This window comes from Nycticebus coucang, chromosome 19 (genome assembly GCF_027406575.1).
Source record: "Nycticebus coucang isolate mNycCou1 chromosome 19, mNycCou1.pri, whole genome shotgun sequence".
Taxonomy (NCBI): domain Eukaryota; kingdom Metazoa; phylum Chordata; class Mammalia; order Primates; family Lorisidae; genus Nycticebus; species Nycticebus coucang.
This window is the reverse complement of record NC_069798.1, coordinates 57,532,167-57,676,345: the sequence shown is the minus strand read 5'-3', so window position 1 is coordinate 57,676,345 and position 144,179 is coordinate 57,532,167. Positions and strand designations below refer to the sequence as shown.

Below are 144,179 nucleotides of genomic sequence, written 5' to 3'. Positions count from 1 at the left end.
AATACCCCTGTAAGATGCACCACAGGTATGATCCCACCGATCCCTCTCCCTCTACCCACCACCCCCCTCCCTCCCCTCCCTTTCCCACTTCGCCCTATTGTTCGGTTGTAACTGGGTTATAGCTTTCATGTGAGAGCCCCAAATTAGTTTCATAGTAGTGCTGAGTACATTGGGTACTTTTTCTTCCATTCTTGAGATACTTTACTAAGAAGAATATGTTCCAGCTCCATCCATGTAAACAGGAAAGGGCTAAAGTCTCCATCTTTCTTTAAGGCTGCATAATATTCCATGGTGTACATATCCCACAATTTATTAATCCATTCATGGATCGATGGGCACTTGGGCTTTTTCCATGACTTAGCAATTATGAATTGGGCTGCAATAAACATTCAAAGATAAATAATATCTTTGTTATGTTGTGATTTTTGATCTTCTGGGTATATGCCTAGCAGAGGAATTACAGGATTGAATGGCAGATCTATTTTTAGATCTCTGAGTGTTCTCCATATATCTTTCCAAAAGGAATGTATTAATTTGCATTCCCACCAGCAGTGCAGAAGTGTTCCCTTTTCTCCACATCCACGCCAACATCTCTGGTCTTGGGATTTTGTAATATGGGCTAGTCTCACTGGAGTTAGATGATATCTCAAAGTAGTTTTGATTTGCATTTCTCTGATGATTAAAGATGATGAGCATTTTTTCATATGTCTGAAGGCTGTGCGCCTGTCTTCTTCAGAAAAGTTTCTCTTCAAATCCCTTGCCCAGCCTGCGATGGGATCCCTTGTTTTTTTCTTGCTGATGCGTTTGAGTTCTCTGTGGATTCTGGTTATTAAACCTTTGGCAGAGATATACCCTGCAAATATCTTCTCCCATTCTGAGGGCTGTTTGTTTGCTTTACTTACTGTGTTCTTGGCTGTGCAGAAGCTTTTTAGTTTGATCAAGTCCCAGTAGTGTATTTTTGAAGCTGCTTCAATTGCCCGGGGGTTTCTCCTCATAAAATACTCGCCCAGACCAATTTCTTCAAGGGTTTTCCCTGCACTCTCCTCTAGTATTTTTATAGTTTCATGTCTTAAGTTTAAATCTTTAATCCAATGAGAGTCTATCTTAGTTAATGGTGAAAGGTTGGGTCCAATTTCAGTCTTCTGCAGGTTGCCAGCCAGTTCACCCAGCACCATTTGTTAAATAGGGAATCTTTTCCCCACTGAATGTTTTTAATTGGCTTGTCAAAGATCAAATAGTGGTAAGTAGCTGGATTCATCTCTTGGTTCTCTATTCTGTTCCAGATATCTACTTCTCTGTTTTTGTGCCAGTACCATGCTGTTTTGATCACTATCGATTTGTAGTAAAGTCTGAGGTCGGGTAGTGTGATTCCTCCTGTTTTGTTTTTATTTCTGAGTAATGTCTTGGCTATTCGAGGTTTTTTTCTGATTCCATATAAAACGAAGTAATGTTTTTTCAAGATCTTTAAAATATGACAGTGGAGCTTTAATAAGGAGTGCGTTTAAATTATATATTGCTTTGGGTAGTATGGACATTTTGATAATGTTGATTCTTCCCAGCCATGAGCATGGTATGTTTTTCCATTTGTTAACATTTTCAGCTATTTCTTTTCTTAGAGTTTCATAGTTCTCTTTATAGAGATCTTTCACATCTTTTGTTAGGTAAGTTCCCAAATATTTCATCTTCTTTGGCACTACTGTGAATGGGATAGAGTCCTTCACTGCTTTTTCAACTTGACTGTTGTTGGTGTATATAAAGGCTACCGATTTATGGATGTTGATTTTGTAACCTGAGACACTGCTGTATTCCTTGATCACTTCTAGGAGTTTTGTAGTAGAGTCCCTAGTGTTTTCCAGATACACAATCATATCATCTGCGAAGAGCAAAAGTTTGATCTCTTCTGACCCTATATGGATACCCTTGATCGCCTTTTCTTCCCTAATTGCGGTGGCTAAAACTTCCATTACAATGTTGAAAAGCAATGGAGACAATGGGCAGCCTTGTCTGGTTCCTGATCTGAGTGGAAATGATTCCAATTTAACTCCATTCAATATGATATTGGCTGTGGGTTTGCTGTAGATGGCCTCTATCAGTTTAAGAAAAGTCCCTTCTAGACCAATTTTCTTGAGTGTTCTGATCATGAAAGGATGCTGGATATTATCAAAAGCTTTTTCTGCATCAGTTGAGAGAATCATATGGTCTTTGTTTTTTAATTTGTTTATGTGCTGAATTACATTTATAGATTTACGTATATTGAACCAGCCTTGAGACCCTGGGATAAAACCGACTTGGTCATGATGTATAATTTGTTTGATGTGTTGTTGGATTCTGTTTGTTAGGATCTTGTTGAATATTTTTGCATCTATATTCATTAGTGATATTGGTCTATAATTTTCTTTTCTTGTTGGGTCTTTTCCTGGTTTGGGGATCAGGGTGATGTTTGCTTCATAGAACGTGTTGGGTAGTCTTCCTTCTTTTTCTACCTTTTGGAACAGGTTGAGTAATATAGGTACTAATTCCTCTTTAAAGGTTTGGTAGAATTCTGACATAAAACCATCTGGTCCCGGGCTTTTCTTTTTAGGGAGGTTTTGTATAGTTGATGCTATTTCTGAACTTGATATGGGTCTGTTCAACATTTCCACTTGATTCTGGCTAAGTCTTGGAAGGTGGTGTGCTTTTAAGTATCGGTCAATTTCCTTCAGATTTTCATATTTCTGAGAATAAAGTTTCTTGTAATATTCATTAAGGATTTTTTGGATTTCTGACGAGTCTGTTGTTATTTCGTCTTTGTTGTTTCTGATTGATGATATTAGAGATTTTACTCTTTTTTTTTCTGATTAGGTTGGCCAGAGGTTTATCTATTTTGTTGACTTTTTCAAAAAACCAGCTTTTTGATTTATTGATCTGTTGTATTATTCTTTTGTTTTCAATTTCATTTAGTTCTGCTCTAATTTTGGTTATTTCTTTTCTTCTACTGGGTTTGGGGTTGGAATGTTCTTCCTTTTCCAGTTGCTTGAGATGTCCCATTAAGTTGTTAACTTCCTCTCTTTCCGTTCTCTTGAGGAAGGCTTGCAGTGCTATGAATTTCCCTCTTAGAACTGCCTTTGTGGTGTCCCAGAGGTTCTGATAGTTTGTGTCTTCATTGTTGTTTTGTTCCAAAAAATTGGCGATTTCTTTCTTAATCTCATCTCTGACCCAGCTATCATTCAGCATAAGGTTATTTAACTTCCATGTTTTTGTATGAGTATGCAGATTCCTGTTGTTACTCAATTCAAGTTTTATTCCATGATGGTCCGAGAAGATGCAAGGAATAATTTCTATTCCTTTAAATTTACTGAGGTTAGACTTGTGACCTAAAATGTGGTCAATTTTGGAGTAAGTTCCATGGGCTGAGGAGAAGTATGTGTATTCAGTTTTGTTGGGATTAAATGTTCTGTAGATGTCTGCTAAATCTAAATATTGGATGGTTAGGTTTATTTTTTTATTTATTTTTGTGTGTGTGTTTTTTTTTTTTTTTTTTTTGGCCAGGGCTGGGTTTGAACCCGCCACCTCTGGCATATGGGACTGGCGCCCTACTCCTTGAGCCACAGGCGCCGCCTGGATGGTTAGGTTTAAATCTAAGATTTCTTTGCTCAGCTTCTTGCTGGAGGATCGATCCAACACTGCCAAAGGAGTGTTGAAATCTCTGATGATTATGGAGCTGGAGAAAATCAAGTTACTCATGTGTGTTAGAGTTTCTCTTATAAATTGAGGTGCAATCTGATTGGGTGCATAGATATTAATAATTGAGATCTCATCATATTGAGTATTACCCTTAACAAATATGAAGTGACCATTCTTGTCCTTCCTTACTTTTGATGGTTTAAAGCCTACTGTATCTGCAAATAAAATTGCAACACCTGCTTTTTTCTGATTACCATTTTCCTGAAATATGGATGACCATCCTTTCACCCTGAGTCTGTATTTGTCTTTTAAGTTAAGATGTGACTCTTGTATGCAACAAATATCTGGCTTGAGTTTTTGTATCCAATCAGCTAACCTATGTCTCTTTAGAGGACAGTTTAAGGCATTACATTAATGGAGAGTATTGATAAGTCTGGTGGAATTATGGGTATCGAGTTTTTCAAAGGTCCAGTGGACATTTTTAATCCTTTCGCCAGTGTGGAAGTTGGAGTTTGATCCGAAGTTTCTGAGTGAGTTTACTTTTGTGGTATAGGATTGGGTTGGTCATTGTGGAGGATAGGTCTGAGAATATCCTGAAGAGCTGGTTTACTTATGGCAAATTTTTTCAACATATGAATGTCATTGAAGTATTTAATTTCTCCATCATAGATGAAACTCAGTTTAGCTGGATACAAGATCCTGGGTTGAAAGTTTTTTTGCTTTAGGAGATTAAAAGTTGATGACCAGCCTCTTCTGGCTTGAGAAGTTTCAGCAGAGAGATCTGCAGTTATTCTAATATTCTTTCCTTTGTACGTAATAGTTTTCTTTCACTGGGCTGCTTTGAGAATCTTCTCTTTCATGTTAACTTTTGTGAAGCTAATTATGATATGCCTGGGGGATGCCTTATTGGGGTTGAATCGTGCTGGGGTTCTGAAGCTGTCTGCTATCTGAATTTCAGATTCTCTAGGCATGTCTGGAAAATTTTCTTTCATAATTTCATGCAGAAGGGCCTCTGTGCCCTTCGAGGCCACTTCATCATTCTCCGAAATCCCAAATATTTGTATATTGCTTTTTTTTGAATTATCTGAGAGTTCTCTGAGTGAGTGATCCGTTTTTGCTCTCCATTTCTCTTCCTCTTTGAGATATTGGGAGCGTTTGAAGACTTTATCTTCAATGTCAGAAATCCTTTCTTCTGCTTGCTCCATTCTGTTGCTGAGGGATTCTACTGTATTTTTCATATCTTTGAGGGATGTAAATTCTTGCTTCATTGTGTCTAAGTCTTTGGTGGTTTTGTCTTTAAATTCGTTAAATTCTTGAGACAGCTTTTGAATTTCTCCTCAAATTCCTAATTCCATTTTATTAATCTTGTCCGCAATCCAAATTCTGAATTCAATTTCTGACATCTCAGCCAGTTGTTTATGAATGGGATCTTCAATCACATCTGCCGTATCTTTTCTTGGGGGGGTTGATCTATTCTGGTTATTCATGTTACCAGAGTTTTTCCGCTGATTCCGCCCCATGGTTATTTTACTCCCTTTGATTTTTCCCCTGGGGCTTTATCGAGGGCCTGTACAGTGTTGTGGCCTGAGAAACTGGGGCCCTGTCTTGTGTGGTGGGGCTAAGTGGTTCTGTCTTGTTTTCAGCTGGTTTCTGTTCGATCCTATTGTAACATTTACTCTGGCTTGAAGTCTCAGCTGTGTGGAAAAACCAGCAATTAAGTCACCCCGCCCGCCCACCTCTGGCACCAGTTGGAAAAGGAAAATCAAACCTTCCTACAACCGCATACCCAGGGCACCTCCTGAAAAGTCCTCAGTCTATTAGTTCAGTTCAAAAGGTCCAAATCGATTGTCTCAATTGGCACCTGTCTTGGGTGGGAGAGTTCAAGAGGTCTCTGGGAACTGGATCACAGGGGTCTGGTGACTCCTCTGATATGGCTTACTCCAGTGCTGCATGGAGTCAGGAGGAGCCACCTAGCAAATAGATGTCTCCTTCCCCACTTTGCCCCTCCGTCGGACCCAGTCACTGGTATCTCTGCAGATGGCTAACCCAGTTGCCTGTAGTGAACAGATACTCCAGGGGTTTGCACCTGCCTGAATTGCAAGGAAGTCTGCCAGGTCCCTGCAGTCTGCCGCTATCTAGCAGGAGGAGATGGGGCCTGATATTTTTGAGTGCTTGATGCAGGTGGTGGGAGGGAGGTGTTCACTCAGGCTTAGCCCCGTCCCTGATTGATGTTGTTAACAGAACAGAACAGACAACTTTGTGGGGTTCTGTCTGTTTCTGCTAAAATCGCCTACAGAAGATGGGCTGTTCTGAGTTCAAACGTCTTTGCTGCTGGAGGTTTGTGTCCGATTACCTCTCTGTGTCGGCCCTGCCCTGGAAGCTTCCCAGGTTTGTGAGCAGTGTCAGGCAAATCCTTTGGTCACTGGTGGCCTCTTCTGGTTGCCCAGGGAGACAGGGGGTGTGGCTTCAGAATATCCAGAAGTGAGCCCTTTTGCTGTTAAAGAAAAAATGGTTGTTGATTTGCCTCCAGGAACTGCCACTCTGGTGTGGGCACCCAGCCGACCCTTTTCTCCTCTGTCTCGCGCCCCAGAGTCAGCACTGAGCGGCCGCAGTTTATGCTCTGTCCACACCCCTCGAGAGATCTCCCAAGAATCCGGACTCCTGGGGGGCAGGCCCCCAGACCCCCGAGTGAGAGTGAGGGGAAGCTAGAGTTTCATTCAGTTTTATGCCTGGCCATATTGTTGCCCGGGGAGGGCTGCTGCACCACACCGCAGGGAAGTGCCACCAAGGCGTGACTCTCCGTCAGCCGAGTGCCCTCTCCTCACTCGCGTGTCTCAGAGTCAGCGCTGACCATTGTGGCTCAGGCACTGTGCACTCCCCTCGAGAAATCACCCAAGGATCCAAACTCCTGTGGGACAGGCCCCCAGACCCTGAGTGAGAGTGGGGGGGAGTGATGAGAGCTCAGCGGGGAAGCTAGAGCTTCATTCAGTTTTATGCCTGCCTGTATTGATGCACGGGGAGGGCTGCTGCACCTCACCACAGGAAAGTGCTGCTGAGGTGTGACTCCCCCTCAGCCCAGTGCCCTCTCCACACTCGCGTGCCTCAGAGTCAGCGCTGACCAGTTGCAGCTTGGGGACTGTCCACTCCCCTTGAGAAATCACCCAAGAATCCGAACTCCTGGGGGACAGGCCTCCAGACCTCAGTGAGCAGGAGGGGAGTGTTTGGGGATTCAGGGTTGTCAGCAAAGGATTTTTAAAGTTTTATACAGTTTTATGCCTAGCAGGAGAACGCCATGGCACCCTAGTAGGGGAGGTAGGTCCAGTTTTTAGAAGGTCTCTCCTGTGGAGTGTAGTGGGAGGGCCTTTAATTTCTGCCCGTTTGTTTAATTGTGGGGCTCTTGAGCTGGTCTCATGGGGGAGGGGGACTCCCGTCCGCTTGGTGGTGGATTTTGTACCTTTTGTTTGCATCCTTGTGATCATAGCTTGCCTCAGTGGTGTTGATATGCGTTCTTCAACCTTCTCTCTTGGTGTGGCTCAAATCCACCAGGATACTTACTAAATTCCTGTCCCTTAACTCTCCTTCTGGACGGGAGCCTCTGTTGAAAGCTGGCTTCAGTCCGCCATCTTGTCTCTCCCCTCTGGAAATAAGTCTTTATTTGGGAAATAAATGCTTCATGCTGGAGCATTTTTAATTTGTTTTATCTTTAAAATTTATTTATTTTAAATTTTGGTGGGTTTTTTATTTTTTGTTTTCTTTTTTTGGCTATAGCGTTTTTGAAGTTTCTAAACTTGATTTAGGGAGTGTGGCCTGGACTGAGGCTGGAGTTGCCTCTAATAGAATTATTTGTCCAATGCCTCTATTTTGGTGCATGTTCCAAGACACTGTGGCCATCCCTGCCACCAGACTGTGAGGTACTGAAGGGTGTGACATGTGCCTGGATTGGATGAATGAACTAATCCACCATGTTTCTGCTGTGGCGGGGCTCTCCTCACAGTGCCCTGTTCCCCTCCACCATCCTAGATACCTAGGCCTGGACTTAAATGCATCTCACTCGTTCTAACAGATTATTAAATGGCAAGAGTCCTGGCTGAGGAGGAGATATTCTTTGCTGATGACTAACCACAAACCCAGTCTCCACAGAGGATCTGAGAGGCAGAGGTCAGGAAGCGTCCATTCTCTTTGTGCTCCATTAAGCTTCAACCGGGGTCCAAGAAAATTAGCTCTTTACAATTTAGATGCTTGCTTATACTGGGTGGGATGGCTCTTCTTTCTCTATGAAATCTTATTGCCAGCTTAGAATATTTCTGAAACATGTCTCTCGTCACTTTATAGGATGTTTGTGCCAACATTTCAACGGTGTAACGTTTACGACATATTACTGAAATTACTTTTATCTTCCACATTGTTTCTGTGACAAATGGTTTACAAGATTATAAATCTCATGAAACAGTAATGCCAAGACAACAGCAATCTTATGCAAAATTCATAAGTATTGTCTGGAGGAAGATAGGAGAGATGAGAACTTAAAGAAATGCTATTATAACTAGTATCATTACTTCGGGTGGTTATTATTAAATCATCATCTTGATACTTTTGATATTTACCCAAACAATTAATTGCTGGGAGTTAACTGGTTATTATGCCTTTATTGCGTGCTTCCTGAGAACCAAGCTCTACATGAGAGGATAGAATAATAGGCAAAACAAATCCTGCCCTTGGTGAGTTTCCAGTCTAGTTAGCAAGAGTGCTTGTGAACAAAAGTGATAAATATGTGGAAAAGGAATTGATACTCAATGATTGAGGCTAATGATAATTTTGTGCTTAAGGGATAGGGATCAAATTCCTAAAGGAATAAGGTATGTATTAAGTGAATTATTTAGAATCAATCAAATTTAAAAAAGATTTTGCAGAGATTTGTTCATGCTTTAATTGTGAAGTGGGAATGTGACAGGTGATTAGGGTTTTAAGAACATGACATAGCTGTCATCGTAAGATGTCCAGTGAGGAATGAAAATGGTCAGCTGGAGGATTAAAACCATTTAAGATCACAGTTTCTGTCTTCCTGGCTAAGGGGTGGGAGAAGGGGGCCCAAAACAGCAATATGCTGCCTGAACCTGTATTTCTTTCTGAAACTCCAATTGGAGGCACATATTTCCCCCCAGGCCCAGGATTTAATGCACTAGAACTAGGAAGCAGTTTAAAGACTATAACGAGGAAATTGAATCTGAGCACTCCCTAACCCTTTCAGGACGTTGATAACTTTCCAAGTTTACTCTGTAGAAGGTGAAATTGTTGTAGGAGAAAGCACTGCTCACTCTGCCCTGTGGCTGCTGAGGTGTTTACAGCCAATGTGTTCAGGTGGAAATTTGATGCTGGAGTGAAGAGAAATAGTGGCAAACAGCATGAGGTGGGCCTGGCACCAGAGTGCTGCAAGAAGAATTAGAAGAAAGAAAAAAAAAAGTTTTCTTGAGGTGTTTGCAGTTCCATTCAGGAAAATACTTGGTTTCCCCAAGTCGTTGCACATATTGCGAGATGCTAGAAGATTCTGTGCGGTCCTCACTGGGGGGAGGAGATTGGAGAGACCAGACTACTGATATTTCATAGAGTCTTTCTATTTGAGGATGAGCTCCAAAGTCACAGATGACAGGACAAAGAAATGGTTTATAAATCATCCCAAGACTCTCAGTGTCTGGGCTACTAAATTTCCTTCATCGAGGCTAAGATTAATTCAATTCTCAGGACCACCTTAATCCCTTTCCCAGAGCTCTCTCTTTGAATAGCCTCAATGCTGACAAATCTTCATCCTTTGAAGGGTTATTCTGAGGATTAGAGAGGATAATATTTCTAAAGCACTTCATGTAATTCCTAGTCCTAAACAAGTGGATGGTCATAGTGGGTTTTATTTTTTATTTTGGCAATTATTAATATTAGGTTTGAATGTCTGCAGGCAGTGAAAGTAATTTAGAGGGAAGCCTGTGGAACAAGGAAGGGAACCAAGCCAAGAAAGACATGGCATTAGGAGCCCATGATGCAGCAAAAGGGGTGGATTGTTTCCCATGGCTCATAAACTGGAGATGAAGGGTCGTATGTCAGTAAAACTACGGTGAAAGAAAAAGGCTTGAGAATATTCCACAAGTATCTCTCCAAGCTCAAGGTTACAGGCTCTATTTGTGTGTGTGTGTGTGTATATATATATATATATATATATATATATCCTTGTGTACTTTATGTAGGGTGCCACTAGGTGTTTAAGGGGACTCCAACAAAGTCAGGGAAGTCTCTGCTGCTGGGGCTGCTGTGGCAAAAGGTACAAGGGTCTCCCTGCTCCCTGGAGAGTGCCTTCTGGGAATACAGAGGAAGGTCATCCTCTCTTGTGGATGAGCCTAGAGGAATACCCTACAGAGGAAGCTTCTCTTTCATTTTGGGGGGACAAGGGTGTTGGGTGGCCCCACATATCTGTATTTGAATTTTGGCTCCACCATGTACAATCACCCTGGAAAATAATTATTTAGTCATTCTGAGTTCACTTACTTTTTCTGAAAAACTGGGCCAATACCACATTCTTCAAGGAAGATTTCCTTTTGTTTATACTTTTTATTATGAAAAAATTTAAACATTTCAAATTAATCAGAGCAGTATACACAATGATTCCCCCAGGTATTCATAACCCTACATCAACACCTAGTACCTTAAGCTAATCTTATTTTTTTCTCTAACCCATCCCCCAATCCTGGAGCATCACAGGCTTCATGTCATTTATTTCATAAACTTCTCTGTATGAATCTCTAAAAGGTAAGCCCTCTTTTAAAAACTATAACCACAGGAATGGTGCCTGTGGCTCAAAGGAGTAGGGCGCCGGCCCCATATACGGGAGGTGGTGGGTTCAAAGCTGGCCCTGCCAAAAACTGTAAAACAAACACCCCCCGCCAGCCGAACTATAACCACAGGCCATTATCACACCTAAAAAAAGATAAAAAAATTTTCCATAATGTCAAATATCAACTACCAAGTTAGTATTCAGATTTCCTCAATGGTCTTGTAATATTTTTAACAGCTGGTTTAAATCAGGTGCAATTGGTTGATATGTTTCTTATGGTTGTGTTAACCATAGGTTCTCTCTTCTCATTATCTTCTTGCTATTTCTTCTTTTTTATTGTGGTAAATCCCCGTTTGTCTTATAGAGTTCGTCATAGTCAAGCTCCTTTAAAATGTAAGTTTTATTATTATTCAGGTATAGTTAGGCCAACAGATGAGAAGACTAAAAACATAGTTTGTTGCTCCCAGTCCCCAAGATGGAGTAACAAGTTACTCCCAGTCCCCAAGATGGCACAGGGGGGCCCTGCAAGGAAGAGCAAATCAGGAAGCAGAGAGAGCATGAAGACGTGGGCAAGAGCTTTTGTTGCGGGAAAGTCAAGGCAGGGTAAGCAACTTTTAGGATTGGCTAGTTTGGATAATTTCTAATGGTCTGGCACCTGGCCGAGATATAATTAGAGTGGGAGAATATTGGCCTGGAGTGTGAAAGCCCCATGGAGGATATAGGCCTGAGGTAGGTATGGCTCCGATTGTTGGTTTGGGTATGAAATGCTTGCGTGAAGGTATGCTGTTTACTGTCTGGAGGAACTGAGTAGCCCTGGGATAGGTAATCTCCCATGGTCAGTAAGGCCCCAGGTGTCCACATAGCGGGAGAAACAAATACAAGCTTATACATAAGACATTGTTGATTGCGTCCCCATGATGTCATTTTGTATCTTTCTCTGTCTCTGATATTTGCTATGAATTGGTAATAAAATCTGGAATCTAGTTTATAGTCATGTTGTGACTTCCATGACAAACCACATAATATCCAATTACCTTTTTTGTTGTGTTAGCAGACATGGATGAGCAATGGCGAGATTCATTATTTAATTGGGGATTGCAAAAGAGTGATATTCTAATTCTACCTTTCTTTCTTGATTGGCCTAATCATTTTTTTCTATAAAGAGAAATGTCTTCTCATCTACCATTTGGTATCCCAGAGAGATAGTCTGTACATGAAGGGTAACTTAAATTCTTGATTCTTTCCTTTTATCTGTTTTAAAAAATAATGTGTTGGTGTTAGCATTCTCTGAAAGCGGCCAGAGAATTTGTTTGATATGTTTATACGAGTTTTATCTGTTTTGAGCCATTGTAGTTCTTATTCTTGTTGATGCTGAAATTGTCCTGAATTTTTTTGGCTGCTAGGAGCTTCTTCAAGTTGGCTCATTTTGACGTAACGTCAGTGGTCTTTGATAGTTGCCTGTCTTCTGGGATGAGATTCAAAGCATATATAATACATTTGCCCCCACACATAGAATCAGTCGTATTGCTAAGAATCCTTGTTTCTTCCCTCCTCCCCCAGGTTTTTTGGAGATGAGTCTCACTGTGTAGCCCAGGCTAGAGAGCCGTAGTGTTAGACATTTGTACATCTTCTTTTGAGAAATATATGTTCAGATCTTTTGCCCACTTTCTAATAGGCTGGGACATTTTAAATACTAAATAAAGTACAAATCCATAGTTCTTTACCCACAATTCCTAAATACTTAAAGCTTTGAAAATCCAGAATTTCATTATAAGCATGTAGTAAACTCATCTAGGAGAAAAAAAAAACCCAGATCTGAACACACATGAAGTCGTTTATTGTCTCTGTTTTCTGCACTTCTGTGCACAGTGATACATTCTTGGTGTTGGGATATTTAATATATTTGATTGTGGGTCCAGCCTCATATCTTGATGTAGGTGTTAAACAATATATGGCTTGTGTACTACATTAGAATTCACCTAGAAGTTGTGAATTCTGCAACATATTTGGCTCCAAGGATTTCAGATGATGCATTCTGAACCTATAATACATAAATAATTTATCAATAACTTAGAGTCACCTTCTTTTCCCAACCCTTGTTTTCAGGTTTGAAAAAAAAGGATTGTGATTATAATACTCAGCCTCCTATTTTAGTATAAAAATTTAGTATTATGGTCTCACAATACAATTTAAATGAGAACCAGAAACCCCTGGGTTTTCCTTACAGAACTAATATTGTGCAGGGTCTAAGACTTCCTCCTAAGTAATGTGGCATCAGGGGTACAGATGTCTGGTTACTAGCTTAGAAGACCTATTAATTAGCATTTCAAAACCTTTAAGATAATTATGAAGCAGATGCATTAAAAAAATGGCTAGAATATTTTTACAGCATTCCTAGGCTTTGTTGACCCCTTTTGTATTATATCTGCATAGAATTTCCAGGTGGAAAGAATATCAGATGTTGCTGGTAAGCATCTTCCAGAAAAATCTTAACTGACGGAAAAACCTTTCCTAACTCTCTGCCTATTGCTTTTGTGAGGAACCATTGTGTTTATGGTGCTTACAGCTAGCAGGTATGAACTATAATTATAATATAAAGCCTTACTTTATTGCCAGGTAGTTTTTTCAGAATCATTACATCATAGGTTGTATTCAAGAGGAAACTTAGGCCAAAGGTTCTCACAAGTGAGAAAACTGAGTTCTTTTCTGGTGATAGATCATATCACATTCCAACATTTGCTGCCCTTTCTTGTGGGTGGATTATGTATCCCACTGACAGAGGCATTGGAGTCCTAATGTGACTGGAAATGACATGTGCTACTTCTGGGAAAATTGAAGTGTGTGTGTGTGTGTGTGTGTGTGTTATTTTCCATCTTATCTCTTTCCTCTGCCATAGGACTGGCCAGGTCTGACATAGAAACTTCTCCATCATGGCCAAGTATGGTGGCTCACACTGAGGTAGGTGGATCTATTGAGGCTGAAGTGGGAGGCTGAGGAAGGAGGATCTCTTGAGACCAGGAGTTCAAGGCTGTGATGAGCTATGATTATACCATTGTACTCCAGCCTGGACAACAGGGTGAGACTCTAACGAAACAAACAGACAAGTAAAAAACCCAAATAACTTTTCCATCAGCCTGGGTTTGGGTCTGAGTGTGAGGATGATACAGCACCAAGCCATGGCCACCCTGTGATGTGGAACGAGGGTTTGGGGTTGTTTGTTAACCTTAGATGTCACAAGGAGCCCCGGTATCCAGAGAAACCCCGAGCTTCTTACTAGGAGCTGGCAGTTGTCCTTTTGATTTCCTATAGCTCTCTTTCCCTGCTGATTCTATTTTTGAAATATCTTGAGATAATTAATATCATGAAGTTCTTTGGGATCCTATGAATATGGCAAATATTAAGTACTTAATAGCGAGTATTAAGTATTATAAATATTCTTACCATCAGACAGGGAGTGGCAACAAGATGACTGAGATGTAATCTAGGATGTGGAAGAAAGATGAGTAGACAAGAGGCATAACGTGATGGATGAATTTGTTTGCTGTTTTAATTTTCCTCCCTCTGAACCTACAGGGAGGGCTTTTGAAAGGAAGATGCTTTCATCAATCTTTCTCATTTCTTTCCCAGTATAAGGAGATGGGAAGACATGTTTCATGAGAAAAAGGCCACTCCCAGGATGGAATTTTAAAAGATTTTATTTGAGTATGGCCTCTTTTTGGTCTTTTATGCACATTCATATACTGAGTTTGGGAGCTCAAGAACGTGCTCGCTCTTTCTCCTTCTCTTTGTCTCTTCTTTCCTTCCTCTTCTTTTTCTTTCCTTCTGTTAAAAGGAAGCCCTTACAGCCAAGCTATCATGCTAGTTCTGATTCCATGTCAAGGGTTGTATTATAAAGGCCTTTGCAGGTCAAGAGAGACAAATCTTAGCTAGACTACTGAATTCTACGTCTTCACGGACTAAACAACTGTCAGGCTCCATCATGTTTATTCTAATATTTGTACATCTTTGAGGGAATCAGTTGAGAGTAGGAGATATGATAAAAAGAAAGCTAGAAGAACTCTGCCCCTTCTAGCAATTTTGTTTAGTGCCTCTGTTACTGTGTACCAAAGAGATCTCCAGTCCATGTGTCACATGACAGGAAGGACTTGCTTCTCCTCCATATTGAAAATAGAAATTGCCTCAGGAAAATAAATAAATAAATAATCATATACATGCACCAAGATTTCATAAACATTTATTGAGTGCCTACTGTATATCAGACTTTCTAATACTCATACTCAAAATAAGCAGTTTGCAGTAACATCAGGCTTGGCACAAGATTCTGAATTATCTTGGACTCAACTCCTGTTTACAAAACAATGGGAGGGGTGGGAATAAACTCCTGAAAAGTGTCAATTTTGCTTGCCTTATTAAAAAAGCCCTCAATTAAAAGTGTGAATTGGGAAGGCTAGAAAGACTCATTGGTAAGCGTCCAAGTAGAAGAAGGTCAAATGGGCACTAAGGGGTGGTCATTTGGATGTTTGGAAGCCTTCAGATGATTTATCAACTTTTGGGTGGCTGAGTAGCCTGGATCAGAGGGGCACACCCACCAGCTGAGATGCTCAGGGACTCACTGGTTCACTCTGAGAATTTTTATTACAGGTAGTCCCCGGATTATAAACATCTGACTTATGTACAACGCTCATTTAATGAATGGAGACTATTACATAAGTCCCCGAGTTACAAATATCCAACTGATATATGACTTGCACTATTGCAGGAAATAGGTAAATGTACCTGTTCTAACTTACATACAAATTCAACTTAAGAACAAACCTAACAGAACCTATCACATTTGTAACCTGGGAACTGCATTTCTTTTGAAGGATGATTATAATGCAGTAACTATGATGGGCCATGCTTTAATTTACATGGATGCTCCAAATAATGCAAGAAAAGAAACTTAAGAACATGGAGCACATCTATTTACACCCACCAACAGCATTTTATTTCATTCCCTAGTTCTGGCATAACTGTAGGAAAAAATATCCTCGATTCCCTCCTGGTGTCAGTATGAATTCAATTCTTCAGTCACCTATAATTTGAGGACAACAAAGTATCATTTCCCTTCCATCAACTTTTTCACAGCTCATAGATGTTTGACCAGGTATGAGAGAAATAAGTTCCGGCAAGTAATAACATGCAGCTGCAGCCAATTCTGTTGACTGGGGATAAAAGAAAACAACACGAGTTCAGTCCATCAGAAGCAGAAGGCTCTTGGCTGTTGACAGTAAAGCAGGTTCAAGGAGCAAAGGCCAGTCCTCCACCCAGCCCTAATTTACTGTTTTATGACTTCCCCACAGCAGTCTGGAAGGCAAAAGCAAACCTCTCTTACGTCAGAAATACTTCTCTGCTGAAACACTGATTGGCCAGAGTTGATGGGGTTGGCTGGGGGTGTTCTTGACTGTTTTGCTTACAAAGTACCAAAGGCAGAAAGGCAATTCCACAGATGAGAGCCAAAGCAGGTAGGTTTCACTTATTGGTATTGTAAGTTCATTTGGGATGGAGGCTGGGAAAAGAAAATTCAAAAAGATAATTAATGCAAACACATCCAAGTAAAGCCTTTCCCTGACACCCATCACGCCCATCTCCCATTCCAAGTCAGAGATTTATTCTGTAGCTCACAGGGCAAGGTGGCATAGCTCTGGTGATGGGATTTAAGTCTTGGTAGTGCAACTCTGAGCAGCTCAGAAGATGTTTAAATCACTGCAAACTGGGGTGACAGGAGATAGGTAAAAATATGTACAATCCAAGAAATGGGAATGGAACATTATTGATAAACAATTTAGAATTTCTCTAAGAAAAAGAGGAAAACAGAGGTTTAGAGATAAAGAATTACAAGAAAGAATTCTTCTGCTTTTAGGTATTAAGCTGGCAATTTTTGATGATCTCATAAGACCAATTGGCCCTGCAGACATTCTCAATGTATTATTTGTTTTACCATGAGAAAACTTAACACAAAATGTAGCACCTTAAAAAAAAAGTCCCAAACATCTGTTGTCTCACACAGTTTCAGTTCCTGAGGGCCAGAAATCCAAATGTGGCTTAGCTAGTGGTCCTAGCTTAAGGTCTCTCAGGAGGTTGCCATCAAGATATGTTAGGCAGGGAATCCTTAGGGGCAGAGTGAGATGGTTTTGGCACACTGGAGCCTTGGGATGTTGCCCTGGGTAGAGTGCCGTGATGTCACAGCTCATAGCAACCTCAAACTCCTGGGCTTGGCGCCGCCCAGACCTCCATAAGAGCTGTGCAGTGACCCCGACTGGTGACCCACACCCACTGGGCCTCCACATTCCCTGACCAGGAACTGCGGGAGCCACAAAACCCTGCGTCCTCCCTCCTGTGTCCTCCTAGCTTCCACACTAGCCTGTTCATGTGGACAGGGACTCTGGTAGCTGCGTGCCCTTTGGAGCCCTCCCCGCCTCTGCGCAGAGCTCTTCTCCTGGCCATAGACTGCTGGAGCCTTGGGCTCTCTGTGCCAAAGTCACTGGGTGCCTGGCACTCCCAGAACCGTGCGCACCACCCCCAGCCCTATTGCTGGATTCGGGTGTGTCACAAATCGGAGCTGCTTCCACAACCAGAACTCCCTAGCTAGAGCAGCCCCAGAGGAACTACACAGGGTCACTCCCTACAAAGATCCAGCAACAATAGAGTGATCCCGCTGGGGTCTAATCTTGGAGAGACACCTCCCCAACTCTGAGGACAGCCAGAGGCAACAGTGAAAAACAATCATGAGGCTAAATCAACAGAAAAACTCTGGCAATGAATAATCAGAGTAGATAATTCTCCCAAGGATCAATGGGGCAGAAACAGCACAAGACCCCATGCACAAACAAATAGCTGAGATGTCAGAAATTGAATTCAGGATGTGAATAGCAAATAAGATCAAATTAGAATTCCAAAAGTTATCTCAAGAATTCAATGAATTCAAAGACCAAATGACCAAAGATTTCGACACATTGAGACAAGAAGTTGCATCCCTCAAAGATCTGAGAAACACAGTAGAATCCCTCAGTAACAGAATGGAGCAAGCAGAAGAAAGGACTTCTGACATTGAATACAAAGCTTTCGAATGCTCCCAAACCCTCAAAGAAGAAGAGAAATGGAGAGCAAAAACAGACCAGTCTCTCAGAGAGCTCTCGGATAATTTGAAGAAAACCAATATTCGTCTTATAGGGATCCCCGAAAGTGACGAAGTGGCTTCACAAGGCACAGAGTCTCTTCTCCATGAGATTATGAAGGAGAACTTTCCAGACATGCCAAGAGATTCCAAAATTCAGATAGCAGACAGTTTCAGAACTCCAGCACGACTCAACCCAAATAAGACATCCCCCAGACACATCATAATCAATTTCACTAAAGTTAATATGAAGGAGAAAATTCTGAAAGCTGCCAGATGAAAGAAAACCATTACCTACAAGGGGAAGAATATCAGAATAACTGCAGATCTCTCTGCTGAAACCTTTCAAGCTAAAAGAGAATGGTCATCGACTTTTAATCTCCTAAAACAAAATAACTTTCAACCCAGGATCCTGTACCCAGCTAAACTGAGCTTCATTTATGATGGAGAAATTAAATACTTCAACGACATTCACATGTTGAAGAAATTAGCCACAACTAAACCAGCTCTCCAGGACATTCTTAGACCTATCCTCCATAAAGACCAGTGTAATTATCCACCACAAAAGTAAACCCACCCCAAAAATTTTGGATCAAATTCCAACTTCCACAGTCATAAAAGGATTAAAAATGTCCACGGGTCTCTCGAAAGGCTTATCAATACTCTCAATTAATGTGAATGGTTTAAATTGTCCTCTAAAGAGGCATAGGTTGGTGGATTGGATACAAAAACTCAAGCCAGATATCTCCTGCATCCAAGAATCGCATCTGATGTTAAAAGACTGATATAGACTCAAGATGAAGGGATGGTCATCTATATTCCAGGCAAATGGAAAGCAGAAGAAAGCAGGCGTTGCAATCCTGTTTGCAGGCGCAATAGGCTTTAAACCAACCAAAATAATTAAGGATAAGGATGGACACTTCATATTTGTTAAAGGTAATACTCAATATGATGAGATCTCAATTATTAATATTTATGCACCCAACCACAACGCACCTCAATTTATAAGAGAAACTCTAACAGACATGAGCAACTTGATTTCCTCCACTTCCATAGTAGTTGGAGATTTTAACACCCCTTTACCAGTCCTGGATAGATCCTCCAAAAAGAAGCTAAGCAAAGAAATTTTAGATTTAAACTCAACCATTCAACATCTGGACTTAACAGACATTTCAGAACATTTCATCCCCCAAAAACTGAATACACATTCTTCTCATCAGCCCATGGAACATACTCCAAAATTGACCACATCCTAGGCCACAAATCTAACCTCAGAAAATTTATAAAAATAGAAATTATTCCTTGCATCTTCTCAGACCATCATGGAATAAAAGTTGAACTCAATAACAACAGGAACCTGCATACCCATACAAAAACATGGAAGCTAAACAACCTTATGCTGAAGGATACATGGGTTATAGACGAGATTAAGAAGGAAATCACTATATTTTTGGAACAAAACAACAATCAAGACATGAACTACCAGAACCTCTGGGATACTGCAAAGGCAATCCTAAGAGGGAAATTTATAGCACTGCAAGCCTTCCTCAAGAAAATGGAAAGAGAGGAAGACAATAACTTAATGGAACATCTCAAGCAACTGGAGAAAGAAGAAACTTCAACCCCAAACACAGCAGAAGAAAAGAAATAACCCAAATCAGAGCAGAATTAAATGAAATTGAAAACAAAAGAATTATACAACAGATCAATAAATTCAAAAGCTGTTTTTTTTAAAAGATCAATAAAATAGATAAACCTTTGGCCAACCTAACCAGGAAAAAAAGAGTAAAATCTCTAATTTCATCAATCAGAAATGGTAATGATGAAATAACAACAGACCCCTCAGAAATTCAAAAATCCTTAACGAATACTACACGAAACTCTAATCTCACAAATATGAAAATCTGAAAGAAATCAACCAATACCTGGAAGCACGCCACCTACCAAGACTTAGCCAGAACGAAGTGGAAATGTTGAACAGGCCTATATCAAGTTCTGAAATAGCATCAACTATACAAAATCTCCCTAAAAAGAAAAGCCCAGGACCAGATGGCTTTACGTCAGAATTCTACCAAACATTTAAAGAAGAACTAGTACCTATACTACTAAACCTCTTCCAAAATATAGAAAAATAAGGAATATTACCTAGCACATTCTATGAAGCAAACATCACCTTGATACCCAAACCAGGGAAAGACCCAACAAGAAAAAAAAATTATAGACCAATATCACTAATGAATATACATGCTAAAACACTCAATAAGATCCTAATAAACAGAATCCAACAACACATCAAAAAAATTATACACCATGACCAAGTCAGATTTATCCCAGGGTCTCAAGGCTGGTTCACTATACGTAAATCTATAAATGTAATCCAACACATAAACAAACTTAAAAATAAAGACCATATGATTCTCTCAATTGATGCAGAAAAAGCTTTTGATAATATCCAGCATCCCTTCATGATCAGAGCACTTAAGAAAATTGGTATAGAACGGACATTTCTTAAACTAATAGAGGCCATCTACAGCAAACCCACAGCCAATATCGTATTGAATGGAGTTAAATTGAAATCATTTCCACTTAGATCAGGAACGAGGCAAGGTTGCCCATTGTCTCCATTGCTCTTTAACATTGTAATGGAAGTTTTAGCCATTGCAATTAGGGAAGAAAAGGCGATCAAGGGTATCCACATAGGGTCATAGAGTGATCAAACTTTCACTCTTCGCAGATGATATGATCGTATATCTGGAAAACACTAGGGATTCTACTACAAAACTTTTAGATGTGATCAAGGAATATAGCAAAGTCTCAGGCTACAAAATCAACACCCATAAATCTGTAGCCTTTATATATACCAACAATAACCAAGCTGAACAAACAGTCAAGGACTCCATTCCTTTCACAGTAGTGCCAAAGAAGATGAAATATTTGGGAGTATACCTAACAAAGGACGTGAAAGATCTCTACAAAGAGAACTATGAAACTCTAAGAAAAGAAATAGCCGAAGATGTTAACAGATGGAAAAACATACCATGCTCATGGCCGGGAAGAATTGACATTGTTAAAATGTCCATACTGCCCAAAGCAATATATAATTTTAATGCAATTCCTATTAAAGCTCCATTGTCATACTTTAAAGATCTTGAAAAAATAATACTTCGTTTTATATGGAATCAGAAAAAACCTTGAATAGCCAAAACATTACTCAGCAATAAAAACAAAGCAAGAGGAATCACGCTACCAGACCTGAGACTGTACTATAAATCCATAGTGATCAAAACAGCATGGTACTGGCACAAAAGCAGAGAAGTAGATGTCGGGAACAGAATAGAGAACCAAGAGATGGATCCAGCTACTTACTGTTATTTGATCTTTGACAAGCCAATTAAAAACATTCAGTGGGGAAAAGATTCCCTATTTAACAAATGGTGCTGGGTAAAGTGGCTGGCAACCTGTAGAAGACTGAAAGTGGACCCACACCTTTCACCATTAACTAAGATAGACTCTCACTGGATAAAAGATTTAAACTTAAGACATGAAACTACAAAATACTTGAAGAAAGTGCAGGGAAAACTCTTGAAGGAATCGGCCTGGGTGAATATTTTATGAGGAGGACTCCCCAGGCAATTGAAGCAGTATCAAAAATACACTACTGGGACCTGATCAAACTAAAAAGCTTTTGCACAGCCAAGAACATAGTGTGCAAGGCAAGCAGACAGCCCTCAGAATGGGAGAAAATATTTGCAGGTCATACCTCCAATAAAGGTCTAATAACCATAATCCACAGAGAACTCAAATTTATTAGCAAGAAAAGAACACGTGACCCCATTTCAGGGTGGGCAAGGGACTTAAAGAGAAACTTCTCTAAAGAAGACCGACGCAAAATCTACAAACACATGAAAAAAGCTCATCATCCTTAATCATCAGAGAAATGCAAATCAAAACTACTCTGAGATATCACCTAACCCCAGTAAGAGTAGCCCACATAACAAAATCCCTAAAACCAGAAATGTTGGCGTGGATGTGGAGGAAAGTGAACACTTCTATACTGCTGGTGGGAATGCCCACTAATATGTTCCTTCTGGAAGGATGTTTGGAGAATACTTAGAGACCTAAAAATAGACCTGCCATTTGATCCTATAATTCCTTTACTAGGTTTATACCCAGAAGACCAAAAGTCACAATATAACAAAAACATCTGTACCAGAATGTTTATTGCAGCCCAATTCATAATTGCTAAGTCATGGAAGAAGCCCAAGTGCCCATTGACCCACAAATGGACTAGCAAATAGTGGTACATGTATACCATGGAATACTATGCAGCCTTAAAGAAAGATGGAGACTTTACCTCTTTCATGTTTACATGGATGGAGCTGGAACATATTCTTCTTAGCAAAGTATCTCAGGAGTGGAAGAAAAAGTATCCAATGTACTCAGCCCTACTATGAAGTTAAATTATAGCTTTCACATGAAGCCTATAACCCAACTAAAGCACAAGACTATGGGGAAAGGGCCAAGGAAGGGGAAGGGAGGGGGGAGGTTTTGGTGGAGGGAGGGTAATGGGTGGGGCCACATCTATGGTGCATCTTAGAATGGGTACAGGCGATTGCACTAATGTACACAGGTATGATTTAACAATAAAAAAAAGAATATATTAAAAAAATGCAGAATACAAATGTCTACATACAATAACTAAGAAAATGCCATGAAGGCTACGTTGAACAGTTTGATGAGAATATTTCAGATTGTATATGAAACCAGCACATTGTACCCCTTGATTGCACAAATGTACACAGCTGTAATTTAACAATAAAAAAAAAATTAAAAAAAAAAAGATGTGTCAGACAGGGCTGCAGTCATCTGAAGGTTTGACTGGGACAGGAGGACCTGTTTTCTTTTCTTTTCTTTTTTTTTTTTTTGAGACAGTCTCATTATGTCACCCTCAGTAGAGTGCTGTGGCATCACAGTTCACAGCAACCTCAAACTCTTGGGCTTTTCACAGCAATCTCAAACTCTTAGGCTTAAGTGATTCTCTTGCCTCAGTCTCCCAAGTAGCAGGGATTATGGGTACCTGTCACAATGCCTGGCTATTTTTTTGTTGTAGTTGTCATTGTTGTTTGGCAGGCTTGGGCCGGGTTCTAACCCGCCAGCCTTGGTGTATGTGGTCAGCGTTGTAGCTGCTGAGCTACCAGCACCAAACCTGGAGGACCGATTTTCAAAGTGACTTTCTGACATCACTCTTGGCAGGAGGTCTCCGTGTTTTGCCATGCAGACTTCTCCATGGAGCTTTCTGGATGTCTCACAACATGACAGTCATTTTCCTGAAAGAGAGCTCTCTGAGAGGGCAGGCAAAAAGGAAGCCACTGCGCCTTTTATTATGTACCTTCAGAATCTGACAGGGTCACCTCTATCTGAGTCCAACCTATACTCAAAGGCAGAGGAATTAGGCTCCACCTTTGAAAGGCAGTAGGAACAAAGAATTTGTGGACATATTTAAAAACTGCTACAGTACTGAATCACAGGAACAATGTATCACTCTGTGAAAAGGTGACTATTTTGATTGTTTAACATGAACATGTTGAACATGGTCATTTAACCGTATGCTGCTATCCCTTTGCTTATATGACAGTACTAAAGAACCTCCTTTTCAGGTATAAGTGACTAGAAAGCAGTGAATGTGTCTGGCGTTTCTAAAAACAAACTGGCTTTTTTTTTTTTTCAAACCTGGGCATGGTTAAGCCAGTCAAGATCCCCTGTCGCTGAGCTGCATCAGAACCACACCACACCCTCTCCATTTGTTTAAATTCTCTTGGCAGCTCTCAAGGCTGAACCTGAGCCTGTTTTCTTCTACCCTCCATCAATGAGGTTGCCTATTCTGTGTTGTTCATGTACTTTCTGGGACTAGGAATTTGAGGACTGGGAAGGCATGGCCACCCAGTTTAGCGCTAAGCAAAACCAACCAAGCAAAGGCAAGGCCATCTGAAGGGCCTTGTGCAGAGCCCTGGAAGACCCCAGGGCAGTTTGACATAGAGAATGTGCTGCCCATGTCCCTCCGGGCCTAGCAACTTGCGGTGTGGGCTGGCTGACTTCCAGCTGTCAGCCCCTGCATCTCTTTGAGGCTTTCGCTAGAATCTGGAGCCTGACCTGCCAGAGCATTCCTCAGCTAATCACTGACGGGCACTGGTGTGTGCATCCCCTGGCAGAGGGGTATGTTCTCCCCCAGCCACTGAGGGCCCCCGGTGGTGGGATGGCCTTCCAGTTGCCCACAGCGGAACTGGGTTGGCCAGGCGCACTTTGTTGGCTGCCTTCTCTTGTCTCTAAATTTCCTACTCCCTTATTGGGTTTCCTAGAGCCACAACTCAAAGAAATTACCTGCATTTCAACAAATCCTTGAGCTAGGGTCTGCTTTCCAGGGAACCCATATTAAGACAGTAGATGACATGATCTCTGCCTTCAAATATTTGGATGCCTGTCTTGTGGAAGAGTGATTAGATTTCTCATTCAAAGGGGAGACTTAGGACCCACCAGATAATGGTTATTAGGAGGTGGGTTTTGGGTTAGCATGAGGAAGAATCCTATGATAAGTCACGATGCCTACAGATGGAACGGGCTTCCTTGGGGAGTAATAAGCTGTGTCATGGGGGGTGTTTGTACAGAGGCAGGTTAACACCACCAGGGATGTGTGACAGATACGAGGTGTAAACCAATGACTTCTAAGATCAAAAGTGGGTTTACTGTGGAGCTGGAATTTTCAGGTCCTCCTCTTGCATTGGATCCCTGCAAGGCCAAAGCATATGCTTATATGTTCCAACATTTCTGTAAATTTGCACATCTTTGAGCCACAATTGATTAAGACCACTGTCTATTTCCACTCCAGCTGAGTTTTATTCCATGAATCTTTGGAAACTAAATTTATCAGAATTCTGGGGTTTGTAGTTAACACACACTTTGGAAACTAAATTCATCAGGATTCTGGGGTTTGTAGTTAACACACATGTAGTAGTGCTGGAAATATATACCACTCGTCGTGAAGTTGCATGTTTTTATGCGTACCAGCGTATCAGATTGGATTTTAGCATACCTGACACGTTTGTCCTGACAAGGCACAGTGGTTCCAGATGAAACAGCATGCAAAATTACCAACATAATACAATAGCCTGAAAAAACAAGTGACAGCATCGAAAAGAAGTTCCAGTGACAAAACTCATACACAAAGAGTAATTTGATGACATAATTATAACATTATAAAAGTATTCTTATTAACTTTTGTGTGTTCTTCAATTTTAAATTAATTTTTAATATTTTTTCATAATTATGAACCAACCGCAATTTTAAACATGACCGGAAGAGAGTATCTCAGTGGAAACCAAAAATGTAACCTGAAAGAAAATGATTGTACCTGTTCTCAGTTCTAAAAATTTGATGAGTTTTCTCTCCCTATATTTTTTCCCCTAATTTTGCATTCATAATGTGCCTTCTCTGTTTCTTTTACTTAAAGGGATTCACTTATCATCGGCACCCACCTCTATCTGAGATACATTTGATACTGAGATTCTAAGCCATGAATCCTCCTGCTGCTAAGTTCAGTGTGGTGACCACACTCTTCATGTGTCTGATTAGGAATATGCTGTAGAGGGAAATAATGAGACGTGTGACCCTCTAGTTCAAAAGTATAAGAGAATATTCCCAGTCATGCTTTTATTACAATCAAAATGCAAAGCCAAGGCTGAAGGAACCTCTGCCCTCTCTCTCTCTTTTCTGTTTTCGTTTCTTTGTGTCCCTGGGGGTGGGGGTAGGGGATCATTTTGGATGCCCACCCACATTTTCTACAAAGAATTTTATAAACTTAAGGGACTCTGTGTTGTTAATAATAATTACATTAAAATGATAGAACTATTCTTTTGACAGCTTTCTAATGTGTGTGTGTGTATTTACCATAAACTCTTATGAAGGAGAGAAAATAAGCAAAGATTATTTCATGCAAATCCCTGGAACAGCTATATATATCAGCTGTGTCATGGGGGGGGTGTTTATACAGAGGCAGGTTAACACTGGAACAAAGATTATTTCATGCAAATCCCTGGAACAGCTATATATAATAAGCTGTGTCATGGGGGGTGTTTGTACATATATATAGCTGTCCCAGGGATTTAAGACAGATGATTATAATATAAATATGTACGATAATGATAACCTAATATTAAATAGCTTAAGGAAAGAACTGAACAATAAGACAAAATCAAAATTGATCAGTTACAAAATGGATTAAACATTGCCTTCTTGTAAAGGGATGAGGTTATGTTGGTCTAGACTTGATGAGGAGTCAGCATACTATGGCCTATAGGTCAAATCTGCTCCTGTCTTGTTTTGTAAATAAAATTTTATTGAAACACAGCCTTGCTCTTTTTTTTTTAGTGAGGCAGAGTCTTACTCTGTTGATGAGGTGAGGGTGCCATGGCCTCAGCCTAGCTCACAGCAACTGCAAACTCTTAGGTTCAATCAATCCTCCTGCTACATTCTCCCTAGTAGATGGGACTACAGGTGCCCACCACAATGCCTGGCTAGTTTTTCTATTTTTAGTAGAGACGAGGTCTCGCCATTTCTCAAGCTGGTCTGCAACTCCTGGCCTTAAGTCATCCCCCCACATCAGCCTCCCAAGAGTGCTGGGATTACAGATGTGAGCCTGGTGCCCACTTACATATTATCTACGGTTGCTTTTACACTACTGGTGCTGAATTGGTACAGCAGAGACTATGAGCTGTAAAGCCCAAAATATTTGCTGCCTGGGCAGGTCAGGTCTCTGTGGAAGTTTATAACAATGATATGTAAAGGGAGAAAGTTCTTTTCTTCTAAAAAATTCACGGAGATCTTAATTCCATTCAGAACTCAATGAGACTACTATTGCTCTGGTTAGAGGAATTAAAAAAAATTTTTGTTGAATAGGGAGTCTTTCCCCCAAGGTATGTTCTTGTTTGGTTTATCGAAGATTAGGTGGTTGTAAGATGTTAGTTTCATTTCTTGGTTTTCAATTCGATTCCAAGTGTCTATGTCTCTGTTTTGGTGCCAGTACCATGCTGTCTTGACCACTATGGCTTTGTAGTACAGACTAAAATCTGGTATGCTGATGCCCCCAGCTTTATTTTTATTACTAAGAACTGCCTTGAACTGGATGTCTACATGTAAAAGACTGAAACTGGACCCACACCTTTCCCCACTCAGAAAAATTGATTCAAGATGGATAAAGGACTTAAATTTAAGGCATGAAACAATAAAAATCCTCAAAGAAAGCATAGGAAAAACACTGGAAGATATTGGCCTGGGGAAAGACTTCATGAAGAAGACTGCCATGGCAATTGCAACAACAAAAATAAACAAATGGGACTTCATTAAACTGAAAAGCTTCTGTACAGCCAAGGAGACAACCAAAGCAAAGAGACAATCTACACAATAAGAAAGGATATTTGCATATTTTCAATCAGACAAAAGCTTGATAACTAGGATCTATACAGAACTCAAATTAATCCACATGAAAAAAGCCAACAATCCCATATATCAATGGGCAAGAGACATGAATAGAACCTTCTCTAAAGATGACAGACGAATGGCTAACAAACACATGAAAAAATGTTCATCATCTCTATATATTAGAGAAATGCAAATCAAAACCACCTTGAGATACCATCTAACCCCAGTGAGAATGGCCCACATCACAAAATCTCAAAATTGCGATGCTGGCGTGGATGTGGAGAGAAGGGAACACTTTTACACTGCTGGTGGGACTGCAAACTAGTACAACCTTTCTGGAAGGAAGTATGGAGAAACGTCAAAGTGCTCAAGCTAGACCTCCCATTTTATCCTGCAATCCCATTACTGGGCATCTACTCAGAAGGAAAAAAATCCTTTTGTCATAAGGACTCTTGTACTAGACTGTTTATTGCAGCTCAATTTACAATCGCCAAAATGTGGAAACAGCCTAAATGCCCACCAACCCAGGAATGGATTAACAAGCTGTGGTGTATGTACACCGTGGAATACTATTCAGCTATTAAAAAAAATGGAGACTTTACATCCTTCGTATTAACCTGGATGGAAGTGGAAGACATTATTCTTAGTAAAGCATCACAAGAATGGAGAAGCATGAATCCTATGTACTCAATTTTGATATGAGGACAATTAATGACAATTAAGGTTATGGGGGGGAAGCAGAAAGAGGGACGGAGGGAGGGGGGTGGGGCCTTGGTGTGTGTCACACCTTCTGGGGGCAAGACATGATTGCAAGAGGGACTTTACCTAACAATTGCAATCAGTGTAACCTGGCTTATTGTACCCTCAATGAATCCCCAACAATAAAAAAAAAAAAAAAATTTTGTTAGTAAAAGTTGTGAAGCTTCTCTAAGTTCAGTCCTGACCATAGCAGGAGAGGAGAAAGGACCTAGGGTTGAAAATAAGGCTTTAATGTTAACTGAAAGCATCTTTACTGAAACTTCAGTTAAGACAGAAAAAGCTTACTCTCCTCAGCCGGGGCTGGGCTTGTGAAATGCAGAACTAGTTCACCCGTGAGGGCTTCCTTCCTCCCGGGCCACCCTTGGCATGCTGCTCTTCCCCAAGCCTAGGTCCTGCCTGTGGGCCTTTTTGGTGAAAACCTGAAATCAGCTCTCCCATCTACCCACCAAACATCAGCAACCAACTCTCATCCCTAGGACCCCCGTGCATGTGTGCACATCTGTAATACACACACACACATGCGCACACATGTACACACCCAGGCACACATGTGCACACACATCTCGTGTGCACACACGCACACACATGCATGTGCACACAGACACACATGCACACACAGACACACACATACACACACCGAGGCACGCAGGTGCACACACAGAGACACACATGCCCACACACAAACGCATACTCGCATACGCGTGCACACACGTACACACAGACACACACCTAGACACACATGCGCACACACACAGACACACACACGCCCTGTGCTCTGGCTGCCTTAACCTCAGGGCTCTCTGCCTCGTCCAGGAACTTCCATGTCTCCCACATCTTTGCTTTTGCTGTTTTCATGTCTTTTGTGTCCATTGAAACTCTGCTCATTTGCCCCCAAAATCTGGTTGTGGAGAACATGAAACCATTCATTTTCCCTTCCTTGGAGCATGTTTGGGAAGTGTGCTTTTCTGTTTGAGACTCCTGTTTCTGCACTAACTTTCTCCAGGCCTTTGGGTGAGTGAGAAGAAATTCAAAGGGTTCGATTAGTGGCTGCTGGCATGTGGGCCTTCTGAACTACATTTTTGAGACTTAGAAAAATCCTAAATCCCAAATTACAGGGCTGGAATCTGCAATGACGGGGAAGTTTTCTGACTCTTTTTCAGCAAAGAAGTAAAAGTCTTTTTAACTTATACAACCACAACTTCACTGGGAGCTGTGGGCAAAGTTACTGTTTTCTTCTTTGGCCAGTGAAGCCCCCTAGGGAGCGGCTGGTATAGGAAGGCACGTAGGATGTGTTTATGGTAAGAGGGAATGAATGAACTTGAAAGGATGTCTGTGGAGGAAGGTGAACTATCATATTCAGACTGTGCTGTGGTTTGAGCGCTTGTCCCCTTGAAACTCATGCTGAAACTTAATCCCCAATTTGGCAGTATTGAGAAGTGGAGCCTTAAAGAGGTGATTGGGTAATGAGGGCAGCGACTGGGTTAATCCATCTGTGGATTAATGGATTAATGGGTTAATGGATTAATGGGTTAGCATGAGACTGGTAGATTTCTAAAAAGAGGAAGACAGACCCGAGCTGACATGCTCAGCACCCTTGCCATGTGCTCGGTGCCACCCTGGGACTCTGCCGAGTTTCCACCAGCAAAGAAGGTTCTCACCAGATAAGCCCCCTCACCTTTTCTCCATAACTATAAGAAGTAAATTTAGCTCCTTTGTAAAACTGCCAAGTTTCAGGTATGCTGTTATAAGCCATAGAAAACAGACTAATACAGATTGCTACCTGACATTTTAGTGGCATATTAAATGACTGTGACATGTCTGACAATTTCTCTTAGTCACCTTGCAGTCATTGACAAGCCTGCCAAGTTGCACAAGTCAGGTATGCTCAGTGTACAAGCCAATGGCACGTGTGGCCAGCTAGGAGGATGAGTTCTGAGGTCTACGTTCCCAGATTTGATTTCCAGCTTTGGCATATACTAGTTGCTTAGCTCTACAAAAGTTCCCTGTGGTTCTTCTAACCTTTATTTCTTTATCCTTGAAATGGGAGAATTATACATCATTGTGTTGTTATGAGGATACATGAGGTAAGGCAGGGCGTCTAAGAAAATAGTAAATGCTTAATAAGCATGCTTTTTGTGCATGTGCCTGTGATCAGCTGTCTATGTACCCTGGAGACTATGTCCCTGGAAACTGTCTTTGCATAGAACGGGTTTTGATGCTGCTGTGTGTGAATGTCACTGTATCAGTCTCCTACCACACACTGGGTGGCTTCAACAACAGAAATGGTTCTCCTGAAGTTCCGGAGGCCATCAGAGTCAAGGTGCTGGCAGGGCCTCCGTCTGAGGCTAGAGGGGAAGAGGCTTCCTTGTCTGTCCCAGCTTCTGGGGGTTGTCCACCATAGTCGGCTTGTGCACGTATCTGCGTCTCTCTACTCTGCCTGGGTCATGTGTGGTATTCTGTTCTTTGTGTCTAAATTTCCCTCCTTTAATAAAACATTAGTCACTGGATTAGGGCCCACCTATGTAGCATGATCTACCTCCTTTAACTTGATTTAGTTTCTTAGTTTCCAAACAAGGTCAAAGTCAGAGGTACCAAAGATTAGAACTTTGACCTATTTGGGGAAGAGGGAACACAATTTAGCCCACAGCAGTGACCATGGACGTAGTTTGGGTGGCGGCAGGGAGAAGTTTCTCTCCAGGAGCCTGACCTATGACCTTAGACAAGTCTTCCCACTGCCTTGGCCCTAGGTTGCTTCATCTGTACCATCTTTAAAATGAGGTTAGATAACATGCTTGCTCATATTCCTCAGCTTTAACATGTGATGGCTTCATGAAGTATCTCAAGTTCCATATTTGCTGATCCTGAATTCATGAGGTTTCTCTGTAATTGGAAGCTGCGATGGGCCAGGGTGGGTTTCCTTGCTGGGCTCACCTGCTCTGTGTCCTGGGAACAGCTCCCTGACAACAGATTTCAAAGGATGGGGGACTTTTCACACCAACATTTGTTCTTTCTTTCATTCCTGAACCACTGACATTAAAATTTATTTCTATTTTTACAAAACCTGCCTCCATTTGAGTAGATTGCTATAGAGCTCAGCTTCCTTTCAGTTGCGATTACCGGCAATTTTTGAATGCTGTTAGGAGATGGGATAAAACACAGCCCTTTCATTTTTCATAGGAAAGCCCACACAGGGGACTTAGAATATGTTTGCATTTTTTTTGAAGTCTTTGGAAACCCAGAACTTGCAGTGGGACCACTGATGTCCGTGTGGTTCACTGGCTAAAAATGGACCTAGAGAATCATATCTCAAGTGAACCTTAAATAAAGAAAAATAATTTTAGTCTAACAAATCCTCCATAAAGAAAAATATTTGTTTCATACTCATGAAGCAATTGAACAGATTTTATAGCCTAGAGGGAGCCTTAGGGTCTCCCTAGAGCTTTGTTGTTAAATAACTTTTAGATCTCAAGGCCATTGGAGTCTTAGACATTATAGTTTCTGTTACAAATAATGTCATTACCTAGGAAATAACCCTGAGAATTGTGTTCTTTGTAAGGATTATATAGAGTACACCACAAAAAGGTAGATTTTTCCATGTATAGGCATTACACAACATAAACCAAATCGATTATGTAAATTTTGAAAAATAACCCAATCAAAAGACTTTGTTATATAAATATTTCTAATAACTCTAAGCTATAATACACATATTAAGAACTATATTTGCCTTTCTATTAAGTTTTTCAAATACAGCTTAATATAATTATAATAATAATCAGACTAGAAATGCCAAATTTTAATTAAACTTTAGGCTGGGTGCCTGTAGCTCAGCAGCTAGGGCTTAATGAAACCTCCATTAAAACCTCTAAACTGTGGAGTTTTAGGAGCTCCCAAGTTGGTGAACATGTCCCTATGCAGAGGGGATGGTGCCTCCCAACTCCCTGGGGACAGAGGCTACCATGGGCGACCCTTTCAGGCCTCACCTCATGGACCTCTTCATCTGCTGTTCATTCATGCTTTTATACTAAACTGTTATTGGTAAGTAAGTATAGCATACTCCTAAGTTCTAGGAGTTGTTCTAGCAAATAATCAAAAGAGGGGGGCATGTGGGAACCCTGCAAATCTATAGCAACCTTAGACAGACATGCCAGTAGCCTGGGCATCCCATTTGCAACTGGCATTTGAGGTGAGGGCAGGTTTCAGGAATCAAACCTCTAAACTTGTGGAGTCTGACACTAACCCTGAGTAGTTAGTGTCAGATTTTGAATGGGATTGTTAGCCATCTACTAGGTATTGGAAAATCAGAGAATCTGCGAGCCTATGGTGTTCACTTCTGGTAAGTTCTGCACCCGCCGCATCACATGTAGGCTGGTGCCAGGGAGGGGTGTGTGTGTTTCTTCCCAGGGTCTCCACATTGTGTGTGCAGTGGCTTGCCGGGGGCCGTCTTTCTCCTCTCGATTGCTGCTACCAGATGGGCATTTCAGGGTGAGAAACTGATGGCCTAGATGAGCAACTATAGGGCCAAGTAGGGTGATTACCACTGCAAAGCCCATCCTTGCACTGCACAAGGGAAGCTGTGAGTCACCTCCCATGGCCATAGGTCCCACACTTAATAGAACAGATCTTAAGATACATACAAAGCACTCCTCCATCCAGACTGGAAATACTTTCCCTCTCCCTTAGGGTTTTCTCATTCACCGTGAATCATTTCTGAAAGTGGACAAGGTACAGCAAACAAACACATAAAATAAACTCATCTTATCTTCATTAGGCTATCACTAGGGTGAATCTCTTCCTGAGAAGCTTCCGAGCCCTCGAGAATCATGTGTCCAGTCCTGTGGTTCAAGTTTTCCATTCTGAAATGCTTTTCCCACAAGCCATTGTCTTTCAGGTTCTGGGCCTATGAAGTGAAATTAATTTACTTGCCTCTTTTCTGTGGTGTCAGCACAGCCCTGCTAAGTTGGAAGCTAGAGGACATGTGTTATAATACTCTGTGAGAAATGAAAAGGTTTCCTAGCTTGTAAATTGCTTTTTGTTTATTTAATTGTGCCTTTCACGGACTATATATTCACCATATGCCTCTGGGGTCTTTTGTACATTAACAATTCAAAAACCACTGACCTATAATCATATTAAAACTCCCATTTTATCTCCAGTTTGCCCATAATAGAATCCTCATACATGAGGTGGGCAGAAACTCTGAGAATAGATAATCCTGCCTCTAAAATTCTATTGCTTTTTGAAGTCACTAGGGATTGCAAGTTCAAACTGTGAGCTTTCTAAAATTGTAAACACAGTCATTATCAAACAATTACAGAGCAGCTCCAATTTTTTAAAATCTATTCAGCCATCTCCAGATAAGTTTATTTATTTTTTTTCTTTTGGTTGGGATTAGGGAAGCTTCAAACATGTAAAAATGAAAGCAGTTGACAGAGAAAGAAATGGCTTCCAAGTTCCTCGCAGGGGATGAATGAACCTGGACATCTCAGTGATTCAAAATCAAGAGGCCTTTTCCACAGTAACCTGAGGGTTTGGAATACATCATTTAAGAGGCAGCTTGTTCTCTCAAAAATTAGTTAAGGTTGGGACATTTGAAGCGTTGGCTGAAATTTGTTTCTCCAGCTCAAGTTTGTCCTTATTATTCTTTGTGATTAGTCCCTTAGCCTGTTTCTGAGTGGAAAACTGAAAGTAATTGTTTAAAACAACAATGACCCTGAAGGTCTGCCAGGTTTTGATTATCCAGACAAGTTACAATGCCTGTCAGGCTAATGACAACAGGCTCTACTGTCATTATTCAGTTTTATTGGGAGTTATATTATGAGTAAAAAGGGAGACAAGTTTAAAGCTGCAGGTATGCCTAGCCACTCAGTCAGGCTCTGTGTGGCTGTTCAGACTTTTCAGCTGTAATTATGGTTGATTTTTGCACAATTGCTTGGATTACCATGTGGTTAAGCCAATTCAGTCATTATGACAGCTAACAGAATAGTTCATGTAATAGCATATTTTGGGGGGCCACATTAGGGCAAATGAGACTATATTTTAAGGATATTTAAATACAGTAGAACCTCTGTACATTGACCACCCAAGGTACTGTAACGAAATGGTCAATATGTGGAAGGTGGTGAACATAAGGAACTGGCCTACTGTACTGGTAATGTACACGTGGTGCATGTCTGGTCTATGAAAATTAGGTCAACTTAGGCCTTGTCAGATCTCTGTTCTCTGACCTGTGAGAGCACCTTGGGCAGGTCTCATTGCTTTTGAATGACTTCCAGTTATATGAACAATCTTACTTAGGTATCTGTGACTCACTTTCGGGAGTTAAAAATGTCTCCTTGAGTTTATATCAAAACTTTAATCTCCTATTCTATTGAGAGCTGCTTCCTTCCTTACCTCTGGCCTCACCCTTGTGTCAGAGCTGCAGCAGCAGGGGCCAGTTCCTTCACTCTTCTTCCCCATTTCCTGGCCTTCTACTGTTTTCTTGAAGACACCCCTACCTTTGGGAGGGAGTCTTGGGAGCCTCCCACTTCTGGTGCAGGGTGGGAGAAATGTCTGACACTGACACTTGACAACTTTCTCCAATTGCTTCTCCCCATTTCTAGACTTTAAGTAAATCCTTCAGAGATTTTTCTCTCATGGTTCTCAACATTGGAGCTGTACTCAAAATGTATGACAAGAAAAGTCCCATTAAACATCTTCTTACATGTATTACAGGCTAGGTTTATTCCAGTGTAGAATCTTCACCTCATGCAATTAGAGGGTTCCTTAACTAGGAAAGAAGAGGCTATAGAAAGTGAGTGGGAAAAAATAGCCAGTATCAAGCTTTGCATACTGATATTTTTTCACCTTAAGGTATAGAGGATCTGAGTGTCTCCTTAGGTGGTCTCCAGCTGGTGCCTGGTAAGAGGGGGCTGCTGTTCACATTGACACAGGGATTCCCATTTGTCAGAGACAGAAATGGTACCATCTGCATCCTTTGGGTACCACTCTTAGGGACTGGGTAGCCTAAATGACGTGGAGAGGAGTCTTGGGCTTTATGTTGTCTCTATTTTAATGTGTTTATATTTCTATTTAACTACTCTGTTGGGAACATTAAATCAATATGGATGTAATCTGGAAAATTCAATTATTTAGTGCCTAGAAGGGTTTTGAAGATTAAAATACGGTGTAAAATGTGTAAATATTTATCCTTACAATTAAATACATGTTTGCTCCATGCAATTAAATTGTATTGTCAAAATGGTTTTTATAACTCAAAACACATTTTGTGTTATTTTTGTTTCATCTTTTCTTCTTTCCTCCAGGCAGAATTAGAAGCTGCTTCCCTCTGTTGCTTTCATAGTTTTTTCTTTATACTTTTATTTTAGTTATATTCAATTTGATTTGATTTGATTTAGTTTCAAATAACATTTATTAAGTGTAAACTATGTGCTGGGTACTTTGCCAGGCCCCAAGGAATGAAAATTCCTTGGATTATGCCTTGTATCAAGCATCTAGAGTGAGCTCACCCATGTGTGTGTGTCTATGTGTATGTGTTAATGTCAATGTAATTAGTTCCACGGTAGGAAGAAAATTCAAAGGAGACAGAAGGCAGTGAACACCCACTATTATTCTAGGAGCTAAAGAGTTCAAAGGTAAATGACTTTGGTTATACTGAGTGAACTATGAATGCTTTCAGCCAAACTGTGTCCTTTCCTTTTTGGAAGGATTCAGATCTTTGTGGACAGGAGGAGAAAGTGCTCTCCCTCCCTACCTCCAAGGAAGAGGCACAACAGAAAACAATAGCAGCAAAATTTTCCTTTCCCTAGTTTTGCCCTTGAACTTGAGGAACACAGTTCTGCAAATTGGAATTATTTCTTAGGTTTCTACAGTGTTCAAGTTTCCAGCAGATGTGCCAATGGTGATGGCAACTGTCTTCTGTAGTCAAGGCATTTTCTTCACTTGTTCCTAACTCTGGCTTGTTTACTGAGGAGTTGATAATGAATATGAGATAGTTGGTCTCTGAGGAAAGGGTGCCAAGGAATGACACTTCTGAGTATAGTATTGCTGCAGATGTAAGAATTAGAGGGTCAAGGTTTTAACCTAGAACTTTAGGGGTATTAGCAAAGGTTTTAAGGGGAAGGATATTAAATAAACTAAGCCCTCAAAATTATATGTGAAAGTTAGATTATCACAAATCATTTGTCTTTCTTAAGAAAAGCAGAATACACATCACCCACAGTATATTTATATTAGTTATTAAAATTTTGGATTCTAAAGAAGAAAAACATCTTTCTGCTTATTTCTTACCTATAAAAATATTTTAAAGCCTTTTAAAAGCTCCCCAGAAGCAAAAACATTTTTAAAAATCATTTTGATCAGGCAACAAGTTTGATAGAATATAACGAAGCCGTCTAAGTCTACACCTGATAATCTTCTACTGGTCTGTAAAACCAGGATCTGGTTTAAACTCCTCTCATTTCAGGCCACCTCCCTCACCCTAGACAGGATCTCACTCTTGCCCAGATGGAGTGCAGTGATCATAGCTCACAGCAACCTCAAACTCCTGGGCTCAAGTGATCCTCCCACCACAGCCTCCCAAGAAGCGGGGACTACAAATATGTGCCACCATGTCCGGCTCATTTTTCTAGTTTTTGTAGAGATAGGATCTCACTACACTGCTCAAGCTAAGCCTCTTTGAATAACATCTACAGTCACTGATCTCAATGTAGCTTTTGTAAATAAAAGTAACTCAATCCAGAGATGCTGTGGCTTCAGAGTCTCTCATACTCAGGTGACATCATCAGAAAAGGCTTCCTGTCCACTCTGCTTCCTTCTGTGTGGGTCTCAGTCTTTCTGTGTCATGTAAAGGTGCTCGCTGGCAGCTCCATCCAGCTTGCATGTCCAGGACCTCAGAAGGAGATCTCTTTCTTATCTCGCCTTTGGAAATAGCCTATGAATGCTCCCGGTGGCCTCGCTTGTGTCACATGTACATGGGTGAGCCAGAGGGATGCAGAGTTTCATTTCTCTATCACCGCACTTATTGCCATCGCAGAGCAACGTCTGTTTACCTGCCTTCCTCTCCTGTTTCTGGAATTAAGTGAAATCCTCTGTCTTAATTTTACCTAACACAATGCAAATGCACATGATAGGTGCTCCATAAAGGTTTACTGAATAAACAAATGAATTAAAAGGCAGGAGTTCGAATGTAGGGAAGACTATGTTCAGTGCCTGCAGTGGTTCTAAACACAGATGATTTTCAACTTACAATGGGGTTATGTTCCAATAAATCTGCTATCAGGTAAAAATATAAGTTGAAAATGCATTTAATACCCAGATATATCCATCGTAAAGTTGAAAAATCATTAAGTCAAGAACAACTGTGTGTCCATAAATTCTTTAACAGTCTTCCCTTCAAAAGGGGAGCTTAATTTCCCTGTTCTTGAAGGTGGGTACACGTTTAATAAATAGAATAAAGAGGAAATTAAGATGTGCAACTTTGGAGATTAGGTCATAAAAGGCAAGTGGCTCCTGTTCTCTCTCCCTCTTCCCCCCCTCTCTCAGGTCACCTGCTCTCAGAACAGCCAGCTGCCATGTTGTGAGGGCACTCAGGTAAGCCTGTGGAGGGGTTCATGTGGCAAGGAGGCAAAGCCTACTGCTCAGAGCCAGCAAGGAGCAGTGGCATTCCCGGCTGCACCACGTGAGTGAGTCATCTGGAAAGCAGACCATCTGGTCCTAGTTAAGCCTTCAGATGAGGGCAGCCTCAGCTGACATCTAGCAACCTTGTGAAAGGCACCGAGCCAGAACCACCTAGATAAGCCACTCCGTATTCCAAGCCCCAGGAACTGTGAGAGATAATAAATGTTTGATTATTTTAGCTGATAAATTTGGATATAGTTTCTCAAGTAGCAGTAGGTAACTGTTACAGTGCATGAGAGCTTTATAAGGAAGTGCAATGGGGGTTAAGGAAAGGAGAGGTGCCATCCATGTGGGGGGGCTGACAGCAGGAAAGTCTCCAACAGAGAGGGTGACATTGGAGATGGGTCTTTCAGAGGATGGGGCAACTATGTGCCCATAGAGAAGAGAAGGAGCAGTTCAGGAAAAAGAACAAGGAGATGGTGAAGTGAAGGTCACGTTCAGGGCCTAGGGACCGTCTCTGTAATGTGCATCTATGGTGCAAGTACAAATGAGACATGGTCAGGAAAGCTGGTGGCACTCAAAAGTAAAGCATCCTGCGTGCATCCTCTTCCTCACTCAAACCCCTTAAGGGCAGCCATTCTCCACCGTTTGGTCCTTTGACCTCTTCTCTTTCTTTACTGAGTTCTTTGTTGATCTCATCCACATACAGGATGTCAACCAATTTTTATTGGATTGTTTGAGATGTGACCCAGACCAGCTCCAGTGATTCAGTCTCCCACCTGCAATTGCTCATCGATCTTCTCTACCCAGGCAAGCTACAAACACTTTGTCTCTTACATCTTCCCTTCTGGCCATCCTCCCCGAACGGAGGAGGACTTGCTATGGTTGGCAACACCCAGGTTTTTTTCCCACGCACCACTAATCTGGGCATTGTCATGGAAATCTAAGAGGCAAACAATCTGGTGGAATTTGGAATTTCCAAGGATAGAATTTAGAGCCACTGAATGGAAGTTCTCAGGACAGAGGAAGCGCTTTCCACTTCGCTCCCTTTAGAGTTAGCCATCCTCAGGCCCCCTGAAGAAACACATTTCTTATACACATACCCATAGCAGTTACTATCTGCGGGATGACTCATTTTTGATCACACCAAAGGCGGCAATTTACCTTTTCTTCTAATCCTGAATGCAGCTGTTCCCAGGTGCACATGTATCCATTCTGGACCTGTTAGAGATGAGGTTAAAGAGAAGGTCAGTCCCTCTGGTGAGCAACCTTGTCATTGCTTTGGCATCTCAATGCCGATAGTTGTCAAGTCTCATCAACTCTGCCTCCCCATCATCTCTTATTTTCGGGCCCTGCCTTATGGCCAGGCTGTGCTGCAGCCCAGAGATTCTCAACCTGGTGCAAATTAGAATCCTGGGGGCTTTGAAAAACTCCTTTGCCTGGGCTTCACCCAAGCCCAATTAAATCATCATATTTGGGGTGGAGCATATACATCTCATTGTTTTAGAGTTCATCAGGCCACTCTCAGGTGGAAGAGAAAAAACTTGCCTATGCAGACCTGACCTGGCTGTGCTCCTTAATTACTCCCACCTGGGAAATCATTCATGCTTTCCGAGAATCAATTTGCAATTCTATAAAATGTGATAATACTTTCCAAGCAGGATTATGGAAGGAGCAAATGAAACAGTAGTGCGAGAAAATCCCTGATAAATGCAGAGAACTACGTACTGTTATTGTAACTATCACCCTCTTGCTGCTCAGTCTAATTCTACAATCATTTGCTTTTGCAAAAACTGGAGAAGAGGCTTTCTGGCTGCGCTCCTGTTTCCAGTGTCTCTGCCCTCCAGTTCATCCTCCACCCTAGGGTCTGATCAGCTTTTCTAAATCTCCCTTTCGCTCAAAAGCTATCCTCCCAACCTAAATTTGTCATTCTACAACTCCTCAAGAACTCCTCAAGACAAAACTCAAACAATTTTCCTAGCCTTATCTTTGATTTCCTAGATGTGGACAAAAGCATCTAACGGCCACACAGCCAGCCAGCTCACCTGCAAATGTGTGAGTGCCTATCCGATGACAGCATAGTGGGAGAACTGTGGGAAAAGGCGAAGATGAGCTAGAGGCTTCTAATTGACCATCTAGAAGTTCATAGACATGAATAGTCTTAGTTCAATATAGTTCCCGTAGTCATCTTTAATTTTCCCATCTCTCTACTTTGGAATTCTCTAATGTAAAGATGCACATTGGTCCTCTTGAAATAGCTTTAAAAGATGAATGAACATAATGTCATTACCAAATGTCAGAATAACTGGTGCCTATTTCCCAGGTTTTTGAGGGTTATAAAAGTTGAGAGGGTAGCTTGATGGGCATGTGAGCTGTATAATCACCCGGGGGCCCCACACTCAGAAGGATCCTAGCACGTAGTCTAATGTTCTCCTGTTACCACCTTAAAATTTTTTAAGTAACTCTTAAGTAGGGGCCCCACATTTCCATTTTCTATTGGGGCCTACACAATGGTGGTGAGTAATAACCTTAGATTATCCATTTATGTTATTTTTGTTTTATTATTTTTACACATATTTAAGGCAGTGTAAAAGGTAAGTACCAAAAGAAAGACAAAATTGAAAAGTAGCTTTTTAATGAGGCAAAGGAAAAATAAGATTAGGATTTAAAGAGGAAGCTGGGACTGAGTTCACTCCATTACAAAGCACATCAGGATGCCCAATTTGCCTGTGAGAACTTGCCCACAAATGTGGTTTTGGGCTTTCTAGCAGCCGTGGTGAGAAGGCAAGGATGATCAGTTTTCCGATGTATGTTATCCGTGATCAGTGGCTGAGGAAGAAGCACACAAATCTCTGATGAGAGACCAGAGGGAAATTTCTCTTATGGGTCTTCAGAACTAGAACATTACTGGCAGTGATCACACTGTGAACCAAGCAACAAGCGTCACAGGTCACTTAGTGTTCCTCCCAGCCAGTGGCAACACACAATTTAGTAAAATTGCTTAACACAGCGTTGCATGTGGTACGGGTTCAGTACCTATGTGGCCAATAAGTGGATGAGTGAAAGAAGGACCATGAAGGGCCACTTGGATCAGAATAGGCGTCTATGTCTGGTGGTCTGACTTCATTCAGGAATGGATTTTAGAGTATTTTGAAAAATGGATGGGCTCCGTATTCTTTAGAGAATCCTGCAGAAGAATGCTATTTATCTTTTGTACATCAGAGGACACTATCAATATAGTAAGAAGGCACACAAAGAATGGGAGGAAATATTTGCAAATCAAATATCTGATAAGGGATAGAAATCCAGACTATATAAAGAATGACTGCAACTCAGTAACCTACTCAAATCAAAAACGAGCAAAGAACTTGAACAGACATTTCTCAAAGAAGACATATTAATACAAATGGCAAGGATGCGAAGAAATTGGAACCCTTATGTGCTGTTGATGGGAATGGAAAATGAATGGTATTGCTCCTGTGGCAAACAGTATTAAGGTTTCTCAAAAATTGAATTTCCATATGATCTAGTAATTCCATTTCTGGGTATGTACCCCAGAGAATTAAAGCAGGGACTCAACAAGATATTTGTATATCTATGTTCATAGCAGCACTGTTCCCAACAGGCCAAAGTGGAAATGAGCAAAATGTCCATTGATGGATGAATAAACAAAATGTAGTGTAGAAATGCAATGGAATGTTATGTGGCCTTAGAAAGAAGGGAATCTGATACAAACAACCACAGGGATGAACCTGGAAGACACGAGACGAAATGAATGACCCACTCACAAATGACCCACTCACTCCTGTGTGATTCCACTCAGATGAAGTACCCAGGGGAGTCAGATTCCTGGAGACAGCAGGTAGAATGGCGGTTTCCAGGGCTGGGAGTGGAAGCAGAACAGGGATGGGTAGAGAATTTCAGTTTGGTATGATGGAATGGTCTGGGAATGGATGGTGGTGATGGCTGTATAACCATGTGAATGTACTTAATGACCCTGAATGATGCACTTGAAAATGGTTAGAATGATAAATTTTATGTATATACTAAGAAAATTTTTTTAGATTGCTTCTTTTTCTTGGGCCTTTGAGACTGTGTGACAGTGAATTTCATGTTATTATCATATTAGTCTAATCCTACCTAATAATATGATATCTAAAAATTGCTCCTACTGTGGAAAATCAAAACCTGTTTGTGGATGTGGCATATCAAGGCAACTTTAGTTACAAGTAACAGAAAGTCACACAAGATAGCTTAGACAATAGGGGGTTTACTGTCCCACAAAATAGGAAATCTGGAGGGGGAGCTCTTGTAGGGCTGTTAGCTCAGGAAAAGTGATGTCATCAGAGGAGAGTCCTCTATACCCACTCCCACCCCCTTAGCATGTTCTCAGGGAAATTCCCCTCTTTGCTACAAGGTGGATGCTAACATCCTGACATCACATGCAGATTAGTTTACATCCAATAGCAGAAAAGGAGCAGCTGCTTTGTGCATCTCTTTTTGATAGTGAAGAACTCTTTTCTAGAAGCCTTTCAGCTTACTTTCTCTCATGTCTCATTGTCCAGAACTGGGTCACATCCTCATCCCTAAACCAATCACTGGTGAGAGAAATGGTACCACCATGAGAGAGAATATGGCTAGTTAGGATTGTCTGAGGCAAAGGGGGATGGAGGATGCTGGAATGCAGAAGGGGGTATGTCACATGTGGGAAGAGCAAAATCGACAACCAATTGGTCACAGCCAAGCCTTGACTCTTGTTAGAAGTATAATCCTGGGTAATTTACAGAAACATCTCTGAGTCTCAGTTTCTGCAACTACAAATTGAGAGTAACAATACGGCCTCAAATGGGTGGTTGGGAGGATTAAGAGAGATAATGTTTGAAAAGCACCAAGGACAGTGGTTTATACACACTATTATATTGAACATTCTTTCATTACTGACATACACAATAATGTCTCATAAATAATAGCTATTATTGCTATTTTTCTTCTCCCAAATGTGTGAACGCACAGTTGCTCAGTTATTTTCTTTGCCATGCAGGTAAACACTAAAGAAATACATGGTACCTAGATAAGGAACCACTGTGGGTTGAGGAATCCAATTCTGTATGAATAAGAATCCTAGGATTTATTGGTTTGTTAGCATTGCCATAGCAAAATGCCAGAGACTGGGTGGCTGAAATAGCAGCAATTACTGTGTCACAGTTCTGGAGGCCAGAGTGTGAGGTCAAGTTGTTGGAAGGGCTGGTTCCTTCTGAGGGCCATCCCAGGCCTCCCTCCTTGGCTTGCAGATGGCCGTCTGCTTGCTATATCTTTTTTTTTTTTTTATTATTAAATCATAGCTGTGTACATTAATGCAATCATGGGGTACAATGTGCTGGTTTTATATACAATTCGAAATGTTTTCATCAAACTGGTTAACATAGCATTTTCTAAGTTATTGTGTTAAGACAATTATATTCTACATTTAGTAAATTTCACATGTACCCTTGTAAGATGTACCTTAGGTGTGGTCCCACCAATTACCTTCCCTCCACTCATCCTCCCCCTCCCTCCCCTTCCTCTCCCTTTTCCCCTTCTTCTTCCCCTTTCTTCTAATGAAAGCTATAAATTGGTTTCATAGTAACACTGAGTACATTGGATACTTTTTCTTCCATTCTGGAGATACTTTGCTAAGAAGAACCAGCATCTTCCCTCTGTTTGTCTGTGTCCATAATTTCTCTTACTCATCCAGACACCAGTCCTGCTGGATTAGGGTCCACCACAGTGACCTCATTTTAACTTGATTACTCCTCTGAAGACTCTGTCTCCACTCACAAAACATGTGAGTTTTGAGGGACACAGTCCAACCCGTAACATAGCGTAAGGACCCCTTGGGTAAAGGATTGATACTGAAATCCCTTTTTCTGTAAAACCAAGAATGAGAATTCTCATGTTGTGTTACATGTATAGCCCTATATCCTAACCACACCTACTCCCCTCCCAAGCCTCTTTATTTTGAATGGATTTGGAAATAATCCTAAATCCCAGTCTGGCTGAGCTGGAGAAACTGGGTTATAATAACAGATTTTTGGAGAAATAACTTAGAAATAATTCCTTGAGAGGGGCTATAGGAAGCACGACTCTAGAAGGGAGAATAGATAGTCCTAATTGGTCATGTCAAATGAACATTTATTAAGCACTGACTGTGTGCAGGGCATGAGTACTTTTTTCTGCATGTTGCTGTGGGCATGGGTGTTCCTGGGTGAATGAGATGAGTAAACAGTAGTATCTAGGGCTCTACTGACATTACAGATGTGTGAACCACTAACTAGAATATAAAGTGGAAGACAATAGGTGAAAAATGAGAGAACAAAATGGTTTATAAGAGTGCAAGAAAGATAAAAATGAATCTGTTTCGAGAAATCTGAGTGAGATTTGAAGGAAGAGAAGGTCAGGGTGCGTGTCAGATTTGTAAATGCCCTGGGAACCTTTGAAAGTACTGAATTTTGGGGAACTGACAAGTATAGTTGTAGGTTAGGGAGCTACAAGGAAGAAACTGCCAGGGTAAAGATAAGGAGGAGCAGATCCATGAGAATCTTGGGGGAGAGCTGGGGTCCTGCACCCTGGGAGCCACTGTGTCAGGGTTGTAGCCATTTTCCGACCCTCAGCTAAAACAGGAATGAGTTGGAAGGGACTGAGACTCATTTTAAGGCAAGTCAAACACAACTGCATGGGCACTGTGGTCTACAGGAGGAATTTTAGTGGGGCGATAAGGGGAAATGCTATGTGATGGGCTGACCTGCGCCAAGTCCATGTTCACCATTTACTAGTCATGTCACATGGGCAAAGTTGCTAAAAGTCTCTAGGCATCAGTTTCCTCATCTGTAAAGTGGGGATGATCATATTACTTCCAGGGTTCATGTAAGAATGTGTATGGAAACACTACCGTTAAAGTTTAGAAATGCAATCTGATACACAGACTATAAAAGAATTATTGTAATGTATTGATTTTGGTCATAGTTGATATCCTAAAGTTTTCTTGTCCTGTAACAGAATAATTTGTATCCATTTACACAAAGAAACATGTGGACACATGAACTGGCTGTGAACAATGTTCATAAGGAGTTATGATGAATTAGATGGGAAAATGTTGAAAATGAAGTAGGGCTCTTTACTCCATCCCTCTCCCAGAACACTCCACCCACTGGGAGGGAATAGCAGAGGAAGAACATTAAAGCAAGAAGATGCAGGAGCTCTATGGAGAATGTCCTCCTGGCATTGTTCTGCCTGACCCTACAGGGATCTCACCTCAGGACCAGGTGCAGGGACGCTGCACAGAGGTTCCCACTTCTCCTCCTGACCACTAGAGGGGGTCCTGACTTGATCCTCTAGAATAGATCCACATGCAGCAGAAAAAGACCACTTGGTTTCCTTGAGTTTCAATGAGGGCAAGTGGTGGCCAAGAGAGAGACAGTCCAGCAAAGGGGTTGGGTGAAGCTATGTCTGCACCTGGAGCAGGTTTGGGGTGACAGTTCAATGTAGAGCAGGTGCAGGGTAGGGATGGAGTACAGAGGAATGGATCCTGGGCTCTGGGCCCCAGAGCTAACTCCTGGGGACCAACCAGTTGGGCAAGGCATTGGATTCAGATGGTGGTGGAAACTCCCAGTTCATTTGTTCCTTTTCTTATGGCTCAAAGCAACACCATTCTGCTATCTGGAAGCAGGTTTAATGGCCCAGTTAGACAGTGTGTCAAACAGTACCTTTCTCATTCCCAACACCTTACAACTAGTTTTTGTAAGGCTTAAAAGTAAAAACCAGTTTTGAAGTATATACTATATTTAACAATGATTATTAATAAACTATCTTAGAATAAGTATGGCTTAAGATATTTTAGACTTTTTAAAGACTATACACACTTTAAGGTGACTAATATATCCCATAAGGGAAAAGTAAATTTGCAGATCAATTTGGTTTAAACATCTATTAGGAGGGATGATGATTTGTTTGGTTAAAGATGCCTCCTTGGCTTATCATTGACAGCCTGAGACAGCTGTCTAAACGTGGGATCCCATTTCCATGTTTTTACACAACTTTGTTGATGCATAATTTACATGTCATAAAGCCACTTATAAAACAATATACTTAAAAAGTATAGAATTAAATGATTTTTAGATTTACTGGGTTGTACAAATATCAACCTAATTCAGTTTAAATTTTAACATGTAAAATTCAACCATGTTTAACAGAAAACACACCATCAGTATTGGGCTGGATTAGAATCTTTTGGGGGTATCAAGCACTGAACCGGGTCCACCTGTTTTCTTGTGCCAGTTTTTATCCTTCTCTTTGGTCTGTCTCCCTCCTCTGCCTCCTTCTTAGTGTGTTAGGTGCTGAGGTACAAGTTGAAAGATGATTTCTGTCCTCCCAGATCAGGAAAGCAGTCATGAAAAACGATTAAACAGATCACCGCATTCTTTTGTGGAAGTGTCATCCTTGATAGAAGGGCTGCTCTGTGTATTATAGGATCACATTTATCTCAGCCTCACACCAAGTTCTTGGAGATTTAAGGGCTCAGCTCAATAAACATTTATTGGGCACCTGTGCTCCAGGCTGCAGGTACAAAGATGAATAAGAACTCATCCCTGCTCCACGTAGGCAGCTTTAATTCAACCTGAGGTGACTCAGCATCAATCTAATGCTCAAGGTCTGACTGCTCTTGTGACCCAGTTCTAGTATCTCAACCTTTGCCCATGACCAAGTGCAGACCCCCACCTGCTCCCACCTTTGTGTCCTCTTTGTTAACAGGAACGGGCTCCTCCTGCCCTGGCACTGGCTGCTCACTCACCTTCAGGTTGCAGCTCAGAAAGGCAGCTCAGTGAGGCCTGCCCTGGCCGATAATCTAAACTTTCCCCCAGCACACAGACTGCACAACTTCCTTCCCTGCTTTGTTTCCTCCCCTTAACTTTTTGACTTTCCAACATACAACTTATTTTATTTACTTCTTACATGATGTACTGTCTGCTTCCTCCACTAGAATGTAAAATCTATGAAGGCAGCAATTTGGGTGTGTGTTTTCCCTCTGTGAAGGCAGCAATTTGGGTGTGTGTTAACCCAAGGCTAGGTTCCCGGCACCTAATCCATGCTCCATGAATATTTGTTGTATGAATTCACGGACACTTGGATCTTTATCTTGGTCCCCAGTGCTGAGGCCCCATCCTGATAACTAATTCTTCTAGACCTGGGATGCTGCCTTCATTCTCTCTCTTTCCCACACATGGGCTTTCGGGGTGATGCCAGGTTCTCTGACCACGTGCTGCTTGCCAGCTTGCAGCTCTGAACACAGCCTGGGCCTAGCTGCCTTGTTCCTGTAATTCTCACTGAAGAATCTGCTCTGACATGTTGTTGCCCGTTCCTACACTGACTCAAACTGTTGCCCCGGTGCTGGCCTCTCACTAGTCTTCAGAACTCGCCTACCCCAGTCTGCCCCAGTTAATTAACCTTCTCTGTGTGAGAGCTTTACAAGACTGGACAGAAGGCAGAACACCCATGATGCTCTGTGAATTAAAACACCAGCTAGTGGAAATGAATGACTAAGGATGGAAGTGTTTGCTCCACACCACACTGAATGCTTGAATCCCCCCCCCCAAAGTGTTGTTTTGAAAGCCGCTGGAAAAAAAAAATTAAACAAACTTGATACATTTTGGAATCATTACTGATTCCTGAAATTAGCTTCTTAAAAGTAATATTTAAAGTCACTCTTGTAGGGCGGCGCCTGTGGCTCAGTCGGTAAGGCGCTGGCCCCATATACCGAGGGTGGCGGGTTCAAACCCGGCCCCGGCCAAACTGCAACCAAAAAATAGCCGGGCGTTGTGGCGGGTGCCTGTGGTCCCAGCTACTCGGGAGGCTGAGGCAAGAGAATCGCTTAAGCCCAGGAGTTGGAGGTTGCTGTGAGCTGTGTGAGGCCACGGCACTCTACCTGAGGGCGGTACAGTGAGACTCTGTCTCTACAAAAAAAAAAAAAAAAAAAAAAAAAAAAAAAAAAAAGTCACTCTTGTATAATTGTAATATTTCTAAGCTCGAATTTGCTAGTAAAATCTTGGAGTGTCAGAACTCACCTTCTTTATTCCAACCTTCTGGCCAACATCAGAGTTTCAAAATTCTTATTAGTTTCTCTATAAAAATATTTCTTTTTTCTTCCCTAAATTTGAGGCTTAAAATACAGACTCTGGAAGTCTTCTACTTTGAGATTACCTTAGGCTTCTAAAACATGCATAAAACTTTTACACCTCTCAGGGGTATGACAGAGGTTATAGCTTCGGGGAACAAAAGGACAAGATTCAGAACCCCAGAGACAACTGATAGCTATCAAGCTTTATTTGAGTCCCAGTGACTATTTTTCTGTATGTGCTTAATGACAGCATGTTTGGAGACCCCTTTGACAGATTGTATCTGTGGGACAGGACAACAGTCACCTGAGTACAGTATGAATTTTAGTAGATCACATAAAGCTCCCATTGGTTCATAGGGTTCCCTTACCCCTTTTTAAAAAGTCATCTTGGCAAAAGCACTTCAATGAGCTACTTGGGGGAGGGAGAACGCGGAGTTCTTTACTTGTGTTAGAAGGCTCCATTCCAGCAGCTGGGGACAGGCTGCACGCTCTGCTGGAAGATGTGGGGATCATTCCCTTGAGCCTTGCTGCTGGAGACCAGAAAGGTTGGCTGGCGGCGGAACTTCACCAGAGTCATAGAATAGCGTTTCAGGTTTTCATTCTGCAAGGAAGTCTTTTAAAAAGGCACCAAAGGGCGTGGTAATCACCCTCTATCTGCGACCTTCCTCCTCCCTTCTCCCGTTTTGCGGTTAACTAAAGAGGCAGACGTATCTTCAGATCTTCTTGGGGGAACAGACATTCTAAGCCATGTCCCTAAGGTGGAAGTTTGGTTTAAGGTGCGTGACAGGGTGGGCCCCGCCGTACTGGTGGTTCGTGCTTCCTGGCAACCCCGGGTCTTGTGTCTCCTTGTCCCCGTCTCCCATTGGAGGGATCAGGTAGTGGGGTGTTCATTCCAGCCTCTTTGGAAAGTAGGGCCTCAGCCTGGATGGACTATGTGAACTTTTAGGGGCAGCCAAAAAGTACCTGCGGTGACCCGAATCCAGGACGGTTTCTGGAAACCAGATGGTCTAAACTCCTCCCCCTCGCGGTCCCGGGTAGCTAGCGGCAGACTGGGCCCTCCCCGCCAGCCGACGCCCCCGGCTCGGCCCCGCCTCTGGTCCCGGCGGAGCCCGGCCTCCTTTCACACCTGATTCCGCTCGGGTCCTGCGGCGCGGTGGAAAGGACAACGTCGAGGTCCTGGCTGAGGGTGGGCGCTGGGGCCAGCCCCAGGGAGCGCGCAGGGAGGGAGGGTGGATACGCCCCCGCTCCCAGGGAGCGATTCAGGACGGACAGACAGAAGTCCGGGACAGGCAGGGCTCGCGAGCTGGGTGGGGAGGAGGTGGAGCCGACGGGAGGGGCGGTGCCGCGGGCCTCAGAGCCCAGCCTCCCGCCACCACCCACTCCGGTGTTTCAGTCTCGGTGACACAAAAAGCTCCCGCCCGGTGCTCCGCTCCTGGCTGCGGTGTCCGACCTATAAGGCGGAGAGCGGCAGGGCAGGGCAGGTGGGGCAGCCGCCCGAAGGGCCGGGCGGGAGGCTGGGGCTGCAGGCGCCGCCCCGCGGCTCGCGGCTCGGGGAGGGAGGAGCGGCGGCCGCCGGCCCGCGGCGCGCGTCTGGCTGTGGCTGAGCGGGGCGGACGCGCCGGGACCACCCCGCGATGCTGCCGCCGCCGCTGTAGCGAGCGCCGAGCCCGCAGACGAGGAAGGTCAGTGAGTTTCGGTTTGTGTTTCTGCCCCGGTCCTCCCCGGGTCCGGGGCGCAGAGGGGCGCGCAGGGATGTCTGCGCCCGCCCGGCGGCCACCCCGGGCGACTGGGGCAGCTGCCGCCGGGCGTAACGGGGTATCTTATGGATGGGGGTGGTGGGGCCTCAGGGATCCCATGGACAGCAGCGCGGGGTCCGGCCGGGCAGGGCGGCCCCAGGGCGCGGGCGAAAGGGTCTCGGGAGTTGCGTTTCTCCCGAGCGCCGGCGGAGTTGGGCGGGCGGCGCGGTCAGCGGCCGCACACAGTCCTCAGATGCCCCCTGAAGCTCCGGTCCGAGGGAGCCCGCTTCGTGCCCGCGCCGCGCGCGCCGCTGGGGGTGCACGTGCGTGCGCGCTCGCCCCGGCTGCACCCCCGGCCCTCATAATCCCGGCGGCCTCTCCAGGTCCACTCCATCTGCGCCTTTCCCACCCCTAGAAGTTGCCCTGGAGCCCTTCCTGGCAGGAGAGCACACAGTGGTGGGCCAGATGGTGGGGGTCTTTTGTGCGGACACATGCGCCTGGGGAGCCTGCTCCTGGAAGGACAGCGGCAGGACAAAGCAAGCTGGACTCGTGGGGCAGCGCTCGGGAAGCGGCGGTTCCCGATCTCTCCTCGGGTGGGGGTGTGGTGAGGGGAGCGCTGAACGGTTTTGGAAGGAGTAGAGAAATCTGCAGGACAGAGTAACAGTGACTTGACGAAGTGGCCGACAGTGGCAAACGACAGGATGCTTGCGAGCGCAGCGCTGGTGTGTCTGGGCGGGTGACTGGGCGCCCGAGTCCCCGGCGCCCAGGTTTACCTAGTGAATTTCGCCAGTGTATCTTTGCTCCAAGATGTTCTTCTCCACCCTGTAATTTCTTCCTGAGGGATGACTGTTGCTCCCACCAGAGGGGAACTTGGGGGCGGGGGAGACTGCGGAGGAGGGGAGGTGGTTGTTTATCCTATAGAGACAATTAGGAGCCGTGACGCCCCCTTCCCGGCCCTCCAGCCCTGCACACCTCCCCGCTGCTCCCGCTCCGCCGCTGGCCCAGGGGCGCTTGGATTTCCTTCGCCGCCGTGAGTGCCTAACCCTTCCTGCGAGTATTCCTTCCATCCACCACAGGCTGAACAAAGCTCAGTCTCATTTGTGCTTCCAGCTTGTCAGCCTCTTGCCTTCCAAATGCGCACCATTTCCACTTGATGTCATCACGCAGAAGGGGGTGAAAGGGACTCGGTGACAGATTCAGGTAACCCCCACCAATCTGGGTAGCTGCCTGGGTGTCCCTGGGTCATTTGGGCCGGCAGTGCTGGCTCAGTGCTGTTTGGGTGGTTTCTGCATCAACATCATTCCTATCAGAGCGAGGATGTGGGAGCTGCTAGAACTACTGGTTGGGAGAATGGGATCGCGAATGACTTTATTCCTTCCTTTTTGAAGAAGTCACTGGGGGCAAGGTGAATTTAGGGTTGTAGAAATTCTACCTGGTTGATAGAATCAATACGTGGGCAGTTGTATCTGAATGTGGGGTTTGGATATCTGCCTGCTTTCCTGTCTGTAGTAATATATTTTGGCCTTAGACTATAGGTGTGGTATCCTTTGTTGCAAAAGGTGTCATCGTAAGGCTGGTTATGCATTTGATCAGGGCTCAGTGAGGGTTTTGGTCACATGCAGTGACCTTCTTTCTCCCCTCCCTTCCTTCTAATGAATAGTGTTTGCACCATCAAGAGAGCGGAGCTAGCAGTAAATACTGGGAGGCAGGGGAGAGGGCCGTTGGGGGGAGCGGAAAGAGAAAAGAGACAACGGAGCTGGAGTGAACTTTCCATTTATATAGCCATGAACCATTACACTCTCATTCTGCATTTTATCTTAGGTTATCGGTTCTTTTCCAAACACTCTGGCCTGTTCTTTTCTTTCCAAGGATAGTTCTATTTTGATGTCAGCCTAACCAGATCTGGGATTATCTTGGTAAGAGTGCAATGAAAATGTAACCTTCAGACTTCTCAGGACACTTCGGCATTGGGATTTTCTCCTAGAGGGCAGAGTCCTGCGTATCCAGCACAAGTAGCAGGGAACAGGAATGGTCATGGAAGTGGACTCTGGGGTTTTCTTGTAGGAAGACAGCTGAGGGGCTGTACCGAGGCTCTCTTGTACATTGCACATTTTCTCCTCACCCTTCCTCTCCTCCTCAACCCCTTGAAAATTAAAGTTAAAAAACTTGAAAGATTTGTCATTCACCTCTAGGGTAGTTTTGTTTTAAAAGGTGACTTTAAAAACATAAGTGACATTGCCATTTATCCTTCTACTGTAAGATTATTAAAGAATTACTAGGGAAAGTAGATGCTGTCTAGTCCCAGCTGAGACAAAGGCCAATGCTTTGGGAAGATCAGATTAGTAACATGCTGATAGGATAGAGGTATTCTGACAAGTAATTTGATGTCAGCAATAATGTAGGGTGTGTACTGTGTTGCTGTAAGAAGAAACACCACGTGATGGGATAATAGGGAATGTAATAAGGCAACAGAAACAAGGGTGTGGTTTTTTCTTAAAAAAAAAATAGAATAAATACTTCACACATAAAATTCCACATGGGAAAACAGCTGCCTGCACATGTAGATGCACGTCCAAGAACAAAGATGGCCATAGTGCAATGTTAGATTTCCTTGTGGCTTTAAATTGTGTGCACTAATAAATCGCAATGAAGTGTTGTTGTATTGATGTTTTTTGCTTTTTTTAAATGAAGGCTCCCCTCCCCCAGATGTGTGCAATAGTGTGTTTTAGCTTTAGGTTGGAAGAGCCCTAGCGGTTATTAGACTGACCTTTGCCTGCAGGCCTTTGTGCAATGTTCATTCATTCATCCAGGAGGTGTTTATCAGCACCTGATAGATAATGGGCTCTGTGAAAGGTACAGAGTGAGGGTGGGTGGAGAGAAACATAAAAATAAACTACCTCAGGGAGCGGCTAAGGAGATGGAGAAATGAAGACCTGAATCTGGTTAAGTTATGGAAGGTGGAGAGAGATGAAAAAAGATGGGATTGGACTTGTGAGGAGGGAGAATATGACCATCCAGACTCTGCTCGAATGCCCCGTTCATTAGGGGACTCACTGCTTCCTGAAGGTCTGAGCCTGTTGTCAGAAGATGGCCTTTTCTTTGTAGCCTTTAAAGTCTCCTAGATCCCATATGGCTGATTCCACCATTACTAAGAGGTCACTCTTTTCATCCCTTATTCCCTCAGAGTTGTCTGTACCAGTCTCTCCTGATGGCTTTTCAAGATAGCGTTCAGTCCCTGCTGCACCTGAGTTTTGAAACAAATTCTGCTTTTCTGTATTATCTGATGTAGAAAACAGAGGGGAGGGGATACTATTGCAGGTTTCTCTCTCTTTTTTAAACAGGGATGTCTCAGCGAGATGGGTTAGGTTATGCTGCAATAACAAATACCTCTGAATCTTGGTGACTAAATGCAGTTTCTCTTTTCCATGCTATGTCCAGCATGGATGGTAGCTGGGCTCCGCCCGTTGCAGTCACTCAGGGACTCAAAATGTTGTTGGCCTTGTCCAGGTGTGGGCTTGCAAGATCACTGCAGCATTGGGATGGGTGGGCTACAGGTCATGGTCTAGCATTAGGCGATCCCACACACAGGTGAGTTCCATCACTTTGGCCAGTACTGGGCATATGATCCCATTTCATCACAATTGAGTAGTTCATGTGCTGAAAAGGGGAGAAGTGGATCTAGGCAAGTAGCACTAGTGACTTCCACAGTGATCTGGCCTAGGCAAGGGTAGAAAGCGTGTCCCATGGGACCTGTCTTGGTGCTCGGTAGATATCGAATGTTACCTGAGTATTGGCTGAATAAATGAGTGGTAAATATCCTAAAGAATCTGGCCCTACCCCAACCTGTTACTTACTTCTAGGTTGATATGGTATTTACTAACATGATTGTACGCTTGGCATTGGTCATCAAATAAAAGGATTATAATCCTCTCTGTTTGCCTGCTCTGAGTACTTGTTTACTCTGAAGTTAAAGGCCATTCGGTATTTCCAAGGCTGGTTTAAGGAGGCTGTGTGCTTAGCATTATGTAACAGAGAGGTATTCTTGCAGACTTTCTCTTCCTCACCATCTGCCTCTTGTCTAAGACTTCCTGAGTTTGTTTGGATCATTCCAGGGTGGAAAAAAAGTGGCAGAGGTCCTAACGTCACTTGGGAGACCTCCCGCAGCAAACCCCGCAGGGCAGCAGATAAGATCCAAAGGGGGGCAGGAATGTGTTTAGGGTAACCTCAGGTCACCCTCTTAATACTTTGATATTTAGGAAAAGCAATTTGGATAAGAGGCTTTTTCTGGTCACAAGACTAATAGAACACTTAGAGAGTTCTGGGGTGTTTGTACTTCCATCAGCAACAGTCTTGACTAGGAAGGTGCTCAGTTTTAAAGCCTTACTCTCCCTAGAAGAGGTGAGGACTGTGGAATTGGCAATGTAAGAGCAGTTTGTGGCTGAGCAGTTTGTGGCTTGTCGTGAGATTTCACTTTGGGAAGAGCTGGTCACTCATGCATCTTTGTTCACATTGTGGTGACTACATGCACGCGTTAGAATTGTTCAAATTTGATAAGTATCCTAAGCATAAGCTTGGAATTTAACAAAATAGAATTGCTTCTGGCTCATTAATCACCTTGGTAAAGTCACTTTTGTGAGGACAGTGCTCCTTATGTAGAAGTCATATGGTAAACTGACTGTTGGTCCCCTAGTCACAGTGACTGAGGGAACATCCGTATCGACCTAATGATGTAGAGGCTACCCTCTGGTCAGCTTCATTTGAGTGACAAGGTATTGCACCAAAGGGATTTTGAATTGGGAGATGAGCGGCTGGGAGACCAGCAGGAAGAACCAGCCACTGACGGTCTGGAGCCCATTCAGTGTCCTTGGGGGATGGTTTGAGGCCTGGGCACAGCCCGAAAGAGAAGGAAAATGAGACCCTGTGGGACTAGTCTTGGGCTATATTTGGGAAGCTCCAAAATGCCTTTCTGTATTTTGTTTGGCTTCTATTTACTACTTTCATTTCAAATCAAAGTTTGCTAGTTAGGTACAGGACACTTGTGGTGTGAAAGTGGTTTCTGGCACTGCCCATCTCCATGACATCATGGAAGCCAGAAAGGAGGAGGGTGTTGGTTTTCCTGCTCCTTCCCTTGAGGGTTCAGGAATTCTAGTGTGTATTCCGGCAGTCTGCCTCTGTGATTGAAATCATAGTTGGGACAGAATAAGTACAGATGCTCCTTGACTCACAGTGGGGTTATGTCCACTAAACCCATCCTCAGGTCAGTTAAAAATACTGCAAATCAAAAATGCATCAAATACACCCAACCTTCTGAACACCATAGCTTTGCCTAGCCTACCTTCTTTGTACCCAGGGCATTTCCATTAGCCTACAGTTGGGCAAAATCTTTTATGACAAAGCCTAGTTCATAATAAAGCGCTGAATGTCTGATGTAATTATTGAACATTGTACTGAAAGTGAAGAACAGAATGGTTATATGGGTGCTCAAAGGACACGTTCTGCTGAGTGCCTGTGGCTTCTGCACCATCATCAAGTCAGAAGATCCTAAGCTGAGCCATTGTGAGTTGGGGACTGTCTGTACTTGTTTTATGTTTGAGGATTTTGTTCTTCTGGTTGACTCACTGTCATTGTGGGATTTAGAGGAGGCCTCCCGGTGACCTGCTTTTCTTCTGCTTCACGAGGCCCCTGGTTTCTAGGTCTAGACCATCTATGGCTACTGAGGCCTGGGGCACATCCTTTGTGGAATTGTGGGGGCTGTGAGTGATCTGTCAGGAGTGGGAGGGATGAGTCGGAGAAAGTGCCTCATTTACCACACGATGTATTAATTCCTGCATAAATAAAACTCATTGCAAACATTCTGCGTGATGAAACTTATTCTAACATCACACAGGCTCCCTGTGGTATCAGCCCTTTGTGCAAAGAAGGAGTTGATTGAATGAAGACATGTCACTGGTAGGTGCAAAGTTATCGTGAAGTGCAATCTACGAATGCTATGTTCTGTGCTTGTATTTTCTCTTTGTACACCCCTTGTCCCCACGGTCTCATTCCCACCTACCAGGGAAATTTAACTTTCCTGGCTTCGTTCTGATCTATAAATTCAGATAATCACAATTACTGCCCTCTTCCCTGAGGTTTGACAAGAATTGATGGGATATAGGGGACATTATTATTAATTTTACTATTCTGCTTATTAACAGAGTAACTGTCCTTCCCAGTAGCAGTTCTTACATCTTCCTTAATTTCTATGTCCCCTGCCACATCACAGCTGATAACCTTATTTCTCTGTGCGCTGTCACAGTGGTCACCCTCACTTCCTGACTTTCCTACCCCCAATCCATATTACAAAATATCGTCACTCTCAGAGCCATTCAATCTTTCATTCTCTCCCTTAATGACCTTCAGTGGCTGCTGTTTTTCTTGGGAGAGGCAGCTAACATTCTTCAGTCTTTTTTTAAGAGGTATCCCCAGCTTGATGGGATAATTCCTTTCCAACCTCCTTTTGCTCTTGACTTTAAACCACCACAATGGCTGGGCCAGTTAATCCACTCTTCCCTCAAAATGCTTTGCATAGCCTCTTTCTTCGTTCCAGCACCTTCTGTGGCCTAAAATGTCCTCCCTCTTCCTTTCTTTCCATCCTATTGTTAAAAGCTCAATTCAGCTCTTAATTCTTCGAAAAAGTTTAATTCAATCACTTTAGTCCTTAGCAATGTTTTACTACTATAAAGTTCTCTGGCAAAATTGCCTCCATCTCTCATATCATTCAGCATTCATTCATTCATTCTCCAAAGGGTACTTGTCATAGATTGTCTTGTATTAATCACCTAAGACTGAAGTGTCTTTTTCTTTCTGTTTAATTGGAAAGAACAGGAATCCCACTCAAGCTAGTTTTTATATAAAGGGAAGTGTTTTGAAGATAGCCCAAGATGTCTTTTGTCTTCAAGCCACTTATCACAAGAGTCCTAGTGAATGGGATCCTTCCAGCCATTTTTTCCTACCAACCGTTTGCTACCCTGGACCTTTGTAGCTGGGGGAGAGGTCAGGGGCCAAAGTTCCCTCAAGGGGGGCCTGCAGGCTGGCAGATGTAGCAATTCTGACCTACAGAATCTCAGTTCTCTTGCAAGCCCCTTAAAGATAAGGAGTTTATGAGGTTTGGCCCCATTTTGTATTTGTTACCATGTTTATATATGAACTTAATAAATAATCATTGGTAACTCCTTGACAACACAGAAATTAATTTTGATGCCATGTGGTAAAGGGATTATAGACACTTTTGATCTGGACTCTTTTTTTTTTTTGTAGAGACAGAGTCTCACTCTATCGCCCTTGGTAGAGTGCCGTGGCGTAACACAGCTCACAGCAACCTCCAACTCCTGGGCTTAAGCGATTCTCTTACTTCAGCCTCCCGAGTAGCTGGGACGACAGGCGCCCACCACAACGCCCGACTATTTTTTTGTTGCAGTTTGGCCAGGGCCGGGTTTGAACCCGCCACCCTTGGCATATGGGGCTGGCGCCCTACCCGCTAAGCCACAGGCACCACCCCCGGTCTGGACTCTTAAAGGAAGTTCAGAACAGAAGCTTATTTTTAGAGCTTCTCCTACTTCCATTAATGATTACATGTTGAATCAATTTAGAATTACCAGGCTGCAGAGTGCATAGCAATGTTTGAGAAGTGACTGTTTTCCTTGACAGGCATCATTCTAACAAAACTAGAATTCTGATTTCTATTTTCCAGCTACCCTGGTCGCACCACCCAAAAAAAAAGAAAGAAAAAGAAAAAAAACCTCTCTTTGGGGACAAGTAGCAACAAGAGAAATGTGTTCAATTACTTGAGAATTTGGACCCCATTAGGCCACCTTACAGTCTAAGGGAGCAGACTGTGACATCTGTGTTTGATGTGACTGGGTGGTTCCCCATAACTGACCACCTGTCTCCCTTCATAGTTAACTCAAGGCATCAATACCCTTGTGATACACATTCATCGGCCTTATCTCACCTCTTTTGATTTTGGAATATTCATTCACATGATAGAAACTCTTCTTTGATACTTAATGCTTGATCATTATAGAAGTACTATTATAAAAGAGAGAAATATGGGTGGTGCCTGTGGCTCAAAGGGGTAGGGCACCAGCCCCATATACCGGAGGTGGCGGGTTCAAACCCAGCCCTGGCCAAAAACTGCAAAAAAAAAAAAAAAAGAGAGAGAGAGAAATGTGTTCAATTACTTGGAGAAAATGGCTGGGAACACACTAACATTAAAATAACACCGTCAGTGTACTTAGTACTGATATGAAGTCAGCACATGATCTAATTTATGCCCACATAGTAGAAAAACTCATTTCAATTCAAGTTGTGGGGAGGGGAAACAAGCGAGGGAAGGGAGAGGGTTGGGGTGCTCCCATGAATGTGCACAATGTAGGGGTGTATGGCACACCTTTTGGGTGCTGAACATAACTACAAGAGAGACTCTACCTAACAAACTCAAATATTGTGACTTGGTTGTTTGTACCCTCACATTAACCTGAAAAAAAAAAAAATAACACTATTAGTTGGAAGGGCAGTGAATAGAGCTAAAACAAAGCGTCTGCTATGATATTCTTTTGCAGTTGTGTTGCTCTGGGGTAGGCTTGCAAATTGCTTCCTTGTAGGTTAATAATATGAGATTAAAAATGGTTGGAGAACACGTGGATATATCTCTGTGTCTTAGAGAATTTGCCTATTTGTCACGAGACGTAGGATTACTGTCATTTTAGGGGAGTAGTAAGTAATACAGAAACCTACGGTAGGGATCCATCTAGTCACCTGTCGTGGTGGGTAAAATAGCATTTAAAACACTAAGCATTAATGAATTAAGCCACATATTGGTTAAACAATTATATTCATTAAATTTATTCAAATATTGTCTACTTTTTGCTAGGCATAATTCTAATAAAAATCTCTCCACTTCCTAGCTTCATGTATGTACGTTAGTCATAATTGATTTGATTACTCTGCTGTCCGCCTGGAATGCCGAAGCTAAGATGGTAGAGAATAAAAGAAGCATCTGGTGATTTTCTTTCTGCTCTTTGACCCTCCCCATTACGTGCCCACCTTACATGGCCCTTGTTCAGGTGAGAAGTTAGAAACATGGAATTTTTAAAGCTATATGGGTTTGACTTTAAATTTCAGCTCTGCCATATGACCTTGAATAAACAAGGTCAGAGTGAGCCTTGGTTTCTTCAGCTGCAAAAGGGGAAGGAATCAACCCCATTGAGCTGTGGTGTGAGTAAGAGGCTTTCTGAAGTGCTTAGCGTGTTGCCCTGTGTTGTAAGCACTACATGCAGGGCAGCTATTACTGATGTCCGTGTCACTCAGCATCTACCATCTTATGCTCACTCCTGGAAATACTGGGAGGAATAGGAATCCTCTAACCTGAAGAAGCCCTTAAGCTAGCCCAGGAGATAACCATGTCCAAGTAATGACAGCCGTCAGCGTTTACATAAGATTTTCTTTTGTGTGTTGTTATCATTGGAGTCTTGTCATTGGAGAGTCTTTGTAAAGCTTTGCTGAAATGATCTGGAGTTTAAAATGATTGACCTTCTCAGGAGGAACTAGAGAAAGCTGGAAGAAAGTGGCAGAGGAAAGGCAGCTGAGAAGAGGTCCCAAGCCATCCTGGAAGGATCCCGGTTTCCTTTCCCCTGTGGCCTCACCCTCCCCAGGTGCAGGGAAGGACAGCTTGCAATGGACTCCCTCTTTCCTGGGGTCTGGTTTCTTGGAGGTGGGTGGGGTGAACCCTGAGTTTTTCATTAAGAGCATAGCTGCATCATGGAACTTTCCATTTTCAAACCAGAACAGTCCCAGGAGAATTAGGACAAGTTGGTGACCCTTCTGTCATGTTCCAAGATAGTTGTTCAGCATTCCTGAAGCAGTTTTGTGAACATTTAATATCCTCAGCCATACAGCCATCCTCAGAGAGGAGGCAGAGGATGAGATGGCAGAAGCCATGATAGCTTTGTCAATTCCTTTATTTAGGAATCTGCATTTTGGAATGGAATCTTTATTATTATAATTAAGGAAAGGCTCTTAAATAAAGACAAGGAAACTAGGCTATACAATAAACAGTTAGTGTGATCTTTAGAAGGTCTCCTAAACAGTGGTAGTTGCCCAGCAGGATGGTTGCCTGGGACTTGGTACACAGTAGACACACAATAAAGACTTGTTGCAATGATGAAATCAGTTTCTTCTTTCGAAATAACCTTGAGGGCTGCACAGACAAGTGTGAAGGGGACTCTGAGAGCTACATTTCAGTTCAGTCTAAGATGCTGATCATTGCAGGGGTTGAACCAGTCTCAGCCATGGTCTCTGTGGGCCCTTCTGTAGCTAATTTGAAAATACGTGCATTTAAGTACATCCTGGGTTTCTTATTGTGTTGATGTCTGGCGAGTGTTTATGTAAGAGCTTGGGCTCTTCTTAACTGCTTTTTCTTCTTGGTAGAATCACATGATGCTAGCAGACAATTACCCAGTCTTTTGTTCGAAACTAGCGTGGGAGCTTCTGGAACATGCCCATGTGTAAACATGATGGTAGCGTGGGCTGGGTGCGCGGGGGAGGGGGGGAATGTGTGTGTGCTGTGGACTCAGTTGCCCTCCCAGAGATTCCAGAAGGACTTCATGTTGAGTCTGTAATGCCAAGTGGGTTGGGAAGGGAACCAGGCCTGCCTCCACCCCAGAACACAGATCCAAAATCTGAAGTGGGCATTTCCTTTGAATGTCATATCAGCACTCAAAAAGTTTCAGGTTTTGGAGCATTTTGGATTTCAAGATTGGGGAATTTTGGATTTGGGCTGTTTACTCAGTAGTTATGCTCTCTTTTCTTCAACAGTGGAGCCAAACCCATTAAAAATTAATTGTTCATGCACCCTTGGGCTGATAACAATGCTGGCTCCACTTTGCCAGCATTCCCTCTCTCTGAATCTTCATTACTAACAAGAGGGACTGATGGAGACTGGTAAGGCCCTTAGAGGAGCCATGATTCTTCCAGTAGTTAGCAGATGGCTCGACTGATAACCTTTTGTGTTATGTTTCTCCTTGGGACCTACAGCAAATTGCTAGGAACAGCAGTTAGATTGTTGGTTGCCATTTTTGCAGATCTCATGCACATACCTGCCAGAAGTAGTACCTGAAGGCAGCTGGCAGACACTGTGTGACTTTCCCATGTAATCATTATACGCACCAAGATGTGTGCTCGGTAGTCACCATGTTACTGGTAAGCCAGACTTCTTCATAGTCTATTACTTCACCTCATAATAAGGTAAACAGCTTGTCCATGGCAGGGGAATCTTTTAGGCAAACAGAATGCATTTAATACATTGCCTTTATTTCTGTATACGATGTGCTAAATATTAGTTTCAAAGAGTGTCTCCCTGGAGAGTCAGTACAGGTTGAGAATCCCTTATCTGAACTGCTTGGAACCAGAAGTGTTTTGGATTTTAGATTTTTTTTAAATTTCGTAATATTTTCATTATACTTAACATTCCAACAGTGTATTTACTAGTTGAGCATCCCAAATCTGAAAATCCAAAATCCAAAGTGGATTTCGAATGTCATATAGGCACTCAAAACTTCAAAGTTTGAAGCATTTCAGATTTCACGATTTGGGAATTTTGGGTTTGGGATGCTTACCTCATAGTTTACTCTGTTTTCTTCAATATTAGATTCAATTTATGAAACATTAGTTCTTCTTGCACCCTTGGGCTGATAACAATATAATAAGATAGTTGAGGATTGTGTGTCAAGGCAGTCATAGCATACAGGCATTTCTGTAGGAAGTTTGTTAATTTGCAATGAGCTATGTCTTCTATAGGAAATGAGAGTATGTCAGATTTTACCCCAAGTTTATTTCACCTTATTTGTAGAGTCTATCTGTAGAGATGCCAGATCTTTTCTTTACTGCTCTTTAAAATAACATTCCCTTACAGTCAAGTGCAGTCTGCAATGAACTTGAAAAAGGGATGTTGTGGAGAAGATGAGTCAATTAGGCTTTCTCGCCTGAAGGCCAGATTATCTTGAGTAACCTTGATCAAGCTGGCAGGTGCTGTGTTATCTTAAGTAATTGTCATTAGTTCTCCATTCAGAGCTGCTGCTGTTCTGGTCTCTATATAAGGCTCTGAGGCTTTCCACCTGTGTGGGCTTCCCAAGGGGCAAAGCTTCTTATACTAGCTCGCCTTCCCCGCTGGCTGAATGAAAGCAGATGTGCCGTGCCTGCTTGCTGGCCGCCAGGAGTTGAATTAAGGGCATGTCACAGCTACCTTCAGCTCCTTGGTTTTTCACTGGTCTGTTGGAATCCCATGTGAACCTCCTTAGCCTCAACCACTGGCACTATAGAGGTCATCTTGGCAATCTAGAATTCCTTATAAATGAAGAGGGCAGTGATGATCAATGTTGAATTCCCAACCTGATTCAGTCTAGTTCTGGCTGCCTCAGCTTTTATTTGATTCCATGTCTTTGACTATTGCAAAAGGCCATGCCATTAGTTTCTGTTACCACTTTTAGTAAAGGTGAACGTGGTGTCACTTAGACCTTAGAAAGGGGTTGTTTGCCTGCAAACCAGAATTTTCACCTCACCATCGGAGGATGCCGTTCTCAATAGGTTCATTGTCCTCTGGATTCTGGAGTCTGCTTCTCTCATTTTTTATTTCTCCCTAGAGATTCTGACTTGTAAAGAGAAGAATTTCTTCTTTTTATGAGGCTTTTGAGTGTGAGGTGACTGGTGTCGTTCAATATAATCTATAGTACTTAACAACTAAATACACTTTGTTTTCCCAAAGCTGATCACAGTGAAAATAAGTAGAGAGAGACAACCATTTGAGGGAGGAAGAGTGAGTAAAGAGAAGAGTGGGGGTAAAGAATTGTGTAGGTGCAGGGCATTTTTAAAACTCAATTTTAGTTTCAAAATCAAGAACAACTGTTGGTTACATGGTCGTATTGGCCTCATAATTAAAAGGATCTTGCCCAAAGCAAATTGAAGTTGTTATTAATAATGTTCTACCAAATGACATGGATCTTTTTTAGATATTTTCCTTCCCAAACTATGCTGGATTCTACAGTGTATTCGATGAAAACTGAAAGACAATTTTGGGGGTTGGGAAGTTAACTGTAGTATGAATATAATAGTAGACAGTGTTGTTACGGGCTTCAGGTGCTTTAAGCCTGAAGTGCTTTAAGCATGTTATCTGGGAATAGGACCTGGAAAGATCAGGTGACTTGTCCAAGATTACACAGTGACTTTACACTAGAGCTGGGATCTGACCCTGGGAAATCTGCTGTGGAGCCACACTCGTAACTGGGATTAGGGGTCAAAGGAATTTTGAAGATTGGTTCAGTGTAACAATTTAGGGAGAGATCTGACTTCTACACTGGCCTGTCTTTGGGAACAAAGATGGACAATTTTGGTCACCTATCTGCTCTAATCAGTTTGATGATGACTTAGAGGCAGTGTCATTAGAGAGAGTGGGTGCAAGTTCTATCGGGAAACTTGCAGTTTGATTTCTAGCTATTACCCAAGCTTTGCCCTGTGCTAAGGTTTCTATGAATTCTGGTGCTGCAAATTGTTTCTCGAAAGGTCACTTGACCAAAGACCAGTATATGTAGTTGCCTGAGAGATTCAAACAGATGCTGGGAGCTTATGACTTTTGTGAATACAGTGCTAAAAAACTAAACAGAAGAACATTTTTACAATTCTCTTCCCCTAAGTAAGTGGAGAAAATCATACCCTTCCATATTTCTATTCCTTTGTTCATGTAGTTCCCTTTTCCTGGGATATTATTCCTCTCTGCCCTGCTTCTCCTCCCACCAAAAAACATATCTTAATGACAAGCCCTAAGTACTGGATATGCAGTTGTCCCTCAGAATCCCTGGGGATGGGTCCCAGGATACCCCTCAGTTACCAAACTCGATGGATGCTCAAGTTCTTTATGTAAAATGGACTAGTATTTGCGCATAACCTCTACACATCCTCCCATATAATTTAAATCATCTTTAACTTACTTATAATACTTAATTCAATGTAAATATTATATGAACATGATGTGAATGCTATCGTGTAAATGTAAGTATTATAGTGCATTGTTTAGGGAATGATGACAAGAAAAGGAAGCCTATGCACGTTCAGTGCAGACGCATTCTTTTCTTTCTTTCTTTCTTTTTTCCTGAATATTTTTCATTCCTAGTTGGTTAATTCCAAGGATGGAAAACCCATGGATATGGAGGGGCAACAATACTTCCTTCAAGACTCCATTTCTATTTCCCTTGCCCTGTGGATCCTTCTGCAATTCTCTTGGGCAGAGTTAATTTTCCTTTTGTTTATTCTTTTTAATCGCACTTACCCCGTGTGATAATTCTGCTTATGTTTGCCTCTGCTGCTCCGTCATGAATTCTCTGACTGTAGGGACTGCCAGCATTTGAATGTATGTGCTCTTCCAAAATTCATGTTGGAACTTAAACCCCAAGGTGATGGTATTAATTGGGGGGCTCGGTAAGAGGTGATCAGGCCATGGGCGTCCCACCCCTGTGAGTGGGATTAACACCCCTGGGAGAGGTTTCAGGGAGTTGCCCATCCTTCCATCTCTTCTGTCGTGGTGAGGACTCAGCAACAAGGTACTGTCTTGGAAGCAGAGATTTCTTTCCAGACACTGAATCTGCCAGCTCCATTATTTTGGACTTCCCTTCCCCTAGAACTGGGAGGAATAAATTTCTGTTGTTTATAAATTACCTGATCTCTGGTGATTATAGCAACACAAATGGACCAAGACAGAAACCTCATCTTGTTCAGGGGTTTGGATGAATGAATGGAGGTGTGAACAGGTAAGTGAATGAACAAGTGATTAACATGTGGATCTGTCGGACTGGTGAGGGTGCACACTGGTGGGAAGTGATGGCGGACCTGAGCCCATTGGACATGTCACTGACTGCAGCAGGGGGACTAATGCTCACCAACTCCCAGCATTTTGACCTTCGGGGCTGGATAATGCTTTGTTGTGGGGACACTGTCCTGGGCACTGTGAAATGTTTAGTAGTATCCCTGACTCTACCCATAGGTGCCAGTTGCCCCAGTTCTATCACAGATGTCTTCTGACATTGCCAAATGTCCTCTAGGAGCCAAAAATCACCCCAGTTGACAGTCGCTGTACTATGCCACCCTCTGCCTCTAGGTGTGGCCACTTGAGTAGTTTTCACCAATGGGGTGTGTGTGGAAAGGAGAGGCAGTTCAGGGTGGGGGTGCCTTGTCTATACTTGTCCTCTTTCTGGTCTGCTGGTTGGCTTCAGGGGGTTCGGGGAGAACTCAGAAGGCTGAGGATATGACGGAGTCACAGGATGGCAGGAGCTGGGTTCCAAAGTGACCCTGTGGAGCAGACCCACCCTTACCATGCTGCATTAGAATACAACGTAAAGAAGAAATAAGCCATTGTTGCATTGGCCAAGATATTTGGGGATGTTCATTTTGGCAGTCTACCCTCCTAACCTTCCCTGACAATGGAAAGCAGGGCCCTTGCTGAAGTAACCTGCCAGTATTATAGGCAATGAGTAAAAATAGAGATTCCAGCCATGGGTAAAGGTCCTTTTTTTTCTTTATTTGTTCTTGTATAGTATCAGCCTTATTGCTATAATTCTTGTAATTTCTATGTTTTATCAGAAAATATGATGGTAAAATTTGTTATTCCTACCACTCTAATAATTTTGACTTGTGAATACCAAGCAGCTTTGAGCTATAAATACTTTTAGTAAAAAGCAGTAAAACTTCAAGTCTACTAGCAGTTTTCATTTCACTGTGTATGTATATGTGCCTGCAACACAAGGTCAAATTGAGATATTTGTGTCAGTTTATGTTTAATGCATTTTAACAATTTTGGGGAGGAAAATGACAGATGTTGATACCCTGCAGTCACAGCTGTTTCCCACACCATTAATAAATCACTGTCTGATATGACGGTCTTTGAAATGGACTCTTATATGCTTAGTCCAACTGAATACTGTGGATTAGTGTCCTTTAAAAAGCTGAACCCCAAAGCTTGTTCATCAGACTAAATTCAGCACACAATTCTAGATTTCTTTGGCAGCAATTAGTTATATTTGTGGTTGTGTCTACGCAGAACCACCCATCAAAATGCATAAGTCGAAAGGTTTCATTTGGTGCCCATCTGGATGACAATAGGGGAGTTGTTGGTAGGGACAATGGCTGTTTGTGGAGGAGCCCTTAGTGGCTGGAAGCTCTGTGTTTGGTTCAGTGGTCTGTGTGCCTGTTTGGTGTGTCCAGGATTCAATCCATCACCTCACAGAGGGCCACCCTACCTGTCTTCAGGTCAAAGTCCCTGTTAGGAAGGACAGTAAATCTGGCTTGATGAGAAGATGGTGAAGTCTCTCTTTCTTGTAAACATCCTGCTAGGCATCTTTACTACCAAATATCTGTTTAGTGTTACCCCCCATATAAAACATTTGCACAATAAACTAAGTCTAGCTGACAGTTATGGCACTAATTATATGCCAGGGCTAGTTGTTTTGCTTACAATGTGTGCATCATCCTCACAATAATCCCATGGGGAGGGGGGCGAAGGTGCTGGTGATACCTTTAATGTACACGTGAGGAAACTGACGTCCACAGAAGCCCAGTGATTTGCTCAAGGTCACAAAGCAATTCAAAGCCAGAGCTAAGATTAGAACCAGGCCAGGATGGCTCCAGAGGTGATGCTGTAAACTACGGCCTCTTCTTTTTCATTCTGTTAAGGACACTCACTTTCTCTGAGATTGCCTGTATTTTCATGACTTCAACTCACATCTGCATCTGGTGCTTAGGAAGAGTTATTGATACCATTGCTTTGTTTTTGTATGAGTCGAGCGTAAGTTTCCAATGTAGCTGTCGGCTGATACACTTGTAATCTTCCATAACTCTTGGCATAATGCTTCCATGTCAGAAGGTACTTAATTAGTATGTTGATTTGATTATTTTTATACTGAGGTGCTCCTTTGGGAGGTTACCATGTAGGAGTAAGAACACATACACAGGGGTGCACACGCCAGGTGGTACTGGATGAAATGGGGTTGGAGTTCAGAGGATTTCAGAATGGCTTCACGGGAAGGGTAGCAGCTGACAGTGCCCTGAGGGTAGGTGGTAATTATCTGGACATGTGGGCTGGGGAGGGGGGCTGGGCACGACAGTGCAGTAACCAGCACCAGCACAATGGTAGGGGGATGGACCCTGTCTTCAAACAGCAAATAATGCTTTAGGACAAGAGTATGAAGTGGGAGAGTGGGACAGTATGAAAAAGGATTAGAAAAGTTAGTGGGAAGGGAGGTGGTGGGATTTATTTGGGAGGAAGGCATTTATAGTTTGGGGGTTGGAGGAGGATGTGGGTGTGAAGCTGTGTTTTCAAAAGAATAATCTGGCAGCAGTCAGTGGGGACTGTAGCAGGAAGGGACAAAAGTGGGGCCAGAGGAGCAGCAGCAGGCCTGAGCCCCGGGGGAGAACAGCAGGCCGGGGAAGAGTGGGTGAATACAGGAGGCATCTCAAGACAAAACTAGGAGAACTGGGGGGACCTACTGAATGACAGGAGGGAGGTCTGCAGGTTTCAAGTCAAAGATAATGGGTGAATAATGGTAACAAATAACAGCATTACAGGGAAAATATCAGATTTGGGAGAAATGGGAAGTTCACTTTGGAAGGGCATTGAGTAGAGGTCAGAGCTATACCTGTGAGAATAATCCACGCCAAACAATCGTTCTGAATCTGAGGCTGGCCCATGTTGCCAACAGGGCAAGAAACCTGCTCGAGAGCTGGCTGTGAAAAGGCATAGGTCAGAAAGTTGGTAGGAACAAAAAAAAAAAAAGTGATGTGTTGCAGTTATGGTATAGCTTAATTTGCAGTTATTACTCCAAAATTGGTTATGATTTCTCCTAGATTTAAAATACTGCCCATACTTTCCAGACTGTGTGTAAGGACTGTTTCACACAGGGCCCTGAATGGAATGTTGGGAATCTGATAGGAAGACCCCCTCCCCACCCGAACTAGTGAACTCACCAGGTCCTGGACAGTGCCCAGGTTGTTGTGTGTTTTGAATGCCCACCGTCCTTTTCTTCCACTGTCCTTACGTTCAAATCCTAACTCTTCCTTCGATATCCTGGTCATATCCCACTTCTGAATCCCTGATGAAAATGACCTTTCTGTCTCTACCAGCCCCTGGGGACAGCAGCTGCTGGCTGGTAATGGACATGCGTCTGTGAGGGCTGAGACCTTCTGATTCATCCTTGTGTCTCAGCCACCACGCTTTTTTCCCCCCCACCAGTAAATGTTGGTGTGAACTATTATCTTGCATCTTTCACTGCTTTGTCCTGCTAAGGACTGCCGTGATCTCATGATTTTTTAATATCTCCCATGCAATCATGGCTATGGTATCTTCAGTGGTCCTGGCTGGTTGATTGAGGGCTGTGTCATCAAGAAATTCTCTTTCCTGTCTATGCACCCTTGCTACAACTTAGCAACTGAGTCTTGGATCTGTAATCAGAAGTGCACAATATTGGGTATCATATTTGTCTGCCATTTATTTACATTTATCTACTACTCCAAAGGCATATTGACATCAGATTGATTCCTCTCTTTGGTCAGTTAATGGGCTGTCAGACTGGGAGTAAGGAAGTAGTTTGTGGGAAAATGACTATGTGCCTTTGCCTTTGGTCTCATGTAAGGGGTTAGGGTAGGTTTTCAAGAACTGGAATGTGCTCAGGCCCAAATGAGTGGAACAGCAGTAGAAGTCTGAAATTAGTCTCTCTCTCTGTGTGTGTATATATATATACTTTTAAAAAATTTTTTTTGAGTAAGAGTCTTAATTCTGTCACCCTCGGTAGAGTGCCATGGCATCATCTCATAGCAACCTCGAACTCCTGGATTCAAGCAATCTTCTTGCCTCAGCCTCCTGGATAGCTGGGACTACATCATGCACCCACCACAATACCTGGCTACTGTTTCTATTTTTTGTAGAGACTAAGTCTTGCTCTTGCTCAGGCTGTTCCTGAAGTCCTGAGCTTGGGCATTTTATCCTCCTCAGCCTCCCAGGGCACTTGGATTACAGATGTGAACCACCATGCCCAACCAGTGTCTATCTTTTTAAAATTAAATTAATTAGATAAAATTCACTCAGTATATATGAGCAATGGAGGAGCCAAGGGCTTTACTTTTCCTTCCTGAGGTTTGTTTACTAACCAAGTCTCAGCTGCCTCATCAGCCTCAAACACTCCCAGTAATTAGTAAAAATGGACTGTTCCATTTTCTCAGGAAACAAGTCCACTTTCCTTGGGTTGTGGAGAAAGAAGTTTATGTTAGGTGGATGTTCATAACTGACTTTTGAATAATCAAAGTGTAGTACATCTGTGCAAAAAGAAGCACGTGGCGGCAGTCACTTTGGTGCTGTGACACGTGAGGTCCATCTATTTTTAAGTATGGAGACTGCGAAATTTTGAGTAAAAATTTTAAATATTAAACCTCTTTGATATTTGTGCTTTTATAAGTTAAAAAAAACTGCTAACATACTTGGTAATAAATAAATCCCAGGCATTCTGTGACACTGTACGATAAAGTTACCCAATTTAATTCTTACAATAATTTAGGAATAGCTCTGTTTTTATTCCCATTTTTTGCTGGGCAGACAAAGTTAAGTTTAGTTAAGTTTAGTATCTTGCTTGGGATTGTGCTAGTAAGTGGCAGAACCAGTGGAAACCTGAACTTGGATCTGCGGTAGCATCGATACATGGTCCTTTACAATCACAGTTATTGAAAAGTACTCCTAATAAGAAGCCACTATCAGAAACAAAATTAACAAGAAGCACCTTTATGGTAACTAATTGCTCACTACAAAGATGAACATGGTTTTAAATATGAAATACTAGGAATTTGAGTTTTAATTCCAGCCACTCTGCTTCAGTAATAACAGAGTTGTAATTAATTATCCTACTGTGGCTATTTTGTTTCTACAGCAGAAATTCATCTGGAAATTATAGCGCAACAAATAGCTGCTCACGCCATGATGGTGGTAATTATATCAATGACATAACTGTGGAAGTGGAGAATAATGAGGTTATTTTGAGGGAAGTCTGCTCTGGTAGAATAGTGAAGGCTGTTCAAATGTAGGGCAAGCCAGAAAGGAAAGAGGTCTAACTTTAGATCTGTAATGTATCATGAAAGCGGCTAGGTTTGCCCGGTATGTTTAAGAGATTAAAAATTGGACTGCTAAGAGTTAATTGAGAATTTTTAAGTAGACATTATCAAGGTCATTAAGAATATTTTTGACTAAGATACTGAGTTTCTTAAACATTCTTAAACACTGTTAGTCTCTAGCTAGACAATGAATGTTCTGTGAAGTCTCCACCTCTCATATTGGAAGGAGCTTCAAGAATTACATTTGCTGCCCTTCTTAATCTAAGATCCTTTCTTAGACTCTCCCTCACAGGAGGGAGGCTTATCACCAAGTAGTGTTCCAATTTTGCAGTTGAGAAAATCTCGGACCATAGACCTCTGTACTGCAAACCCACGGCCTGCAAGGTAGCCCTGGATTTACCATTAGAGGTTCATTTCTTAATGGTGTAGTGAAAACAGCGTGGATCTTTGGTCACTTGATAGGTTGAAGGAGATATCTCTTCTCTGCTTCTTATCAGGCCTGTGAGCCTGAGCAAATTACTCAGCCTTGCCGAGCCTCTGTGTTCTGATTTAAGATGTTATCAGCAATACCTGTCTTGGGAGGTCATGGGGAAGGTCAATACGGATAACTGACCTGCTGGAGCACTTGCAGGGTTCTGGGTGCTGTTGACGTATTGTGTGTATAATTTAATTCTCAGAACAACAGTCTGAGGTAGGATCCAGAGGCAGGCCCAGGGAAATTAAATCATGTGTCTGAGGTCAGAAGCTGCTGTGCAGGCAATTCATTGTAAATCACTTGCTCTCTCTTTTCCATTTGGGTTTTATGTCTATGAGTTCTATGTGAAGGGTAATGCATTCACCTCCTAAGGTTGTGATAGCCACTTTTTAAAAATCAGGTGCTAGAGACAGCCTTCTGTGAAGCTGAGGTAGGGTGTCTGATGGCGGGAATGTGAAAACCTACTCCCCAAGCTGGAACGTTATCTGGACAGAAGGGCTGTCTTAAGACCTGGGGATGGCGTGGGAGGGGATAGTAGAGGAACCAGGAGAGCACTAAAAGTCAGGAAAGACTTTGGAGCCCAAAGGTCCCATTCTTCAGCTGGGCCCTTTTGCCTTAGACTGAAACTCCCCTACTTGGGTTTCACTGTTTTTGGTTAGGCCTGCAGAAGGGAGGTCTACAAACTGTGGTAGGAAAACAGGACTTTGATCCTTTTTCTTTCTTAGCCTTTAAAGAACTCTTATCCTAAAACATGAAAGAAATAATGTCCCGAGGCAAAAACCTAATGGGGCAGAAGTTGGGGTCCATACTTGGCCAACACACAAACATTCTAGCGGGTTTTGGAGCCACAGAGTTGGCAGGGATTCGAAGTCCCTTCTCAAAGGATGGCAAACCAGGGGATGAGGTGACAGGCACAGTCTTCCCTTTCTTCCAGAGATGGAATGAAACTCGAGCAGCTGAGCGCCCAGAGTAAAAAGTAAAAAAAGGCTGTATGGGAGACAAGGAAGGGAAGTGTATCAGCCATGATTTACCATCATGGCAGCTTGCGTGTGTTTACAATAATGAATCCCACCTTCAGATGCTGTGATGAGTAAAGCCTAGTTTTTTTTTTTTTTGGAGTGTACAGGGCATGTCACAGCTGCAGTGGAAATGGGCCACTGATGGCCTCCTGCCTTCTACATCCCTTACTGAAGTTTCTTAGAATCCTAAAAGCCGGGAATTAGTGATAAATACGAGAACAGTAAATAATACTTTCATGTTTTCAAATTATTTTGTTCTAAGAGAAGGTGAGGTTTAGAAGACATGGAACTGCTACCCTACATATGACAAGATAGACAGTGACAGAGCCTAACATGAGCTGGTGGATTTGCTCATCCCTTCCTCCACGGATTGAAATCAGAGTCAATGTATGAACCTATACCAGAAACTGCACGTTTCTAGTAAATTTATAATTATACCGTTTCTCTTATGGTTTTTCATCTAAATTACATAATTTTGTCTTTATATATCATAGTTATGCCAAGTTCGTGGAGGCATGGAAGCTGAGATAGCTGATGGTTAAGTAAGTGGCTTGTCTGAGGTCACAAAGATGATATGCTTTCAGGTGTGTGTGGCACACTCACATACATGGGTTTTCCTCTCTTGAGAGTTCTTGGTGCTAAACTCTGCTGCTTCCTTTATTGAAGAAGTGAATGTAAAATGAACCTGTACAAATAGAGTAGAACAGACTAATTTGTGTTTCTTTATAGAGTGAGTCTCTACTGTTCACCTCTAGTTCTGTCTGCCATGGGGTGACAGGGACACTCTACATTTAGTTTCTTCTAGTGATGGAATCTCTGGTCAGGTCTAGGAGACAATATCTCCATGGGCCACATTTGTTTGGAAGAAGGGGTTGTTTTTTCTGTATCCCAAAAAATGAATCTTTGTTGGGGACCGATTTTCCTCTAATATTTGAGTTACTTGGGAGTATGAGTAGAAGGCCCCTGACCCTTTGGGGCCCTGCCTATTTTATAGATGTAGTACCCTGTTTCCCTGAAAATAAGATAGTGTCTTATATTAAGTATTGCTCCCAAAGATGCGCTAGGTCTTATTTTCAGGGGACGTCTTATCTTTCCTGTAAGTAGGTCTTATTTTCGGAGGATGACTTATTTTCGGGAAAACAGGGTAGTTGAAATTTGAGGATAGAAGTTACCCATTGGTTTGGATTTTGTCGATTAGGATGTTTGTGGTCATTGAAATGGTTAAGACAGGGCCTTTCCTTAGCTTGTCCTTCTGAAAAAGAAATGGCAAAGTTAGGGAATTCATAGAACAAATGAGATCACCTGGAAGGTGTTAGAATGTTCTAAAAATCGTCTTTGAGATTGAACCCTCACATGCTTGTGAAAAACCTGTGCTCATACAAAGGAGGAATGCTTTTTAATTATTCTAGTGGGTCATTACAGTGGGCCCCCCAAGAGCCTCAATTATATGGACCTTTCATTGTTGCTTTAACTCATGGGGGAAGATGTGGCTATGTTGTGGATTATCTCATGAAGTTGCCTTTGTGATGTTCATTCCTGACTTGGCTGCACACTTTTCTGCCCTATGCCTTTCCTTTACATAAGTGCAAGGTAAAAATACTGACTTATGCTTTTGTTCATTTACTGGATGACCTTGAATGAGCATACTGGCCAGATGGATCTACTCCTGAGACTTTGAATACTGGGAGGAATAGAGGAATATTGGGAAATCTTTTAAAAATTCCTTTTCCTAGGAGAAACATCCTTGAACATAACAGACATATGTGTTATGAGCCTACAACACTTGAAGGCAAACCTCTTGCTCTGCGTGCCTGTGCTGGACAGAGCAAGCAGCGGGCTGCACACAGTAACATGAATCTCCCCGGACAGCTTTGTAAATGAGGAGCTGGGGTATCCAAATTGGCCCTGTGAGGCTCATTAAGTTCTAGGAAGGTGAGCAAAACTGGTTTAATATATTGTTTGTGTTAGCTAGCATATTAGTTTAAGGTTAAATTTACATGATAGTAGAGTTGTGTTTTTATGTGCGTTTTGTGTATTTTTACAGTACGGTGGGGTTCCTCATAGATTAGCGTGTACCGGACATTTGTGGCCATTTTATGGGATTTAGGAGTGGTATCTTACATTGTCAATGAGTACTGTGAGTTCAGTTGTTATCTTTGTAGTTCCTGCTGTATTGCCAGTGATACCTGGGTTTATTTAATGCCACAGAAATGTATCCCTGAGTGGCAAGACTAAGGCTGTGCAGAGTCCAGCACGGTTTGAGTATGGTTTGGCCTGTAAAGGGGTTGCCAGCACAGTGGGTGCACTTCCTTCTTAAAGGGAAAAAAACTGAACTTCTTCCAACGTCTCTTAGCTCCCTCCTCCTCCCCATCCTCCTGGGAAACAACAGTCACAACCACATTGAGCTGAAGACTCAGTCTGCCATCTCTTTGGTTCCTACTCTAAGGACCATGTCTTGCTGATTTTAAATCTGAACTGGGTTTGCTTTGTAAACCCATCATCCAGCAAGCATCTAGGCAAACCCCCCTCGTGTCATTGCCATGTCTGATGCTTGGTGGGAAGAAAAGATTTCTCCACTGGAAGAACCTCTCAGAAGTCCACATAAACCCATCTCTCCACCTGCTCATAAGGGACCTAAGTGAGTCATTTGGGGACCAGCCTCTGTTTTCTGTTTGTGTTTTTGCTTTTAAAGTTTCACGGATGATTTGCCATGGTGCCTTCATTAGGGCCAAAGGTGTGTGGACCATCTAGCTATGCCCTGTTGAGCAATAGGGACAGAAGGGGCAGCTATTGGGACATCCAGACCTGTCACCTTGGAGAAAGTCACACCCCAGGAGTGTCACTCCCAATGTCAGGAGGAAGTGGTGAGTGGTTGATAAGGGATGAACATGGCGCTATAGGAATGTGTGGTGAGAATAAGGAGAAGAGAATCCGGAGGGGATCCAGGGACACCTCGCAGGAGGGGAGGCAGAGGGAACAGCTTGGGGGAGAGGGTGTGGATTAGATAAGGCTGGAAATGCCACCACACCCTGCTGGGGCACGTGGGTCTCACTCTTTTGGGAGCCGTGGTAGGGCATCATCAGATGGTTCAAAGCATCGAGAAGTGGATTGAGTGTGGAAGTGAATCCTGCTTTGCCCTGAGGATGAAGGTATTGCCTTGTGGAAAGCACCTGGTGTGGAGTAGCCCTTCATGGGAGCCACCCAGACCTGACTCGCCATCTGGGAGCTGTAGACAGACAGTTGGCATGGGAGGGGGGATCGCAGACAAACTAGGGGAAGAAACTCACTTGCAGGGCTTTTGTGATGATCTGGGCAGTGATGCTCAGTGAGGTGGGCTCTGTGCATCATTAACCCTTGGAGCTCCTTTGGAGTGGGGCGGAGTATGTGGCCAGGAATATCTCTTCCTGTTCCTCCACCTGGCCTGGGGTGCAAACTCAGAGAGGCAGAAACAGACCTGAGAGACATTGTAGGAGGCAGGGTAAACTGGGCTTGGTGAACTTCAGGAAGCATTCATGATGTTGTCTTTTGATGCTGTGCCCAATTGTTCTAACAGGGAGATGTGCAACCTCAGCTAACTAGCCCTCTTTGCACACCAAAAGAAAATAACCATTTTTTTTTTTTAGTTTCATGGCAGGTTTTATGTAGGTTTCTTTGGGGATAGGATAGATATCATGGAAGTAATTGCCTTCAACTTAAAATGAGTTTCCTTAGAAGTCCATTGGGCAGTGTGTCTAATCTCTGATGCTGAGAAAACTCTTTTCTGAGGCACGAAAGTATTACTCCATTATGACCCTCCTTATGGCAATAGAGACTCTAAGACCTAAATTCTACATTAGAATGGACGCTGCTAGCAGGGGATTATCTAGGACTTGGGTTTAGACAGTTTGCAAAACAATTCAGCAGAGTATATAAAGGCTACAGGGGGAAAGTAGTATTGCTTTTTTGTGCTGCCAACCAGGTTTGTCACATGGATTCATAATTTAGATAGGAGCAGCCATGAATCACTGCCTAGAGTTTCACATTTAATTTTATCCTGGAAGCAATTTCCTTTCAAATTCTTGAGTTGTAGTTATCATTAATGAATTAAACATTATGAAACCCAGAGAACTACTAATTCATTTTGAAATAACCAGACATTTAAATCTGAAAAAGAAACCTTAGATTTTTTTCAGTGTTGTTTAATATTTTCAAGTTGACACTATGTGGGATGGCATTCTGTAGATGTGGTTTCCAGAAGGACTGTTGGTAGGTATTGGGGTATGCTATGTTCTGGACAACTTGGCAGCAGGTTTTAGGGGTGTGACATTCTGATATAATAAGAAATATATATATATGTATAGTCTTCTTCCAGTTCCTGGTACAGAGCTCCTGAAACCTTTGTAATTTCCTGAGTGATAGGGATAATAACAGCATATCATATTTGGTCTTTGTTCTTGGTTCTGGACACAAGAGCTTCTAAAACCCTTGGAATTTCTTGAGTTATAAGGGTGAGGGGAATCTTTTATTATTCATCATAAACCCCTTTCAACTGCACCTGAATTTATGCCAATGAGGTGACTCTTGGTGGACTCTTAGCTACCTTCAGGGTGGGGGCTGGACAGTACAGGAACAGATCCCATGATCAGAGGGTTGGGACCTTCGGTACCACCCCTGGACTTTCTGGAAGGGAAGAGAGGCTGAAGGTTAATTCAGTCACCAGGGGCCAGTGATTTAATCAGCTGTGTCTGCTTCATGGAGCCTCCATAAAACCCTTAAATGCCAGGGTTCTGGCCGGTGAACAGGGCGGGGGCTGTGAGGATGGAGCTTCCCCAGAGGGCCACGAAGTCCCCTCCCCTTGTTGTGCCTGTACCTTGCCCTGTGTATCTCTTCCATTTGGCTATTCTGAGTTGCATCCTTTATAATAAACCTGTAATCATAAGTAAACTGTTTCTGAGCCCTGCCAGCCATTCTAACAAATTATCAAACCTCAGGAGGGGGTTGAGGAAACTCTTGATTTATAGCCACTCTCAAGTAAGGGAGGTCTGGGACTTGGGATTGGCGCGCGAAGTGGGGATAGTCTTGTGGAACTGAGCCCTTCACCTGTGCTATCTGCAATTAACTCTGGGTAGTTAGAGTCACAATTGAATTGAATCACTGGGCACCCAACTGGTGCCCAGAGAGTTGGAGAACTGGTTGCTAATGTGGAAAAAAACCATGCATTTAATGTCAGAAGTGTTCCGTGGGTAGAAACAGATGATAGTAGTGAGAGGCAGGATGTCCAGTTCTCTTGGTGACCAGCAGCTGAGAGTTTTTCAGAAAGGGAAAGATTAGAATATCTGGAAAAGGCAGCTGATTAGGGCCAGAGCTCTCCACCTGAGCTTCTTATCTGCAGTGCTTCCCAGGGTGTTCAGCCCCACCCTTTCTTGGATACCTGCTGCTCTGCTCTGAGTCTGCCTCAGCCTTCTTTCCCCTGGTTGAGTGTTGCTTGGGGGGAAGGATTCATCCCATCATAGGTGAGATGAGGCAGGTGGATGCTCCAGCCTCTCAAACACCCTTTGAAGACTGGAGTCAGGAAGATTCACCTTTGTGCAGTGTGCCAGTTGTGAACAGACCACACGGCCACATGCAGGAATTTGGAAGCACAAAATGCGATAGAACGCAAAGGCCAAAGTCCTTATATTTCTAGCTTGGAAAATATGCACAGGTTTTCCCCAAAGATCCTTCTATGTCAAAAGTTAGTAGGGGAATCGGTGGATTGTGTCTATGGCAAATGTACTTGAACAATGGAAAATGATCAAGGGGCTACTTTTCTTTTTTTTTTTTTTTTTTTTTTTTTCCACACCAAATTTTTTTTATTTTTCATAAAAATGTCATTTATGTTAATATCACATTCTTCTAAATCTAATTAAGAAACATTTAAAATTTTTCTCAATTTGTGGTAATATATATCTGTTATGTATCCCATATAACAAAAACTGGAGTCTTGAATGATTTTTAAGAGTGTAAGACCAGAGGCCACAGAGTTTGTCTGTTTTGGGTTAGAGGTGGCTTCACTCACACGTGGGGTTGGACTTGACATCCCCATGGAACCGCTTTGGATCCTTGTTTTCTGTAACACTGCCAGGTCGGTGCCTGGTGTCAGGCATTTGTACTCACCACAGAGCGAGAGGCTTCCTGATAGAAGGTCAGGCTTATGTCATCTGAGGGACTCCCCATCCTTCTGCCTTTGCACTCCAGGGACAGACAGTTTGAATGTCTTCTTCCTGTTGCTTTTCCCAGTCTTAGTATTCATGAGTCTTGTGTCCATATGGTGCTCTATACCAAGGGGCTACTTTTCAAGAGCAAGTGTTTTAAGGTCAAGAAATTGGGTTGGTTTGAGATATGGATGACTTCTAGAACAGTGATTTTGCACTCGTGTGCTGTGAGAGAATCTTAGGTGTGCCACAAACATTTTTAAATTCAAAGCACAGTAAGTATAGTCTTTCTTCTTTTTTTTTTTAACCAGCATAATTTAAGTGTGCTGTGGAAGTTTAACTGTAGGCTTGAGTGCGCTGTGAGATAAAAGAGGTTGAAAAACACTGTTCCAGAGGATCTGCAGGGGCAATAACCTCCCCTGTAGTAACAATGCCTTCTGGGACGCCTCCTGAAGGAACAGCCTGAGGCTGTCTTATAGCTAACTTTCTTTTACATAAGTAGAGGGGATACACTGTAAAATAACCATAAAAAATGTAGCAGAGCAAATACATAAACCAGTAGCCATCAGGTATGAGCAGGTTTCATGTGCTGGATTTGATACAGCTGGGGGTGCATAGGGTGTCACAGCAGCACCACAGACATACAAGTAGACACTGTGCTGTGGTGCCACGATGCTTAGGATGTCACTAGGCGATAGAAAATGTGCAGCTCTGTTATACTCCCACAGGACCATGGCTCGTGTGGTCTGCCATTGTCCAAAATGCCATTATGTGGTGCCTGACTGTATTTTCCCTTTCCTGTCTGGTGCTGCTCCTAAATCAAGAGGTCTTTCTGTGCTCAGTGGCTTGTTTGCTCCTTATATGAGTTTCCTAGGACTGCTGTGAGAGAGAACCACATATTAGGCGGCTTCGAACCATAGAACTTCATTGTCTTACAGCGAGGGAGGATGGACGTCCACCACAGGGCCCTAGTCCTCTGGGCCCTGAGGGGGAGAACCCTTCCTGGCCTGTCCAGCTTCCAGTGTCAGCGGCAGGCGGAGGCACTCCCGGCTCCCAGGCGCGTCACTCTGCTCTCTGCCTCTGTCCTCTGTGGCCTTCTCTCCGCACGTGTCTCTTCTGTTTTTAAGGACACCTCTCAGGTTGGAGGAAGGGCCCAATCTCAACTAATTTCATTTCCAGTGACCTGATTTCCAAAGAAGGCCACATTCTGAGGTACCGGGGCACAATTCAACCTGTCTTCCACACGTGGGTGCTCGGATACTTGTGCACTCTGCAGTCCCTGCCCTTCCTCAGAAGGCACCACGTGTGCCCTGGACAGGGATGCAGACCTCCCCCCCCCCCCACTCGCTCCAGAACTCTTGTCTGGGCCATTATTCATTTATGAATGTCTCACTGAGACACACTCGGGGACACCTGGGGATGAGGTGTGTGGAAGTTATTCAGCATTTCTGAATTCGCACCACAGGGCCCTCTCACACTCTGTTGTCTATTTCATTTAAGTCAACTAAGCCTGAAAAACCAAGAAGCTTAGATGGTACCAGGGGGTGGTGGGTGGGGGCGGGGGGAGTACAAAGTCCTTCCAGTTTTATTTGGAACAATTGGCTTTATCAGAAGTATTGAGGTAGGAATTTGAGCAAATGCACACTTTGTCCCATCCTGTGAGGCAGAACAAGTGCACAGTGGCTTTGGAATGGCCGTGACGACTTGTCTACAATACAGGTGTGGCTGAGGCACATCAGATGGGCCCAGGCACATCAGGAGGTGCTTCCTCCACCCTCCCATACTAGGTTTCTGACATCACCTGATGGTGCATTAGAACCATGGAGTTTCCCCAAATATGAATCATACAGTAAGAACGAAGCCAGGAGACCCAGATTTAGTCCTGGTTTTGCCCCAGTCCTGCCAACTGAACTTCAGCATATTTCTTATTAAAATGGGATTTTGGTTTTCTCACTCAGAGAAAATAGAGGAATTTGCTGCATCATGATGTCTGCAAGGCAATTAATAGTTTGCTGTATGCGGGCCACCAGCAGACATCAAGTAAGTAGCGAGAGGTGATAATGAGGACAGCCGCTCTCTAGCTTCAGCTGCAGGGATAGAGATTTTAGGCTAGGATGAAGGATTTCTGTAGGAGCAAGGTCTACAAGGCAGAGGGTCATTGAGGAACTGCCAGACTCCAGATGGGTATGTAGACCTGCCTGGTGGGACCCCTGAGGCTGCAGGCAAGTTGGGGGCCTGGGGCACCCTTGTGGGTAATGGGTTGTGAGGGGGAAGCCTAGGAAGACCATATCAGGGGAAATATTTCTGGAGGGGGCTGGATGTCAGCACAGACTCCTCGTCCAAGGATACAGAGTTGCAGGGGAGACAGGTACAGGTGGTTTGGAGGAAGGAGGAGCTAGCAGGTGTCAGACCCAGGGAGCCAAGGAAACAAGAAAGGACTCAAATGTCCAGGAGCCGGGGGCAGGATGGCCCAGCGAAGCTGTAAGTCAGAGGGTCCTGGGTGGAGTTCCAGAAGGTCACACTAGACCACCTCGATGTCTCTGCACAGGTCACAGTTGGACCTGGAGACTGGGGTAGGTGGCCCTGTGGTGGCTGGGGAGGGGGGATTCCTGGGGTTGTGAGAAGAGAGCTATGGCAGTCACAGCTGCCAGGGGTGGCCCTGCATCATTTATTTCAATAGATAATAGTGGAGAAGACCCTAATATATGAGGCTAAATTCACCCCCACTGCCTCAGCCCTGATTAGAGCTGTTTTGGCTACTGCTGCTGCTGCTGTTTTAATTGCCTGATTATTTATAATCATAGGGCAAATGTGTTATTTAGGAAAACAGTCTTGAAGGCAGGTGTTTATACACTTCCATGACAAATTTACTTTAAATGACTATCAATTAACAGGGCTGAGCTGAAAGGTGTTTTGTGATAGGCCATCATCCAAAAGCAGGATGAACAGAGGCCACAAGTATATTTTAACCACTAGCCAAGTGATCAAGAGACCAGAACTGCGGTGTGGGGTCGTCTGCTACTTTTGTGTCCCAGTGTGATTAGAACATGGCCACCAAACAGAAAGTTTGTCATTGAAAAGAAATAACAGTAGGTTTGGAAAAGAATTAACAGCAATCACAACAGGCTGTGGGGAGCATTCTTTGGCCTGTTGCTAGCTGTAGACAGAAAGCCATTTTTGTGGCTATTGAAAAGTTACTTCGTGTTGTATAAGATTCAGATCAGTATTCTAAGGCCCTAAATGCTTCAAAAATAAGTTTCAGGCAAAATATTGGACAGGTTTTAATGTAAAAACGATTTCAGTTACCATCAAAATAAAATCATTTGGACCTAGCATGGGGTGGTGTTCTGGAGCAGGCATTGAAATAAGCGATTTGATGATTTGGGTTTTTATTATGACTTGAAACTTTAGACAAATGATTTAATTTCCTAAGTCTCAGTTTTCTCATTCACAAAACAGGAGAATTTCTAAACTTTCTCCCTCTTACAGGGTCTGGGGTCATGGGGATATTACCTAAAAACTGGCCTATTATACAAGTGCTAAGTAGGAATTGTCAGCACAAAGGCAGAAGTTAGATTCTCTCTCTTTTATGCCTACTCCCCTGCGTCTATGTTAATTATATTCACTCCAGAGTTTTGATTGAAAAATAGTGGTTCCTCCTTGTTTTACTACTTAATTAACTTAAAATGTTGTCTTGAGTAATCGCACTGTATCTGGATGAGGGCTGTTGGAAGAGGAGGGATTTGTGTGTAAGGATGTTTGTAAATAACGCTTAGGTGACACTATTGTGATAATGATGGCTTTTTGAAGATGAGTTTTATGGCTAGTCCTCAATTTTCTTGTCACTTTTTTTCCTAGGCTCTCCCATTTAAGCAAGCATGTTTGTTACATGGAGCTAGCTGTTCAGGGAACTAAATGCCAAGAGAAGTCAATAGCTCTGTGAATTCACTTTTCATTTTCTGTAGCTTAACTCTGCAGACCCCTCGAGAGTGCAAAGATTGCCGCCTCCTCCACTCTCCTCAGACAGGATATAAATGAATGAGGACAGTGGGAGGAAGGGGTGGCTCATCTCCTGAACACTCCAGTTTCCATCTCCAAGGAATAGCTTCACCTGGAGCACAGTGACCTGGAAGACAGCATTGCATCCTCGATGGCCTGTCCCCCCCTTTCCGTGCCCGTATGTGAGAGCTGTGACTGCAGGAGGTGGTGTGAAGGCAGAAGCCTCTCCTGCAGATGAACTCCCAACAGGTGTCTTTGAAGTCAACTCTTGGGACCCCCCAGGCTTTGTAGCTTTCCCAGGAGAGGAACTTGTGTATTTAACATGTTATTTTCCAGTTTACTGTGTGTTCTCCAGCATTTGGTTTTTAAGAGTCTTGATCGTTGGCTTCATTGTCATCACTTTACTCACCAACTCAATGAGAATTTAATTTCAGACAGAAATCAGCTGGTGAGTTTTATTAATGGATCTTTTGGAAGCTTTTAGAATCAGAATTGGAAAAGATCTTGGAAGGTCATCTTGTCCAGTCTCACCTTGTGGATGGGAGTCCCGACACTCAGAGAAGCTGAGCGCCTGGCTCAGGCTGACACAGTGAGCTCGTGGCAGAGCCCAGACTAGAGCCAAGGGTCTTTTTTTTTTTTTTTTTGGTAGAGACAGAGTCTCACTTTATGGCCCTCAGTAGAGCCCAGGGGTCTTTTAATACCTAGATGGAGGGAGTGGTTGTCTTGAAGGCTGTGGAATCATGAATACTTAGAAGATGTACTTTCTTTTAGTGAAGCCAGCTTATTTTGGAGGCTATGGTATTGTCAAAATAATGAGGGCATTGGACAAAACGTCCTAATGTTAATGCATTTCTATGGTGACTCCTGGTAAACCAGAATTCCCAGACAGTGCCAGCCTTAAAATGCATTGGTTTACTTTTCTGAGTTGGTGACTGCAACTGCCTCTTTAGATGTCAGGGAGTCTTGCTGCTCCTTAAAAATCATTGCATACTTTGTTATAATTGTATAAGATGAGAGCTTCAGAGCATGGATTTGGTATGAACACAAGCCGGTAATATCCCCTTCTCCCCACCACCATTAGCTTATTTAAAATATGATATTCTGCTTGTTAGAATTCTTCCACATGACCTTTAGAAGCCCTATTTGCTGTTATTTCCTGGTTGGGGGACAGAGTTGATGAATCATCTGTAGTTGGGGAAAACCATGTAACCAGCTGCCATTATGCCAGTTGCATTCCGAGGCAGCACTGATTTTTTTTCCTTCCCCACATTTTCACATCAGATTGATCACAGCATAGGCAAAATATTAATATATGCTTGGCGGTGAGCTTTCTTGGCTTGCTTGCTTTTTCCCACTGTTAAAGTGGTTATGATTCAGCGCCGGATGCTCCACTCCCTATTGTGCTAAAGAAAGGAGAAGATGAAATTCCAAGTTCTCTGCAGAAAAATGACCATCATGGGAGAATATCCCTCATGTAGGAAATCTCAGTCACTGCCTCTGGATTACCCCAGCTAACCTAACACCCTGTGCTGGAAGACGACCAGCTGGGACTCCGGACACCACCCCCAAGCCCTCATTAGTTCCTCAGTGGAAGGAAGAGGGAAAGGAACCATGGGAAGTCCATGAGAGGACAGTGGTCTGTGTAACTCTGGTGCATTGTGTCAAGCATGGAGACCACTCGGGGCTGTTGCTCTGCACCCATGTCTCTGCGAGTTCAGATTGTTTTCTGCTCTACAGACTGGGTGCTTGCTGCTTTCTTGCCGATATGCTTTCTTATGTGACTGATCTCTCAGATGCTTGTGACATCATTGTCTGTGACACTGCCTCATTGGGCTTGCTGGTTCTGCTGGACTATAGGGAAAGGCTCAGCTGGCTTCCATTTGGCGTGGAAGAACAGAGATAATAACCAAGGCAGAGCAAAAAACACTCCTTGTTATCAATATGGTGAAAGCCTGGAAGACAAAACAAAGTTGCAAACACCTCCTTACCGTGAGGAGGCTACAAGGAGCGGCAGGAAGAAAGTGGGGCTGGCAGTTAGAAGATTGGATGTGAGTTTGGCCCTATCTCACTTGTGGGCCATGGGCGAGTCCTGCAAGTCGGTGCCTGAGTCTCTGCAGTTGAAAAATGGGCCTGGTGAAAATAGGGGGAATGGGGGGCATGGTGAGCAGGGGAGAAGGGCTCAGTAAGAGCTGAGTAAGAGCTCCCAAAGATTCCTTGTCTGTATCCCAGGAACCTGTGAATATGTTACTAATGTAGCGGAAGGGATGTTGTGGAAGTAATTAGGTTAAGGATCTTGAAATTGTGGCCTATCCTGGGATTATCTGAGTGAGCCCAATGTAATCATGAGGATGTTTATAAAAAAAAAAAAAAGGGTAGAAGAGTCCAAGTTAGTAGTAGATGTGGTGAGAGAAGCAAGAGTTTGAAGGAATGTGAGGAGGGGCCCACAAGCCAGGGAATGTGGGCAGGCACTAGATGCCGAAAGAGGCAAGGAAAGACATTCTCCCTTCAGAGCCTCCAGAAGAAAACAGCCATGCCATCACCTTCCGCGGTAGCCCCAGGATGCTACTTCAGACATCTAGCCTCTAGACCTATAAGAAAATAAATTCCTGTTGTTTTAAACCACTATTTGTGATAGTTTGTTATGTCAACAGTAGGACACTAATACACTTACCCATCTTGTAATGGCTAAACGTGACATTGCGTCTTACATACTTATAAATCTCAAAGTACTATATAGATGCAATTACTTATAAAATGGATTTTTTTTTAATTATTCATCTAGATTTCGGATTAAGTTGGTTAAGGTAAGTCAGGAAGACCAGGATAAAGACATTTTACTTAGGGAATAGTTTGTGTCTGAAAATTTGAAACCCATGTTATGGCATAATTCTTAATTGTGAAATTATTCCTGGTCATTAGCACCTGCGAGGCCCCTTTCTAGGTGAGCACGTAGGTGTGTGCTTTACTTACTGTGGCTGTGAGTCTCAACCCTGTGCGGTTAGTAGGGGCACTGAGAGGGCTTTTAGAGTTCAGATGCCCAGGCTGTGCCCCAGGACAATTAAATCAGAACCTCTGGAAGTCAGACCAGAGCACTGGAATTTTTTTACAGCTTCCCAGGTGATTGCAGCATGCTGCCCAGGTTGGGACCACTGTGGAGGTGTGGTGTCTTCAATCTGTTCTCTTTGAAGATTGGCAATCTGGATGTACTTTTGAATTTGGGGAGGAAATGGTCTGTCCAGGACTCTGCTATCTTTCAGTGATACACACAGATTAGTTTATGAGCTATGGTGTAATTCTGTAAGAAATGCAAAAGTATCAGTTACCCAGCTCTCCTGAGCGTGTTTAACAGATTGGTGTGCCCTGATGGCAAACACAATTCCAGTCAGCCAACACTTTTCTCTTTTTATTCTCCAGAGGTTTTAAAAAAGCTGTAGTGAAGAAGAGAAAAAGATCTAGGCTTTCTCCTCAAAGGGTGGAGCCCCTTGAGAATTGATAAATATTGTTTTTACTTATTCCTATATCCTTATATCTCCAGTTTGGAAGAGAAAGTAATTATTTTGAAATTTCTCCCTTGGAACCACTGTTTCCAGAAGCCATGGTCTTTTAAAATTGCCATTGCTACCTTCCTTGTGTCCCTGGGTGTTGTGAGCAGAGATGTTGCCCGTGGCAGGTGACGTCATCTGCCTTGTGTATGTCACAGGGAGTCTATTACAGATAAAATTGCTTTGATAAATCACAAGGTGCTGTGCAGATGTTGCTGTTATATTTTTAGTGAGGCTTCCACGTTGAGGTGGAAAGATGGTAGAAAGTTCATAGAATAAGCTTGTGATATTCATGTACTACTGTATAAAAACAGATGGGGTTGATTGTCTAGGACGCGAAGATAATGACCAAACAGAGACACTGGCTTTGCAACTTCTTACAGGTTATTTAGCCAATGGGAACTATTTTTTCTGAACTATAAATGGGAATGTTAATACTTGGCTTTCTTAAGGCTGCCTTAGGTGAATTTGGGTGACTACTTGACAGTCTGGATTATGTTGTCTCAGTTTAAATCTTGGCTCTGACACTTACTGTCTGAAGGACACTCAGAAGTTCTTTAACTTACTTGAACCTCCATTTCCTTATCTGTAAAATGGGCAAATGAGACATCCTCCCATAGGGCTATTATATGAATTAGATAAGGCATGTTGAAAACTGGGCACAGTTCCTCGTTTCTCATCATAGCCTCATCAGAGCTCTGGAAGGGGCAGCTCAGGAATTTGCTAAGTGTTTCTCCTCTTTTCCTTCCTCCCTCCTCCCTTCAGTAGACATTTGTTGGGCATCTACTATTGGTAGGAGCTATGCTGTAGATACAGTGTTTATACAAAGTGGACACTCCTATCAGGGACTCAGTGATTTAAAATTTGATTTAAAATATGGATACAAAGTAGTTAGTGTTGGGTAAGGAGAGATTGGGTGAGTAAAGCCTGTTTCTGGTAGGTCAGAACTGTGAGACATCAAATAGTTATTTGCACCAAGCAGAGTCACCTCGTAAGATTATTTCTTGTAATGGTGGATACGAGTGGATGATCTTGTGTGCCAAGCAGAGAACAGTGATTGGCTGATGCAGCCAGTGTCCTCTGGGGAGCGGCTGTGGTTCTCTCCTCTGATTGGCAAACATAGTCAGTCATGTGTCAAAGCAAACCTTGTGATTGGAAGCTTATGTATCCCTGGTGCTGTGCTGTCCCGTGAGTGGTCCCTGCCTGCATAGAGCCTCCTTAGAACCTGGGGATCTCACGGCCTCAAGGTTGGTGAGTGCAAATGCAAAGTGATAGCCTGAATAATCTTTCATCAAACCCCTGAGCTCAGAGAAGCACTTTGGATAAAGTATAAAATTGTGTATTTTTAACCCTGCTGCTTTTAGGGAGGTCTTCAGGACTAGGTTTATTTTATTGTCATGAATTTATACCTTTTCATAAAAAATGGTCCCAACTGAGATTCTCTTTTCCCAAGATTCCCTTAGTACAGAATTCTTATTCTCTAATGAAGTATATGTAGCTTGCTTCTGCCTTTTAGTAACTTGAATGTTTTTAGTGATTAGAGCTGTTGACTAAGTTTGGTGGTGATCATTACAGCCACTTGTATTATTTTTATCTCTACTTTCTGAGTGTAGAAAATAATTATTTGAAGGATGTAGAATAATTCTAGATAATGCTGAAGGAAATTTAATTCTTTCACCAGTTTTACTTAAAACCACATAAGGGAAATAATGAACATTGCAAAGATGATAATGATAGCATTCTGCTCTCAAGTGGGTATTTTGTGCCAGATAACATGCCACAGGCTTGGCACACATAGTCTAGTCTCATTGTACCACCCAGCAACTGTTTGAAGTGGTGCTTTCTGAGTTTTCATATTTTACAGATGAGGAGCATTAAGAGATAACAAGGTTAGATAACTTGCCCAAGTTCAAACATCTTGTTAGTGGAAAGTTGTTAGTTGGACTGGGGACTTCAGTGCTTAGGTTATGAGCTGTTAACTGCCCCCTCTCCCCCCAGGGCAGAACTCCTCTGATGTTCTTCTCTGCATAGAATGAGGGGAGGGGCTGTAGCACAGGTTGGCACAGGCCCGGCTCTCCAATCCCAGGGATCCGCAGCTGATGGAAGAAAGGAAGTAAGGAATATTCTGGGCCTCTCTCTGGGTCCCCCTCCCTGGGCTTCAGGAGTCTAGGGTCTCCAATGGGTAACAGGGTGAGCTGACATTGTTCACCCCTCTAGATCTTTCTGAGTCTTCACAGACCTCTGGGCAGCACCCTGGTCTCCTCATTCTCTAGCTTCAGGCCAAGTTAGGCTGCTGGCAGGAGATTGAAGGGCAGGACAGAGTTTAGAGGACTTCTCTCCTCCCCCAGCTCCTGTGCCCTCCTGGACTGAGCCCTGTTTCTCCATCTGCATGTCAGCTCCTGCTGGGCAGGACACCGCTCCCCCCCACCTCTTCCTTGTCTCTGAGCTTCTTCTGACTCTGGTCACAGCTTCTGTCTTGCCCCCTCAGCTCTGGGGTGCTGATCACTGGGCATCTTGACAGGACCCTTAGCCCTGCACAGACCTACCTGCAGCTCCATCCATTGCCTCTCGTCAAAGATGCTGTGCAGAGACCAGGGTGCTGTGTGTGGTCAGTGTGTGGATATGACTTGCTGATCTGTTGACTGATTTCTGGTTTTATTTAGTGGAAAGTGATGACAATGGAGTAGTATTACCCTTTTTTTCCTGTGACTGTATCTGACATATAAATGTAGAGCTTCTCTTTTAGGATATGGTTCTTTAAACATGTAGTGTCACTATTAATGGGTAGAAAAATAGCAGGGGCATCAAAATCTCTTGCAAAACCATAGAGAACCCTTGAAAGCTTTCTAGAAGTCAGAAAGGTTTCTAAGCTAGAAAACCTTAGCTGGTGTTTTAAGAAAAACAAATGTTTACACCATGGTTTTGGTAGTGACTTTGAGAGTAAGCCTTGGGGCAGAATTATGCAATGCCTGTATTTTTCCCGGATTCAAAATCACTTCTGCATAGTTAACAGATTCAAGGACACTCGTGGGAATTTTTTCTGAGCTGAGAGACATTTGCCACTGTTTTACCAGCTCTGACTTTAACAGTACCAAACTCATTTCAGAGCAGAGCTGTATGTCATGCAGTGAAAGTTTCCAGTCATCTGCAAAAAGCGAGTCCCCATGCAAATGCAAACAGAAATCACACATTTCCCAAGGCCTGATTTGCTTGTGTGATAAAGTCTTGCTGGTCTTTTAAATATATTTTTGCTTTGAAATCTTACTCTGGTACCTCTTTCTTGTGCTTTTCTCTCCATTTCTTTCTTTTAATTTAATTCTGAAAGCCTGACAGTTCTGTTTTCTTATTGGCAATGCTATAGTTGTTCCCAATAGTGAAGTTAGACTCTAAGTGCGGGTGAAGAACACCAGTGTTCGTTGAGCATCTGCTGTATGCACTCTGGCCGATCCCTGGCTAGTTACAGCCATTGAATCCTCAGAACCCTCATTATTTTGAGGTAGATGGGACTGTGCCTGAACTACAGATGAGGAAATAAATACTCAGTAAGGTCAAATGACTTGCATAAGGCTGTGTAGCTATTTGGTGACAAGAACTGAAATTCACATTATGACTAGTAAATTTCCAATTTAGGCCATGAATCTGATCAAGCGAAGGGCTCTCCCCCTTTGGGAAGTTCTTTGCTTCTGGATATCGGCACACTGCTTTGTCTGACTTTCTTACTACTGAAAAAGAGAGAAACAGTATGACTACTTCTGTGCCTGGTGCTTCTTTCATAAATGTTTCTACAAGTTTACTAGAATGTACGGAACACCTGTCATGCACCAAGTATTTTCTCAGAGCTGGGTAGGCGGCAGCAAGTACTTATGGGGCCTACTCTCCAGCAAATGTTCAATAAGGAATTACAGGGAAGGGTGCAAGGAAAGGAAGGAGTAGGTGCTCATTGAGTGTGTGTCAATAGGTTTGGGACCTCCACCTCTCCCCCTCCCTCCGCTTCTCCCCCTCCCTCCACCTCTCCCCCTCCCTCCGCCTCTCCCCCTTCCCTCCACCTCTCCCTTTCTCTCCACCTCTCCTCTTCCCTCCACCTCTCCCCCTCCCTCCGCCTCTCCCCCTTCCCTCCACCTCTCCCTTTCTCTCCACCTCTCCTCTTCCCTCCGCCTCTCCCCTTCCCTCCACCTCTCCCCTTCCCTCCACCTCTCCCCTTCCCTCCACCTCTCCCCTTCCCTCCACCTCTCCCCTTCCCTCCACTTTCCCCTTCCCTCCACCTCTGAGCCACAGGATTGTCCAGATCCTGATGGAAGGAAGTAGGGAGAAACTCTCAGCAGCAGGAGCAGCAGGAGCAGAGGCCTGAAGCAGCAATGAGAGTGATTGGAGTAGGTGAGATTGCACAAGCACAGGGGATAGAGGGAGATGAGAAGGGAGCCTCTCATTTGGTAATACATGATTGCTGTGCCTTTGACTTTTTATTTCAAGATACCATGGCAGCTCGCCAGGGTAGTTTTTCTGAGGTGATTAAAAAAAAAAGGTTAGGGAGAAGACAAGACTGAGAGAACGTGGTTGTATCATAATTACAGCGGGTGTGCCTTTGCCCTGTATGTCTGCCATAACAAAATACTATAGACTGGGCGGTGTATAAACAACAGAAACTCATTTCTCACAGTTCTGGACGCTGTGAAGCCCAAGATCAAGTCAGATTTGGTGTCTGCTGAGGGCCTATTTCCTGGTTCCTAAATGGCATCTTCTAGCTGTGCCTTCACATGGTGAAAAGAAGTACCTGAGGTCCCTTGGTCCTATCTTATCAGGGCACTAACCCCGTTTATGAGGGCTCCACCTTCATGACCTCATCACCTCCCTAAAGCCCTGCTTCCTGGTACCTTTACATTGGTGATTGGATTTCAACATAGGCATTTTGGGGACACATAAAGGTTGAGAGCATGGTAGTCAGCATTGGCTAAATTTTTGAACAGACTTACATTCAAGTTCATCAAATGAAAGTGGTTATAGAAAGGAATGGTTAAACCTGGAGTACTGTCATGTGGGCTGCCTCTGCCAAGAGGAGTTTGCCCATAGAAGAGTGGGGACTGTGAGTGTATTGTAGGTGGCCCTCTGTAGCTTCATTTTGGCGGAGTATTGACTTCACATAAACTCAGGGATGTCTTAAGGTATGACTGTATCTACCCTTTTAAAATGAAGTGATAGAAAAACTTTATAAACCTTGCTTCCAGGGAAGCAAACTTTTTGACTATAAACTTTAGACTTCCAGGCCTAACTAGAAGAAAGACTGATGTCTTCTAGCACAAAATCTCCTAGGTGTCTGAGTGCATTTGAGTGGTGGGCTATGTCAGACACTGTGTGCCCAGTAGGCATGGCCAGTGTGTGGGCTTGGCAAAAGATCGGTCACATGAAGTCAGCCGACTTCGTTGTCTAATAAGTTTTATCTGAGATCCCTAGTGTCTCCCTTCTTATATAGCACTGCCAAACTGTCACCTCTACAAGTGAATAAGAAAATCATCCTAGCCTAGCCTCCCTCCTTGTGTCCAAATCCCACAATGCTACCTACATCTTCAGTCCTGTGTCTATTTATGGCCCTCGGGAGAGGGAGCAGAAGGAATGAAACAGGGTCTTTGTTACTTGCCCTATATAAATTGTTAATTACTAGGTTGAGTAGTAATAAATGCCTTTTATTTATTAGCAAGGCCATTGTGACTATCTAAAGGTCATCAGAGCCTTTAAAAACAGGTTAAAATGTATTTTTCAATTCTGTTGATAAATCAAGTTTCTTTGCATCTTTTTGCCCTCATTACAGATACAGATTTTAAGCACATGTGACCTACAGACCCATGTTCTCATTCCTTTGACTCTCTCATAAGCCCCAGAGTTTTGAGTAGATAAAAAGTGAATAATTCATTAGCTTGTTTGTGCTAGTATTTTCAAAGAATAACCTTGCCTTTTAGATAAAAAGAAAATGCTACTGTGAATTACCTACAGTCCCAAACATGTTTCTTACACATAAATAATAATAACCAACAATTACGTGGAAACCCCTAGAGCCAGTAGACTCCCTCCACAGGAGGAGGGAATGAGTAGTTTCCTCCTGCCATGGCCAAGGACGGCAGTAGGGCTTGGTTTTGTGATTCCCAATGTTCTGTTTCTCATAACTGCTCTCAGGTTAGTTGTGTGAGATTTTGTAAAGGTGGTTCATTCATGAATTTGACTTTGGCTTGCATATAAAATGACAAGCATCATTTGTGCCTGAGTTTTACACATTTGCTTTTTAGACCCCTAGGTGCTATCAGTGCTTTTCCCCCCTCTTTATTGTTTATTCTTTCCTTGTTTATTTATTTTTATTGTGGTAAAATACATATAACATTTATCATCTTAACCACTCGTAAGTGTACAGATCCGTGGTAGTATGTACATCCATAATGTTGTACAACCATCACTACCATCCAACTCCAAAACTGAAACTCTATACACATTAAATAATAACTCCTCATTGCCTCTCCTCCAGCCCCTGCAACCACTGTTCTACTGTATGTCTCTATCATTTTGATCAAGTACCTCATGTGAGCGGAATCATAAAGTATTTGTTTCTTTGTGACTGGCTTATTCCACTCAGCATACTGCACTCAAGATTCAGCCATGTCATAGTGTATTAAAATTTCCTGCTGTTGTAAGGCTGAATAATATTCTTGTATGGAGATACTACATTTTGCTTATCTATTCACCTGTCTGTGGACACTTAAGTTTTTTTCATGTTTTAGCTTTTATAAATAATGCTACTAGGAACATAGATGTACCAATGTGTCTTCAAGATCCTGCTTTCAATTCTGTTGAGTATAAACGGAGAAGTGGAATTGCTGGATCACATAGTAGTTCAAGTTAATTTTTTGAGGAACCGCCATACTGTTTTTCTACAATGGTGGTACTGTAGGTTTTTTACCAATAGGCAACAATTCTAAAAAATATTATCTAATTTGGTGAGCCTTGAGAAACCAGTAAAAATGGCTCAAAACACACCATCAACCTGAGTCATTTCTGGTGAGAGCTGGCTTTTCTGCAGGGCGTGCATGATTTGAAAAGAAAATAGTTTTCTCTGTCAGTCAGGATGGTTGAGATGCTCTTCATACATGAATAGCATTCTCAAATCATTTCTACACATTAGGTTGAGAGTTCTACACATTGGCCAGGTCTGAATTATACAATTCAAGACACTTGGGAGAAAACCTATCTATACCACCTCTCTTCCATGGGGTCTAGTTGCTGTAGTTGGAGGGGTTACCAGCCCCAGTCGTGAAACAGGAAGAGACTCAGTGAAGTTCACTCACAGCAGCACTCAACAGTCAAGCATTTGACCCCTTGACATGCAGGAAGGCCAGAGAAGAGCCTTGTGCGGGCCCTAATTTTTGTGAAGACAAGTCTCCAGGGAAACAAAGCCCTTGTGACCATCGGCATGAGCGTGACAGCTGCCAGGCTTGTTCAAGCAATGACAGCGGCCTCCAGAAGAGAAATGGGCCACTGGGAATGCAAAAGACTGTGTTCAGCATTTGTTTGGTCTGTGGTCAGCTGTCAGTTAATAGAATGGGCTGTGAGTTAGAAAATCAGGCCACACAGGGTCTTTCAGGAAATGTGTAATGTGGAGTTATTCTGACTCTTGTTATGCTGGCTGGAAAATGGAACGGTGGGTCATTGATAACAAATTATTCAGTAGGAAAGAATGTAATAAATGGAATTATTGGTTATGAAAATATCAAAGTGAATATGATAAACTTGTGATAAAAATAAATGTAAACCGTTTAAAAATTCAAAACTGAGTTTAGTTTTGTGATTTGCTATTATATGCCTTATGCCAGCCTGAAAGTGAAAACTCTTTTTTTTTTTTTCTTTTGAAAGTGAAAACTTTTAGTGTAGCCCTGGGGTCAAATGCAACCCATCTCTTGTTTTTACAAATAAAGTTTTATTGAAATGCAAGCATGCCCATTTATTATGTGTTATCTATGACTACACTCTGCTATAACATCAGAGTTTAATAGTTATGATAGATACTGTGTAGCCCACCAAAGCCTAAAATATGACTGTTTCTATAGAAGAAAATGTGTTAACCCTGCCCTAAAACTTTGTCACTCAAAGCGACATGGGTAATTCATTGGCACATTGGGCTAGCATCAGTTCTTCCCCTGAGATTTCATGAAATTATACACACAATCCTGTTTTGTGTACAAATGTGTATTTCTCTGCACCCCCATCCCCTCAGAGGTAGGGGGGCTCTATACCACCATCAGTTTCTCAACAGTGATTTATAATCATAAAGAGTCAAAAATCACTCAAATAGAAAGGGAAGCTTTGACTAGAATGGATTCTTGTTTGCAACAACAGTCACGAAGGCCTCACTTCTCTACAACAAAAATAGGCAGAGCCAGCTCAAGCTCATTTATTTATTATTCTTAAATAATATGGATTTGTAGCACAGCACAGTGGTGGCATGTGTCATTTTGTAACTATTATTAATGGATATGGAACTATTTCATGGAAATTGGTTCCTTGAGCCTTAATAGTTAGTGTCATATCACATTGTGGACCTGGAGATATTTATTATGTGCTTCTTCCACCTTGGAAAAGCGAATGCTCTGATGTCCAAAGTTTTAGGCCTTTGTAGTGTCTTTTTATGGGAATCTAGAAATTACTGATAGTTAGCCTGACAATGTTATTAAATGTCCACCATGTATGGAACTCTGTAGGAATTTCTAAAAAGCAGAAGACATCTAAAATGGGTTGAGTGTGACTTCTGATCACTGGTTCCCTGAGTGGCTATTCCGTGTACCCTGTGGTCTCATTCCTTACCAGTTTCCTGCAGGAGGTAATAGGAACCAGAATATTTATGTGTGCTCTTGTGTTACCCAGGTGGACAGGTGCTTCTGGAGATGGAACCGTGCAAAACAATTGAGGAGGCATAATGATGGTGCTTTTGGGAACCTGTGGCTTCAGAGGTAGAGAAAGAAAGAAAGCTTAGAAATTCTGGGTTAGCTGAAGACAATGGACCTTGGGATCAAAATACCACCCCCACAAACTGAAAAAAGTATATGTCACTTTGCTATACTAGCTATCGATTAGAGATTAATGTAGGAAAAAAAAAGATCATCATGATTAAAAATATAAATCCTATTTGGTGCTATTTTTTCAATGGAAAAATTCTTCTCTGGAACAAGTAGGTCCCTGAGGGCTAGGCCTGTGCCGTTCTGGGTCCCAGGTTCTGGAAGCTGGCATAGACTTGTGTAAGGAGCAGGACTCAGGCTGTCTGGGGCTCAGGGACTCTCAGAGTCCACCTGTGAAGCCAGAAGGTGGAAGCAGACACACAGAAGTGTGGCAAAGATGATGCTCTCAGGTGGGACTAGGCTTTAGAAGAGGAGAAGGACCTCTGGGAGCCAGGACACCCCCTGCTTTATAGCCCTGTGATTGTGGGTTATGGAGAAAAGAAAGACCAGGACCCTGGGAGATTTTGCTGATGCTGAAGCTTTCCTGCTTCGTGGGAGCAAGACTTTAGACATTGTCTCTGTCAGTGAGGACTGCTTTAACAAAATACATCAGACTGGGTGGTATTCAAGCAACAGAAACTTATTTCTCACAGTTGTAGGGGCTGGGAAGTCTGAGGTCAGGATGCCAGCAGATGCAGTATCTGGAGAAGGCCTGTTTCCTGGCTCATAGATGGCATTTTCTTGTTGCATCCTCATGTGGCAGAAAGGTGAACAAACTTGTGTGGGCCTTTTTAATATTAGTACCAATCCCCAGCCCTCATGCCCTAAACACCTCCCAAAGGTGCCGCCCACTAACACTTTTCTTTAGGGGATGGAGTTTCAACATATGAATGGGAGCGGGCACAGACATTCAGAACACAGCAGACACCTCCATTAGGTCTCATAGGTTATGTATATTTTCTTGCTGTGCCCACTGTTGGGCCCGAGAGTGGTGGTACCCAGCAGCCGTGGGCACGCCTATTTCCAGATCTTGGTTTCTAACTGGCATTTTTCACTAAAAGTAAAGGGCTGATCTGGGGCTTGGGCAGGGGAAATACAAGATAAGCCAGAGATGGGGCCATGTCCAAAGGGCACAGAAGCCAGCAATGGCCAAACCTGGGACAGTTTCAGCATCAAAATAACTGTAGCAGCAATAGGTCACAACTCCCTGAATAATATCAAATCTGTGCACCCAGGTCACTATAAACCAGCGGTTCTCAACCTGTGGGTCATGACCCCTTTGTAACAATGAAAACACATCCTGCATATGAGGTATTTACATTACGATTCATAACAGTAGCAAAATGACAGTTATAAAGTAGCAACGAAAATAATTTTATGGTTGGGGATCACCACAGCATGAGGAACTGTATTAAAGGGTCGCAGCATTAGGAGGCATTAGGAAGGCTGAGAACCATTTCTATAAACAAATGATAAGTAAGTAAATGAGAATGTCCTACCTTCTTGGAATGCTCACTAATCAATGTAGAAGAGAAAGATGGTATTTGAAAAAAAAATCATCATTTGGCAGTCATGAGGAAGAAATTTTAAAGAATGCTAAAATGGGCAAAAGTTTGATGAGCTGTTGATGTAGTTCAGGGTATTACTCCACAAAATATTTATAAAATACAAAGGGTAGAGGAGAGACCAAGGAGGCACAAATGATCAAAGGGAACACAAGCGTCTGCTCGGATGGAGAGGGAAGGTTACAGCGTCACTTCTGTGGTATCTTCTTTAGGCAACCCCCCCACACATACACACACACAAAAAAACCCCACCCCACCCCCACCAACATAAAAACCAAATCTATTCACGTGAAAACATCAGACAGCCACACATTGAGGGATATTCTATGAAATAACTTTTGGTAATCTTCAAAACTATCAAGGTTATAAAAGTCAAGGAAAGACTAACTCTTCTAAGTTGAAAAAGACTAAAGAAACCTAACAAGTAAATGCAATATGTGATCTTGAACTCCATTCCTTTGCATTATCAGAGGACATTTAGGTTAATTTCCTGATTTTAATGGTTGTACTGCAGTTACATAGGAAATACTCTCAGCAAATGGAGGTAACAAGACCTCAGATCTTCAGCTTCCTATCAAATGGTTCGTGGGGGAAAGTTATTTGTTTTTTCCAAGAAGGAAAATCCAATGGGTCATTGTTATGTTTACTGAAGTTGTGGAGATGATGGCAGAGTTCTGCTCAGATTGCATAAGTGGGAGGAAGGTGGGAGTGACGTGGCAGATTTTAATATCTTTAGCAGAGAAGCAGGTTCCAATAGGGGCAAGAAGGAAGAGAGAACAGATGGATGTGCTGTCGTCAGCTTAGGGTAAAGGAGAATCGACCTACACAGGAAGGAGTAAATAGGAGTTAAGAAGCCATGAGAAAAGGCTGGGTGAGACTTTGATGGATTTGAACGTGGAGGTCTGGGCCTCGAGTGGGCCTTGAAAGACGTGCATCGATCAATCCATGAGCGCTGGCCTTTGCTGACCCTCTGGGGCCATCCAGGTAAACAGCCATGGATGTTAGGCTATCTGGAGACACTCTGTGCCTATCATAGACACTGTGGGGCCAACTTGGGGGCAGCTGCCAGGGACTTCAGAAGGGTTATAACAGTTGATTCTGTTAATAGAAAGGGAGATTGGTTTAAGCTCACACTGAGGTCCATTTCACTGAATCTTGGTCCTCTGTGATTCATTTCTGTTCATGCTAATGAAAATCTGGCTGGCTTGAAGTACAGGTCCCAAATGTGAGGATTTAAGTATGAGTCCTCTGTCTTTGGTTATAATGATGATCTTTCGTGTCTTTTGTGATTGCTGCTGTGGTCCCTTAGAAGCTGGGAGAGGAGTCTGAGATTGAATTATAGGATTGTTGTGGTTTCATATTAATTTAATTCACCAAAGGATATGAATGCCTAGCATGTGCTTAGATGCTACAGTTTATAAAGATAAAAAACATGTGTTTCCTGCTCTGGAGGAAACAGAGTCTGGTGGGGGTGAGAATTGTGAATGAACAAATATAAGGCAGCATGTGAATTGTTTAATAGGGGCTGATAATGGCTGAGGAATTCAGTGGGGCGAAGGAGCCTCCAGCTTTGCATAGTGGGAAGGGAAGCCTTCAAGTCAGAGGAGCAGGGGGTATGTTTGTTTCTTCAAAGACAGGCACAGAGGTGAGGAACCAGAGTTTGGAGGGTATGCAGAGCCTGGGGGAGGTATGGGAGGGAGATGGGGGCCGGGTACTATCAGAGCCAGATCCCAGAGGACCTTGTGTGCCACACCCAAAATATCTAGAGGCAAGAGCGTGTTTGCTGCGCTGTGCGTCTGGACGTCTGCTAGTCACTTCACTTGTGCAAAGTAAAAATTTAATCAAGGAAAGCACCAAGTCAGGAAGCTTTATTTCTGTGGATCCTCGCACAAGTTGTTTAAATGGCTTTTGGCAGCTTTTCTGGATGTGTGAGAGGCTTACTAACCCTGTTTTGAGGCTTCCTCCCACTGAGAATCTTAGCGATAAAAGGAATCACTGAGCCAGGTGGGATGGAGATCTGTATGAGGCATTGCGTTATGTGGGAATGCAGATGAGCCTGCAGAAAACCTACCGGAAAGTAGAGAGAAGGGTACAAAGTCACCAACCTTAACACGGGGCCACACTGACAGATATCACCACCCTTTACTCTGGGATACCTCTAGCACGTATCTCCTGAGAATGACGACGTTCCTCCTACATAATCACAATACTATTATCATACCCAGGAAATTCACCATTAATTCAACAATATCATCTACAGTTCATATTCAAAAATGTCTTTTATTGCTGTGGACTTTTTTCCTCCCCTCAATCCTGGATCTCATCGTGGTTTGTACATTGTAATCGGTTTCCTCATCTCTTTAGTCTCTCATCATCTACAACAATCTCCTTGCTTTTTGTTTTCCTTTTCATGACATTGTCAGTTTTGAGGAACAATACCAGTTTGACATGTCTCATCCCCTCTCCACTAGACGCAAGATGAATCTTTTGGCATGGTGACCTCATAAGTGATGTGTGCTTCCCAATGACGTCGGTCTCTTATGACTAGTGAGGGTGCTAACCATGATCTTTGATTAAGGTGATATCTGCCATATCCCCATTGTAAAGACAACTTTCCTCATTCTTACTTGATGGTATAAAAGAATGTTCCAGGCTCACTTTGTATTTTTCTGTCCCCAAACCTGGAACCAATCAGTTTTTCAAGGTTTTTTGTTTGTTTATTTGTTTTTTCAGTGAGAAATGGTATTTACAAACCAAGATCTTAGAAGTAAATGTGCTTATCATCACTGGACTGCCATGGTGTCCAGGCCTTTCAGTTGACAAAACTTAGAATATATACCTCGTGCAAGTTGTACATAAGTTGGATGTTTATAACTTGGGGACTACCTGTATATTATTTTAAATCACAGGTGTAATATGATGGTTCCAGTTTAAATTCAATACAACTTTGTTCCTTCCCATCTGTCCATATTCCAATATTTTCATCTCTCCTTCCATAGTGAGGAAGCCTTGTTTTCTGACAACGTCAATATAATTGCTTATTGGTTTTAGCATATAGTATATACAAAATAGTTTCAGGATTACTACTATAGTAGCATTAATAGCAATACCAACAACAAACCAACTAAGTTCAAGATTGTTTTGCAGTTATTTATTTATTATTATTTTTTTTGTGGTTCCATTATCAAATTGAATTCAGTTTAGTTGTTTCTGTTTTTATTTAATTTTAGGGCTGGATTTTGTTCATCCTTTTAAATTTAATTTTTTTTTTGTATGAAAACATTTACATGGCTCAAAAGTCACGTTCGTATTTTGAAAGAGGTCTCACACTGTTCCAACTCTTCTCTGTTCCTACTTATCACCTTTTTGGAGACTCTTTCCCCGAATTGGTTTGTTCTTTCTGTATTTATTTGTAAAAATAAACAAATATATACTCTTTCACCTTGTTTTTTTCTTTTATTCACTTAACAATATTACCTGGGTGCTATTCCAAAGTCATTCATAAACATCTTCCTCATTCTCTTTTACAAACACATACCACTCTTCCAGGTGGGTAGACATAGTTTGAACGGTTTCCTCTGGAGGAGTTTTTCCTCCAGCATATTACTATTGCAAATAATGATGTGATGAATTATCTTGTGAAAAGATTATTTTGTATTATGGAGCTATATTTTCAGAATGAATACTTATAAGTGGAATTGCTGGGTCAAAAGGTAAAATCCCATTTAGCTTTATTAGATAATTCCACATTCCCCTCCCACCATTTTGTTTTCACAATGGCCGTGTTCAATAGTGCCTATTTGTAGAGTAGATTATTCAGAGCACCTTTTAGTTAGAGTGAGGAATTAACAGTGGCTCTAAATTCTCAAATGACATTGGAATCACCCAAGAAAGGCTTTTCTCTTTCCAGATCTGTACATTAGGACTCTTACCCTTGGACATTAATTTATCAGGTTTTCAGTGGACATTATGAAGCATGGTTTCAAATTTCAGTATTTTTTAGAAGTACTAGTTTAACATCTGAGTTTAGTTACCCAGTGACTCTTTCCTTTGACTAACATGCCATTTTCGAGGAGGTAAATACAAGCATAGCTATAATGCATGATTTCTGAGTTGCCTACAAGTGCTGGTAACCATATACCCTTAATTTTTCAAAAATTGCCTAATTTCCATTAGTTTTCATCCATTCTACAAGCATTTTTTTTTGAGCACTTATTGAGTCCCACTCATGGTCTAGATGGTGAAGAAAAATGATAAGACAGACCAGATCCCTATCCATGGGGTCTTCTTTCTAGCTGAGGGAGGAGCAGATCAATAGGAGTCCTTTGAGCCCCTCAATTGGCCAAATGCTGCAGGCGTGTGTAGGTAACTGCCCTTAAGAAACTCACTTTCCAATGGGGGAGACAAGTAGACAGAATATGAACATTCTAGAAAGGGGCGTTAGGAGAACATAGAAGTGACATCTAAACCAGCTGGATGGACAAGGGAAGGCTTCTCAGAGGAGCCGATAAGAGACTGGGGCTGAATTTTTTCACAAAAGGAAAGGATAGCATCCAGAGCTAAGAAAATGAAAAGCTCAGAGATGAGAGAAACATTGTTTTCAGAGAAATGCAAGTGATTCGGAGTACCTGGCATGTGGGATTCAAGCCAGGACACAACAAAAACAAGTTTGGACAACTAACCTTGGGCCTTATCTTTTGCTCCAGTGTCTGGTGCCTGGTAAAAACTCAGTAAATCACTGGATATTTGATTGAATGAATGACAACTTTCCAATTTGAAGAATAGAGCAGTTTTGCATTAGCTTTTTGCTAACCACACTCATCATTAAAGGAGTTGGTGTTTCCAGTATATTTCACGTTTTATCCTGCACGTGAAACTGATTATTTTTTCACAATCAGATTAGGAAAGTGGCTATAATTTAGAGAGGTGACCTTCAGTGGACGTATTGCCCCATTCTAGATTTACGGACAGAAAGAAAAATCTCTTCATATTGTTGTCATGATGTTCTTGTCTTTTTATCTGCTTATTATAATCCAGCTTCAGGGATAGATGACATTTTAAAAATCCATAGTCCCTTTGGCCCTGAGAGCCCTTGTAATATTTCCCATCCGCTAAAGAAAAGCAAACAGATGAGATGAATAGACAGCCCTGATGTTTAGTTGTGTTAGCTCTAGAATTACTTCCTTATGAAATCGTGTTTATGTGTGTGTCTGTGGTTCTGTGGTCTCATTGATATTTCATTAGACAGGAACACAGAGGAGTTTCAAGAATTAAGATGATGAGTGGCAAGTTGGCAGTTCTTGGTGGAAGCTGGAATTGGATTTGTAGCCCTAGGAGTGGGGCACTGGGAATCCCCTTAGATTTCAATTTCTTGGAGGCTTTGTGACCTCCTCGCTCTTTCTGATGTAGGTTAAATTTGACCTTGTTTTATTTTAAGTTACTCAATAACTTGAGAGCATTAGAGAATTATTTTCTGAAATAGACTGGCTATCTCAATAAACCAATTTAATCTGATTCTTGTGACCTACATCAGCTAATGGTTTGTGAAAATCTATTTTCATTTAAATCTGTGTTTGTTATTTCACTCCTGTTATTGCCACATCTCTGTGAAAGATGTCAGAATATGCATTAAAGCAAGGAAATAATTGCTTTCTCTGCTGGTAAACGTCAGAATTTTTGGTAGAAGCATAGACTCAGGCATGGAAAGAAACAGTCTGTCACTGCTTAACTGCCTAACAGCAGGGATGGAAAAACATGTCTTACCATTTCTTCTGCTTTGATAAGTATCTTGAATTAATCAGTTATAGGTTTATCATGTCCTTATAGGTGCTCGTAAAATGGGAACAGACTGACAAAAGCTGGAGCAATATTTCTGTATAGAGGGAAGGTAATAATATGCCAAGTGGCAAAATGTATTACCATCAAATTGCTATTTGATTGAAAACACACTCTTTGTATCTGGCAAGACCTAATGATACAGATAGGTTCTAAATACAGTGTGGCTTCTAAAATCCTATCAATTTTATTTTCTGGTCTGAAAGACTCTAATTTTGTGATTTTCTACTTATAAAATGCATGCTTCTAAAGTCAGTCTTTTTTAAAATTCATAGACATTAATATAATTTGAGTAAGTTTAAAAAAATATTAGCTTACTATTTCTAGATACTTGGTGACAATTCTGAGAAAGACAAATTAGTAAAAATATTTTTCACAAAGGAAATAAAAGTTGAAACTCCATAAGTTATTGAGTTAAACAAGATTAATTCAATAGGCTATGCATTGCTGTTTGGGAAATATTTTTCCTTAACTGAATTGGGATAGCAGTTTTCACCAGATAAAACTTAATGACTTTAACTAAAGTGATTAGCTGAGGGCAGATAAATATTTTGTTCTGTAAAAATATTTTAAGTAGTTTTATTTAAGTAGTGTATGTATACATATGTTACAGAAAGCAAAAACAAAATATCCACATGATGTGAATACACATGTAGACCTTCCTGCTTGTACAAATCTAAAATGCTTTAGGATGAATTCACTCTAACTAAAAAAAAAGGTCCTTTTGTGTTGATAAAAATTGCTATTAAGTTGTTGATCATTGCTGAGTGACTCTTAACAGTTTAAAAATATGACTTGAGGGAGACGCCTGTGGCTCAAAGAAGTAGGGCGCCGGCCCCATATGCCGGAGGTGGCAGGTTCAAACCCAGCCCGGCCAAAAACTGTAAAAAAAAAAAAAACAACCCAAAAATATGACTTGAGAATTTTACTTCCTCTAAAATTGAATACGTCTGACGTCATGAAGAATAACAAAACCAGTTGAAGGTTTTAGAATTGTGTCTCTTAGTTCCAAGAAAGGAATTGGGTTTTGCATAGCCTATGTGTATACATGTATTTATAGATCATGACACATATAGACCCACACATACTATGTTTAGAATATTATTTACATTGTAAATAGGTTACATAATTTTGAAAACGTTTTGGAAGTTTTTTTTTTTTTTTTGATGATAAGACAAGCTTTGCCACTTAACAGGACAACTTACTTTTTATAGAAATCATTAACATGTAAAGTTTTTGAGTGACATGAGTCATTCTTCCTGACGTAGAACTTGTATTTTAATAGTGTTTTTTTGCTTTGAGGGTATGTGTTGTGTCCTATGTTGATTTTTTTTTTACAGTTTTGTGTTTGGCCCTATAACTTGAATTTTCATTTCCATTTCTGGCTCCTTAGAAAGTTGAATATTCTTATTATTGCGATGAGAGAGCGAGAGTCAGGCGTGGGCGCTCATTGAAGACGTGTGGTTTGAAGAGGAGGCAGGAGCTCCCAGAGGGAAAGATAATGAATCCCAAAATGTCCCAGTGTCGACTCTGTAATAACAGCCCGGTGTTTAGAGAGAAGGGAATGTAGGAGACCAGAAATGACTGGCCTAGGGACAGCCCTACGTTGGCAGCCCAAGGGTGACTGAGTGACCGGCTAGGCTCTGGCCTGGTACCACAGATCCCTGACAGGTATTTTGCTGCAGCTTTTCAGAGACACAGAGAATCTGAATGCTGTTAAAGTTTAACCTCTATAAACTTAAACATTTGGGATTCATCGTCTCTTCTGCTTCCCCTGTTTTTTTCTAGAAGGTTCTGAATGAAAATACCTATTTCTTTGTTCAACTAGACTTGGCAAAATATAACTTCATGTAACTTAGTGCCCCATAGTTGTCTAAATTTCATGGGTAAGTTAGGACTTTTTGGAAGTCCATAGTTTAAGATCTAGAGCACCTTGGCCATCTCTGTCACCTTCAAGTGCCTCTCCTCACTGCAATTTGTCAGAGTTGCACCCCTCTGAAATGCCACCTCCATCCACTTGCATCAAGGAGAAACCTGGGGGTCTTCCCACTTTCCTCCTTCACTGTCCATGACCTCTTGGTTTGCTCTTCCCGGGCCTCACACTTCATCCATCATCTCTTCCCATCAGGGGATCCCCGGCCACTCCGCTGCCAGTGGAGCTTTAAACAAGTCAGTCATGATTGACCATTAGCCGTAAAAAGGAAGGAAATTCTGATACGTGCTATAACATGGGTGGACCTTGACGACCTGCCTAGTGAAATAAGCCAGGCAAATATTAGGACAATGATAAAGGGCAAATATTGTCTGATTCTGCTTCTACCAGGTTCCTAGAACAGGCAAATTCATAGAGACAGAAAATAGAAGAGGTTCCCAGGAGTGGGGAGAAGAGGCGGGGGGAGGGGGTGAGTGTTGAATAAGGACAGAGTTCTGGGCTCAGCACCCATAGCACTGTGGATACAGCGCCAGCCATATACACGAAGGCTGGCAGGTTCGAACCCAGTCCTGGCCTGCTAAACAACAATGACAACTGCAACGACAACAACCAAAAAATAGCCGGGTGTTGTGGCAGGGCCTGTAGTCCCAGCTACTTGGGAGGCTGAGGCAAGAGAATCACCTAAGCACAAGAGTTTGAGGTTGCTGTGAGCTGTGATGCCACAACACTCTACTGAGGGCAACATAGTGAACTTGGCATCAAGAAAAAGAGCCAGAGCTCTCCTGGGGATGAGGAGAAAGCTCTGGAAATGGACAGTGGTGGTTACACATCACAGTTACTTGATGCTACTGAATCATACACTTTCAAAGTAACAGTTGTAATAATGCAGTTGTGACTCTTCCAGCCTCTCCCCTCGGAAGTCTTCGCACACCCTGCAGGGGAAACCCCGACCCTGTGTGATGGGACGGGGGCAGACTAATCTCCCCCACTCCTCCGATTCTCACCTCTCTTCTGGCAAAATAAGAACTTCCACTTCTGCTCCCTCCCCTGGAGGCTGCCAGGACTGGACAGGGAGGGAAGAGGGTAGGGTCCTACTTTGGGTAGGGGTCTCCCCCTTCACCTCCTGTTCTCTCCTGGCCCTGCCTTGTCAACTTCCCGCCCTCTCCCTCCCTCCTCCCTCCTCTCTGCCCCTGCCTTGGGTCTTGTTTTGATTCTGCTCCTGCCACCCAGCCCCCTCAGGGACCTGCTCAGCCCAGCCTGCAGGGACAGCTGCTCTGCTCTGTTCCCTGGGACCAGAATGCAAAGGTAGCCATGTGGTTTTGGCCATGGGGCCCAGTCCTGACCTCCAGCCTTGCCTTAGAGCAGTGCAGTTGGGTCAGACCTTCACCCCCATCTGCTTCTGCGTCCGCTCCTCCGTGGAGCTGGCTCAGACCCACTCTGTGGGCAGACATCCTTCCCTTCTGCCCAGACAGCCCTTTCCTGCCCAACCTAATAGCAGTTTCACCACGAAGAGCTAACCTCGTGCCAAGCACTGTTCTGGGTGCACCATGTAGTCACACGCGTTCACTTTGACAGCCCTATGGAGTGGGAAGTGGTTTCATTGCCCTTGTGCAGAGTTATTTAAGCCATTCCTTGGAAGCCACAGGCCTGGTCCTGCCTCATATCCCCCAGGCCAACCTGCCTCATCCTGGTCTCTATGCCTCTGCATGTCCTGAGCCCTCATCCTGAAAGACAAGTGATGCCTTTTCTTGAAAATCTTTGCTGGCTGCCCCAGACAAGCAAGATTCTTCTTCTTCCGGTTCCACTTGATACCACTGCAGGAAGCCCAGGTGACACTGGGCTGACGGTGTCCTCACGTCTTGCAGAATGTCCACATTACTCACCACTCTTTAGAGCCCCCCAAGCTAGACTAGTGCCATGTACTCAGTGCTATTTGGGTGAATGCATTAATAATATTTGTTACTCCCAGGTTTTCTCTGGGAAATATGAATGTGAAGTGAAATGAAGATGTTATTTCCCAAGTCACAGTGCTAGGGCACCGAAAAAGACACTTAGTATATTACTATTACCATTTTTTCCTTGACCAGTACCTATGGATTGGGCAGGCTTTCTATTTTTATTTACTTATTTATTTTTTGATGGAGTCTTGCTCTGTCACCCAGGCTGGAGCACAGTGGCACGATCACAACTCACTGCAGCCTCCAGCTCCTGGGCCTGAAGAGCTGGGACTGTAGACGTGGGTCCCCATGCCCAATTAATACAATATAAAAAATACTTGTTTTGTAGAGCCAGGAGGTTTTGCTATGTAATCTAGTCTGTCCTTGAACTTCTGGCCTCAAGTGATTTTCCTACTTCAGCCTCCCTTAATGCATGATTGGCTTTTACCTGCACACATTCAAGGTAGAGAGCAGAGTAGTGGCTTCTGGGGGCAGGGAAGGGACACGGATGGGGCAGGAAGAATACATAAACTGGAGGAGGCATGTGGTGACCTTTTGGAGTGGCAGAAGTATCTTGCTTTGTAAACTGGCTACATGGCCAAGTACATTTGTCAAAACTCATTGCACTATGCACATAAAAATATATGCATTTTATTGTTGATACACTTTGCCTTAAAGTTAACTTAAAATTAAATTTAAGCAAGAGGAGAAACCTTTATGGATTTATTGTTAGATTAGGAAAGATGGGTTAATGATGGGTGGAGTTTGGTTGCATCACTGTTGTAGCCAGATCTAGTTTCGGGGCTTGTACTCACTCTTTCTTTTCTACCTTGTCTAAATGGAAAATCAGCACTCATTGAGTTACTGCAGCTGGAAGTAAGAAAAAGCAGAAGTAATGAGCAGACTGACGCTGACTCCCCATGGTGCTTAATTTTAGTACCAATGCCTGTAGGAATTCTTCGCAACTTCAGTGTGAGGCTTAACTCATGTGATGAATCATCAATATTGAGAGTAGGTAGGGAGATTGCAGCAATAAACAATCACTGCTCAAAGAAAATCAGGTTGTGAGTGGCCTTTAAATAATAGACTTATTTAAGAAAATCTCTGTAAACCCCACCAGCTTTTTAATCTGCCATTCTTTTCAAACGTTTAGTATAGAATGTTCTCTGACTAATTCACAGAAATTTTAGAAGTACGTACGTCTTTCATGTAGGAGCGAAAATGAGTCTTAGCAATTAGGTGGTGGTGTTCTTTGTTTTTTAAATGAGCTGAGACTTTCCTTCCTGCGTCTCACCTTCTAGCCCAGGGCTCCTGAAATCAGTGGAGCTCTACTCGTCATACATTATATGTGATCTTTAGCACTTTGAAGGATCCATGATATGTTCGGGGAACTTACCTAATGTCCTTTGACGGTAAAAGTGAACCACCTTGGGATACTGCTGTGTAGAGCTGAGATGAATCTGCCAAATCTAAATTTGTTCAGATGCTTCGTATCCTGCCGCAATCATGTAAATGAACAAGAGCATTGTGTCCCAAGTTCAGGCTGTCAGGAGAAATGTATGGTCACATCTTTGTGAGGTTCCATCAAATAAAGACTTGCCTTTGATCTGGGGCTATCCTAATGACTTTTGGTATCATAGCCCATTTTGTCAAAGTAAAAGATTCCTATTTTTAAGGATGAAGAAAATTGGGATCTCTACCTCGTTCTTGGTATTAGCGCTTGCTGCTGGTGGGACGGGCACATCTTTGCTGAGCTGTTTTGTGTGTTTTCTGGAAACAGTCATTTCAAAAAATGGTGTATCCATAAAGCTATGATGTTGCATCTGTAAGGCTTGTTATGTCCAAAATAGAATGCAAAATGATTATGAGAATATATTGCATTCTGCAGCACAACAGAAAAATCTTGTAAAAGGTAACTATTGCGAGCTGATTTGGGGATTGGTGACTCCGGAGTCATATACTGCATTTAAGGAATTAAGGAAAGGGCAGGTGTAAATCTGTGGTTGGCAAACCACGGCCCACTTTTGTAAATACCGTTTTATTGGAACTGTCAAGAAGGAAAAAAACTTTTCCTCTAATGTCTTACTTAGCTTCCTTGTCTGGGGCCTGGAAATTATACTGACCACAAAAACCAGATTAATAGGAGAAAACGTTTATTCATGAATGTAAGATGTGCTCAGTAAAGTAACTCCAAGGATTGGTTAGAATTTGAGGCTTAGCTACTCAGTAGGGGAAGAGGGTGGTGAAAAGGTCTCTAGGGCAGTGGTTCTCAACCTTCCTAATGCTGTGACCCTTTAATACAGTTCCTCATGTTGTGGTGACCCCCAGCCATTAAATTACTTCATAGAGTAGCAATGAAAATAATTTTTGTTTGTATTAAAGGGTTGCAGCAATAGGAAGGTTGAGAACCCTTTCCCCTGTAGGGGAAGAGCAAATAGGAAAAGACAAAAGGGTTCCAGGAAAGACCAGAGGGTTTTAGGATTAGGAATGGGAGATGAGGGCGGCACCTGTGGCTCAAAGGAGTAGGGGGCCAGCCCCATATGCTGGAGGTGGTGGGTTCAAACCTAGCCCCGGCCAAAAACTACACACACACACGGAAAAAAAAGAAAAAAAAAAGGAATAGGAGATGAAAAAGTTTGTGACAATGTGAGTTTGTGTGTGTGTGTGTGTGAGTGGTCTTCCATTTTCAGGGGCATGAGACTCCCCCAGAGAGGGGATTGAAGGTAGATTTACCCTCAGTCTGCCTCCTAGAAATAGACCTGCCCCCGAAAAGGGAATTCATGGCCCTTCTCAAGTCTCAGATTTTCTTTTTTAGTCAAATAAGGGAAGTGCTTTTGGCCTCTATTGAATCTCAGCTGTCTTTGATTAAAATAATTTTTATAGCAGCTCTGGGCTCCCAGTGGGTCCCCACAGAACACAGCCTTGCCTATTCCTTGACTCTGCCTATCACTGCTTTCACACTTCCAGGCCAGAGTCAAGTATCTGCAAAAGACTGGGATCCTCAAAATCTAGAAGCTGAAAATGCTACAACCCCTTCGCAGGAAAAGGTTGTAGATCTCTGATGCAGATAAAATTGTGTGTAATGGGAAAACATTCAAAAAACAAAATTGATTTAAAGTTTCAGTTCTGGGATTTGTGGTTGGGGAAAAAATTAGGAGCCTGGAATGCCCATGTATGGCTCATTTATAAAAACATAAATTTATACTTGGGAAGTTTGTTTGGGTCTCTGTGTCCTGCACGTGGAAAGTGGAGGCGGGGGGAATGGAGGTCTGTAGTAGAGAGAGGCCTTGCTCTCCAAGGGTCTTGCCTTCCCCTTGCTGTCTTTAATGCACAACTCCTAGTCCTTAGCCCTTAACCTCCAGCAATGACTCGTGCTTCCATGGCCTGGCACTGTCTTAAGACCCTACCCTGAGATAATGCCTTAAACTCTTGCATCTGAAGCTCATCTCAAGGGCTCAGAGCCTGTGTCGATCCTGCGCAGGATGCAAAGTCAGCTGGGATACTTAATCACATAAAGAAAATTCCAGTGTCCTCTCCTTGACTTTCGTGCTTGCTGTTGTCTCTGGAGCATAAAGAACAGTGGGCCAGCCTATAGGCTTCCGAAGTTGCAGTATCCTAACCGGCCCTGGCGGGAAATGACTGTTGTTTGTTTGGTGGTTCTGTCTAATGCCTGTGTATCAGTGGTCTCCAACCTACATGGCACCAGGGACTGGTTTCATGGAAGGTAATTTTCTGCAGAAGGAGGATGGTTTTGGTATGAGTCTGCAAGCAATTGATTTATTATGGTCTCTGTGCAATCGGACCTCTCTGCTAATGATTCTGTATTTGCAGCTGCCCCCCAGAACTAGCACCACCCCCTCAGCTCCTCCTCAGATCATCAGGCATGAGATTCTCACTAGGAGCGTGCAATCTATATCCCTCATAGCCACAGATTACAGGAGGGTTCTTGCTCCTGTTAAAATCTAATACTGCCCCTGATCTGACAGGAGACTGAGTGATGGGGAGCGGCTGTAAATACAGACAAGCTTCTCTCTCACGCACCCCCTCACCTCCTGCTGTGCAGCTCCGGCCTCCGACTGGTACTGGTACTCATCCGAGGCCTGGGGGTTGGGGGGCTGCTGCTGTATATAATTGATTGAATACACATGATCAGCTGAGGAAGCCTCTCCTTTCAGCCCTCTGTTTACCCTCCCTCTTTTCCACGGTTCTTTTCTGGTCACACAGCCAGGCTCCTTGAGGGAAGGGCTTAAATATTTGTTTACCCACCACTCCGTGTTCTGTGGATGTACAGCTGTTGGTGAGACTTTGGTTTGTTTCCCTTGTTGGGCTTCACCTGCATGCCTGCGTGCCAGTTACTTCACCTCAGAATTCCAGCTGTCATGGTAGTTGGTCATTTTTATTTGCTATGCCCATCTGTCTGTCTGATGGCATCTTGTATTGCGCCTTCTGTCCGGACAGCCAGTGACTCCCCTGACAGCTCTTCCTGGCTTTAAAATAACCATCAGCAACTATTTCTAGGCCGTCGTTGGGTGATCAGAGCAAGTGAGGAGAAAGCAGTGTGTTTGATGAATGCCAGAGTTAACCTTGGCCTCCTGTGTGAGCTGGACACCTGCGCGGCTTCTTTTCAAGGAAGACTAGGACACCACTTTCATTTGGCAACAAGTCTGAGCAATAGGGAGATCTTACTTGATCTGGGAAGGATATTGATTAGACATAAAAGAGTTTTTCTTTTGACTGTTGCTAAAAATCGAAGTAATGGCTGCTTCTGTTAGGGTGTTAGTTCTAACTAGACACTTTCATTAAATTAAACCGAAGTCATAAAGGAAGAACTTTCTAATGTGAGTTGCTGTCCATTTAAATAGTTCAAATGCCCACTCCCCCATCTCACATAAATGCATCCTTACAAGATCATTAACAGATAATATCTGTAAATTGTTTTTGAGGTATGAGACACACTGAACAAGCAGCTGGGCCATGCTGTTGTGCAGTTGGAAACCTGCCATGTATCCAGCAATTATTTAGGTCATAGAATATTTTTACTAGAAGGTACTTGGGGGGGACCGTCTAGTCCAGAGTCCTAATTTTATAGGTCAGGATATGGGCTGCTCATGGAGGGGCTGTTTGCTTAAGGTAACCCATCTACATGTGGGTAGGATAAGAGCAAAGGTCCTTGTCTCCCGATTCCTAGTGGTAATACTTGGTGGATATTCAAACAAATCCCAGTGGTCATCATCCCCCATTATAATATGTTAATTTCTAAAAGTGCCTCGATTCTAATATACTTTGACTTTATGCATGGCCAAGCTGTGAAGGGTCCAACTCATTCAGTGTTCATGTACGTGATTGAATGGAAGGCCCCTGTGGCTCGGTAGCGCCCTCATGGGCAACCATGACAGCTCGGTTCCTCACTTGTGTTTCGTGACAGCAGAATTGGCATGCACCCCAGCAACACCTCCTGGCACTACATGCCCGTGACGCCTACTACCTGTGCAGATGGGAACAGCACCCGGGCTGTGACCAGGCCTATTGGGCATGCAGTTGTCCCACCAGGCAGTGCTGGCAGAGCCAGGCCTTCTGTTGTGTGGTAAGTCCCTGGGGTGACCTTGGCATTCTGGCTGCTCTGCTTGCTGCTTTCTTCTTTTAATCCAGGCAGCTTCCAACACTGTCAGCATCTCCCTTGGTCACCCAAGACGTTTAAATGACTGTGTTCACTTTCTGAATTCTTTCCTTTGTCAAATACAGCAAGTCAGGCTGCTCATAGGAGAAGGTGGCGCAAATATCAGAGCTTGGGCCAGTGCAGTTCTCAGCTGATATTTGTCAAAGTCCTGGAATCCACTGCCCTGTTCCATTAAAATGACTGCAGTCACACCAATTGCACTATGCATGGACCCAGCAGTTGTGTCCTGGGAAGGCTGCTGTCCAGTCCCAGAGGACAAAAAGTCAATGACACATCTGTCATCGGGCGTTCCTATTCTTGCCCTTAATTGGAGCATTTGCTAAGATCCAATATGACTAAGTGGTCTTGCCAGCTGAAATAATGGATGAAATGGAACTGTAATTATTTTGTTTAATCCAATTTCAAATATTTATATTTTCTTGAAGATTTAAATAGATGGCCTGTATCAGAAAGATGTGCTATTTCAGTGGAAACAGAAAAGCAGTACAGGGCCTAGATTAATCTCTGAATTTGAGATTTTTCCTCAACACAGCCATTGAATATAAGGTCCTCACAGAGACCATCAAATGGAACAATTCAAGGTCAGCCAAATGTAATCAATATGAGCTCATGCCAATTTCACGAAGAGGCTTCATAATTAATCCTGCTGTCATAGAATGTGTGAAGTTTCTTAAGAGTATAAGCAGAGTGAAACTATCTGGATTATTTACTTCACTGGCTTTTTTATCCTCAGGCTCATATGCCTGGACTTCTAAAAGCAACTGGGTTTATAAAAATTCAATGTCGTAGACCTTAATTGTTTTACCACCCACCACATGGAGCAGTTTGCCATACCTACACCTTTTATGAAGATGCATAAAATTATAATTTAAAGAAGAAATTTTATTTTGTGAAAATATACGATGCTGTAAAAAGGTATCTCCAAAGTACCAAATATCCATGACCCCCAAACAGCAGTAACACAACACACACCCCCTTTGGTTTCATCTATTATACAATTGATACTCTTTATGTAACTAAGTCCAGTTTGATGAAGGTGTGTTTGAAAATAAGTTCTATCTTGTGAGCCATAATTTTTTGGAGAATGCCCTCCCTGGGCCTCTGTTCCTCTCCTTGTGATCTGTTTTTTCTTGATCTTTACTTTAGGCTCTTTTAAAAATAAATTGTAGTGACATTTAAAAATTGTTCTCATATATTTCCTTATATACTTGCGTTTATACATTCTACCAAAGTGTCCTTGCCTTTTAAAACTTAACAAGTATTTTATTGGAGTATCACATCTTACTCTTCCTGTTAAGGAAAGCAGGTTCCTAAAGCAGTCACCAGTAGGATTTGTGAATAATAAGCTTGACAGAGAACTCCGAATTTCTTTTCTGGCCTAGGTGGACTTGGTTTCTATTCCTTTTCTTCTGTTGTTGACTCACATCTTTAGACTTTCTGATGGAAGAAGGAGAGATTGATTCATCACTTGCTTCGGTCCATAGCCTCATGCATTTTCCATCTCTTTACCGAACTAATCATCATCATTACTAATTATGCTCCAGAAAATAAGCTAGAATGCAGTACACGAGATGGCTTCATGTAAAGCATATCCATCTATAAATCAAAGAGGCTGCTGTCAAAATAGCTTGAGTCCTCGGGCTGAGCATCGAAAATAAGGAACTGTTTCCCTATTCTGCTTCTGTGCTCAGCTTGTATTGTAAGGCATAAAACTTACTTGAATGGCACCAGGATTTGAGTAGTATAATCTAATTTTAAGGGAGCTTAACACAAATTAAGAGGGCATTACTTGGAACATAAATTCATGAATAAAATTTCTTGTTGATTTTGGTGAAAAATGATGGTGTGCCTGTCTTGGGGCAGGGCCAAGAAGAACACTTACCCTCCTCCTCCCAAGCTGTTCCAAGTGGCAGGCCTTTAATAGCCAAGAAGAGCCTCTGGGCAGATCACATCCAACGCTGGTTCCGGTGGAGAGGACAGAGGGAGCTAGTACTGTTCTCTCTGAGCCCCTTCCCTGGGTCGTATGAACTCTCCAAACTCGCTTGACCTTCAGCCACAACTCTGCCCTGTTATCCTGCTTGGCTAGGGAAGGAAGGAAGCAGGAAGCAGGCTCAGAGAAGTTAAGGGACTTGCTCTGGTGTCACAGCTGGTTAGTGACAGCTAGGATTTGAACCCAAGATTATTTGTGGCCAGAACCCCTTTTTTTCCCATGCTGATAAACTGCTTTCCACATTGTTATACAGAAGGTAAAGTAAATAATATGGAAGGAACGTTAATATGTAAACTGGCGGTCACTGTTGTGCTGTTCACGTGATGAAACATTTTGTCTCCAGCCGCATTTACATTAAGAATGATTTGTACTGGGTGTGCTTGCTAAGGAACGAGTCTCCAAATTCATGCAGTTGCAGGAATCTGTACTTTTGTGGTACTCTTCCCCCAGTTGTGTTGTTTCTGCTTCTTCCACCCCCATATACACACATGCCCATCTCGTCTATCTTATCACTTAACCTCTGCCAATGAGCTTGAACACGGAGGATAGATCAGAGCAAGATTCGTCAATGAACCCTATATTTTGTTTTTGTTTTTTAAGAAAAAAATAAGTGTGTTACCTGGCTTATAAAGTTAGAAGCCTCGTACTACTCAGGTTGAGGATTTCTGTGGCCAGAACACATTCCCTGCTCTGGTCATCTGGGGCTCCGGTTTCTGAGCCCTGCCCACTAGCTTCCACTATCACCTGTGCCTAGTGGTCAGCACACTGGACGGCACAGACCAGGCTGTCTGGCTGTAAGCACCTCCACCTGCCTCCTATGCCCCTCCTTGCTCAAATTTCTCTATTCTAAAAGTAAAATGAAGCAGGCCTCCGTCCTCCTCCCTCTAAGCCAGTGGTTCTCAACCTTCCTAATGCTGCAACCCTTTAATACACTTCCTGTGGGTCCCGACCCACAGGTTGAGAACTGCTGCTCTAAGCTACCATCCTAGTCTTCTACCTCGCTACATCCTTTATAGACCTCCCGGGTCTCATTGTATGTACCCTAAGGGCTGTTATTCTCTTCACTTGCTCATGGCCTTTTGACCAAGGTTCTAAGAGACTCCCACCAGGTCTGTCCAGCCTACCTGGAGTGAATTATTCTCCTACTCTTAACCTTTTTGGTGTTCTCCCATTGCCCACTCTAAAGTCCCCTTGGCCTGGCACTGAAGGCTGTCTACACTCCCCAGACTATGGCCTGCACATGACCAAGCTCATTTCTTCTCTCCCAGGGGAATCTACTGTCCCCATCTGGGTGTGGTGCTTGTAGGTTCTCTGAGAGTTTTATTTCTTTAAAAGTCATCTGTATCAAAGACCTAAACAGAAGGGCTAACCCTGTAAAATTCTCATAGAGAAGACATCTGTAAGTTACTCTAGTATTAGAAAACAGTCCTCTAGCCAGTGTTACAGCTAGAGTATAGAAGTAACTCTGCAATCACTCACCTCTTTTCCTTTGCCCATGCTGATTTCTTAACCTGAAATAGTCTATCCCCTGATTGACATGCCTAATTTCTATCCATTATCCCGATTTTTTCACTAAGCCATCCCAGGTTCCTGCAGCTCCTTAGTATTTATGTTACAATTGTTGAAGTACTTAGAGGTTCCGCCTTGAGGCTGGTACTTTCTCATGGAGGAGTAACAAGTTTTAGTTACAAAGGACAATAATAAATACTGTAATGCTGGACACATACTAGATATTCAATGAAAATTTTAATGAATAAAAGAACGAAAGAACAATTAAATTCACTTGTTCATTCTTACCTAACTTGAAATCATTCATGAGTGGGATCTGGCTCTGTGTTTTTAGTGTCGTGCTTTGTGTGTGAAAACACTTCCTTAGTTAGTCAATAGGTGTGTAGGTGATCTTGACATTGAACTTTCTGAATGCTCCATTAACATATTTTACTTTCGGTAACTTAATTTGGGTGCTTTGAATACAACTTCAGAATTTTAAAATAGCTTGGTCTTTTGATTGTCACCTGATTTTTATCAGTGATTTTTTTTTTTGTTTTGTTTTAAAGTGGTTTGCTTTTCTGCATTCTTAATTTTGATCTTAACAAATGGTATGCCATAGGGAGGGAGTGCTTCCTTAATTTCACAAAAAAAGTTAAAAAGATTCCCTTTTTAAAAAAATGTAAAGGAGCTTTTCTGTTATTAGCTCCCACCTTCAGGTATAGGTGTGGTTCTAGGACTAGCAATTATTTCTACAACAGTGGTTGAATAGTTCTTCCCAAAGTCATCATGGCTCTATCCAGAGACTCATGATTTGGCTGATTTCAGTAGGAAACAGAGTTGGGAAGAGCCTTTATTGAAAGTCCACTGGAGCACCAGAGGGATTCCCAACTTCAGTTAAGTGGATCTACGTTACTCTGCCTCCCCTCCAGACAAGGGTGCTAACACTACTCTTCATTTTGTACGGGGAGGGATGCTCACCAGTATTCCCTGACAACCTTTCACTGTATTGTGGGACCTCTGTAAATTGACCACCCAATGGACTGAAACAAACTGATTTTAACATATGGATGTGATCAACATAAGGAACTAGGCCTACTGTGCTGACACCTGATGAATGTCTGGTCTATGAAAATTAGGTCAACTTAAGGAGGTGGTCAATGCAGGGAGGGTGTCAACTATGGAGGTTCTACTGTATAATATCTGATTTTGAGTAGTGAATTAATAGTACAATCTTCACTTTATATCCGCAGGGGAATGGTTCCAGGCCTGCTTACAAATACCAAAACCTGCAAATACTCAAGTCCCCAGTGGGCCCTGCCAGATCTGAGTATATGAAGAGTCGGCCCTCTTTATACGTGGCTTCACATCTCACAAATATGGTATTTGTGATCTTTCTTTACTTGTAGATGTGGAGTGCACCTGTAGGGAGAGCCAACTGTCTTTATTTTGAAAATTGATGTTTATGTGGACCCCCACCGCTAAAATCAGTGTTGTTCAGGGTCAGCTATACCAACTTCTAGTCATGTCACTTGCTGCAAGCTTAAATAATAATGAAAGAAAAATAACAGACTGGAAAATATTAGGGATGCTTTTGTGATGAATGTGCCTTTTGGGACCCTCATTGCCTTAGGGTTCACCTCTGCATCTGGTGGTGGTGTTGTGAGTTTTTGTTTTGTTGTGTTTTTGTATCTTTGAAAACCAATAGGTAAGAATTACCTTGGTTCAAATGATTTGATGGGGAAGACAAAAGATGCCTTCCTATGCTTCTTCTGCAGTGTTGTTTTAATCACCTATGAGAGATGAACAGTCCTCACCCACAGATGTAAAGTGAGTGAATTAGTTCCATGTAGCATCTAGGTTTGGGAAGTTGTTTGAATCTGGCAGTTAAGACTTACAGGAGGGTAAGGAGAGGCAGGAGAACAGTCAGAGGGTCTAAGGAAAGAAATTTATTTCTAGGAAATGCTATTAGTGGAAGCAAGAGAAGTTCTCCATTCTGTGTTAGAAGGACAACCCAGGGTTGGCTGAAATGTACAAAACAGAAACAACAGACCCCTCTGCATGAAACACAGAGGGATCGCTGCACCACCGCAGGCGCTCATCCCTTTTCCAATGAGCAAAGCATTTGCTCTGACATGCTATCCAAGACAACTTTCACTTGCTTTTCTCTGGACCTTTACAGGAATCCCATGGCTTCATGAGTGGGAAATTTTTCAGCTTTTGACCCAGCGTCAAGACTTTTGAGCAATTTAAATGTGTTGACATCTCAGCTTCTTTGGAGTAATTAATTTTTATTTGTATTATTTGTCTCCTTCAGACATGAACGCACCTGCAAATGCTAGACGCCCGTGAGCTGGCAGCACAGGGAAGGCGCTGAGTGGTGGCCTCTGAGACCAGCTCATTCACCTTGGCCTTGCCCTCCAGCTCACCGTCAGCCATGGAGACGCTCTCCCAGGACTCCTTGCTGGAGTGTCAGATCTGTTTCAATTACTACAGCCCCCGGCGAAGGCCCAAGCTGCTAGATTGCAAACACACCTGCTGCTCTGTGTGCCTCCAGCAGATGAGGACGAGCCAGAAGGACGTGAGGTGCCCCTGGTGCCGAGGGATCACCAAGCTGCCCCCGGGCTTCTCCGTGTCACAGCTCCCCGACGACCCCGAGGTCCTGGCGGTCATCGCCATCCCGCACACTTCGGAGCACACTCCGGTCTTCATCAAACTTCCCAGCAACGGGTGCTACATGCTGCCCTTGCCTATCTCCAAGGAGCGCGCGCTGCTGCCGGGCGACATGGGCTGCCGCCTGCTGCCCGGGAGCCAGCAGAAGTCTGTCACCGTGGTGACCATCCCTGCGGAACAGCAGCCTCTGCAGGGCGGGGCGGCCCCCGAGGCGGCCGAGGAGGAGCAGGACCGGCGGGGCGTGGTGAAGAGCTCCACCTGGTCCGGGGTGTGCACGGTCATCCTGGTGGCCTGCGTCCTGGTCTTCCTCCTGGGCATTGTGCTCCACAACATGTCCTGCATTTCTAAGCGCTTCACTGTGATCTCCTGTGGCTGAAGGGGTTGCAGGGCAGTCTCTGTGGGTGTCAACTTAGGGGTTGAGCAGGTGATGGTGACGGGGAGAAGATGGGAGGTGACACTGACCATTGGGTGCCGAGTGGTGGCCTCTGGGATGCCCCTTGATTCACCCCAAGATGGACGCGAAGGGCAGAAGGTGAGGTCTCAACAAGACGCCAAGCAACTTGTTCTGAGTTTTCACGGCAACCGCTTCGAAGATGATTGCATGCCTTCTCATAATCATGTATTAAATGGACTGTAATTTATGATTTTCAGAATCATGTTACGAGATAGACGTACTCTACTTAGACGTTAAACTGTACAAGTGTGCACAATGTTGATCTTCTTTAAATGCGGTAGATTAGAACAAAGTTGCTGTGTAAACAAGTAGATTCAAACCTGCGAATCCGTGTAAAAATTCAGTGAAGACATGCAGTCCTGGCTTCTTCACTTTTTTTTTTTTTTTTAAATGAAACCCAGTCTTCATTTAGTTGCTGAGGCTTTTTATACATTTTGAATGGCACCCAAATCAGAATAAGTTAAGTGGACAACCGTTTTTTAGAGAAAATATTTGAACAAATGTCTCCAATGTGTTGTGTTTTGTCACGCACCTTCCTCTCTCCTCACTTGTAATTAGAGCTTGCTACGTGCTCATTAAACTGAAAGCCCAACAGGGGAGCAATAAACCTAGAAATAATGAGAAATGCCTGATCCCACAGGAAACCTGTATGTATGCCAATTTTTCTCAAGCCATCTCACAGAACGAGAATTTCAAATGTAAATATTGTGTATTTGTGTGTGTGCGTGTGTGTGTCTAATTTGATTTACCTCAGGTTATTGAGTCTTGAGAAGAATCCCAGGAGGAAACCTTCGTGGGCATGACTGAAACAGTGTCTGACCTGGTGACCACTGTGTGGACACCTGGACCCTCCCCGTGGGGCATCTGCCACACGTCCCCTTCCGTCCTTGCTCTTCTTCCGTGGACGAAATCTTGTGTTTTGAAAGACATACATGGCGGGTAACAGAAGAATCTATCTTTTCTCCCAGGTTGAGCGTATTTTAATGGCCAGGAGGGTCCTAAACTGCTGGCAAACCCACATGGGCATTTTAATAGCTCATCTGTGATGATTTCTTAAAAGATGTTGTTTCATGTGAGTTAAACCAGCTAGAATTCTAGTTTTCTCTTGTTGGCTTAAGTGGGGGAAATCTCTTGTATTTAAAGATATGCTTTTATTGAGAAAAGTGGTAAGTTAAATGAACAACTCACATTCCCAATGTATGTGGACCAATTCCTCATAAACTGTCAAATATTCTTAAATGTGCAATGGTCTAGAGCTGGTTATGAAGAAAGATCTGCTAGCATTAAGGGATGAATCCCTATCTCTGGGACCGTGTGCATTCAGAAAGAGCTTGAGCTTGACAGTTCTCATCTCATTTCTTTTGTGGGATTCATGAAGCAAGTGGTGTGTGACAAGGACTTCACTCATAAATATAACTGTTTTTATGTTCCACTGAATCTCTGAAAATAGCGGGGAGGGGGAGGGAAAGGGAAGGCAAGAGAACTAGTGACTGGTTCCAAAAAGCAAGGCTAGATAATAGGCTTGTGAGGCCAGACACTTTATTTATTTTATATGCTGACTGTTATCTTCAAGCAGCACAAAATAGGCATATTAAAGTGATGGAATTAATGTGAAATAAAACAAAAATGCGATGGCTAGACTACAAACCTAACACTGTTAATTGGCATGAAAACTCAATATAAAATTAGGAGCTCTGTTTTTCAGAATTTTCAAATTTGTCAAGTAAGACCTTTAGGAAATGTCCTTGAAAGCTCAAACTAGAAATTAGGTTAAAATGCCATTTTATTGTGCAAGCTATTGGGCATTATACAACAGTAATCTAGGACTTATTTGGTATTAATAATTTAGGTATCATATTAGCTGAATACTATCCTCTATTATGTAACATAATATACTGTTGGGTTAGTGTCAATTTCTCAAACTCTCCCAGGCTGCTGTAATGCATGTCTGACCTAATTTCTATTTCTCTTGGAGGGAAAAAAAAAAAAAATACACTACAGAAATGTTGTATTAAAATGACTACCTTTCAAATGGACTTTACCCTTGCAATTTTTAGCTATGCCATATTCGAACTAATTTTGTGAGTGCTATCTGCATATATTTGTGTACAGTATGAAATGACCGACCCTGTAGATGTGATCTTTGTGATAGAGTTCTACTTGTGCAAGTAGGTTATATATAGACACTAATGTGTGTGATGATACAGTGTCCTGTGTTTCTTAGTGCAAAACCGTAGAGTAAAATGTCCACAGAACTTCTACCTACAAGGCAGGCCTGTGCTAAAGCTGCGATTAAGCAGTGCAAAATTAATCTGCAGTGCAGTAGATTCTTGACCTTACAATTTATCTTAACAATTAACGACCAAAATCGGAATTTTTTTGTGTGTCTTCCTGACATAAGAAACGTTGTTTAAATGGATTCTGCCTGCAGTTATTTGTGTACTTGCTTCTTAGGATGTGCATTCGTGTGTGTGTGTGTGATGAGAGAGAGAAACAAGAGAGGTCTCAGCCAGCTAGGTGGAACTTTTATAGGCCTAATGATGTTTTAATGTAACTTGGCATCCCATTGCTCTGGCCTCTCTGGCATTTACCAATGACACTAACAAACCATCTGCCCCATGTGACCGAAATCCAGTGACACAATCAACCAGAATTCATATTTGCACATCATTGAAAAGTCACAACTAGAAAGCACAGAACATTAGAGCTACAAGTAACCTCTGGTGGCTTCATTTTATAGAAGAGCCCGCTGAGGCCTGCAGAGGTATGTGGCAGCCTGTCACTCCACAGCCAAAGGGGACCAGAACTTTGCCTTGCAGAGTCCTCTCGTTCCTCCCTAGGTCTGTTGACATCTCCATGTGGCTCTGATCCTTTTCAGGGTTGATGAATACCCTTGTGAACTATTGCTTTAAGCATTTTTTGCAGGTTTATATATTCATTTTAGTTAGCATCTACCTCTCTGGGAAAGGAAGGGAGGGTTGACTTAGGGGTGGTTATAGACATTGAAAGAAAACTATCACTGTGTGGTCTGAATTTAAAAAATTGCCAAACATTGGTGTCCACACCCTCCCACCCTTATGTGTAAAGGACAATGAGTGTTGTGTAAATAGTAATCTAATAAGAAGCATGAATTTTTATCTTTATAAATGATCTTGGCATCAGCCAGAGAATGCTTACTGTGTTATGTAGAGCCAAGTTTGCTACCGAAAAGCATTGTCTTTGGAAAATTTTTGTGTAATGACCTGGGGCATAAGCCATTGTGATGAAAAGGCAGATTGGTTTCAGTTCTAGTGATACTTAGTGATCAAAAAGCTCTAAGGTGTTTTCTTTAAAAATATAATTAAGTTTCGGGCGGCACCTGTGGCTCAGTCGGTAAGGCGCCGGCCCCATATACTGAGGGTGGCGGTGTCAAACCCAGCCCCGGCCAAACTGCAACCAAAAAATAGCTGGGCATTGTGGTGGGCGCCTGTGGTCCCAGCTACTCGGGAGGCTGAGGCAAGAGAATCGCTTAAGCCCAGGAGTTGGAGGTTGCTGTGAGCTGTGTGATGCCACGGCACTCTACCAAGGGCCATAAAGTGAGACTCTGTCTCTATAAAAAAAATATATATATATAATTAAGTTTCATTTTGTGCATGACTTACAGAGTGGGTCCCTTGAAAGTCATACCACATGCTGGTGTAGCCCATAGGATCTTGTAGGTCGGTACTGTTCAATCAACTTTCTGTGATGGTGGAAATATTCTATTAACCTGCACTGTCCACTATAGTAGCCACTAGCCACATTGGGCTATCAAGCAGTTCAAGGGGTTAGTATGAGGGAGGAACTACATTTTAAATTGTATTTAAGTTAAATAGCCCCGTGTTAGAGGCTGCCATGTTGTAAGGCTCAGTCTGAATGGTTTGCATGAGGATCTAACATTAAGGTATTTAATGGAGTAACAGTGAGGCCAAGAAGGGAGTTTATAGGCTGAATAACATGCAATTGGCAAAAAGAAAAAAAAACATGTCTTTCTGACCTTAAAAAGTATGTGATCTCAAGTATGACAGTAAAAATTTATTGATTGCCCTTTGGGGTTACTTGCTAAAGTACTTTGGGCCAAGGAATGATCAATGAAGCTTAAAGCGTGCTTTATTAAGCCCCTTTTCTGGAATCATTAGCTGCATGTGAATCTGTTGTCCAAAAATAGTAGTTAGAAAGTAGCTGTAAAACGTTTGACTTGCAAGGTATGCATGATCTGTTCTGTGAATTGTGTTTGGGGGTCTTGTGGCCAAACAGTAAATGTTACAGAAAAAAAAGCTGAATGAAATCCCTGTTCACTTCCAAATATCTTGCCCTAACATCATTGCTGTGAAACGTAAGAGCAAGCATGTTTTGCGGGGTTCAGAGTGTTTTTTATACGTCCTTGAGGTCTGCCAGCTTGTCATTCTGTTTGGTGTGGGCATATGTGGGCATCATTTTTCAGATGCCAGACTGAAATGTTGGTACTATTTTTAGAGTCAGGATTGTTTTTAGTCTCTCTCTCTTTTTAATTTTAGTTATCACTAAAATATTTGGGGCTTTGCACAAAAGCAGCTTTTTTCAACAGTGAAAAACATTGCCCATGAAATTTAAAAACTTGAAGGTTACTGAAGCTACTAGAATTACTTTTTCAGTGAGTAAGACAAAGCAGAAAATTCATATATATTTTCACATAACCATCAGACTCTTGCAGGTAATCTGGTATTTATTCCAGCCTAGATTTTGATTTGTAGAGTTCCCATCCCTTTATCTGAAAACTTGTCCTGTGTCAAAATTGGTTAGTCTGATTTTCCTTGTTTTCCAAATGGAATGTAAACCAAATGCATTTACTTCCATTTAGCAGAATTGGGGTTGATTTTTTTTTCTCTTGAGACTCATGAATGGGGCAAGACAGTTCTTTTCAGCTTGTCTTTAAAAATAATTTGAAAAGTTTTGCCAAAATGGTAGTTTTTCTTTAGAGGTAAAAGGAAGTTAGTGGTCCAAAGATTATTGTTATAAGAAGAGTAATATGAAAAATACTTCAATTTCTATCTTCCCTTAGAAAAATGATGCTACCACCAACTCAGCATTTTCTTTCCACGCAAGAAGTGTCAATCAGTAGATCTGTCATCCTTGACCTAGATAGAGAAGCTGTTCCTCGACATTTCCATCATTCTCAGTAGATTGTCACCCACAAGGTAGTTCTTACCAAAACAGAAACTCTAGAGGAGAGTGAAATAGTCAAATGATTCTCTAACTATTTTGAAAGCAATAGTCTATTTCAAAAGCAATGATGATCAGTTGCTGGATTTTGTTCCACATGAAACATTTCTAAAAAATAAATGGAAATTAAAGCCATTGATTTTTTTTTTGATAGAATTGACTTACTACATATGTACACACACAGTCATATAGACACATGATTTAGCTATAATTGGAGTTAAAAATCAAATAAAAATACTGTTTTTTAATTTTTAGTTTTATAATGTTGAATTTAGATGTTAATTTCTTAATAGTTGCTACGGGCTGCATATATTATGCCAACCCAGCTACCTTTGGGAGTGTCTGTATGAATATGAGAGTTTTCAAGTATATGAAGAGGTGGGTTCTACCAGATGTACTTTATTGGAAAGCCATTGATCATTGACACACATGTGGGTGGGGCATTTAATTTCTTCCAAATATCTTATTTTTTGGCTCTGCTCAAGTGGTCAGGGATAATGTACCATTATTCCTGAACTTCTGCAATGTGGCTCTCATTTTTCTACACAAGTTTCCTTGCTCAGTGGAGCCAATTATTATTTTATTTTTAGGATTCACTGCCTGGGGTACCCCACTATGTATATCTCACTCACGATGCAGTGGTGCTTGAAACACTCATCCCTCATTAGCTGGGTTTTATTATTCTAATCTAAGAGTTTTGATACTGTTCATATGATAACATTTTTAGGGACAGCCAGTAATATTTGGGGCACAGTGCTGAGGGCCCTCTTGAAGTCTGCAATAGCATGCATCTTCTTTGTTTTTATAAGAGTGCCCCCTGTAACTGTCTTTGTTCTTCTAGAAAAAAATTCAGTACTACAGGATGTAGAGCTGGTGGCCTGTGTGAAAGTCTTTTGTCATCTCCCTGGGTATTAGTTATTGGGTTCTAACAAGAGTTTTCCAAATGATGGTCAGTTTTTAATTTGACATTTCTTTTTTGAGAATCTAGAAGTAGACAGTTGGATAGGATGGTGGTGGAGGAATATGGGCTCTAAAAAGAAGGGGACAGGTACAAGAGAGGCCTCTTAAAAAGAAACAAGTTGATATCTTTGTTACCTCTATGTAAATAGCTGATATCCTATACTGTGCTTCTCCCATGAGGTTTTTCCTGTGTTTGTATCAACAGACAGATAGATAAGCCCAGAGAGTAAGGAAATACTTAGTAAAGATAACACATAGTAAGAGGTGAAGATCCATCAAGGCAGAAGCCAGCTGGAGAAAGAAGTATGGGACAACTGAAAGATAATTTAGTCAATCACAACCTCTCATTCCAGTACGAGCTGCCAGATTCAAGTCTGGACACTCAGCTGACAAGAGAGTCCAAGGGGCCCCCATTTTTCCTACCATCCTAGGCTGTGCTCTTGGCTTGGGTCTTCAGCACACTGGAAAATTTCCGAGCCTGCTCTGGAGATGGTGCAGACTCCAGCGTCCTCTTAATGGTGGAATACAATGCGTTTTTGTGGATCTATCCTGACTTGAGTGTGTTAATACTGTTGGGAAAATAGCCTGGTGGTTGTTATTTGTTATATATGTGTATTTTTTATTTCTTATATATTTTTTTATTCCATCCCTCGTTTATGTTTGCCTCACTTGACAGTTCCAGGTGTGGAAGCTGGTTTCAGCGTGGGGTGGTTACGAACTCCCAACCTAAACCACGTAGCTGGTGCCAGGGTTCCTTCTAGGCAGACAGCTCCGTGGTGGATTCCCTGGCCCCCTTGATAATGAATACTCCAGTCAAATGTCTAGATTAATGCTGCTCGGAGGCTGTTAACTCGAGTCCTTGACATGTTTCATTTACAATTATGTGGATTATTTATTTTAGGAGCTTTTTTTTTCCTTTGAGGGCCAAATAGCCCTACAAATAAATGAGCTGCCAGGCTGTGTAGAGAATATTGTCCAAATGTTGCCAAATATTGACTTCGTAAAGGGGATATCAAGCTGCTGTTTATAAATCTGAATGTCTTAAAAGCATTCTTGCTTGCTCTCTCTGTTATAGATGGTGTCTTAGCCAGTCCTGAGTTTTTTCCAATGAACCCAATTTTAATATATGGTATTTTTGTATGCCAAACTGGTGTCTCGTCCTTTGTATATGTGGTAATGTTGATTTTATGACTACTGTTAAAACACATTTGCTATGATTAAAATTCATAAAATGATTTCAAATAGACTCATGCATTGGGTTTTTGCCCCCCACCCCATAAAGAGCAAAAAAATTGGCTGGGATTTTCATCATCAGTTATTCTAAGAGTTTTATAGACTTGGGTAATGAAGCAGCAAGGTGTCCCTGAGCCAAGGGTTTTCAGTGGAGCTGACTTTGCAAGTGGTTCCTCGGAGCCACTGAAGAACACATCTTGAACGAGTAAGCCAAGGTTCATTTTTGCAGCTTGGGTTTGCACAGCTTCCAGTGGCCCAACCTTGTCCTCCATTGTTTAGAAATGACCTGGCATGCCTCAGGCCCCAGGTGGGTGGGCCCTCACTTTGTGTGTATGTAGAACAACATCATATAGCCTCTGTAATCTGAGGCAGATTGACCTGCCCTTTTGGCTGAGTCCTGAAAGGTATCCTTCAATACATATTGTCATCAATCAGAAGAAGGAATTTTGCAGAGCCTTTTTTTTTGCTAAAAAGCATACTGGCTTTTGATAACCGGATCATAGCCATGAATTTCAGTTCCGTTGAGCAGGTGGCCTCATCCTAATTCAGGGTTGTCAGTGATGTGATATGCGAGGGTGCTGGGGGTTACGCATGCTCTGGCTTTCTCTGCAAAATGAAAAAATAATCCCCAGAGTTTTAAAAGTTAGACTTTTCAATATCCACTTCTTGTACCCAAAAAGCAAGGATTATTGTAGTAGGAAGTCTAGATTTTTGAAAGTGTGAAATTTATTTAGCAAATTTAAACAGTCTGGTGTGAATTTCTGTGGTCTTGAGTGCGCAGGGCAGAGGTGGGTGGGTGGGTGGGAATTCCCTTTCTGTCAGAGCTGCTTGCTCATGCTTGAACTTCTGTCTGTGCTGGAGAAGGACTTGACTGGAAGAAGGCAGGTGTCTAGGCATTTGGATGCCTTGGCTTCTCCCCCATGCCAGGAGCTGATGGTATCTACGGCCTTTTCTAGAGGCTCATCTGTAGACTAGAGGGGGCAGGGCGAAAGAGAAGACCATGGGGGAGCCCTACATTTGCATCTTGCCCGGGAATGCCCACATTGTCAACCTCTTCAGTGGACACTATTGGTGGCACAGGTTTTCTGCCTTTAGGTATGAGGCTGGAAGGAGTGGACTAGGCTTTATCAGCTATAGCATCCTGGCCAGTCTGGCCCCTCCCTGCGTGGGAGGAGGAGCTAAAGGCCTGGCAGAGGGACACATTCACTGCATGCCACCCTCACCCTTACCCTCGGCTTTTCCACACACATGCTATTCCTCCAATACTAGGCCAGATTTCCTGACATGAAAGCCTGTCTAATTGCCAATGCATTATTCTTCTTAATGCTTTTATTTCCAACACTAATTCTTGGAAGAGAAACCCATTTTCAGTGTACACAATGTAGCACTAGGCTGGGTAAATGTCAGAGACAGGAAGAGGAAGCAATTTCAGAATTAAGATGGAGCCTCTTCTTTTCTTTTTATAGGTTTGAAAACTTCTGCACAATTTTACTTGACCCAGAAAATGACACAACTGTAATTGGGTTCAGCTCACTCTCCAAACCTACCTCTCCCTGGGTCCTCATCTCCTGTCACATTATTGTGCCTGGTGCATGATTATTTGTTTTTATTATTGTTATTTGCAAGACTAAGGTAATGTGTGTAGGTATGTGTGTGTACATACACGCACACACATATGAACACTTTGTGGACTCTTGGTGCAGGTTTTTTTTTTTTTTTTTAAGGTTAGGAGGGTGAAGATCTTTAAGGAGAGATCAGAGTAGGGCCCTCTGACTTAGCTATAAAGAAAGACATTTCTGGCCCAGTGTGGTGGCTCGTGTCTGTAATCCTAGCACTCTGGGAGGTGGAGGTAGGTGGATTGTTTGAGCTGAGGAGCTCTAGACCAGCCAGAGCAAGACCCAGATCCTGCCTCTACTAAAAATAGAAAAACTAGCTATCCTTGGTGGCAGGCTCCTGTAGTCCCAGCTACTTGGGAGGCTGAGGCAAGAGGATTCCTCAAGCTGAAGAGTCTGAGGTTGCTATGAGGTATGACACCACAGCACTCTACCTAGGGTGAAAGAGTGAGACTGTCTCAAAAATAAATAAATAAATAAATTCTATGGAAGCATGAGGAAAATTAGGGAGAAGGACACTCCTTTTCAATCCTTTGTCCTTTACTCAGGGTCCCCTCTGATGGCCAGGCACGAGGGCTGCTGAGATAAGCAAGAAGGAAACAGCCCTGTCCATGGAGGAGAGAAAAAGCAGCATGTTTTCCTCACCTATCCCACAGCTCCTAACTGACACCCCTACAACAAGAGACAGATTAACAAGAGAAAAGCATGGCAAATTTATTTAGCGTAAGTTGTATGTGACACTGTAGCCTTCAGAAATGAAGATCCAAAGACCCCAGGAAACTGTATTTTGATGGGCAGTCATGCAGAAGTGTGACTTGGGGGCCCAGGGGTGTGATCTGGGGTTGATGACTGGGAGGAACGTCCTGCGCGATCTCTGGGATCAGGAAGAACATGTGTCACATGTCTTCATGTCTTCAAGAGAGAAAGGAAGGTAGAAGGTCAGAAGGACCCTCCTCCTTCTACAGTTTTCTTTTCCTTTCCTTTCCTTTCCTTTCCTTTCCTCCTCTCCTCTCCTTTTCACTTTCTCTTTCTCTTTTCAACAGAGTCTCACCATGTTGCCCTGGGTAGAGTGCCATGGTGTCACAGCTCACAGCAACCTCAAACTCTTGGGCTAAAGCGATTCTCTTGACTCAGCCTCCCAAGTGGCTTCTGCACTTTTCTTAATTTCCTTCAGTTTAAAATACTCAGTATGCTGAGGTGGCATATTTTGGGGTCTCATGTTCTGAACTCTGATATTCACCTGGACCTTACAGTCTTACAGGACAGATGGAGATTGATAATCTCTAAGGTTTCAGTCTAATAATAGGGGGCAGGGTGTTTGCAAGTGACAGGGAAAAGAGCAGCCTTGCCTGGTGGGTTTGGGTTGGGGATGTTGTCCAAGAATGTTTCCTAGGGGAAGGAGCTTCTAGGACAAGATCTGAAGGATGAATTGGGGTTAGTGAGGACCATGTCAGGAAACATATTCAAGAAGGGACAAGAGAGGAAAAAGAGGACTGGGGTGTGGAGAACTCTCCGGGGTGAGAGGCTGGCTAGGCCCCCACATTTGTGCATTGTCTGTGCCTGTGATGCTGCAGACCCAGAAACATCCCCTGCATGTTTGTCCCCTCCAAATCTATGCACTCAAATCCTAAGCCCTAAGGCATTGGAGAGATGGTTAGGTCATAGGAAGTGGAGCCTTTAGGGATGGAATTCGTGACCTTATAAAATAGACTCTCATCCTCGGTGAGGACACAGCTGGAAGGCACCATCTATGAACCAGGAAACAGGCCCCGACCTGACACTGGCTCTGCTGAGGCCTTGATCTTGGACTTCCCAGCGTCCAGAACTGCAGTAAATACATTTTGGTTTGTAAGATACCAGCCCATAGTATTTTGTGATAGCAACCCAAACATTCAGGAAGGAGTACTTTACAAAAGCACAGCTGTGAGGTCTATCTCATGGGTAAGTATCTTTTCATAAGACAAAGTTATGTGTGAAACTGGATTCACAAAGGACATTTGCCTCATTGTGCTCATAGAACATGGAATTTTCTTCTTCTGCCCATGCCGTGTGCAGAAGAAAATATGTGTGGCATCTTTTGTTCCAATCTTTTGGAACAATAATCTTTTGTTCCAAATTTATGAATCAAACAGATTCAGAGTCCAATATTGCTGACAGAGCCTACTGATAAACCTGTATCTATGTATAGTCTTGAGAAAAGCATCTTCCAAGTTGTGTATGGAGTTATTTCAGCTATTGCATGAAAAAGTGTTTTGTGGTTAAATAAACTGAGGAAAATACTGGGTTAAACAAGATCTTTAAATTCCAAAATGTTCAGAACCTTTAATATGTACGTTAAGCAGTGTGCTCTCAAGAAACTGGACCAATAAGGGGTGTGTATGTGTGTGTGCGTGTTTTGAGAGGCAGAAACAGAGAGTTTAAGGAATTTGTTCATTCAGTTGTGGAGCCTGGTAAGTTGAAAATCTGCAGATAAAAAAAAAAAGAGAAAAAATCTGCTGGGAAGGTCAGCAGGCTCGAGACTCAGGGTCAAAATGATGCTACTACTTGAGTTTAAGGGCAATAATCTGGAAAAATTCCCTTTTCCTCAAGGAATATCAGCTTTTTTTCTTTTAAGTCCTTTAGCTGGTTGGCTGAGGCCCACCCACTTTAGGGAGAACAACCTATTTTACTCAAAGTCTACTAATTTATATGTAAATCTAAAGTGTCTTCACAACAACATTCAGACCAGTGTTTGACCAAACATTATAGTATCATTGTCTAGCCAAGCTGACACATAAAATTAACCATCACAATATGTTAAAAGGCCTTGCAAATCCCTAGAAGGGGAACATAATAAGGGTCTATTTCTCCCAATTTATCTGAGTAAAGAATCCATCATTTCCAGAATGTCTCTTAACATCTGGTAGAATACAGTTAAGGAAATATTGACCTTGACAAATGATCCACAATTTTGACTTACACTATTGATTTCTGTGGTGAAGTGACAAAGACTGGCCTCAAACAAACAAAAAAATGCGATACATTTTTTGTGTAAGAAGATGAAAAATACCACCCATTATTTGTGTAAGAAGATTAAACCATTATCTCCTGTTTGCTCTTTACTTTAAAACAATACCATGTAAACATAAAGTAACACAGTAACTACTAGATTTACCTTGATGGTATATTTTAAGTAATTTTAATACTAAAATTGCACACATTACCAATGAAATTTTCTCACATGAGCAGATTATGGGGGAAGCATGTACTCATCTGCGTTAGCAGTGGGGTATAGATGACTCATACAGAATCTAGTTTGGGAAAATTATAGCCTAAAAATTCATAAATATTCATTACTACATATTGTGGAGTTAAAAACAACCCACAACAAACTAAATTGATAATGATGAGCAAAACTGGCAATAATATGCTATTAAGAAGCGAGAAGTGCAGCCGTGTAAAAACACAATCAATTTAGGGCAGCACTGATGGTAAGTCTCCTTCCCCAGACTGTAGGAATTTCAACCCTTTGCACAGGCAGGTGTGCACTGGGAGACTTGCAATGCTAGGAAAATCCAGAATTAGTGAAATACTGAATTGGACCCATCTCTAAACTCTCTAAGCTCTGAACATCATTAGTTTTAAGTTTTAAAATGCCAAATCCAGCAAAACATCTATAGGCGGTTATTAGTGAGTTGATCTCATTCAGGCATCTAAGAGAAAGCTTTGGGATTGGTGGGCAACCTGTTGAGAAACCTGTTGGTCTCCCTGTGGGCAGAAGGCCCTGCTTTGAGAGTCCCTTTCTAGAGCAGCGTTTTTCAACCTTTTTTATCTCACAGCACACTTGAACCTATAAACTTCTGTGGCACACTTAAATTCTGTTGATCAAAAAATATATATATTATAAAAAGAGGAACACACTGTGCTTTGAACTTCTTTTGAAAATAATTTAGTTAATGATCTTTAAAAATTTTTTTATTTCTTTTATTTTTACTTAGACATGTGTTTATTAGGTTTCCATTTTTTGCCTTCACAAAATTAAAGAGGCTTAAAATTTAATAACAATGACAATGTTTAAGATAAGGACTAGAAACAAAAACCTCGTAAAGAATGAACGAACATAAATACATTCAGAAAAGAAATCAGAGAATTGCTACATCGAAATATTCAGATCTTTAAAATTTTTTCAGGGCACACCTAACATCATCTCATGGCACACCAATGTGCTGTGCCGTACTAGTTGAAAATCACTGGTCTAGAGGATTAGGCAACAAATAAAAGAACTTAGGAACTTGGACAAGATACATAAATGAAAAATAAAGAAATTTTCCGTATCATAAAACATCAATTTAACAGAAATGTAAATTTCATGAAATGAAGTCAACAGTTATAATATTTACAAATATGCTCAACACATACGCAAGATAAGGACTATCTGTGCTTCTAGAAATTTCTATCGGTTTTTGCTCCCACTGTGTATTGGTTAAATTCTCTATTAAATTGCATTCCCCAACTCCCACCCTGTAGGACAAAACATACCTCCTTCCCAGCTTTATAGCAGACAACAAAGAAATAGTTCAGATTTTATTCCATACAAAACTCATTCCTAAGTAAAATCTTTGCTTCTCCTTAAGTTTCAGCCTAGTTCCTACAGCACTGTGTCCAACCTGTGGCCCAAGGGCTGTATGCTGATTTTGTGAAGACTTTTTTTGCTCATCTGTGGTGTTGAATATCAAGAAAAGTATGCACAGACTTTTTTTGCTAATCAGTTTTCATTAGTGTGTGTGTATTAAAGTGTGCCCCCAACCAGATCTTATTTTTTCTAGGTACAGCAGAGGAAAAGAAGGTTGGACACCCCTGTACCTACAGCCTTTCTCAAAAAAGACATTGATGGTTTTGATTTATATGGAGCTGGCTATTATTTTACCATGATGTCTATTTTGTTTTGTTTTTGAGACAGAGTCTCATTTTGTCACCCTTGGTAGAGTGCCACCTCCAACTCCTGGGATCAAGTGATCTTGCCTCAGCCTCCCAAGCAGCTGGGATTACAGGTGCCCACTACAACACCTGGCTATTTTTAGAGATGGTGTCTTGCTTTTGCTCAAGCTGGTCTTGAACTCTTGAGCTTAAGCAATCCACCCTCCTTGGCCTTCCAGAGTGTTAGGATTACAGGCATGAGCCACAGTGCCCAGACCATGACTTCTATTTATATGAAAGGAGAAATGGTGTTTGGCTTAAAAAAAAAATAGGTAGACTGAATTTGTAAATTTTGAAGGAAGCAGAATTAGTGAATGTGGTTTAATGGGGCAAACTTCCTTTGAGAGGTTCTGAACTGAGCACCACTGACAGAGCAGAGTGAGTTGCTCCCGCCGAGGATAGCCCTGGTAGACTGTGATGGTCCTTGCTTGGCCCTCACCATTGCCTCCAGCACACCTGGGAGAGTGATCACTGCTCAGTAAACATTTGCTGAACAAATGGATGTGGATGAGTCATCTCACCTGCTGAGACAATCAAGTAACATTAGGCTTTGGATGTACTGACAGTCTTATGACACCAGGGTGTCTGGGACGCTCTTCTTTGCAGATCTCATCATTTTCTGCACTTAGATTCTTGCTCTTGCTGTGGGGAATAGTTCACTTTCTCCTTCCTGCCCATCAAACCCATTTTAATGAGTTTGTCCTGTTCACCTGTCTTTTTGCAATGAAGTCATTTCTTCTTTCTCAAAATGTTCATGCTCAAGGCTGACCAGCTTGGCAACTTTGGTTGTTAATCAGAATTAACTAATGTCAAGTCTCTGCTGTCTCTCTTACTTTGACTGCCACGGATGTTGAATATTTTCCCCACAGTTCAATCATCTGAATAGGTTATCACACTCCATTCTGTTGTGTTTACTGTGGTGTCTGGTAAACACAGTGGGTTTTGGAGGGAGGGCTGTGGGGCAGGCAAGGCATTAGTGTAGAATATTAGAGGGGCACTCCAGCCCCACTGGCCTCACCCAGTCCTGGCCCTGAGAGGGGAAGGAGGAAGTATGAGCAGGTGTGAGTGTGTGTTAGTTTTGACTATGAATGGATTGAAGGTAAGACCAGACACACAACATTGGTTTCCCCAGCAGTTGCCAAAGCTGCCTTCCATACATGGGAGGTGCTCAGTAAACACTGCACATGCCAAAGCACCAAATAATTCAAATTACACAGTGATACCTTATCTTCCTGGTGAGAAGACCTAAAAAAGAAAAATGTGATTTAGGCCAATTTGAATATACAGTTGACCACCCTGTTGACGGTAAAGAAGCCATACTCTGTAAAATAATTGAAAGAGGTTTATTCTGAACCAAATTTGAGGACCGTGCTCAGGAGCCACACTCAAGAAGCCTTGAGCATGCGGGACTAGAGGTGGTGGGGTTACAAGTTTGGTTTTATACATTGTAGGGAGACAAGGATTACAGGTGCGGTCATCAATCAATACGTGGAAAACATACATGGGTTTGGCCAAAAAAGGTGGGACATCTGGAAGTGGGAAGCTTATAGGCTATAGATGGGTTTAAAGATTCTTTAGCTGACAATTGGCTAAAAGAGTTAGGCTCTGTCTAAAAGAATTAGAGGAATTAGTGAAAAGGAATGGTTAAGATAAAGGGTCTGTTAATTAGAGACAAAGTACAGGATGGACTCAAGTGTTCATTATGTATATGGAGGACATGCTGGTAGGTCCTACATAGCCTTAGGCCTTTTAGTGAATCACCAAGGACTTCCCTAAGAAGGTGAGGGGGCATGAGGAGGCATAGCTCACCCCCTTTCTCAGAGTTAGCAACTCAATTTTAGGGAACCTCTTGGCCAAGAGGAGGTCCAGAGGGTCGGTTGCTGATGAGGGAGCCTTAAGATTTATTTTAGTTCACAACCCGATGGACTGTTAACAAACTGGTCAACATAAGGAACTAGGCCTACTGTATTGATACTACATGGGGTGCATGTCTGGTCTATGAAAATTAGGCCAACTTAAGGAGGTGATCAGTGTAGGGGCATGGTCAACTATGATCAACAAAGTTTTATAGATATAGATGTGAAATGTCTATTTTAAACATAATTCACCTTAATTGCGCAATGCATCTTAAATCTTACGGTTTCCTATTTTTCCTCTTTTTATTTTATTTATTTTTTTTTATTAAGGTCATCTAGTTTGATTAGTTTTATTTTTTTTTATTAAATCATAGCTGTGTACATTGATATGATCATGGGGCATCATTCACTAGCTTTACAGACCGTTTACCAAGTTTCACATATACCTTTGTAAGATGCACTGCTGGTGTAATCCCACCAATCCCCTTCCCTCTACCCACCTCCCCCCCTCCCTCCCCTCCCTTTCCCCCTTCCCCCTATTCTTAGGTTGTAACTGGGTTATAGCTTTCATGTGCAAACCCTAACTTAGTTTCATAGTAGGTCTGAGTACATTGGGTACTTTTTCTTCCATTCTTGAGATACTTTACTAAGAAGAATATGTTCCAGCTCCATCCATGTAAACATAAAAGAGGTAAAGTCTCCATCTTTTATAAGGCTGCATAATATTCCATGGTGTACATGTACCACAATTTATTAATCCATTCATGGATCGATGGGCACTTGGGCTTCTTCCATGACTTAGCAATTATGAATTGAGCTGCAATAAACATTCTGGTACAAATATCTTTGTTATGATGTGCTTTTTGGTCTTCTGGGTATATGCCCAGTACAGGGATTACAGGATTGAATGGCAGATCTATTTTTAGATCTCTAAGTGATCTCCATATCTCTTTCCAAAAGGAATGTATTAATTTGCATTCCCACCAGCAGTGCAAAAGTGTTCCCTTTTCTCCACATCCGCGCCAACATCTATGGTCTTGGGATTTTGTGATATAGGCTAGTCTCACTGGAGTTAGATGGTATCTCAAAGTAGTTTTGATTTGCATTTCTCTGATGATTAAAGATGATGAGCATTTTTTCATATGTCTGAAGGCCGCGCGCCTGTCTTCTTCAGAGAAGTTTCTCTTCAAATCCCTTGCCCAGCCTGCGATGGTATCCCTTGTTCTATTCTTGCTAATGCGTTTGAGTTCTCTGTGGATTCTGGTTATTAAACATTTGTCAGAGACATAACCTGCAAATATCTTCTCCCATTCTGAGGGCTGTTTGCTTGCTTTACTTACTGTGTTCTTGGCTGTGCAGAAGCTTTTTAGTTTGATCAAGTCCCAGTAGTGTATTTTTGAAGCTGCTTCAATTGCCTGGGGGGTCCTCCTCATAAAATACTCGCCCAGCCCGATTTCTTCAAGGATTTTCCCTGCACTCTCTTCTAGTATTTTTATAGTTTCATGTCTTAAGTTCAAATCTTTGATCCAGTGAGAGTCTATCTTAGTTAATGGTGAAAGGTGTGGGTCCACTTTCAGTCTTCTACAGGTTGCCAGCCAGTTCACCCAGCACCATTTGTTAAATAGGGAATCTTTTCCCCACTGAATGTTTTTAATTGGCTTGTCAAAGATTAAATAACGGTAAGTAGCTGGATTCATCTCTTGGTTCTCTATTCTGTTCCAGACATATACTTCTCTGTTTTTGTGCCAATACCATGCTGTTTTGATCACTATTGATTTGTAGTATAGTCTGAGGTCTGGTAGCGTAATTCCTCCTGCTTTGTTTTTACTTCTGAGTAATGTCTTGGCTATTCGAGGTTTTTTCTGATTCCATATAAAACGAAGTATTGTTTTTTCAAGATCTTTAAAGTATGACAATGGAGCTTTCATAGGGATTGCATTGAAATTATATATTGCTTTGGGTAGTATAGACATTTTAACTATGTTGATTCTTCCCAGCCATGAGCATGGTATGCTTTTCCATTTGTTAATATTTTCAGCTATTTCTTTTCTTAGAGTTTCATAGTTCTCTTTATAGAGATCTTTCGCATCCTTTGTTAGATAAATTCCCAAATATTTCATCTTCTTTGGCACTACTGTGAATGGGATAGAGTCCTTAACTGTTTTTTCAACTTGACTGTTGTTGGTATATATAAAGGCTACCGATTTATGAATGTTGATTTTGTAACCTGAGACGCTGCTGTATTCCTTGATCACTTCTAAAAGTTTTGTAGTAGAGTCCCTAGTGTTTTCCAGATATACTATCATATCATCTGCGAAGAGTGAAAGTTTGATCTCTTCTGACCCTATATGGATACCCTTGATCGCCTTTTCTTCCCTAATTGCAGTGGCTAAAACTTCCATTACAATGTTAAAAAGCAATGGAGACAATGGGCAGCCTTGTCTGGTTCCTGATCTGAGTGGAAATGATTCCAATTTAACTCCATTCAATATAATATTGGCTGTGGGTTTGCTGTAGATGGCCTCTATCAGTTTAAGAAATGTCCCTTCTATACCGATTTTTTTGAGTGTTCTGATCATGAAGGGATGCTGAATATTATCAAAAACTTTTTCTGCGTCGATTGAGAGAATCATATGGTCTTTGTTTTTTAATTTGTTTATGTGCTGAATTACATTTATAGATTTACGTATATTGAACCAGCCTGAGACCCTGGGATAAAACCGACTTGGTCATGATGTATAATTTGTTTGATGTGTTGCTGGATTCCGTTTGTTAGGATCTTGTTGAATATTTTTGCATCTATATTCATTAGTTATATCGGTCTATAATTTTCTTTTCTTGTTGGGTCTTTTCCTGGTTTGGGGATCAGGGTGATGTTTGCTTCATAGAACGTGTTGGGTAGTCTTCCTTCTTTTTCTACCTTTTGGAACAGGTTGACTAATATAGGTACTAATTCCTCTTTAAAGGTTTGGTAGAATTCAGACGTGAAACCATCTGGTCCCGGGCTTTTTTTTTTAGGGAGGTTTTGTATAGTTGATGCTATTTCCAAACTTGATATGGGCTTGTTCAACATTTCCACTTGATTCTGGCTAAGTCTTGGAAGTGACGTGCTTCCAAGTATTGGTCAATTTCCTTCAGATTTTCATATTTCTGAGAATAAAGTTTCTTGTAATATTCATTAAGGATTTTTTTTATTTCTGAGGAGTCTGTTGTTATTTCATCTTTGTTGTTTCTGATTGATGAGATTAGAGATTTTACTCTTTTTTTCCTGATTAGGTTGGCCAAAGGTTTATCTATTTTATTGACCTTTTCGAAAAACCAGCTTTTTGATTTATTGATCTGTTGTATTATTCTTTTGTTTTCAATTTCATTTAGTTCTGCTCTAATTTTGGTTATTTCTTTTCTTCTACTGGGTTTGGGGTTGGAATGTTCTTCCTTTTCCAGTTGCTTGAGATGTCCCATTAAGTTGTTAACTTCCTCTCTTTCCATTCTCTTAAGGAAGGCTTGCAGTGCTATAAATTTCCCTCTTAGAACTGCCTTTGTGGTGTCCCAGAGGTTCTGATAGTTCATGTCTTCATTGTTGTTTTGTTCCAAAAAATTGGCGATTTCTTTCTTAATCTCATTTCTGACCCAGCTATCATTCAGCATAAGGTTATTTAACTTCCATGTTTTTGTATGAGTATGCAGATTCCTGTTGTTACTCAGCTCAAGTTTTATTCCATGGTGGTCCGAGAAGATGCATGGAATAATTTCTATTCCTTTAAATTTACTGAAGTTAGACTTGTGACCTAAGATGTGATCGATTTTGGAGTAAGTTCCATGGGCTGATGAGAAGTATGTGTATTCAGTTTTGTTGGGATGAAATGTTCTGTAGATGTTTGCTAAATCCAAATGTTGGATGGTTAAGTTTAAATCTAAGATTTCTTTGCTCAGCTTCTTGTTGGAGGATCGATCCAACACTGCCAGAGGAGTGTTGAAATCTCTGACGATTATGGAGCTGGAGGAAATCAAGTTGCTCATGTCTATTAGAGTTTCTCTTATAAATTGAGGTGAATTCTGGTTGGGTGCATAGATATTAATAATTGAGATCTCATCATATTGAGTATTACACTTAACAAATATGAAGTGACCATTCTTGTCCTTCCTTACTTTTGTTGGTTTAAAGCCTATTGTATCTGCAAATAAAATTGCAGCACCTGCTTTTTTCTGATTACCATTTGCCTGAAATATGGATGACCATCCTTTCACCCTGAGTCTGTATTTGTCTTTTAAGTTAAGATGTGACTCTTGTATGCAGCAAATATCTGGCCTGAGTTTTTGTATCCAATCAGCTAACCTATGCCTCTTTAGAGGACAGTTTAAGCCGTTCACATTAATGGAGAATATTGATAAGTGTGGTGAAGTTTTGGGTATTGAGTTTTTCAAAAGTCCAGTGGGCATTTTTAATCCTTTCGCCAGTGTGGAAATTGGAGTTTGATCTGAAGTTTCTGAGTGAGTTTACTTTTGTGGTATAGGATTGGGTTGGTCATTATGGAGGATAGGTCTGAGAATATCCTGAAGGGCTGGTTTTGTTATGGCAAATTTCTTCAACATATGAATGTCATTAAAGTATTTAATTTCTCCATCATAAATGAAACTCAGTTTAGCAGGATACAAGATCCGGGGTTGAAAGTTATTTTGCTTTAGGTGATTAAAAGTCGATGACCACCCTCTTCTGGCTTGAAAAGTTTCAGCAGAGAGATCTGCCGTCATTCTAATATTCTCCCCTTTGAAGGTAATGGTTTTCTTTCTCCTGGCAGCTTTGAGGATTTTTTCCTTCATATTAACTTTAGTGAAGCTAATTATGATATGCCTGGGGGATGTCTTATTGGGGTTGAGTCGTGCTGGGGTTCTGAAGCTGTCTGCTATCTGAATTTCAGATTCTCTAGGCATGTCTGGAAAATTCTCTTTCATAATTTCATGCAGAAGGGCCTCTGTGCCCAGTGAGGCCACTTCATCTGTTTCTGGAACCCCTATGATTCGGATATTCGCCTTCTTCGAATTATCCCAGAGCTCTCGGAGAGAGTGATCCGTTTTTGCTCTCCATTTCTCTTCCTCTTTGAGAGTTTGGCAGCATTCAAAGGTTTTATCTTCGATGTCAGAAATCCTTTCTTCTGCTTGCTCCATTCTGTTGCTGAGGGATTCAACTGTATTTTTCATATCTTTGAGGGCTGCAAATTCTTGCTTCAGTGTGTCTAAGTCTTTGGTGGTTTTGTCTTTAAATTCGTTAAATTCTTGAGACAGCTTTTGAATTTCTCCTCGAATTCCTAATTCCACTTTGTTAATCTTGTCTGCAATCCAAATTCTGAATTCGATTTCTGACATCTCAGCCAGTTGTTTATGAGTGGGATCTTCAATTGCATCTGCCATATCTTTCCTTGAGGGGGTTGATCTATTCTGGTTATTCATGTTACCAGAGTTTTTCCGCTGATTCCGCCCCATGGTGGTTTTACTCCCTCTGATTTTTTCCCCTGGAGCTTTGTCGAGGGCCCATACAGTGTTGTGGCCTGAGAAACTAGGGCCCTGTCTTGTGTGGTGGGGCTAAGTGGTTCTGTCTTGTTTTCAGCTGGTTTCTGTTCCACCCTAGTGAAACAGATACTTTGGATTGAAGTCTCAGCTGTGGAGAAATATCAGCAATTAAGTCACCCTGCCCCCCACCGGCAAAGAATTGGAGAAGAAAAATCAAACCTTCACCGTGCACCCACGGCACCACCTGATTTGTCCTCAGGCAATTGGTTCAGTTCAAAAAGGTCCAAATCAATTGTCTCAGTCTGCACCTGTCTCAGGTGAGAGAGTTTAAGAGGTCTCTGGGAACTGGATCACAGGGGTCTGGTGACTACTCTGGTGTGACTTGCTCCAGTGCTACGTGGAGTCAGGAGAAGCCACCCAGCCAATAAATCAGTCTGGGAAGGTTGCTGCCTCCTTCCCCACCTTGCACCACTTCACATCCAGTCACTGATAGCCCTGCAGTTGGCTGACCCAGTTGCCTGTAGTGAATCGGTACTCCAAGAGTTTGTACCTGCCTGAATCACAAGGAAGTCTGCAGGCTGCTGCGCTCTGCCTCTCTCCAGCAGGAGGAAGTGAGGCCTGACAACCTCGGGCACTTGATGAAGGTTGAGGGGTTTTCACTCAGGTCCAGTCTCGCCCCTGATTAATGTTACTGACAGAACAGAACAGAACAACTCTGCAGTTCCCCTGCAGAAGAGAAGCTGAATTGAGCTCCACATCAGCTTGTCTTTGCTCCTGTATTGTCTATTGGCTGACGATCCCCTGAGGGCCAGGTGCGTCTTAGGTTTAGTAAAGCGGACCTCTGGGTCAGCCCCATCCTGGGAGTTTCCCTGGTTTGCAAGCTGGAGTTGCCTCAGGCAAACTCAGAGTCTCTGTTGCCCAGGGAGACAGGGGGCGTGGCTTCAGAATATTCTGTAGTGAGCCATATTGCTAGCAAAAGAGGGCCGCTGCTTTATGCCTCAGGCAACGGCTGCTCTGGTGTAGCTCCCCTCCGGCCAACAGTCCTTTCTCCGCTCCCGTACCCCAGAGTCTGCACCGACAGGCTGCAGCCCAGCACTGTCTACACCCCTCGAACAATCGCCCAAGAGTCTGGACCCCTGGGGGACAGGCCTCCAGACCTTGGAGCGACTGCAGAGGGGAGTGCAGGGAGCTCTGGGAGCCTGGGGCTGCGGGCAGAGAACACACAGAGCTCTACACAGTTTTATGCCTGGCCGTGTTGTCACCAAAAGACGGCTGTCGCACTGTGCCTCAGGGAACTGCCACTCCGGTGCAATCCTGTCTCCGCTGACCGACCAGGACTGTCCTCCAGACCCCAGTGTGAGCGAAGGGGAGCACTGGGAGCTCAGAATTCCAGGTAGAGACTATATACAGTTTATACAGTTTTATGCCTGGCAGGAGGACACCGTGGCACCCTAGTAGAGGAGGTAGGTCCAGTTTTTAGGGGGTCTCTCCCGTGGAGTGTAGTGGGAGGACCTTTGAACTCTGACCGGTTGTTTGTGGGGCACTCCGAGCCGTTCTCATGGGGGAGGGGACTCCCGTCTGCTTGGTGATGGATTTTGTACCTTTTGTTTGTATCCTTGTGGTCGCAGCTCGCCTCAGCGGGGTTGATGTGCGTTCTACAACCTTCTCTCTTAGTGCAGCTCAAATCCACCAGGTTACTTGCTGAATTTTTATCCTTTAACTCTCCTTTTGGATGGGAGCCTCTCTTTTCCTCTTTTCAAAAAACAATTCTATTAGACGACCTCTGTGAGAATCTAAAACTAGCACTTTCCTCATATTACAATACGGGTAATAATAGTATCTGATTTGGGGGGTTGTTGTGAAGCATAAAGAAGTTAATGCAAATAAAGGATGTAGGATAGTGCAGGGTACATTGTGAGATCTCAGCAAAGAATTGCTACAGTGTGTGTGTTTGTGGGTTTGTGTGGGTTTGTGTGTTTCTGTTTCTAGCCCAGATGTGTAACCCGAGTAATACTTTGTTGTTCAAAGTATCTGAATCTCATAATAGAAAAGGTGATAACAACGTGATAAGGCTACTTCCCCTTTTCTGAAGTGTAATATTTGGAGGGAAGAGAACCTTATTTTCTCTGGGAAGGTGCACACTGTTTGTCAAGTAACAAACTATTTCTGATTCCACTTGAACAGACCTGCATTCAAGTCTCAACGGAGAGTTCTGGAGAGATAAGCTGAGTTGAGGCTTCAGTAAAGACAGTCAGGAGAGAAACCCTCCCTCCCCAAATAACAATGACCAATTCTCTGTGCAAACAGGACTCTCTTTTTAAAAATTTTCACGCCTTTTGAGATTTTTTCCCCTTTTTTCTCATTTTTCCTCAAATAAAAAGGCTGTTTTTCATTTCATCTCTGTACCGACTTTACTCTTCAAGACTGAGTGATTTTAGATACATCTAATTCAACTGAATGTATTTGAGAAGCTCAGGAACTAATTTATTTATTCCATTTATTTTTATCGCATGCCCATTACCCACGGATTCTGGGCACATATAAATGATCTGCACGAGATTGGCAAACAAGAGCCGGTGATAGATGGATAGTGAGCGAATGTCTAAACACATCTGTCAAAAGAATTCTTCCCTTCTAGAAATGCTTGGGTAAGCAAGTTGGTCTTGCAGTTTTCTTAGATCTTGGCATCGTAGGCTCCCAGCGCTTGGCTTTTTTTACTGACACACACAACCAGAGAAAAGTTGCTAAGCCCCCAGGCAAGGGTGGAGCTCTCAGAGGGGCCCTGCGGGGAGGGCTCTTTCCCCAGGAGGGCTCTATGATCAGGGGGCTGTAGGGCCTTCTGATTGTGTGTCCCCCAAGGTCTCTACTAGTTTCAACCTGGATTCAAGGAGGAAAGAAAAGAAAAGATGCTGGTTCTCACGGAGGAGGAGAGGCTAGGAAAGAAGGAAGCAGAGACCAACTAGAGTTGAAGATTTCTGAAGATTTCCACTCTGTAGAAAAGCAGTAACACCAACACAATCCAAAGAAAACCAGAACACTTCTTCCCGGGCTGGGGGACCTGGGGGGACACTGTGCTTTTCCCCAACTCTTGCTCTTGGCCTTTGAAGTAGTCACCTAACTCTCCAGAATTCTGTTTCCTTCTTATTTATATTTATTTATTTTTATTAAATCATAGCTGTGTACATTAATGCAGTCATGAGGTACAATGGGCGGGTTTTATATGCATTCTGAAATATTTTCATCACACTGGTTAACATAGCCTTCACGGCACCCTCTTAGTTACTTAGTTACTGTGTTAAGACATTTATATTCTACATTTAGTAAGTTTCACATGTACCCTTGTAAGATGCACCATGGGTGTGGTCCCACCAATTACTCTCCCTCCGCCCATCCTCTCCCCTCCCCTCCCTCTCCCCTTCCCCCATATTCTTGGGCTATAATTGGGTTATAGCTTGAAAGCTATAAATTGGTTTAATAATAGGGCTGAGTACATCGGATACTTTTTCTTCCATTCTTGAGATACCTTGCTAAGAAGAATATTTTCCAGCTCCATCCATGTAAACATGAAAGAGGTAAAGTCTCCATCTTTCTTTAAGGCTGCGTAATATTCCATGGTGTACATATACCACAATTTATTAATCCATTCGTGGGTCAATGGGCACTTGGGCTTCTTCCATGACTTGGCAATTATGAATTGGGCTGCAATAAACATTCTGGTATAAATATCTTTGTTATAATGTGATTTTTGGTCTTCTGGATATATACCTAGTAGAGGAATTGTAGGATCAAATGGCAGGTCTATTTTTTAGATCTCTTAGTGTTCTCCAAACACACTTCTATTTTCTTATCTGAAAGATGAGGAATTTGGCCTGTAGTTAAGGTGCCACCAGGGAGGATGAGGGGAGCCCGTAGCTGCTCCACCCAAGCCAGCATATATTTTACCTGGGTAAAAGGAGTTCTGTTGGAAAAAATAAATGTGATAATCACTTTCTGTGGTGATTTCTAAGGTGCTTTCCACTTCTACTATACTTTTTCTCCAGCCAGTCTTTTCTCACTAATTTGGTTGACTCGAATTTGGTTCTAATCTTGAAGTTGTGGCAGCCTCTCTCATGGAGGTTCAGGAGACAAATTGGCAACATAGCCATTTTTTTTAAAGGCTATTCCCTCTACCAGGTGGGCCCAGATCCCCTTTGATGTCTTCTCCAAAGTTTGATGGGATAAAGCGGCTGATTTTAAAAAGACAGCCTCAAAAATGTGACTGGTCCTCTCAGCCCAAAGTGCTCTCTAAAATGGAAAATTTCATTACAGCAGGACTAATCTCTTTTTACAGCAATAAAACGCAGAGACAGTCATTTTAATACATTAGTGGAATCAGCTAGATTTAACTAAATGGAAAACATTTTCAACAAGTAGGTCTGGGAGCAACAAATCAAGGATGTGGTTAGCAGGAGGTGGAAGATGTGACCTTGGCTTTTTGGGATACAGGAGAAGGGAGACACCAAACAAAATTAGTGTATATTAATGAGCTGAACAACAGCACACCTCTTGGCTCCCACAGATGGCAGAGACGCCTAAAAGCAAATTAAGCCTAAATAGGTCACCAAATGCTTTTAGGTTTTCTTCCTGATGGAGATAGATCTTCATGGCCCTATTAGGCTCTTCATCTAATGTACAGATTTTGCCTTGGCAGCAGAGAGGAGGCAAAGGCATCCTGTTAGCACCTCATAAATCCTCCTTATTCACTGTGCCATGTGTATATACAAGTGGCTTCACTGATTATTTAAAAAGAAGACAAAAAAAAAAACCAAAGCCAGTTCTGCATTTCTCCCCATGTGCCAGGCCATTTGTGTCCAGATCAGTAACTCTGAGAATTCTACAATCTGCTAAGAATTTCTGCTTTCTTTGAAATTTGTCATTCCTATGACTGGTAGGCTGTTGAGAAAACCTTTATTTCCAGGGAATGCATGAATAGGGAAATTATTTTGAGCATAGGGTGGGAGTGGAAGATGCCTCTGGCCCAGAGCAAGCAGATTTAGGTCTGACTCAGGCTTTGTAACTTGCTGTCTGTACAACCTTGGGAAAAACTAGTTCATCTCGTTGAATCTCAGTTTCTTACATCTGTAAAATGGGTGTGATAAAATCTACACTCCCTGCCTCACACAATCACTCTAGGAATCAAGCAAGATAATGAAGCTTATGAAAAGGCTTTAAAAAGCTTAAAAGTCTAACATATGTTAATGAAATGCTCATTAAATGCCTGTTGAATGACTGAGATAAAGACTAATAGAAGAAGCACTGTATTTATTTTTCTTGGGGTCACTCTGCCTTGATTTAGATGCTCCTCAGGAAGTTCTAATCAGTTCTAGACTAACGTCCCTTACGTCTGCTCTGTCTCCACAATCTGCTTTTTATGAGAGCTATTGAGGACGGTTTTCCCCAAAACCACAGGTCTCTGAGCACGCCCCTCTCCTAATTAAATGCTTTTCTCATTCCCTGTTATCAATAAGACCACAGTTCAGGGAGCTGAGCAGAATGCCCCAGGCTCCTGGTGAGACTCCGCCA

The 144,179-nt window shown here is 42.5% G+C and overlaps 1 protein-coding gene across 6 annotated transcripts; it reads left to right on the top strand.

Moving 5' to 3' along the window:
- The first annotated feature begins 47,842 nt into the window (after positions 1-47,842).
- On the top strand, positions 47,843-124,693 carry RNF152 (ring finger protein 152). 6 transcript variants are annotated; one of them, XM_053571713.1, is made up of 3 exons: positions 48,421-48,820; positions 115,398-115,526; positions 116,462-124,693. In XM_053571713.1, the coding sequence occupies exon 3, from the start codon at positions 116,582-116,584 to the stop codon at positions 117,191-117,193; it is 612 nt and encodes a 203-aa protein (XP_053427688.1). In that variant the 5' UTR covers positions 48,421-48,820; positions 115,398-115,526; positions 116,462-116,581; the 3' UTR covers positions 117,194-124,693. The 6 variants fall into 6 exon arrangements, with proteins under 6 accessions (XP_053427690.1, XP_053427688.1, XP_053427687.1 ...); XM_053571712.1 differs by lacking the exon at positions 48,421-48,820 and adding an exon at positions 49,045-49,316; XM_053571714.1 differs by lacking the exon at positions 48,421-48,820 and adding an exon at positions 50,298-50,775.
- Positions 124,694-144,179: the final 19,486 nt, after the last annotated feature.

Bases quoted from the DNA above. Each gene is read 5' to 3' on its own strand.
- RNF152 (XM_053571715.1), top strand. From the start codon at position 116,582: ATGGAGACGCTCTCCCAGGACTCCTTGCTGGAGTGTCAGATCTGTTTC.